The sequence below is a fragment of the Coloeus monedula genome (assembly GCF_965178545.1).
Source record: "Coloeus monedula genome assembly, chromosome: 3".
NCBI lineage: Eukaryota > Metazoa > Chordata > Aves > Passeriformes > Corvidae > Coloeus > Coloeus monedula.
Genome location: NC_138783.1, coordinates 84937780 through 85062297, shown reverse-complemented (window position 1 = coordinate 85062297; position 124518 = coordinate 84937780). Strand labels below are relative to the sequence as shown.

The window sequence follows — 124518 nt, the reverse complement described above, 5'->3', positions numbered from 1 at the left end:
TGTAAGAGTCCAGACACGCTTTCTTAAACCCCTAAATAAGGTGGACACATGCAAACTACCTTTAGAAATTAGCCCTGGCCTGAGCTAACCTCTGGACTATGTCCAGGAGTTGTTCAGCACATTGCTTGTAAATCCTGGCCAAACTAGTGCTGGGAACAGTTGTTCCTGGATGTGTTCCAGTGCTGGGGAGCCTTCCAGTGCTGTACTTTCTCCAGCTTATACTGTAGCTGAACACAAACAGCTCTTGGCACACTTCTGCCTTTGGCACAGCTAATGATTAGCTTTTGGTCAAAGACTCACCTAGGAAGCTTTCTGCAGCAGATCAGAACAACAAAGCAAATATCTTAAAGAGGCTGAATTCATGCTGGACACACTTGTAAACCATCTTTGTATTTTTCCCAGTATGCAGCAGTGGTCAGAGTGGAAATGCTCACAAAACTTGCTGAAAGAGTGATGGGGTTGTAACAGACTGCACTGGTTTATAACCTTGCACAGTAACTTTCTTCTTGGGCAAAATTGCCAGGGGGAGGCACAGTTTGGATCCAGTCCACCAAAACCTAGCCATGAGCCATGAACAACCATTCAGTGGCTTGCTATAAGGAGGGGAATAGTAAAGTATAATAAAGACAGTATCAAGACACTCAAGAGATGGCATTGGGGTCTTTTTAAATAGAACTTAAACGAGCTCCTAATTTGTTTCCAGCTTCCAGAGGTGGGTGGTGGCACCCAAGTAGAGCATATTTGATGACTAGACAATTTCAGGCCACACTGAACTGTGACTACAGGTGTACTAGATGTGTTTCTTTTAGGCTACATAGCATAAGTAAATTAAGTCCTTTAGTGAGTAGAAGATTTGAAACATGCATGTCCTGTTCCCGAGGTACTGAAAAGCTGACAAGGACTGAGCCTAAATTAGTATGTGGTTCTAGAGACAAAATTCTGCAGCTCATCCCTGCCCCACGTGTGCTCTGACTAAACTTAGTCATGTCACTTACCTAGTTTTTTTCACCCAAGGATTTTTAAAATGGAAAATAATATTAACGTGTCTTTCTAGTGGGAATCACTGGGTAAAGGCAAGCAAGACTGAGCAGTGCAGACTGAAAACAAAGACGTCTAAAATTTGAAAAGTCTGTGAAGTAGGTTGCTATTGGTGGATCTGAGCACATACACTAGCAAAAAAACCCCAAACCTACCCTACAATTTTGGTTCAATGATAGCAGGGTAAGAATAAGGGTAGGAATAAAGTTCTTCCTTTAACAGACTAACTACTAAGGATCCTCCCTCACTCCTAAGAAGCCTACGGAATTCTTCGCTTTCCTGCTATTGTGCCCATGTTGGGAGTGGAAGGTAGGGGCTAACAGAAATTCAGCTCGCTACAAGCATGCAAGAACAGCAGGAAACAACAAAAAAAAATCCATTACATGCAGATTATATAACTGCATGTCAGATATCATGTAAACAAATGGGGAAGTGGCTAACACTCAGCATAACCCAGAGGCACTTCTGAAGTTGCTAGAAGTTAAAGCAAACAATACGGATTACACTCTCATATTTATATAACTGCAAAGATTTTTGTGAATGTGACATTATCTTATTCAGTAAATGCTTGGGATATTTTCTTTTAATTTATGCAGTCAGATAGTTTTGCTCCTAATTTATGATGCTGCAGCCTAAGATGAACCAAACAAAAACAACCCACAGCTGGGCAGTGAGAAAGTTCAGAAATTTGGGTCTGGTATTTTCCTTGGCATTTCTTTGCCTGCAAATATGCAAGACAGAAATTTCTTGGCTGTTTGTATATACATGCTAAGGATTTATCTTCCTCAAAGGAGAACCTGGGCTTGTGCAGGGGCCATAACCAACATATACAGGCAGTCACTTTAAACATGGACTAGTCACACAACACTGCTTTTATTTCCAGTACATATTATTTATGAAAATCTGTTTATTTATAGAGGCGGTATTTCTATGAGCATATTCATACACTGTGATTCCACTGAGTATTCATGTATTTTTTGGGTAATGTGTTTGCATATTGTGACTAATAATGCTTAGTTCATCTGACATAACAGGAAGGAAGAGTCAGTTGCATGATCACTTCATGAGAAGTTGTTAACATCTGCCAATCAGGAAATTTAAGGAAGCTCAAAAGCAGTAAGGGAAATGATAAACTGAGCAGTTTTCTAACTTGCAGCATTTGTTACTTAATACTGTCATGCAGTAAAAAAAATAAAGCTAACTGGCAGAGCAAAACACTTACTGATTTCTGCATGTGACTACCAACTACACATTGCTGCTTGCAGACCGAAATCAAATAAGGTAAATGAGGAGAGTTTTTTTCAAGAGGAGGTATGTCTCTCTATGTTGTGTGTTGATTTTCTTGTGCCACAAAAGATTTTTTACAAGACGCAAATGTTTGCCAAGGATTAAGTTAGGTACAGTCATACTTGAACATGTACAAAATCTGGATCAGCTTCCTTCGTGTTTGAGGAATTCCAGAGAAAATTTTGAGGATTCTTTAGCCTAATTGATTAAAAGTAGAAATGTGTGTATACAAAATTTCTAAAGATTTCTGCAAGATCCAGGAAAGACTATGAAATGTCTATGATATCTGTTGCACTATTTGGTATTTTTTCTGGCGTCTATTTTTCAATAACTGAAAGAAATGCTATTCTCTTTACACTTTCTATAAATTACTTTAACCAGAAAAATGTGGATTTCTACTTATTGGGGGGGAAAAAAAAAGTGAATCACAAAATCATGGGATGGTTGAGGCTGGAAGGCAATTCTAGAAATTGTCCTATCCCAACCCTTGCTCAGAGCAGGGTCAGCTACAGCAGGTTGCTCAGGGCTTTGTCCAGTCTCTGCTGGTGCCAGGGATTGTTCCTCCCCACATGCAGGACTCAGCACCTTCCTTTGCTGAATTTAAAGAGATTCTTGTCACCCCATTTCTCCAAATTCTCCAAGTCCCTCTGAGCAAAACAGTTGTATATCACCCACTCCTCCCAGTTTTGTATCATCTACAGAAATCAGAATACTGAACTAAAAACTGAAATAGTTGTATTTAGGCAGTGATTTGATAGTAATATTTCATTGCTTGGTATGCATTGTAAGGTTTCTATTCCTATTTCAATGCTTCCAGGAAGGAAGTTTATGATATTCTCCTTAGCTCTGTAATGTATAATTATCAGTTTGTGCTCACATTACACTGCAAGTAAAATACAAAGTTTCGTTTCTGGAAGTGTGTCATGGGCAGGAGTAATTTTCCCAGAGACACTCAAGCAAATAAGTCAGTGGTCTCAGGGGACATTTTCTGGTACCAACCCACACTCACAGCCTAAGGGCAAAGGCAGTAGATTGAGAGGGTAAGAATTGATAGTGCTTAAGTCAGTATTTTGTACATGATTTCTGTAAAAACTACTATAGACTACCTGATTATTTTACTTCTGACACATTGATAAGGTGGATAGATTGGGTTTATAACAAACTGTCCTCAAGAGAGCTAGGGAGTGAACTAAGAGCTGAGGAGTGTGGAAACCAGGTGCTTGAGTTCCCCTCCTGGGGCCCTCCCCTATGTAGCAGGGTAGCCACACATCTGTGAGGCCGGCCAGGGGAGAAAGAAGAAAGAAGCAAAGCAGAAAAAATCATCCAGTTTGGTCATTTTCATCCTAATAGACTCCATTTTACCTCCTATTTTGATGAAATACGAGGAAATACTGCTTACAGTAGAATATGTACGGTTCTTCTGGTCTGATCCTCCAAATAACACTCACAATCATTTTGAAATAAGTGTTCCTTCTGGCACCTTCAACACTGAGGTGTCTTCAGACCAGAGAGAGCTTTACCACACCTGTCTGCAGAAGACCAGTCTGGGAGAGGGTGGAGGTCCTGGAGGCAGAAAATTCCTAAAAATACGGTGCTGGAGCCACTTGCTTGGCCACTGTGCAGAAGGTCTGGATTGCTCAGCTAAATGGCTTAGGGCTCACCACAGCTCCTACATCTCTTATCCTGCCTGCAGGCAGAGAAAAAACAGAGGACCTGGCGATGTATTGGGCCATGCAGCTGGAATGGTCATTTCTTATGAGGAAAGCAAATGCTTACAGCTCTTTCCAATGCAGGTCCAGTGAAATGTCCAGAGTGTGCCAGCAAACACTTCTCTAAGCAGACAGGGCTGCAGACGATTTTTACGGCTGTGTCCCAGATGGGTGTTTCCATGAGAAAGCGTGAAAAGTACTTGCAATATGGGGCTGCAGTCACATGTAGGAAACCTGAGGGAGATTTTGAAAGCACAGGAGTAATCAGAAAAGAGAGAGGGAGATGTCAAGAAGAATGAAACAAAGGAAATAAAGGAAAGGTGAGCAGACAGTTGCCAGAGAATGGGAAAACAAATGCCTAGAAAAGGAACATAAGATGAGGAAAGGGAGGGGAAAATGTTAAGTGACTGAACAGAAGGGCCAAAATGGAGAAAAATATGATTAAGAGGTTGACTAGAAGGACAACAGGTCTCGAGGTTCTCACGTGCATTACTGGGGAGGCTCTTGAGAGCATGGGAAAGTGGAAATAACTTTTTGAAACTAACTAATTGAGACCAGTATCTCACAGAGGATTTCATGGTCAGTCCTCCATACTGTTTGTACTTGAGATTCTTCAGTATCACTCCCCAGAAGCCCTGGCCACATCCTTACTGCAGTATGATGATATACAAATATGGATGCTGCAAGAGATAAGCAGGTTACCGTGAAGAGTCTGTTTCTATTGCAACCCCAGCATGGCATCCTGGCCCAGCTTGAATCCTGGTGACCGCGATCTATGTCATACCAAGCCAATTTCCAGGAAATGTGAAATGCCTTCTGGAAATATTCAAGACTACAGGATGACTTGCTTGGAACATCAGGATGGGTTTTTGCTTTCACCACAAGTGGAATCAGTTTGAAAACGGACCACAAAAATTAATATAGACAGGCACACTAGTAACAAAATATTACTATGTTTCTCTTTTTCCTGAATTTGTAAGAATTTAATTTGGTTTAGAATTATCCTTAGTACTACCTTTAATCAAGAAAATTGCTACTATGAAGTTGCAGTTCTAGGCAATGCTAAAACAAACAAAAATTTAACCAGAGTTGTTTCTTCATGTAGGAAAAAAAAAATGCTGGGAATAGGGAAATCTCTTCCCGGATTTTAACCTCCTCTGAGAAAAGGAGAACAGTACATAAGATGAGAAATGTTTGACAAGAGCTGATGCCAGTGTTTGACTAGCTTTCCTCAGGCCTCCATACCGCATGAATGAGTGTGGAGTTGCCCTTTGCAGGTACTCACACTTCCTTAGTAAATTAAATTGCCTACAGTGATCTGTAACATGTGACTCCTTGGTTTCTGACGCTGCAGCAAACATAAATTTGAAGTAGACTATTCTGGCTGGATGCAAACCTCAAAGAACAGTGGGAGTTACGTAGTTTGAAAAGTGGAGAACCACTTGTGATAACAAACGGGAAAAAATACTGCGGTGCCCTGACCTTGGCAGGCCACCCGCTGCTCTCTCACTCCACCTCTTCTTTATTCTCTACTTCCCATCAGCAGACAATATCCACCCACTCCCTGTGGGGGGCCTCAGTACACACAGCAGTTGCTTTGGAAGTCAAAAGCCTGGATGATGAATGCCTCATCCCGCCCCAATCCTTCGTTCTCCCAGGTTTTATTGCTGAGCATGATGCCATGTGATATGGAATATCCCTATCGGCTGGGGTCAGCTGTCCCGGCCATGCTCCCTCCCAGCCTTAGGCTCATCCCCATCCTACTGGCCTCTGCAGAGCTGGTGGGATGGGGTTGGAGAGACAACCCTGATGCTGTGCCAGCACTGCTCAGCAACAGCCAAAACACTGGTGTGTTACCAGCACCATTCTAGCTACTAATACAAAGCACAGCATTGAGATGTTCACAGGATCAGAAAGCAAGAAAACCTGACTTTCTGATGGTATAGTTAGGAAAGATATGTGGGAAAAGAGTAATCCTAAGTCATGGTGTCTGCCCTGGATATAGTGAGTGTATTTATCATCATGAAAGTCTGCGGCCTCTTTATCTCAAACTACTTTGTTACAGGCAGTATCATGGCTATTCAGCTCTTTCAAAGAAGAGGTGCCTGACAGACATCCTGAAGCACACCCTCTGCTTGGCTTTTCTAAGGAATATTTTTTAAAAATTAAGGTTCTCATAACCAAAATACACATTATCATGATTTTCCTTTCCTTTTTTTTTTTTTTTTTTAGTTTTCCCTTTTTCTTTTTCTTTCTGAAGGTTTCATTATCTCTTTCCAGATAAGGAAATATGTTTGTTACTCTTGGACTCATTTGCATGATTTGGTGGTATATGATGCTATTTCATCCCTTGCATGCTGACATCCAGTGTATGGAGTGTAAGTATGTTTTTGCAGATATAATCTGAGAAACAAAGTTTAACTCTTCGTTTATCAGAGATATTTGCAATGAAACTGGCTATTGCCATCTTAAGCCTAACAAATACTATCCTCTGCATTCAACAAAAGCAATATCATATCCTTATTGAACTTATGCTGCAACACTTTCAGCAGACACACGGGAATCACCTATTACAAATGTGAATGTGGACTGGAGAAGAATGGAACTGTCCTGGGAGAGCAGCAGGAATTTCTCTAAGTACAAATGTACCGTCATGAACACGAATATGGAAGATAGAGAGGAAGAGGTAAACTTGCTATTCACTGGGATAAATAATCATACCTTTTATCAATTTCACTTACTTTGAAAAAAATGAATGTTGCAGATAACATCTGACATGTGGCCATTTGCAGTCTACAGCTTGATCTCTCAGGGGCAGTGGAAAGCCATCAGCAATGCCAGGGTGCATTTACTGCTAAAGGAGCATCCTAGGCATACTAAAGAACTGAAATTCTGGCACCAAAGCAGAAAGGAAGAGATAGTCTCACAGCCCCTTTTTTCAGTAGCTACATCCCTACTCATGATTCACCACAGGTGCAGTTCAGGCTAAGTGAGACTTCTAGAGACTTTGAAGAGACAGAGCAAGAGACCCCTCGAAAAAAAAGAAATCCACAAACTGCCATAGATTTTTGTTATCTGAAGTTCTTCACTTGTTTCCCAGTAAACGGGATCATGCCTGTAGCACAGGTTATGTTATAAACCCACATTATCCAAAGAAAAAACCAGGAAGCTTGACAGAGATAGAGATGGCTTATTTAGCCTAGTAAAGCAGGTACCTTAGAAATAGATATTAAAAAATAAATCACATCTTTATTGAAGATTATAAATATAACACCATAGACACCTTTTTAACACCTGGGAAGGTCAGATGAGGACTTTTATTTTGCTTAATCCTTTGATTTAATTTCTTTATGGCTCCCCTATGTATTAGCCATCTTCTGTTATGCCACTGGGGTACTATTAGACTCCTGAAATTGTTGCACACTAGCGTAGCATCCAACTGCTGAGCTGCAATGCTTTTTGTGCAGTTATACTTTTGATCCCTCAGTTCCATTCTATATCAGCCTCGAGTGCTAAAGGAGAGAGCTAGCTCTTGAGCAAAAAACATACTTATACATGGAATTACATTCCTGAGTTGCACTTCCATGGCTAGCCTTATCTAACATCAGAAAGGAAAAGCAGAGAAATAAAATAACCACATGTTCTCTTTTCAGGTGAATAGTCCACTATGCAGCTTTCCAGTGGAATTGTACTTTCCTCTGCACAAAGGGTTATTCTTTACCATTGAAGTGCCAAACACAAACATCTCAAAACAATGCACCTTTCTCCCTGGAGGTAATGTATATGGTCTGTCTAAGGTTTTCTCCATTTGAAATCTTTTAAAATTAAATATTGCCTTTGAAAACAATTACTTACACAGTAGATAACTGCTATATTTTCTATTAAATTTTTTTTTTTCAGATCTGTTAGAATTATTTGCTCTGTAATAAATGTCTCCAACACTCTGCAAGAGATGTATTACTACAAATGTATCTATAATTGCATTATTATCTTTAATAATAAGGCTCCAAAATGCCAGTAAATTACAGTGGTTTAAGTGTGGATTCAAATAACTGTTCTAGCTTTTACAAATTAAGATATTAGTACTTATTTGTTTTTTTAAATGTTCTTCTGCTGGGCTGTTGGTGAGTTTATTGTGACCCATTTTTCCCTCCCTTGTCAGCGCAGAGTTCTCTACTAAAATTCCCCAGCCACCAGTGCTGCTGCAGCTGTGTGTAGCTGTGGTATTTCAGACAGGACAAAGGTGATTATCTGCTTGCTCATATGTGAGCAGAGAAAATGCTCACTGCTCATCTCTTCCTCTAGACTTGACAGAGGAAACACTCATGGTGACCCTCAAAATACAAGCCAGGACTTTGGTGTTCTTCCCCAGCTGGCCCTACATTCCAAGTGTGCAGGTGCCCCATAGGATTGCCCTGCTCTTCCATAAGGTTGCCCTCTTTACTGGGCACTGGAAGGGCTGGAGTCAGTAGCAGAGGAAGTCTCCACTCTTTCACTGAATTTAGGACATAACACAGAAAGGAGCAGAAAATTGGTTGAAGGAGAAGACAGGAGGCTGAGCATGCCTGCACAGCCTAACCATGAGGGACCTTCCAAAGAGATGAGGTTCCCATTTCAGTGTGCTCCAGAAAAGCAAAAGAACAAGTCACTGCCACCTACATGACGGTGGAAAGATCTAAGGAAGAGCCTGCTTGATTAGACAGCAGGAAAAAGTCCAATCTTACTTTTAAAAGTCTCAGCTTTTTTTTTCCTCTGTGTAAACACTTCTGGAGTGGATTCCTGGGCATGAATTGCAAAAGGAGAAATACTTCTCTCTGTAGCAGCATGGATGGTGTTAAAAGACAATGTGCCTTCCTTCACATGTGGAATGCTTCACTTATGACAGGTTTCACAGTTCAGAGGCAGTTAAAATGGAGTGAGAGTAGAGTTTTTTCTCAGTAGTCATTCTTAATCCAAGCAATAACTAGCTGAGCTTTCAGGTGTCTAACATACCTAAGTGTGTGCCATGATCCTCCAGCTTGAAGGAGTCACATGATTTTTCCTCATCATGGATATTCCTGTGTTTGCAGGCATGAATGGGTCGGCCATTGAAAACTTCTCCTGTGTGATTTATAACATTTTCCTCATGAACTGCACTTGGCAGGCAGGAAGGCATGCTCCAGCAGATACACAGTATTTTCTCTACTGGCAGAATTCAAGGTAAGTAAATCTGCTTGAGCCAGGGAATTCTGAATTCTCATTCACCACATCACAATGCCCATGTTTAACTAAAATACTTTGCTGTATGCAGAGATGAAGAGGAGATGGAATGTGAGCTTTACATTAAAGATGAAAATTGCAGAAATATGGGATGTATCTTCCAAAATGTGAGCATAGGGACTGAAAAAGCTTACTTCCTAGTGAATGGGTCTAGCAAAGACTCCCTGATCCAGTTCTATGATGAGTACATTGACCTGTATAAAATTGGTAAGTAACTGAACATTTTATTTTATTACTGTTTTATAAAATAAGGAAGTGGGGAATTTTTCACTGAAAAGAAGATTAAAACAAAGCCTGTAGCCATTGCAGGATCCTGCACTGCAGGGCAGACTTTGCTCCCAACAGCTGACAGAATATAGTTCTAAAACTTGACTAAAACAAGCAAAGGCAGAGGCAGCCTGAAAAAACTGCTCAGAGGAGTGGTGTGGACGTAGTCATGGATTCCAAGTAATGAAACACAACAGTTAGATTTTCAAGGCCACCTTTCTTAAGGGCTTACTTTACCATCCCTTAATCTCACCCCTGAGAGCCACAAGAGCTACATGTCCTAAAACCAGAGTGAGGATTCAGCTTGCAAATTAGGAATGTGTTAGTCAAATATGTGGGTACCTCTGTGAGCTTGGTGTTTAAGCTTCAAGAGAAATCAGGTCACACAGAGTCAACTATATTATAGGCACTCCAATTCACATGCCTTTAATGCATCATGAATAATACCACATATATAAAAACTTCCTTCCTTTTTCCTATGGAAACTTGCATTGCCAACATGAAGTTGGAAAACAGATATAGAAGAAAATGGCACTCTGCTGATTGCACTACTGAATTACACTAAATCTTTCATACCTTTTTTTCCATGAACTTCATTTACTTCAGATGTCCAAAAACTGTTTACCAGATAACTTTAGTTAGCATCAGCAGCACACAGTTGTACACCAGCTGCCTCACCTTCACATGCATTTTGCTGAGAAGGTATGAGTTGTAGCCAATTACTGACCATGTCTGTATTAATTATTCCATTTTTTTCCCCAGAAATACTCACTGCTCCATTAAATGTCACTGCCCATTGTACCAGAGATTCAGCAGGTTGCATAATTACATGGCATCCACCCCTTACAAGTCATGTGAAAAAAGCAAAGTGTTTTCAGTATGAAATTAGCATACAAAATAAGGTAAAAACAATTTCTTAGTTTGTCTTTGGTACTGTCCCTATGCTCATGTATATCTATAATGTGTAAATTTCTGATTCCTTCATTTATTAACTTGTCTCTCATAAGCTGTGGTGTCCTCCTGCTCCAGCTCTGCTGTCTCATATTCCACCTCTCATGAACTTCTGCAGCTCAGAAACTTACCATGGTAGCAGTTCCTCAGACACAAGATCAGGAAAGATCAGCTAAGGTTTAAACATAAATATACAACTGCAATAAAGCAACACATCATTAAGTCTCATTTGTTTATTAAAAACAAGACCAACGGCTTGCAGGCTGTTTGGACTATCTGGATTTTTCACCTTTCATGCATTAATAGTATCTACCTTGGTAGCTATTTCAAGGAGCAATTGCAATACATGCAGCTTTCCAGCTGGTTGGTATAATTTGACAGTAAGATCTTGGGTGAAATACTTAGAAAGTTTTACATAAAGATATAGATCACAACATAGCAATATTATCAAAACATTTATTTGAAAGAAATGCATGTTAATTCTTCTTTCGTGTGCCACAGTCAGAATGGGTGGGGTTCAGTGTAGATTTCTACATTTGGGTAAGAAATTAATCTCCTAGACTGAGACACCTTAATGGAGGTGTCTGCAAAGAAGCATGACTATCTCCTAAGAGTCAGTGCACGTTAGGGCTCCCTGCTGTGGAGCAGTAGGTGCCTCATGGCTCTTGAGGGGCTGAGGGTACCAGAGGTACCAACATGGAGATGGCAGATAGAACTCACACCTTTCAGGAGGGGCCAACAGAGGTAAGACAGCTAAAATAGCACTACACATCTAAAGTTTAAGCAACTCGTTTACACCCTGCTCATTCACAGCACAGGCTGCTGACTTCCACCAGGTCCTAAGCTGAAAGCACTCAGCTGACAATGAGTGATGGGGAAATACTAGTCTGGTTTATAGTGCAAGACACACTGTGGATGTGTTTTCCGTAATGAGAAATTCCTTCCAGTTATACCTTTCTGACTTTTCCATGATGCTGGCTATTCTCCTGATACTACTTGTGAAAGATCTTTCCAGGACCTCAGCTTTTCAGTGCTGAGATCATTGCTAAATTCACTGCTGCTGAATCTGTTCACTCATTTTTGAACCTATCCTTTTCTTCAAAATTTTCAGGTTCTTTAATCCAGGCCAATGTTTGATTCCAGTTAATTAAATTTTTATTGCATAGGATGTGTAAGTAGCTCTTCACAGAAAGCCCCTGAGCATGGAAAAGTCAGATGTCTAACAGAGACTGTGACTGGAAGGAGAGTAAATTTGCTACTCACATCAATTTTCTGCCCCAGGTTGTCAAACTACTGTGAAATCACAGCTTCCAGATCTGCCATGTTTGTAGAATGATGTGATTGCTTGCGTAATTTGGATATGGATGAGAATGCATAGTGTATATAAAAGTACCCTTAGTGACAAATACAGCTTCTCACACCTACTGATAAATAATTAATGTATTCTTCCTTTTCTAAAAGGAAATGTAGGAAGACAAAACTGCATACAAAGTGCTGTTATTCTGGGACATTACTGGAGAATAATATCCGATTGATTTTTCAGTTTAAAATAATTTATGATCTTCAAAAGCAAGAAAATGAGAACAAAAGAGAGAAAAATGTTTGATTATTTGATGAGAAAATAACAAAAATGAAGATTTGTCTTTGTTTTGCAGGATGAGCCTAAAGAAGAGAAAAAGCTTCCTCATGTAAGCATTCTTGTCACATACAAAATTGTGCTTTTGCCTACTTAAGCACATAAATAACATTACAGAAAATAACACTTACTTCTAGAACTACAGGTTTTGTATCAAGGTAGCAATGAGAATTCAGAAAAATATTTTCCTGTGATATCTTTAAGTGTAAACTTAATGCATCCTTTTTGGATTGGGTGGGCAGAATTTTCCACGCCTTTCACAAAGCTTCATGCATTCCATCTATTGCACAAATAGATTTCGCTCCCGACAGATGTGACATTTTGCTTACTAAGAACCTGAAGCACTCTTTCACATTGGTGGAATAATACCACTGCAGCTCAGGAGAGCTAGACAAAGGGAGTACAACAATCTTCAAAACCTGGGGAAGCTAATACATACTCTCAGTCTTCCCCCAAGGAATGAGCAGTCCTCTCAGCCTTGGAAGGACTTGACAGATTCCAGACTTTGTATAAAGCATCATGAGGCCAAATATTACATATCTGTTATTGTATTGTCTCAAGAACATGAAATCTTTTCAGCAAAGACAGGCACCATCCATGCCTGTTTAATCCCCATGAAGGTTGCAAGGGGGGTTTACAGGGTACTTCTCCAGTTCCTGCGTTGTGTCTCTCAGATTTCTTTAGGATCCACAAAAAAAGAAGTGTCCATAAAGCATAATAAAATAATTCAAAGACCAAATAAATATCAACATTTTTTAACCTTCAAAAACCATAAAGTTTCGATGGCAGGATAAACTTTTAACTAGTACATATGTAAAAAAATAATAATTTTTTTAAATAGAAATTGTATCAGGAAATTAACCCATAAATTTTGTTAGTATTTGCCTATGAGGTGAAATGCAGTCTGATAACTTTGCTTTTAGGTAAGGAACGACAGATATGAATTCCAAAATTACAATGAGAAAAAAAGATACATTCTGAAAATCAGAGCACGTGGAGCAAACTGCCCTGTAAGCTCAAATTGGGGAGAATGGAGTGAACCCATTGAGTTTGGTAAGACTATGAAATACTATTTTTTTTTCAGCATTACCATGTTAGCTTTCCTTTCTTCCTCAAATTCACAAAAATTAATAAAATCTTAATTTTTACCCAGTTACATGGAAGGAACTAGGTGGATTTTATCAACATGGAGGAGAAGCTCCAATTCTCTGGCAAGGGAGCCTTTGATTGTGAAGGCAGCAGTTACTCAGCTGCCAGGGCTACAGAAACAGACCAAGCCAGACCCACTCTTGTCTTTGGTCTGATGAGTCTGCCTCTCAGTTCTCTAAGTTCTTACCATGAATATCATCCCCTTCCTTCTGCATCTTTCTTTTCACCCTTTCCACTAATTTTGCTCTGTTAATTGTTCTGTGATTCTGTTTATTCTTCTCCTTTTCCAGAATTCTAAAAAACTTTTTTTAAATTTTGAAATATTTTCTTAAAATTCTCTAAATTTTAAACATTTGAAAAGGCTTAAAATATATCAAATCTATCTGCATTTTTTGTCAAAACTCTATAAGATAAAGTCAAGTTGAAGTCCTTTGGGACATTCAAAAAATTTAGTGAAATTTGCATTCATTACATCATACAGTCGCAAAGGCCGTTTTTTGCCATGCTAAGATATTTCTCGGATGTTTCAGGTCAAGGGAAAGATTACCTTATTTTCGTGATTTTATTTCTGATTGCACTTGGAACAATCTCAATTACACTTCTCCAGTATTGTCTTTTCAAAAGGTAAATCAACCTTTTTTTCTGTAGATACTACTGATAGAGTATTATCTATGAAACACATTCCTCCAGCCTCCTAGTTTCCTACCTGCAAATTGAAATAATCTGATTATCAACGTCATGAACTATTACCACCAGGATTGCTGGGGATGGCCCTTTGGCATGCAAAATCACTAAGGGAAAAAGGGGGAATGGATGCTGAAGTTATTAAGTGATGGATTCTACCAGAACCTAAAAAAGTTTTTCTGTTCTTACTTTTAAGCATTTAACATCCAGGTTGCTTTGAAGCCATTGGCTGTGTACAGTACCAGACAAGAGGGAATCCAAATTAACATATACTTATTTTGATAAAACTTCTCATTCAGTGGTGAAAGTTATGTCACGTGACTTATTCAAAGTCATTGACTAATAATGTATTTACTGTGATTCTAACCACAAAATAAATTTTAGTAACCCAAACAATAAGTGTAATAATAGTTACCCACCACTTACCCCCCTCAAAACATTTTCTCATTTAATTTGTAGAGCAATAGATGTTCAATCTTGAAAGTAAAAAATGTCCTTAAAAATGTTTGTGTAAGTTATATTAGCAGTATTTTCAATTTCTCCACAATCCCATTTTCTACCCATAGGTATTGCAGTTACAAGAGCCTATTTCCCCCCATACCACAACCAAGAGACAAATTTAATGTATTAACTGATGAAGATATCCAGGTATGCCTTCTTTTCAATTCAGTCAAATTTTTTAACTACAAACCGCAACAGGCCAAAGACTAGAATAACTGACTTATAAAAATGTTACATTTGGTCCAAAACTAATTTCTGTCATGGAAGCCATGCTGCTTTGAAACCTGAAATACTCTATGCCAATGTTAAAACAAATGGTTTTCCTGGAGGTATTTGCAGAGGTATTTTAAGACCAGAGTTTTCACTTCTACTGAGACCGTTAATTTCTGTTTGTACCAGATTTCCAAGATTGCTGTTCCTACTTTAAAAATAACCTAATTGAGCAAGCATTTTCCATTAGCATTTTCAAACATCAATGGTCATAATATAACGTGAATATATATTTTCATAAGCCTGACCTATACCCATGTAAAAATGCTGTCACACTGAATGCAAATCAACGCAGCTGGAAGGACTTGACAGTTAAACTAACCTTCCCCTTGCTTCAACACAGGATTAGCAATTTCAGTGTTTTGTGCAAATTGTATTTGATCAATATACTGTAGCATCTCTGTGCAGCCTATTCTGTGTGTTTAATTAGCCTTACTTTTAAAAAGCCTTTTTAATAGCCTGGTTTAATGCACTTAAAATCTGTTGCTTTTTACCCTTATTCCTTTCCTGTTTACAGTATCTTACACACCTGCACACTGTCAACAGCAAGTAACTCTTCCTGTCTTTCTGCACACATCATGACAACCAGGCTTCAAACCACTCATGCTTCTCAAATCTGTCCATTTGAGCAGTGACTGTATAGTGAGGGGATGCTTTCTCCCAGCTGGCTAAAGCAAAGACATACTTGAAGTCAGTAAATCAGGTCAGTCATTAATTGCCTACAATTCAGTGGGCAACACCACGCATTCCAATGAGGTGTCCAAAAGTGACACATAAATTTTCCTTTAATTGTTTACAAAGAATCCCGAAAGCTCTGACTACTAAAACTCTCTAGTTTTGGTAACTATATACCAGCTTGTTGTCCTGATTCATTTGTCTTTGGTCCTACCACCTTTGGCTTTCACGGAAAGCAGGGAGGAATGTAACTTGGATAGGTTTACTCACTTCCTACCAGGCTGCCAGAGCCAAGGCTACAGAGCAGCAGCAGTCCACAGTTCATCATATTAAATAATAATAGCTAGGAAAGTAACAAGCAGTTTTTGGAAAATTGCATACTGATTGCTTGCTTTTCCTAAAGTTGAGAGGCTTCCAAATTCCTGTGCATATACTACCAAACACATTCAAACCACTCCACTACAACCCAGAGGCCTTGGTGGATGTGGTCTGCAAACCGTGGCACAGCCACTTCCATGCAGGGAGCAATGTAGCAGCAGCAGTTGCCAGAGTTAAGTGAAGCCCTCGCATTGCCTCATACCTGCCAACAGGCACTGTGAAGGTAATTCATATGATTCTGACATGTTTAAACAGTTTGATCTACTCTTAAAATCTGATTTTATTTTACCTCTTCTCTCCAAAACCTTTAACACTGACTGAATGCTGTAATTCTTCAAAATAATAATGAAGTACAAAAAGTACATTTTCAAAAGCTCTCCACTGAACACCACTCTCCCTGACACTTAGTGCTAATGGATTTATGAGCTGTTTTGAAACTGGCAATATCATTTGCTAATCACACCCTTTTAAAGCTTGCATTTCCTCATTTTGCATCTATTTACTCAACCTTTCACATTTTCTCATTTTTTCTCCTGTTACACAATACTTTTCCCCAGACCACTGAAAAAGCTCAGGATTTAAAAACCCCTAACTTTCTGCACTGCATCCTTAAAACACTCATGTTAAAGAACTGCCCATTTTATTTGCTTTAAGATCCTACCAACCAAATCACTCAGTGCATCAGACAATTTGCACTCCTCGAATCCATTTTATTTTACTCATCTTACTACAGACCAATGACTTTCTAGTCATTCTCTCCCCATACGCTTTCCTCACCAAGTTTTATTGCCTCTTGCCTGGAGTTAAATATATTCCAAGAACTTGCAAGACACACTCTTCGTACATTTTCCTTGGAGAACAGTAAAGCAGCACAAAACACCATGACCACAAAGCCCTGCAGTGCTTTACCCATTCTTCAGATTTCCTAGAAAAGAAGTCCCCAAGACATCTTGGTTTGATGTCCTGCAACATAACCTCAGTATGACAGCAGGCTTGTTTTTTTAACCTTTCCTCCCTGCCCCCAGTACTATCCCTCCTTTTTTTTTTTTATTATCTTCCCTCAATACTTAAACTCCAAGGGCTCTGTGAGTACTTTGATCTCACCTAGAAGCATGCATTCTCCTAGTACTCCAGGTTAGCCAATGTAAAGATGTGTGATAGCAACCAAAATATTTTACCTACACGTCTAGCCAATCCTTACATATGGAAAATTCAGGCAATACTGACTGAATAAATTCCTTCTATTGTCTCAGCTAAGGTTGTCCAGCATCTAAACCAACTCCTGTTTTGCCTCCTGCTGACAGCTAGTACTGATCATGCATATTAAAACATTCCTTAACTTACCTTAAAACTGGTTTTTCCTGCTTTGTAATCATTTCTGAAGTACTAAAAGAGCAAGACAAGATGCCTTTAGTACTGCTGAAACTAATGCTCAGAATGATACCAACAGCAACTTGTAGCTTACCGCATGGTACAGAATTTTCTTTCTCTTTAGACAGGATATGTAAATCTACCAACAAAAAGTCATACTGAGGAAATAACTACAGTTGAAGAATGATCCAACTTTCCAAAAACACCTGATTCCCCACAATGAAACAAAATTACGGATCCTGCTGACAAGTACTTCAAACCAGCCTATAAAATAATTTAATCACCTATAAAACTTGTTTGTGTCCTTAAAATCCACTTAAAATGGAGCAGGTAAAAAAAGAACCACTGAAACTTGTTCTTTTCCCTTTGTTCAAACCCACAATGCCTGGCAGCTAAGCTTTTCTGCAAGCACCTACTTTGAAGATGTGCTTAAGCCTTGCTAGGAGGTTCTTCACAATGTGAAACAAGGCCTCTTATTCAGAATAAAGCTGTCATGATTGCTATAAAGTTTCTTTCCTCTCATTATAATGATTACCTGTAGGCTGACAGGCCTTCTGTACAATGCCACAGTAATATTACCATAATATTTGTATGTCCAGTTATTTTCTAAAGCAGAAACTAGCTATTTAGAATGTGTTTAAATTTGCTTTCATGTTACAACCAGCAACACCAAACTATCCAAATATGTGCAATTAACCTTATGCAAGACAAAAATGGAAAATAAAATTTTACTTGTCAATTATAACCATTAATACTGGTCTCTCAGTCAGCCATTTCACAAGCTCAGTACTGCCACTACAAACACAGCCACCTGTGATCCTGTGCAGTTTTAGTATGTACCTGATTCACACAGATAGCATCTAAAGCCTTTAAAAAAATCAAGTCTAACAGTTGTGAGAATTGAAATAAAATCTAATAGCTGATTTTACATGTAAAATTTCCCCACAAATGTATTTTAGTTATTCCCTTCAAAGGGTGCAAATGCTATTTCCAATGCCTTTTAAAAATAATATAGGCTTTAGATACCAGTATTTTCTTTTACAAATGCTGGATGTTTTCCTGTCCATATTTTTCAAAAATTTCAGAGTGTTTCAATAAGGCCAGAACAAATGGGTTTTTTTAAAAGTCTCATTTATTGTTTGCCTCTTACATCCCTAAACTGCATCACACACTGGAAATTGCTGCTGCATAATTAAGGGAAGCCATATATTAAAAAAAACCCCAAACCCGGACACCAGAAATTAGTTCATGTTGAACGTACAGCATAGGGAAAGTGCAGTTCCACTTAAACACCTACACTTGCCTTTATTTCTTTTCCTATTTCTTTTGGTTAAAACCTTGTTCTGGAGGGGAGATTGGGTGTAGAAGTCCTGTCACTGTTAGGATGCTGAAGTAACTGCCACGTTTGGTTCCTTTCACAAAGCTTGGGCCACCATACACCCAAAGGGAGGTATCCCATCATTATCTCTACCCTTGCAAGGCACTGATACAGAAAAAAAACCTCACCAATGCGTTTATATAGACAAACCATCTTCCCCTGCTCCGCAGCAAACTGATTGGCAGGGTGAACACCAAATGACCTGCCTGCACCACAGGGAGCTGCCACTGCCACACAGGCTGTAAGAACCACTTGCAGTAGGTACATGAAGTTTGCCATTAGCCTGTATACAAAGGAGCTGTGTAATGTCCTTACATTCACATACAGATGTTGAAAGCAGTGCTTGTGCAACAGTGAAAGGAAAAACACAAAGTATGCTCAAGAGGAAGGTAATAACCAGCCAAAGCCAAGCAGGTCATTTAAATACTTCATCTTGAATAGCAATCTCAGAAGGCACACAGAAGAACTCAAGACAGCTCAGTCAGCCTTCAATGAGTCATACAATAACACACTTTTCCTTTCTCAAGATATAGGGAGAGTTCATAAAACATGAAGATTAACACCTTGTTTTCCTTTACTGGTCCCTCTACCATGTCTTTGCAGATTACAAAGTACAAAAGATTATATACATATGAAGAACGGCACATAGGAATTACATTATCTCAAAGATCAGTTATGAGAAATTGCTCAATCTGGTCTTCTGACCATCTCTAAACATCAACCAGTTAATACTGAAGGCTGACCTACCTTGATCTATTATTTTACAGCTACATAGAAGCACACAGATTCCCTCCCCCACACCCCTTCAACTTCATTAGACTGCAACTCATTTCAGATTAAATTCAACCTTCCACAGATCTACTGACCACTGCCACAAATGAGGCCAAACAGTATCTTGAATGGCACAATCAACATTTCCAACCAGCAGCAACAATACAATACATAGGTCACTCAGAAGTTGAAGGCATTTACTGGGTTCCTGGGTTTTTGCATGAATGCCATTTTGCTTTCCATACTAACTTAACAAAAAAATTATTTATTTTAGGCTGTTTTACCAAGGGCAAGAGCATTACTTTTTGACAGTCCTTGGTACTTTGGGGTTTCTTAGCACTACAACTGAACCCCCCTCCCCCCCTGCCATTTTAAATCATAGAAGTTGTAAATGAATTTCTAAGAATCATGCAAAAAGCCACTTGCAGCAGCCCATCATACACTATCAGGCACAAAGAATGGGAGTGGTTTCTGTTAGTACAACCCATGCTTCCCCACCCCTCCCCTCTAAAGACCTCATATTCAATTATTTTTTTTAAAAGCTTATTTTGTTACAGAATGCAGTGTAAGGGTATCAGAGGACCCATGATCTGAAACAAGTTTTCAAATACAAGAGGCTTTCCCAAAGCTTTTATGTAATAATTTCAACGCAGACTGAGTAAGTATGTTTATTGTTTTACAGCAGAATGCCCCAATTTAAGAACAAAATTGCTAGATGTTCAGCTGTGCAAAATGGTACATAGTGCTTCAGTACAAGTGGAAAAAAACATGATTTGTTAGCAAATGCTTTCAAATACAATTTTATGGTCCTATAAGATAGGACTTGAAACTGGGGACTGATCCACAGGCAAATGAGTTTTTTCTTTTTAAACTGGACTTAGCTAATTTGGACCCAGAACCAATGCCACTCATTCCTCACTGCTGTAAAGAAAAATTGCCACACTGAATTGCCAGATTCAGTGTCTTCATGCACATTACAGAGAAATGGATCAGTCCTCTATGTCAGTTTCTAGCCCCATCTAGAGGTATCATCTGGCTCCGATAAATAAGACTCACAGGAATTTCTTGAAGGTCAATGGTCCATAATGGTAGTTACTCTACATGATCTGCTCAACTTGATTTCCAATTCTATTTAGGCTGTTTAAATTACTTTCTTGAATTCATCGTACAGCACAAGCACAAAAGCACCCCCCATGCCTCTGAGAACATTAGACCATGCACCCTTGAAGAAGGCCTTTCCTCCCTCATCTCTTGCAATCTTCCGCCAGCAGTCAATTGTTCCAGAGTACATGATATCAGCTGCAGGAAAAGAGCAAAGAGTTATTCTTAATTCCTATTTTATCTCAGATAATTTTTAACAACTGCCCTGCTTCACTTAACTGCTCTGTAATGTCCCAAACCACAATTTAAGACTGTAACACAATACGTATTGAAAATGTTAAGCCTTCTTTTTCATACCTTTGTTTAATCTAACAATACAAATGGGCGGTCTGTTTTTAAAATTTCATATTCCATAATGAAAAGTCATCAGCATAAATCCTGACAATCACAAGTTGAACCTTACTGCATTTCCTCATTTGAGTGTAATATAACAAAACAGACTAATGGAACAAGGAATGGTAACTGCTGAGGATGGCTATTAGTAAAAAAGAACTCCATCTTGTTAATGCTGTTAAAACAGCATTAACAGCTCCATGGATTTACAGCCTACCTCCTTTGCGTCCTGACTGCATCATCATTCTACGCCGCACTGTATCGAAAGGATAGGAGACCACGCCGGCCACGGCAGTCACTGTCTGGGCAATCATCCAACTGATAACAATGTGAGTATTTCTGGGATCTGGGAGCATGCCTGCAATAAAACAAAAAAGGCAATTACCTTTTATCTTCCACATCCTCCTCTGGTTCACTCACTACATGACAGCTATTTTACTAGATGAACTAGTATGAAACACTGGAGACCCATACTCTAAATAATATTGCAGCAAAACACTTCACAAACTTTAAACATACTGAAGCAACATTTAGAAGACTTTTTTCTCAGGAATCAAAACAGGTTACCATTTAAGCACAAGCATTCTTTTTAGACTGGCATGAGAAAACTTGACCATTCACTACTCTTTTAGTAAAAAAAAGCCACTGAATTAAGTCACTGCTCTGTGGATAACATTACACTACAAACTAGCATTAATGACCTATATGCCCAAATGTCAAGCTTAACAGTTGCTTTGCAAAAGCACTGCTCAATCCCATTTTGCTAAACACACTTGGACTGGTCCAAAGTAGCTACAGTAATCCACTGAACAAAAAAGAAATTATTCTAAATGTGTACGGTCACCGACACACTCTCCTGGCATTAGGAGCAACTGCCTTAAGTACAAAACCAGTACTTGAAAGTGGGCTGCTGCCATCAACACATCCCCAAGTTTTCCCTTGAATACAGCAGTGTCATGGATGTAGCACCAAAATCCCCCTTCATCTTCACATATCCAAAACCAGACAATACAAATCTAAAACCAGGTTTTTCAGATGCCTTCTGAAATATTACCTTTTGCCGTATCATAGATCCCAAAGTAGGCAGCTCTGTAGATGATGATGCCTTGGACAGAGACATTGAACCCTTGGTACAAGCCACGCACACCATCAGACTTGGTGATTTTAACTAGACAGTCCCCGAGACCAGAGAATTCTCTGTCTGCACCAGCTTTTCCAACATCAGCAGCCAAACGGGTTCTTGCAAAATCCAAGGGGTAGACAAAGCAGAGGGAAGTGGCTCCAGCTGCACCACCAGATGCCAGGTTACCAGCAAAATACCTCCAGAACTGAGTGTGCTTGTCTACACCACCCAGAAACACCTGCTTATACTTATCCTTGAAGGCAAAATTGAGAGCTTGAGTTGGGAAGTATCTGATGACGTTTGCCAAGTTTCCTCGCCAGAAAGACAGCACTCCTTGTTCCTTTGGAATACGCACTACACAATCGATGATACCCTTGTACTGCTTATCAGCAGCAATCTGTTTACTTGCATGTTGCACCTGCAAATAAAAATATGAATACTGACCACATGCCTCAACAGGTCTATGCTACAGCTGGGCTTAGACCTGCTTCAAATGAAGTCATTAATTCTGAATGGCCATGGTTGGTATTATTAACAAATAGGCTTAAAATTGCTTGCAAACTTTCTCAGAGGTCAAGACTTGCCAAAATAGGAATGGACAGCTGCGAGCAATTCCTCTAAAACTACCTGAAAGGAGAGTGTAGCAAGGTGGGGGCCAGCCTCTTCTTGCAGGCAACTAGTGACAGGACAAGACAACATAGCCTCAAGCTGTGCCCAGGAAGGCTGAGGTTGGACACTAGGGAAGGAATTACTTCAGATAAGAAGTGATTAGACATTGGAATAGACTGCCCAAGGAGGTGGTGAAGGCACCATCCCTGGAGGTGTTTAAGACTAGACATGGCACTAAGTGCCACAGTCTAGTTTAAATGGTGGTGTTAGGTTGGGCTTCATGATCTCTGAGGTCTTTACCAACCTAACTGATTTGGTAAGGAACAAGGGCCAGAATACATCACGACCGGGCCTACCTAGAGGCAAGAGCCTTTACTGACAGAGGCGGATCTGCGGGCGGGAGTCGCCTGAGGGAACCGCGTGAAGCCGAGACAGCTCCCAGCCAGAGGAACAGGGGCTGGGGACGAGGGAGGAGCCACCAGGTCCGGGGCCGGAGGCGCCACGAAGGTCACTCGAGTCACCTTGGGGCGCCACCGGGTCACGCCGGGCCCCGCGCGCCGGCCGCGGCCCGACCCCGCCCCGGCCGCGGCCCAATCGGGGCCCGGGTGCGCGTCACGTGAAGGTCGCCAAGATGGCGGCGGAGAGCAGCCGCCCTCCCCTCCCCGCCGTGCCCTCGGCGCCGGGAGCGGGGGCGGCAGGAAGTGACACCAGCGGCGGCCGCCCCCTCGGCTCGGCTCGGCCCGGCGCTCCCTCCCCTCCCCGCTCCGCACGGCGGAACCGGCTTCGGCTTCCCCGCCGCTGCCCATGTGACCTTCACGCCAGCCGCTGCCGCCTCGCTCGCGCCCTTTGTCCCACGCTGGCCGCGGCCCCCGCCCCCTCCGTCCCTCTGTCCTCGCCCGGCCCGGCTCCTGCAGGGGACGGTGAATGGTGCCGCCTGCGCTACCCGCTCTCGCCCGCGCCGCTGACCTGGAGCAAGAGCTTGACCCGCTCGATGGGCGCCACCGCGGTCTTGCTGATGGCGGCGGCGACGCCGCCCGCCAGAAAGTCCTTGAGGAAGGAGATGGCCTGGTCCGCCATGTTCGCGCCGCGCCGGAGCCGCCGGGAGAGAGACGCCGCTGCCGCTCAAGACGAAAGGGCGGGAGCGCCGCCGCGCATGGGCTTAATGCCGGGCCGCGCCGGCCGCGCCCCCGCCGCCCCATTGGCCAGTCCGCTCCGGGGGCGGGGCGGGTGCCGAAAGGGCCGCGCCCCGCGCGCCCTCCCCCCGCACTGCCCCCGCTGCGGCGCCACTGTCGCAGCGCCGCGTCAGCCGGGGCGCCTCCGCCCGCCGCCGCCCCGGCCCGGCCCGGCTCCGCCACCTCGCCGGCCCGGCCCCCGCGGGGCAGCCTGGCTGTCATCGCGCTGCTCACACAATTGTCCCCACTACAGTCGTCTTCCCAAGCGCTCTCCGCGATCGCTTTCTGTCGCTGTCGGTAGCGCCCGCACCAGCCCGCACAGCCCAGCGGGTCTCCGCACCGCCTGGCACGAAGGGTGCAGAGGGATCTCGACGGACTGGATCGATGGGCGGCCAACTGTATGAGGTTCAACAAGACCAAATGCAGAATGCACCTGGGTCACAACAACCCCATGCAGCGCTGGTGGCAGACTGGCTGGAAAACTGCCCAGCGTAAAAGGGCCAGGGGGTGCTGGTGATGGCGTCTGAACGTGAGCCAGCGCTGCCCAGGTGGCCAAGAAGGCCAATGCCATCCTGGCTAACAGGACCAGGGCAGTGGTCCTGCCTCTGTACTCAGCACTCGTGAGGCCACACCTTGAGTACTATGCCCAGTTCTGGGCCCTTTAATCCAGGAAGGACATTGAGGTGTTGGAGTGGATCCAGATAAGAGGAATGAAGCTGGTGAAGGGTCTGAAGCACAAGTCCTATGAGGAGTGGCTGAGGGAGCTGGGGGTGTTTAGCCTGGAGAAAAGGAAGCTCAGGGGTGACCTTATCGCTCTCTACAACCACCTGAAAGGAGGGTTTAACCAGGTGAGGGTTGGCCTTTTCTCTGAGGCAACCAGCAACAGGACAAGAGGACACAGTCTTAAGGTGTGCCAGGGGACAGTTAGGTTGAACATCAGGAGGAATTGCTTCACAGAAAGGGTGGTGAGACATTGGAATGGACTGCCCAGGGAAGTGGTGGAGTCACCGTCCCTTGGTGTGTCTAAGGAGACCTGATGTAGCACTTGGTGCCATGATCTGTTGACATGTGGTTTTGGGTCAGAGGTTGTACTTGATGATCTGAGAATTCTTTTCCTACATAACTGATTCTGTGATTCTATGATTCTGTGAAGCTGAACATGAGCTGGTGGAGCACTGGCTTTGGGGTGCAGGTCTGTGGGCCTGGGCAGTATTCAATGAGCAGCATTCAATGAGCAGCAGAAGCAAGCGAACTGGGAGGCTCCTTCTGTGGCAACTCCTGGAAGCCAGTCTAGGATGGAGACACAGCTTTCTGCAGAGGATCCTCGTGGGGCAGCAGCACCTGTCAGATGGAGAGGAGCAGATTTGGGGCACTGTCTGGGCACCAATGGGTTTTGCTCCATGCTCACCACCCTCTGGATAATGCTGATCCATGGCATATCCTTGTTCCCAAGTTCTGTTCCTGCCTCCTCCTTAGCACTGCCAGTGCCAAGGATCACATCATGGGGTTCTTCTGTATGTCACTGAACTGATCCAAGACAATGAAATGCCAAAGGACTTAGCTGCAGTTCCCTGTGGGCAATAGAGGGACAATAGGAAAGGGTGGTTCAAGTGTCTTTTATAGGCACTCAAAGTTAGATGCTGTGAAAACCTCCTCTGCATGCTGCCAGGGTAAGCACTCATGGCACAGCCTCAGGCCCTACCAAGACAGGCCTGGTTTCCATCAGTAACTTTGCTAATTTTACTGTATGCTGAAATTGGTATTTTTAACTTAATGGTCAAACTTCTGTCCGAAATTATACCTATTCTTTCTAAAAGTATTGAAATTATGCTAGCTGGAGGGCATTTGTTCACACTCACCTGCTTTCATTTTTAATGGATGTTTCCAACCAAAGTAAATAAGGCCAAACCTGTTTTTTAAACAGATGACTGGTAAACCACAAAGCTGCAGCAGCTGAGGTGCCAGAAACCACTGCTTACACATGTATGTACTTTGTTGGATTTCAAAATGAGAGCATCTCTCTCAGAGGGCATGTTGTGAGAAGATGTGCCAGGCATAGCCTTTGTCTCTGCTCTAGTACAATATACTGTGTTAGATATGTCACTATACTTTTTTTTTTTTTTTGCACATCAAAAGATCCAAAGTAAATTGTGTGCTCTTCTGTATTCTACATCACAATACAGATAGACTGAAGCGAATCCTGTGCTCACAGAGGGTTATGCACATACAGTGTTACAAGACCATTATTTTGGACATAATTTGTGAAAGGCTGTGGTACATACATTCAGGGAGGCACACACAGCCTAAGATGGTATTTTTTCCTTTTAAAAAAGCTCATAACTGAATGTTAATACTCTCTTAGCATAATACATTGTCTGCAAGACTGAGATTTTTTTCACCATGAAATTTTCTATTGATTTAAAAAGAACTTTATACTCTGAGACTCTTGAGTATCATCAGTGTGAAAAATGAAGGTAAAAGGCACAAGTAATGGGAAACTGTTCAGTCAGCAGTTGTCATGTTCTGTTCACCTGGGGAGCTCACCTGCATATGGCTGGGGGAAATCCTTTTTCCTCTATCACCACGCTTTTTCTTCTGTTTCTGCACCTTTTTTTTTCTCTTTATCTAATCCCATATTCTGCTATTCACTTTTATAGGAGCTCACAAATTAAGTAGGACTAAAAAGGTGTAGGATAATGTTCTTGAAACAAACTTAGTGCCCTCACATTTAATCTCGAATTACAGTCACAGAAGAAACTTGTGCTTTTATATAACTGCCTTTTTTCAGAAACCTCTCTCAAAGCAGAGCAGTCTGTCTTGACTCTCTCAGGAAGCTGCTGCTCCAGTTCTCATTTCCAATCTTGACTACACCATTGCAGTAGCAGTTTCCAGACTTGATTAGAGAGTGTTTATTTACAGTAGAAGGTGTAACATAAAATTATATTAAAATGGATGTTGATGGGGCCAAAGGACATTAACCTCCTGGAAGAGGGCAAAGCAATGTGTGCTGGTCTAAAAACTCTACTATTCTAATTGCACCAAGTATGAAGAAACAGTGATTTCTCAGCAGTGTGAATACTGCCGTCAGGCTGATGACACCATCTGTGTCCTTCATGTGTTGTGCAGCCACAGAATCCTCTGGCATCATTTTACTTAAGTCTAAAGTAAATGTAATCAATCTTTCTCCCTTCTTAAAAGTAACACCACAAAGCTGATATAACATTTCTTGTTACATTACTTGTATATGGTATTGATAGGAAGCTGAGAATGTATTTGCATGATTACAAAACATCAAACATAAAACATCCAGACTGCTACTTAATCCATTTTTTCTAGGTCTTAACACAGAGAATGACATCTAATAAATTTCCTGTTATTCTGATTTTAACATTTGTGAATCCATGTTGTTCCAGCAAGGCTTGATATTCAGAGCCACTTCTCTCCTTTCCCTCTGTCTGCACAAGCATGTTCAAAGACTGCAGCAGAGCTGTGCTTCTGTTCTTCTTCTCATCATCCAACACCATTTCAGCCAGCAAAACCGCACACCCTGATTTAAAAACAAATGCATGCAACAGTTCTAATCCATTGTCAGGCAAGAAAATTTCTGCTACCATATACAGGGGTACAAACTACAAGACCTGGGTGATTTCCTTTATCATTTATGGATTTGCTGTGCTATTAAAGGACTAATGCACTATTAAATGAATAATCCACTCCTCTTAACAAACCCCAGGAAATTCCCTTTCACAGTATGGAGTGATCGAACACAAGTCAAGGCATGTCTCTGTTTTCAGGGGAAAAGGGGATGACTTCTGCAGACTTGTCATGAGGACTATAGAAAACAGTAAGACAGGAATAGAGTTGCATGACTTTGGGATATACTGCTGCTTCACATTCATAATGAAATGATGCCAAGCAGAGGGAAGAATGGCAAGCATTACAGAAGCAGAGGCGAAGTCAGTGTTTCTGTTCAATACATTCTGTACATTATTCTGTATGACCCAAGTTCTTTGTGGTGGGACTAACCTAAGGATGAAAGCAGAACTTAAATGATCTGACTCACAGTCTTTTTCTCCATATTCACACCTGTGAGGGGAAAGGGAAGCCAAGAGAGGGCTACTGACAGAACAAGCATTGCTATACATACTTGCCTTTTGGCCTTGCAGCAACTTAGATCAAAGTAGCAGCAGTTCATGGTGATTTTATTATTAAGTGCTGCATAGCATTCATATCTTTCTGACCTTTAAGACAATCTCTTCAGAGCCATTCCAACTTGTAAACCTCAGACATTTAATAATCATCAAAAAGTTTTGAAGTTTAACCCCCCTCATTCTTCATGTCAGGACAATTTTCCTCAGTTATGCATATTGCTTATAAAATCTTTTTAGTGTTAGATGATTAAATCCACTCCTTCTACCAGTCAGCAAAAGATATTCAGAGCAACTGGAAAACTCATTTTGTATATTAATAAGATAAGCTTATAATTCCCCAGGTGACCAGGCTGCATCAAATGATTGTAGAACAGCTGAGACTGAAACAGACCACAGGAAATCTCTAGTCCAGCCTCCCACTCAGAGCAGGGCAGCTCTACAATCAGCTCAGCTTCTTCAGGGCTTCTCACATGGAAGCCTCCAAGGACAGAGATTCCACAACATCCCTGGACTACCTACTCCAATGCTTAATTATCCCAAGAGAGCGAACCTGTGGTGCAGGACAACAGACACCATGCCCAAGGGACTAATGCTTAGTGTTGTGCCTTAATGACAGAGTACATGAAGGCTGTGTGGTAGCCAGACACATTCTATTCAAGTTTTACAGTCAGAGACATAGTACTTAGGGGCACAGTTTTAAAGTCTGTGACAGTTACAGGTATGCCAACTTTAGGATTTCATTGTTTCTGACTCAAACAGCTTAGAGCAGCTTAAAGAACAGCATTATGAACTTTATGAATAACTGTGAGAGATCTGATTGCAAGAACAAGTCTCTCTCAACATAGAAACCTGTTAAGCTAATAGCAAGCTTCATGTCAATGTGGAAAAGAAACATTTCAAATTTATTCAATTGTTGAATATTCGGCCTTTTCTATTTTAAATGTCTGCACAGATGAGATCAGTCAAATTTCCATTCATAGAAAGCTTTTGCTAAGAATTAAAAACCCCACTATGGTAAAGTCTTACATTTCCCTGATTTTTACACCTAAAATGCTCTGTAGTAAGTGTGTTTCTCCTGATGAGTTGAATCTGTGGCATTTTTTCTTTACCCATTAGTCAAGGAGCAAAGTAACTCCTGATTAAGTAACATCCGGGCAGATGGAACTCTTAACCTTCCTCACTGACCCTCTCTAATTTGCTGAGGTTGGTGATTCAGTATTGGCACAGCCTCTTTCACATTGGTTTATTGGGACTATTGCTGTACAAGTGACAAGCAAGAAACTCACAACTGATAGAGAAGAAAGCTAGTTTGAAAGTGCAACCTTTATCTCCAAAGGGGCTTCCACTAAAAAGTACACTTTAAAAAGAAAAAAATAAATTTCAATGAAGTATCAGGAGAGAAATAAACATTAGGAGAGGTGACATTAGTGACAAATTACTTGAAGCTATAGATAGGTTCTCCAATTAAAGACTGAAGCATGAAGACATACTTATTTTTAAATTTTCATACAAGGGTTTATACATAAATCCTAAAACTCATCTCAGTTATTGAGACAGAAAGCATATATGGTCATTCAACCATATTCAGAAAACCCCAGAAGTGATAGTACACAATATGAACAGCTCTCAGCTGGAGCCTGTGCAGGTACATACTGTGGCTGGAGGTCAGAGGCTGCTGAAGTTCCTCTGTGATGTTATAGCTGTTGTAGGAAGATGTTTGAAGTTTGTTCTGTTTTCACTTTTGCTTGTAGAAAAAGTGTTTAAAAGAGACTGTCCTTGAGATATTTTTGAGTAAAGTCCCACACAGTAGTAAAAAACAGGACTAACATCCCCAAATCAGGCAGATGGTACAATATTTAATATTATCTAATTTTTCATTTCTGATATAAATGAGCAGTAACCACTGAATACACTGCAGAGCAAGAATTCTTTTTAATTTTAAGATCTGAGAAAAATAAGGTATTAATGTAGCTCAATACAAGCTGGCAGTTTTAACTTGACATGCTGTACACAGCTAGGTCAAGTCTAAGCTTAATGCAGTCTGCAGAAGAACTGGACATTAAGGTATTTCACATGCAGGAGTTTTGGCCTGTCCCAGACACTTTTTAAAATGCATAGAATTCACTCCTGCAGAAGCTGCACTCCAACTTGTATCCAAGGCCTGTAAAAATTATGCTTCAGATAAAGGGCCAAAATGCTCCTAAACTGCCCATACAAGCTGGTTGATGATGCACAAGGGGGTGAAAATTCAGCATCCCACATTGCTTCTGGGTACACTACAGTGACAGATTCTTCTTGAAGCACAGAACCACATCTAGTAAGTTTCCTGTAATCTTAATTTGTACATCTGTGAATCCGTATTTCTCCAGTAGCTGTTTATATTCTGAGCCGCTTCTCTGCTTGCCTTCAGTCATACTGAGGGATTGTAGCACAGCTACAGAAGGGTGTGTCTTCTGTTCATCAAGCACAGTTTCTGCCACTAGCAAGGCATTTCCTGCATTTCCAAAACAACCAAAAGTGGTGCTGTTTAAGTATTTTTAGCTTTAACTGAAGTGTTTTGCTCAGAGACAGTTACAGAGGTCACCACAGACTGATTTTTAAATGGTCTTCAGTGGAAATCAGTGAAAGAAGTTTACTTTCAGTCATCTGTTCCTGGAAGCAATCATTTAATTGTTAAAAAGAAGGGAGAGTTTAGAGCAGTGTCTCTAGAAGTTCAGATCACTTCCTGCCTATGCTCTTAAACTCAGCCTTGCTTTTATTTGAACCAAACAACTCCTGTAAGTATCTGTCATACCCCAGTCTTTGCAAAAGAAGATTAAGTCACCCACAATTTTTCTTTTCATAATTCATAATCAGGATTATAGTTTATGGGCTAGGTCTTATTTTGCATGCTCTCCGCTGAAACAAACTTCAGAGCTACAGTTGGATTGAGGAATCAGATGATCTTAGTGGTCAGGCTTTTCTGCTTTTTGTCTTCTTTGATCTTTAATAATGCCTGAATAAGAGTCAGCAGTGTGCCCTGGCAATCCAAAGGGACAACCGTGTTCTGGGGTGCATCAAGCACAGGACAGGAAATCACTACACTGGCGATTGTCTCACTCTGTGCTGGTATTGCCTTGCCTTGAGTACTGTGTGGGGTTTCAGGCACCACAGTGTAAAAAAGACATTAGGCTATTAGAGACCATCCAAAGGAGGGCCACAAGGATGGTGAAGGGCCTTGAGGGGAAGCCTTAAAAGGAGCAGCTGAGGTCACTTGGTTTGTTCAGCCTGGAGGAGACTGAGGAGAGACCTCACTGTGGTCTTCAGCATCCTCACGAGGGGTAATGGAGCATCAAGTACTGATCTCTTCACTCTTGTGACCAATGACAGGACTCAAGGAAACAACATGAAGCTGAGTCAGGGGAGCTTTAGGTTGGGTATCAGGAAAAAGCTTTTCACCCAGAGGATGGTTGGGCACTGGAACAGGCTTCCCTGGGAAGTGATCACAGCACCAAGGCTGTCTGAGTTCAAGGGGTGTTTGGACAATGTTCTCAGGCACATGGTGTGACCCTTGGGGTATTCTGCATAGGGCCAGCAGTTGAACTTGAGGATCCTGATGGGTCCCTTTCAACTCAGTGTATTATTTGATTCTGTGTGCAGTTTTGCATGCCTCACTGTATGCGACCAAGATGTTGAAGGGCCATGAGGACAACATTCATGAGGTGCAGCTGAGGTCCCCTGATCTGTTCAGACTGGAGAACAGAAGGCTGAGGTGTGACCTCATCACCATCTACGACTTCCTCAAAGGGAGCAGTAGCAGGGGAGGTGCTGTCTCTGGTGAACCAGTGATGGGACACAAAGAAATGGAATGAAGCTGCATTAGGGAAAGTTCAGACCGGTCATTTGAAAAAGGTTCGTCACCCAGAAGGTGGTAAGCACTGGAACAGGCTCCCCAGGGATGCAGTCACAGCACCAGCCTGACAGAGTTCAAGGAGCATCTGGATGACATTCTCAGTCACATGAACTAGTTCTGGTTAGTCCTTCAAGAAGCAAGGAGTTTGACCTGAGTATCCTTATGGGTCACTTCCAACTTGAGATACTCTGATGATTCTATGATTCAAATGTAGTACAAAGTCAAAGAGGCTACATATTTCTCCTGGTATGTGTGCATAAAGTGGTACAGAATTTCAGCCAGTTTACCATATTCTGGACACTACTGAGATAGCAAACCAACAGCACAACAAACTGCTGCTTCTTGATTAACCCAAAGGAGCTTTAGTTAGGCTAATTTTATCTACAGAAATAAGCACATGCTTAGTTAATTGATTATACAGGGCTTAGTAAGACTGGGCATGGCAGAGATTGGGGAGATGATATAGCTGTATGTGAAGCCTGCAATGATAGTAAAAGCTTAACATATATAGTTTTATTTGCAGCTTTGTTTCCTTTTTCTTAGTAGGTATTATCATAATGCAAACCTAGACATTCAAGCAAAGGCTACTACGATTGAACAGAAGAATATCGTACGTTCGTATTAAAAAAGCATTACTCAGTACTCATTAAAGGTACATTAACATGCACCTTTCATCACAAAAACAACATACCTGGTCTACAAACAGCTGATACCTTGCTTAATAGCACATGTATCTTTTCATCAGGCCAGTCATGAAGAACACGAGAAAGGATGTAAAGATCTGCTTCTGGAAGATTATCCTTGAAGAAGTCACCTGTTGGAAAACAGAGTACATTCCTACAGAAACCACGGAGCACATACTACAAAAACAAGGTGCTCAGCAGAGTACAAAAGTAACAAGAATGAACAGGTACAGGTATGCCCTGATTTGCAGGCAAGGAAAGCATAGTTAAAGAGCAGATCACAGGCAAGAATTCTGTTACAAAAACGGAGAGCAAGCCTAAAGCAGGGAAGGAGACAAAGTTCTTTGTAGTCACCATGTTAAACTTGTCTAGAAATGAAATGCCTCAGACAAGCACATGCAGCCTCTGCTCCCAGTGGTAGTCAAAAAGTTACTAATTCATACTTATTTAGCCACATTCTCCAACCATTTTTTATCCCCACCAACTAGAAAAATACAATGTCCCCATTTAGCATGGCTGAACCTACATTGCCTTGTACTAAGATTATTTGGGGTTGGAAGAGCAGCAAGAGAGCCTGTTCTATGCTCAAGGATAACAAATCAGACAAAAGATTGTGTGCTACATTTACCTGATACAAATGTCACTGGAGCAGTGTGTTGTCCTGAAGGCTGAAAGTAAGAGGTGTTTGCAATGACTTCTGGAAGGTCAAATACTGTGACCTTAAGATTTGGGTATACTTGTACTAATTCATGAGCCAGAGCTCCAGTGCAACCTGTTAAAAATTTAAAGAAGTCAAATCAAATATTTTCTCCCAGAATTTACAGACATTTTTGGGACAAGGCTGTATATAACATTAAAATAAAGACATCCAATCAGAACTAGAGGTAGACAGTCAGCTCCACAACTAACATGGGCAACAGGACTTCCTAATTGCTAGAGCAAGGTTTTAAAGCTTGTGGAATGCAGGTATGACTCCTTGCTGACACAGAACTGCTAATGTGACCTTTGATATTGGTACCTCAGCCTTTTTTGGGAGTATCAAAATGTAAATGAAAAGGCAAAGACTTCTACTTGTTGAAGAGCACCTCTAACTGTTTAGCATTTACAAAGCAGTGACACATGGAATTTGACAAACTCTCCAGCATAGTAAAGATTGTGAAGCTTTGGAGTCTCTGCCCAAGTGGCAATGCTTGTACTGGTATGGGCTTAATTCCTCTGACATGCTGTCCACCTCCCCAGGCACTAAATAAAGTGTGCTTCCTTCAGTGGATCTTTTCCTAGGTAATAACATTCCCTCTCGCCGCTCCAAGCAGAGGGCAAGAAAAGGAATGCTAAAAATAAGTTTCTTTAGGTATATCATTGGTCTTCAACATTTTGGTAGACATCTTAGATATTAATAACTGCAACAATACACAAAACAAACCCACTAGAAAATAATCCAAACTTTTGTTCTAGCAGTGCAGTGTTTCAAGTTTGACACCCCAGTAGTGACAGTTCACTACTTTCATTACTTTTGAAAATCCTGGATATGCTGTAGTGGAGAGCAACTCTCCTAAGGAGAGTTGTTGTTGCTTTCTAAGGAGAGCAACAAAACTGCTGAAAATGGCACTCTCAGCCCAGTGCTGTATCACCTGAGCCACAAACTCTCTTCTTTTCTGCCTTGAATTGTGTAACTGATTGAGACAAACATTCACTTATCTTAAACCATTCATATACCATTTAGATAACTCTACTTTCAATTAGGTGCACTGTTCTTTTTTTCTGACATTGCAATATCAGAAAAAAATAACAGTAGATAATATTACTGCAGTTCTAGTAAAAAATATACATATCTTTTAAATAATAAAATGTGGAACCGAAATCAAGCTTTTCCCTTTAATTTGCATAGAAGTTCAGTTACAAGCCATACCTCCTAAATCACAAGCAGATTTAAACTGTGAAAGATCAAATGCTGTAGCCACATCTCTTGCTGTCAGGTGAGCAATGCTGTGCATGGCACCCATAAAACGTTGCTTTACCTCCTGGCTGTGATAATAGTCCTAAAAAGGGGGGAAAGCAGAGTAATTGATGTTTATTTTAATTAATTAACTAAAACTATGTACAACCAAGGATGTAGGTGAATGTGGTGAACATAAGAATTCCCAAAATGAAAAGGTCTTTTAAAAGTGCCACTGACTATTTGCTCATCCAAATCCTTTGCTGTAGTGATAAGCAGATTTTTGCATCCCCTCAAGAATTCTGATCACACAGACATCTTGAAAGGATAGATTTAGGAGACAAAGAAAAACAAGAGTGTTCCTTCTTGATAACCTCGCAAATTGCTTTCATTTCATTCAAACATTTATTCTCCCATGATGGGAAAATAACTAGGTAATTGGACCATACCATAAATCAGAAACATTAAAGATCCTACTGTTTTTTCTGATTAGGGAAGAAGCAAGCATTCAGTACCAGAACCTCAGGCCTATACCTTTCCAAGGATACATACACACAAATCCCTTTACGTTTCACTTTTATACAGATTTCACCAGTTAGGGCTGGCTTTGACTCTATCATGAAATGGAAGTATCTCCAGGCTGTGATGCACACAGTACCACAGACAGGCCATATATTCTCAGACATACCATCCTGTACACATATGGAGCTCAGGTCCAAACTGGACACAAGCATCACCCAAGCAAAGTTGATAACCCAGATGTTTAACAAAGGATGAGATTCAGTTCATGTACATTAAACCACTTAATTTGTATATAGATTTAGGCATCTACTGCAACAGCTATCCTGAAGCAAAGTACCTTAACTCCCTTTAAAGACTGAATGATTTCCAAAGGAGTTTCTGTCCTCCAGTTATTTAAGTACCAACATGAGGCTAGCAGAACTTTTAAGTCTCCAGAAGTCCTTAACTCATTCCATTGACTATACATGACGGATGTAGACATCTCCTTCAGGAGAAAGCCTTCATTACCTTCTTGAAGTTAAATACAAATTAAGGACATCAGGATGTAGTCTGAAGTACAATTTAAGCCAGTAGTGCTGTCAGAGATGAAGTCCTGACATATTCTCCTGCTCACAGTACCAGCTCTCTGCTTACACAGGTACAAATATTTATGCCTCTCAACCTGCTTCACAAGATGGGTAATCGACAAGTTAGGCTAGTTATAACCCTAAGTGATTCTCCAGTCTGATCACATCCACCTGGGCTAGCACTGGGAAAGGAATGCCACAGATTGAAACAGATGGCAGAAGGATTACAATTTTATCAGCAATAGATATCAGCTTGAAGCTTATACAAAACTACAAAGCTTCATAAAGGAGGTTAGATCACTTCTCCACTGCATCAACACAAACCAGCTTTGACTGTACAGCACAGCCTAAACTGGATGCACATCAGTATCAACAGACTGGCATCCAATATGGAAGGAGTGCATGTGTGGTAAGGTACTAACTCGTATTAAACTAAACAGGCCCAGAGGTTGTTCTGAGAGTGTGTCAGTGGGATGGGAACACTTCATCTGGGGAACTTCTCTCAGCACTTGAATTTCCCAATATATTCTGTGGTTGTTCCACTACTTCTACTCCACTACATAGCCTAAAGTTGAAGGGAACAGAAGCCTGGGATTAGTGAGTTACATTGTAGTTCTACCATTTCTGAGATTGACAAACTTTGAGCTCTGTCCCATTTGCCTGTAGGTCAGTTCTGGGCTCCTCACAGCTGGTTCAGATACTAGTAAGAGTTTGTATTACCTTAAATAGATCATCTGCTTTCTTTCCAAAGGCTCGATGATTCTGCCTGCTCCCTTCTTTGACGGCAGATTCCAAGTTTGTGAAGAGAGGCCAAAGGTGATCATTAGAATGGATAATGTAGCCATGAAGTGAGTATTTACCATCTGAGGCCAGGTAGGTATTTGCTGAGTCTGTATTACTGTAACCTTATGGAAAGAAAACAATTGTAACCAGTTTTGTTTCAGTTCTTTACAACTGTTTAAAATCTGAAGGCATATTTTCCTGCATACCTAGCTAGTAAATCCTGATCTTATGATCTAGTAGTACAAATTTTGCAGAAAAAGTAATTAATTCTAAAAGTCTTGTCATTCTTAAAAGAGTAAGTACTTAGTTTATAAAAAGAATTTAGATGCTGGAAAATATAGATACACACTGATTTATTATTTTTATTTTAAACCAGAGTATCTCAGATACCTAATATTCAAGGGACAGTATTAGAAGTTCCTCATTCTTGACTGTATTTTTGTTTAGATTATGGCTTCTTCCCTGAATTCAAGCTTTCTCCACTATATTTTGCCTTTAGGGCTTTTTCATTTGTCTTGTCCTCTAACAGAGTTAAAGAGACTCCTTTACTTCCTTTTCTTGGCACTTCACCATTTCAAGTCTTACTATGTAAAACATGCACTTGGAAACTTAGAAATACACAGTGTGGACTGAAAAACTTCTAGCTACTAATAACAAAAGCAAAGGAGTAACAATCCATTGCCCTCTTCCCCAAATCCAAGTTACCCACAATATCAAGTCAGAACCTGTGACCTTAAAAGCATCTCTTCCAGTCCTGCCTGTCTTTCAGTACCACATGCAGTTGCAGGGAGGATACATTAATCACCTTGTGGTGTTTTCTCCAGTAATCCAAGAGAAGCACATGCATCAAGGAGTCTTTCAGTTCCACATACAGAGGTTCCAACATCATTTGCAATATCCACAGCCTTCATTGGACCTTTATCTTTCAGATGATCAAATATCTTCAGCTTAGAGGCTACAAACAGAGCCTATGTGTAGGTAAGAAATTGTTATCATGATGCATTTAAAAGACTGCAATCAAAAAAACAGAACTATACTGTTTGCCTAGAATTATTCTACACAACTACTGTTAAACTACTGCAACGCAGTTTAATGAACCTCCTAAAAATTGCTCCCTTCCTTCTCAGAGGGTTTCAGTATCTTGGCCAAGTAACAGAACTTTTAGTAACAGTGTTTGGGAGAGAAGGGAACTCACAGTATTTTGGAATGCAGCCTACAAATTTCGTATGAAGACCCATTTCTTTATGAAGACCCATTTCTTAATTCAGCTATTTAGCACTTCCCCATCTATATGGCTGTTTGAACTTATGGAACATTCTTAAGCATATGAACCAAGACCAAAAGATCAAATTAAATTTTATATACCCAACACATAAGGAACTCAAAGCTCTCCACTAAGCGTAACAGCTTCAGTTGCTAAAATACAGGTCTTTATTATATTAAAATTAAGAAAAAACCCAAAAAATATTAAGAACAAAAAGAGTAACACTTCCCAGGACAACTTTACTCCTGGCACACCTTAACAGGATGTGTACACATGGAATGGGAATGAGAGAACAGCTAGTGCCTCATGGTAAAGAAATGCTCATGGGCAATGGCAGTCTTAAGTTGAAAACCTTAGCCGAACCTTTTTTAAAAGATATGCTAACTAAACCAGAGAGTAAAGTTAATGAGATGTGGTAATATATATCTCTCCATGCAAAATTAATTTGCAATTTCTGTATTCTGAAGTAGGTAAAACACCTAAACCCGAAGAATTTATGGAGAGCACAACAATGGAGGCAAATGCAGCAATCACAGAATCCACTTCTTTACAACTGCAAGCAACTAATGAAATTTAAAACTAAAGGTAATCAAGGGAAGAAGGGCCTTGACATTCTGCTTAATAAAATCAAAGGGAAATAACTTTGAGAGGTAGGTCTGCTACTGGGTGTCTATATATTCTATCATCTTCACCTCTTTTTACAGTTTCCTTTGTTACTCTAATAAGAACATACAGCTGGGATTTATTATAATTCAGGCTTTCACAATACTGAGCCAATTACATCTAGTTTGCAACCAGATGGCTTCTGAGACCTGTCCAGGCTTTAGACTGATACCAACTGTAAACTATTAGAACAAGAAAAAGAAGGTGAGAAGATAAGGCAGAAAGCTTGGCTGACCTACCATTCAGTAATTCTCAGGTGTAAAAAAAAAAAAAAAGAAAAAAAAAAAAGAAGAAAAAAAAAAAAGAAGAAAAAAAAAAAAGAAATGTGAAAGATCCGAGTACAGATCAGATTATGTAAATTTGGAACATAGACCATTGGAACATAGTAAACTTCAACGTTTTTTAACTTTGAAGGATTTAATCCTGATCCCCTCCTGTTCTGCAACAGAGCTGTTCAGAGTAAAATAGGCAGCAACATCTTCACCTGCAGGAGATTCTAGTCTGCCTTATAAAGTTCTTGAAGTAATATTCTAGAATCAAAATGAAAAAAACTTGAGAGTTTTTGTGGAAATAAATGCTTTTGTTTGCTCAAACCTATTCCACAAATGGAAAGATGAGTTTTGTCACATCACAATACATTGCTACTGGTAATTTTACCAAGACCCATGATGAAGACCAAAAAAAAAATCCGACTAGTTCAACACACCATTCAGTACTTTATACTATGACTTTACACTGGAGTAGTGGGAAAGCAAAGCTCCTCCTTTTATTTCCTGCCTCCACTGTCTTTCACTGCACAAAATGGAATTCAGCATCACATCACTGTAAACAGTATAAGTAATGTACAACCACATGCTGATGATTTTCCATATTTATTTTTATTTGAATTGAAGAAATGCTAAGCATCATCTCACCCATTCAAATACACTGCTCCCTATGGATACACAAGCAGTTCACAAATGCAGCAACCTCAAAGCCACTTTATTCCAAACCTCTCAGGATAGCTTTGCATGCCTGCAAGCAGCACATGCCTGCAAGCAGCACGCCCACAGATCTACACCACATGATCACACTACAGTCTTCCTTCAGAGCTGAGCACAACTCTCCACTGTTTCAGCAAAACTATTGTTCACTGTCTGGTGTGCCTCCCTTCATTCACCTTAAAGCTGTCATATCTTTATTTCCAAGTTTGCATTTCACTGCCACTTTAGCACTTTTTTTCACTTCTTCCTAAAACATAAATAACTTGATGGAGACCAGTGATCTATTAGAATGATCACTGTTCATTTCTTCTTCACTATTGTCCTTGCTGCACTGGAACTATGAGTAGAAAATCTGGGAGTACTTAAAATGTCCAGCTATGCATTTCTCATCATGCTTGGCTGATACACAGAGTATGTGACCTTGTTTGTGAGCTGTTCTGAGTATGCCTCCATCAGATACAGCATGGATATTCAGTTAAACACACATGGAACATGAAACAGGTTATTAAAAAAATATTATTCTTAAGAGGCAATAAAAAATTAGTATCTTCCACAGAATTCTAATGCAAAGCATTAGAAGTTAGAAAGGAAATATAATATATACAATTTTTGTCACAGTTTTAAGTCAGGTGAGTAAACCACATTAAATGCTTTCTCTGCAGAGTAAATTCCAGCTTGGTTGTACCCTTCTGATCAGCAAAAAAAAATCTCCAACTTCTTTTCCCTCTCAACTCAAGAGAAAAAATTATCAAATAGGTAACTGACATTTCATAGAACACATAAAAACAAATACAGAAAACCAAACCCAACAATGTTTGCACTGCACCAGAAGCTTCAGCTATCTTAGATTCTCCAGAACTTCAGTGGTCCTTTTTTACTAATTATTAATACATTCTTTCCCCAGCTCAAGTATTTCACATAACTGGTACATACTGGAGTACAGTGAAACAAATGTATCAGGCTACAATGTAACAAGTAGTTTTATATTTTCTTCCCTTACCTTTGAAGCTCTAAAACCGTCCATCAGCTCTAGAATTTTGGATGGAAGTTTTGCTGCATTCTGTGACACTCCATTCTGATTTTCCAAAGGCACTGTAAAACCAGTTCTGACATCAGAACTGTTTTCAGAAGTGTAAACAGCTTCTGAGGAATGCATCCCACTGCTGTCCAACTTACTAGCACCTTTCTGTTTTGTGAAATTTGAAGATTCACTTTCTCCATCACTTTGGTTCTCAAAAGTGTCCACAGAAGGGATAGAGTCGTACTTTTTATGTTGTACATTATGTTTAGAGGGCGGATAGTACAATTCTGCTAGCTTTTTACAGAAGTGATTCAGAGGAAATCCCACCACATTCAAGAAGTCTCCATGGACATACTCAACTAACATTCCACCAAGGGCTTGGATACCATATCCACCAGCCTTGTCCCTGGGGAAGAGAAAACAAAAACAACATCGATCTAATTAAGGTTAAGGGTGGAGGTATCACAGAACACTAATAATCCACCAGTACTGCAGAGGCTGGAATAAAAACTAGTGTACCTGAGTTAGAAGCAGATTAAATCTACTAGCTAGGCTCAACACTTCAATTTGTAAATCCCAAGATAAATATAAGGATCAGTATTTCCACTAAGGGTGACTAGCCAAAGGTCTTGATGCTTCAGTCAGCGCAAGTGCCGCAGTCACCTAAGCAGCAGGTGACTGCAGTCAGAGTGTGTTGTCACAGGGTACCCAGCATTTGCCAAGTCGTGACTACCAAAAAGGTAACAGTAAGTGTCACCAAGACCAACACTGCCACTGGGTCACCAGATGCATACTGACCCTCACTCAATTCCACAAGAGGCTGAAAAGCCTTTAGGAATATTAGGTCCCAAAAGAGCTCAACAAAGATGACCCCTTAGAATTCAAATGATTGTAGAATGTGTCTTGCAGATCTCAGTCACAGGAATACCTGAAATGAGGATTGGGAAGACAGCATTTTCTTGGGAAAGAGCAACCTGTTCAAACAAGATCCACTACTCCATTTAGCCCTATCCATCTCTTGTGCAACCACCGAGATAGAAGCAGAGTTGTGGTTCACAACACTGTGCTCTTAGATGTCATGGTAATATTGGTAATTTGGCACAATGGGTGTAATTATGCAAATTCCGCAGAGCGGAATGGAAATACATACAAGTCCGATAAGCTGCTGTAGACCCAACAATTTTACTGTTCTCGTACAAGGAACAAGGCAGTTAAAAGTATGTTTCCTCATAACAACAGAAGCTGAAAGCTACGTCAGCAAGCTTAGAAACCAAAGGTCAGTCAGCCTCAGATCCATTAACTTAAGGTAGCACGGAATTATGCAATCTTATGCATGAGAAAGAAGGCTACTACACAAAAAAATATTGCTAATTTTTTAACCTTAGATTTGATCAGGAACAGCTCTTTATTTTTAGTACTTATCTCTGGATTCCATTTCTAATAGCATCCTAAAACAAACAGAGGAATTGGTGTCCCAACAAGTAGGATTTTCTGAATTGCTATAAATTGGGGAATAGAGATTTTCCTTTAATCTTGCATTGTATGCACTACCTTATAACTTTGTCATTGTTTAAATTATTACTTCTTTTTTAACATTCTTATGACTTACATCAACTAAATTAGGATTATTTTAATGACTAAAATATCTTCTCATTTTTAAATGAAGTTGCAGTCATTTTGGTATACGCTTACAGGGAGGCAAAAAACATTAGGACTATCAAAAGCAGCAGTATCATACTCCCAGCAAGAACATTAACACAACTGGCCACACGTTTATTTTTCTACAACACTTTATGTTCTGGGATTGGATCTTGAAGAAAATATTTACATTCTACATTTTATTACTTCCCAGGGAAGTCAAACTGTAGAGCTCTAGGCTCTGTCATCACCTTCTTCCCAGACTGCAGTAGGGTCTTCTGGTTTCACTGCCATCAGATGAGAGCTATTAAACCACATAGGATTTTCAGGCTAGAAGTTGTAAGCAGAGAGAGAAAGTTGTTCATAAGGGAAAGACTACAAAATAAAAAGCTGGGTCAAAGAGGCTGGCAGAAACTAAGTCTACTCATTATACAAGCCCAAAACAGTTAGGATTACTGTGGTACAGCCTTCTTTCTACAGATAGACAGAAAAGAAGAAAGAGACACTGCCTGCAAGCAGAAAATCCTTGGTTAGAAAGAGGAACAAGAATAAAACAAGAAGCAAAACATCTTTCTGCAGCCAAAATTTAAGGGTTTTTATAGCCTCACCAAAGACTACCTTGAGACAGCAATTTCCCCGCCTTTTTTTACCCATACTTTAGGTCAGCTATGTATTTCTAGTATTAGTCTCTGTCACCAGTGATTGACTTAAATACTATATGCCAATTTTCTTCTTGCTAGAAGAAGAACTCAATCTAATCCTCAGTAGCACTAGTAATTTTTCTTTTATTTTTTCATGTGATCATTAAGTCTTATATTATTTCAGAAAATTACTTCGCCATTTAGTTGGTTTTTTTTGAAGTAAGAAATGGTCACTTGACAGCAATACAGTGTTCAGAAAAACCTGTATGCATATAGGTGTGTAACCTGTATGAGTGGCCATGGAGGAGGGAACAATAACAGCCAACCAAAAAAAACTGCTGTGAAATACTTCTTAGTGCTTTGCAAAATTTATAGGACACTGTGTTTAGTAGCTCCTTTGCAAAGTCAGAACAAATTCCTATCCTCAGGATTATATAAACAAAGATCAATTGGCTTCTGCCTAAGAGAGTAATGAAATACATTCTCTGAACCTTTGGTCCCTGAGAAACCCTTGATGTCACACAGCCTGTTTAGCAGAATGAACAGAATGACCCAGCACTGCTCATGAGCCGTTTTGCTGCAGCAAAGCACTGCTAAAGCATATTTGCTCCCAGAGGAAGTACTCAGAATATTCCAAAATTATTTTCAATCTGACATTCTTCCTAAAAATCCACGGTAATTTCTCCTTCAAACTGAAACTTTATGACCCACTAAATCTAAGCATCATACTAATTAGCATAGTAAACATCACCTTCCAAAAACCTACTTAGGAATTTGTTTCAAGCTGTAGTCTTGCCAAAACATTCTCTCCATATAATCCAATTTAATATCAGTCTATTCAATAAACTGTGAACCTTACATGTTCACAAAGTATGCCTCATTTACAGATAAGCATTGAAGTATGTCCAAAGTCTACACTGGTTTCTCTTTCCCTAGTAAAACATGACTTTATTGTTTTATAGCACAAATGAGTTTAAAAACCACCATGATTTATATTCTTACATGGCCAGGATTGAGGCTACAGAGACAAAAGTTCATATCAGATCACTTGATATGCAGTCCACAGTCCTAACTATGCCTTCACAAGGCTTCAGCTAACGCAAAAGAAAGACAAAGTCCTTTTTTCCCTTGTTGTCTCCAAATAAGTACTTTTTCTTTTATATATATATGTATATATATATTTTTTTTTTTTTAGCAATCTAGTGAACTTCATCAACTTCATCTTAGGAGTAGTAATAAGGCATTCTGTTCTCATCCTATTTCTTCCATGGAATCACTGTTGTCTGGTATATTGTCTTTGTAAATGCTGCCTATATAGGTCAGTAATCTTATTACCAGTGTAGCAGGTACACATAAGCTAAAGGACAATTTTGGCATAGGAACACACAAACTGTGTTTTCACTTATCACAAGGATAAGTGAAAATTAAGCTGGTGTTCCTTGCATCAGAGCAGTGATTTTGATAGACTAAATACACTGAGTTCTAGCTTCTTCCAATACAGTTCCACAATGCCCTGATCATCCCACACTCACTCTTTTCACCTGTTTATAATGAAAACTATACCTTGTCTCAGGCATCAAAGATCCCTGAATGCCTCTGCTAACAGAGAAATAATTGTATACTGCACAAGCACTTGCTCTAATCCAGAATATTTCAAGACTTCACTTTACAGATTCATTAGGGTTCTAAAAAGGTAGCTCACTTTCACTGAAGAAATGACAGCTTCACAAAAGAACAAAAGAATAGTGACCTTGCATCACCCATGCTATCATTTATCATAAACACAGAGCAAAATGTCACAGAACACAGGACAGTGTTTTACACTGGTGGCTTAATGTACCCTAAGGCCTATTCTCAAGTGTTGTTTGGTGGCATCAGGGTCTTACTTACATTGGCTCCCCGCTATGAATGTACTCCCATAAGAGCTCTTCAGACAGCTCAGAAAATTTTACTTTAGTCTCTTCATAGAAATCAGTGATGTCCACCTCTAGCTGATTGTCTACAGAAAGGAAGAGGCCTTATTAGAAACAGGAATTATGGCTTAGAGAGCATAACATCTAAGTTTTATTTCTTAATCACTTAATTTTGCTTGAGAAAAATTAAATATATTACACAGATGTATGAAATGACTAATAATGTTCTTTAGGTACAGTGGACTCAACTTTCCCAAGACAGTAAAAGTTTGCATTTTCAACCCCTGCCATCCTGGCTCAGGGCTAACACACTGCTCTTCCTGTGTGGAAGATAATCTTAAATTAACAATGCTTACACAAAGCTATTTATGGGTGCTGGCACACACATCCAGCAGTGAGTACAAAGAAGGCTATAATCACCCTTCCAACTTTATGACTGTTGTCGAAGAACTCTTAACAACACATCAGAGTTCAACATGTAGCTGCAATAAAAGTGGGAACGTGCAGCTGCCCCTGCACTTCAGACTTGGGTATCCAGCAGTCCCATCAGGAACCATCACTCATCTTCATATCTCTCAAGAGATGACAAGATTATTTCAGACTTCTGTAGCTGGAAGTGGCTGAGGGAAGGTGCAGCAAAGTACTGCACACCTGGGTATGGCCCTGCTGCACGTGGTACACTGTGACCCTGCTGTCACTGCAGACAGAGGCTTTCCCAAAACATGTTCAAAAGGTAACAGCCTTGCACAAATGAGTGTGCACATTACAGATTAGCAGCTCTCTCTACTCTTTTCTATAAACACCAAGGTCAGCATCTCCTGTTACCACAGTTCTGGTAGCAGTGGAAATGCTTGAGGAGGAGTAAGAAATATCTACAGTACAGACCAAGGGAAGAATGCTAACCAACTTCTAATGGTGGTAGTGTGAAAAAAAACCAGCCAAACATTTAATGACCCAGATGAAATAAGAAAATCAGTGCATATGGAGACAGATTACCATGTCTTTCAGTATTGATAAAAAGTTCTAATCAGCTCAAAATGGAAATTTCATCTTTAACAAGTTAAGAAACACATTGTAACAATAAACTGCAACTAAAAATGTATTCTACAAAACTACTTCAATCGATTGCATGTCTTGGGGAATATGCAGACTAAAGGTATTTTTATTCATCTGACTCTGATGCAGTTCAAATTTGTAAACTTCAAATGAGATGTGCTGTTATAGCATCACTGCTACAGTTCAGTGCACTTAACTTTCTTCCTAGAGTAAACAGTTGAAGGCATTATTTACATTGCTGGCTTGCTCACAGGACTCCCTTGGTAACGTTTTATTTCTTTTGCAGCAGCTCTCCCTCTACTGTACTAGCAGTACCACATCACTAACTTTAATTCTCTTTTACAAGAGTTAAGAGAAATCATTCCAGAAAAGAGTAAAAACTGTTAATTCGTCTACAGAAAGACTTTGTCCAGTGAAATGTCACAGAAACGATGCCTGCAAAAGCTCTACTATAAAGACTATTGACACAATTATCAGATGATGCCCCTCAAACACTCCTCAACTTAGTTTATTGAGAAAGTGAGTGGTTTTTATGTAAACGGTACCATTAACATATCTGATAAAGAACATTGGTGTATTGCTCCCTACAGCCTCTTAACAGTCTGAGACATTAAGCCTCACCTGGTGTAAACACAACACAGAATAAAGTTGATATGGATCACATTCAGCTCAGTCTCACAGTCTGTAGTACCCTACTTGAACTTAATTTAGAATATTCCACAACTTACACTGGCCTTTGGATTAGTCTCGTAGCTTTCAGAGACAGTATTTCTAAACTCCATTGTATTTTGTCACTTTCCTTCCTGTGTGAAAACTGAATAGAGGAAGAAGTTTTGCTTTAGTGGGGAGTCTTTAAGTTATATTTTGATAAGGTAATTCCTGAGGAGAAAACCAATTCAGACTGTATATGAAACATCTTCATCCTGTTTCTTTACCTGTACAAGCTATCATGGGAGAAATTTTTAATACAAATACTGAGTTGTAATAAAATTATGTGTACCTTTACTGTGGCAGTGTATAATAGCCACTCCTGTGAAAACACTGTGCTCTTTCCCATTCAACCTGTCAGGGAAAAATATATCCATGAAGCAACAGTCTTATTAAATGTTCTACATGATTATAATGCTACAGCCTGAGAAGCAGATCACTACATTAATATATCATTCAATGAATCTGAAATGTGCCCCAAACAAATACATTTTTTTTCAGTATCAGTGAAAAGACATTGTCAAACAAAAAAATAACCACATAAAAAAACCACTATCAAAAGCTGCAGTCATTTCAAGTCTCCAAAATACCATTTGTATAAAAGTAGTCCATGGTATCAGCTCAATCACTGTACATCAGGAAAGTGACTATTCCAAAAGCATTAGAAAAGGCCAATTGGCATAAACACTACTGTTACGACCATCTTCACTGAAAGCTGGTAATAAATCCTAGGTGATGCAACTCGGACTAAACACGTAATAGAGAACTAGAGCATATGTTCTCCTTTCATTCAGACTGGCCCCCAGAGATCCCATGGCAAGCTAGAGTGTAGAGGAAGAGCCCAAATTTCCTTGTCCCTGGCTCTCTCCTGTAGTGGCTCTGGAGTGCCACACTGTGGCCAATTAGTTCTGAGGACTTTATTATCTGCTGTGTAAGCAGTAGATGTATGATAGCAAGGCAACGTGAATCTTTGAAGAGACTGTTTAAAGAATAGCCTCATAAAGATTAGCCAAGATATGTTTGGATGTGATCAGAAGCATCTCACATGCTCTGCTCCCCACAAGATTCCACACTGAATTGTAAGATGAAACACTGAAAATTTTCATTTGACACTTTGGATAGATGCAAAGATGCATCATTTTGTCTGCATTTTTTCCGGGAGTTCTAAAAAGCTAAATATTAAGTGTATTTCATATCCCTAATTAAGAGATTGACCTACTAAACCTACAACAAACAAAACAAAACCCAAGAAAATTTGCATGTATCCCTTCTGTGGAACCCTTTTGAGAATCTAGGTGATGGAGAAATTGAATCTTCAGATTTCATCTCTTACTTAAAACTACAGACCTTGACAGCATCCTGTAGGCATCTTGCTTATCAACTGGTTTCTCCAGGATCTGCTCATCCACAGACTAAAACAGAACAACAGAGTGAGTGTGCTGCTTTTTCTTACTTTTGAGTCAGAGTATTACAGGATTGAGGTCATAAATTATGTTTAAACCATGATTTCAGCCAGGGCTTCAAACTTGAGTTTATTGAGTAGAGCAAGAACCACAGACACTTTGGTAGAACAGGTAATTTAGTGTCAAGTACAGGAGTACCACACTCTACTCTCCAGTGACTGCAGCTCTCAAACAAAAGAATAATTGAACTTTTTCTGTCCTTAACAGGTCACTGTCTCTGTGAAGATGTCAGGTGTAGTGACCTCCTATAAGGCACAACACTGAACAGTTCCCATGATCTGGACTTCTTGACAGGCAAATCACCTGAGAATTTCCATGACATATAAGATGATCCAAGGCAATACTTACAGCAGTGTTAGTATCCCCAAAACCAGTAGCAAGGCTTCTAGCTCTCAAGATTCAAAAATTATCTTGTTGGGGAAAAAAAAACCCTAAAAGCCACAGCCACAAACCCCAAAAATGTAATATAATGCAGATATAACTTCAATGAAGGCAGCTTTCAAACTTTAAACCCAAAGATACAAGTATTTCCTAAGCTCATCATAAATTAAAGTAGTGCTAAATAACTGAAGACTTCTTACCACTATAGTGTCTGCTCCTATGACAACATCAGGTGTTCTCAGGTGTTTCTGCAAAGGCATAAAGAAAAAGGCATTTGTGAGAAGATGCAAAGAGAAGAAAACCTTTTAAGGTAAGAAAACAGCAGTTTACTAGTTTAGAAGTAGGGCTCTACACTGACCTGAAAACAAGACACTGTTTCTCCTTTTGCACTGTTTCCAAAATAGTAATCATTTACATTACCATAAAAGTGAGGCTTGAGCAGACCATTCTCAAAACACAAATTTGCCCAAATATATTACTGATGAATAAATGCATCCAGGAAATAAAGTGCATTCTCAAAACTCCATCTGGTCTTCAAGGTGGCAAACAATTCTTTTAAAGGAAGTACCTAATGTTTGGAAGCCAGAGAATACAGCCCTCTAGGATCATTCTTCCAAGCAAAATTTTACTGAAAAATAAACCCCATTTTTTTAGCTACACTTTTTTTCTCTTGAAAGGGAACATACACAGTATGTTTTCTGAATATGAGAGGTAGTGACATGTAAAATTCCTTGTAGACTTCTCTTGACTTTAAACTGTACCTGTCCTTATAGCTAAGTTTTTATTTACTTTCATATTATAAAGTACATAACTCTTAACACAGCATGACATGAAATCTGTCTGCCAAGTGTGACTACCATAATACAACATTTATAGGGAGGCTACTCTTCTAGAGAAAGACTGTTGACGTGCTTTAAATTGTTTAATGATGCCTGGAGTTAATTCTTGTAATTCCTGTATGAAGAAGCATTTTGAAATCCACTGAACTAGCATTATCACCAGCACAGTGTTTTGCAATGAAAGCCCAAAGTAAGTCATTTAGTGAGGGTGGGTTTAAAATCCACTCTCCGATGTTGTGCCATTGTCCAGAAAGTAGTTGACAGAATCCTGGGTAACGATTTACATTGGAGATCATGCAATATTTGCTTTGAAGAATGGTGACATCTGGCAACACTGCTCATTTAAAGTGTTCAACATTCTTTTTCTGCCACTAGTACAGGATCAACAAACATACCCCTCTCTTTCAGAGCTTTGTTACTAAGAAATTATTACAGTCCATTTTGTGAGATTTAATCAGCTAGACTTTTAAATAGGTTCTGGTAGCAAAGAGCCTTATGTGCTCAAACAGTGATCACAGCCAAGGGCGTAAGTCAAATACCACTGATAGTGTAAGTTGCATCACTGGTTTGGATAAAATCACATCAAGTTTTCCCTTCTTGAAATTAAAAAGACCAATTCTGGTTTAAAACATTCTGGCAAAGCAACAGTAATTCTTCTTCTGCTTTCCTCCAGTACCCCTATACTCAGAGTTTCTGAGTTACTCTTGTCACTCGTTCAGTGAAAGATACAGCAAAGCACTGCAATCACATCAGTGTTTTTCCATGGAGTCTGTCTCTACAATCAACAAATACCTAGAATGAGGTCAGCCATATACCTGACTGTTCAAAGGAACTATGGAATATATATCCCACACAAGACTAGGTGTGATGCTGACAAAAGATGCAGGCCACTTCAGTTTGTGGAAAGCCTGAACTGCAGGCATGAGACTTGATTAGGCAATTTCAAGACACTGTCTTTCACAAATGACAGCAAAGCATTCATTAGCCTTCAGTGGAGAGAAAGGACTCAGGGATCACTTAAACAGTGCAAGCAAATTAAGTCACAGTAAAATGCATCACCTAAAGCCAAAAACCTCATTGCTATAATCGTAACTTACTACATGCATTCTGTTTGCTACTTCAAGAGCTTTCTGTTTTGCTGTTTCCACAGCATACTCATAAGGGGCTGTAAAAGATGACTTTTCAAGTGTCTCCTTAAACCAGGATGGAACCACCTCAAAACGCAGGCCCTGTAACACAGGAAAGTGATGCAGTCAATCTGACCTCGTTATTAAACATTGCTCCCAAGGCATATTAAACAAGTAGAAAGTTTGACATCTGCTTTTTCCACTTTAACACACCTCCCCCCAAACACACACAGAAAAAACCCCCCAGTGCTCCTATCAGTGTTTAGTGCATACGTACACTTTGCAAGCAATCTAAAACAAAATCAGATAGAACATCAAAACAGGTGTGTGTATTTGATTCTACCCTTATTTATTAGAACCTAATCATCACATCATTATTCTCATCATACAAAAACTAACACTATAAACTTACACACTTCAGAAACAGAAGATTATACTACTGGATTTTTTTTTTTTATTGAATCCATCCATAACACTTTACTGCAACAGTGCAAATTCTTACAGGAGCTTTACTGCACTTTACGTGCCTTTATACACACGATAAACAGAAAAGAAAACCGGACAGTTTCTGATTGGTTTTGTCAAAAGAAACCCCAACTATTCTTCCAGCTTTTTGCCTCTAGGTTACACTTATACGTTTACTACACCCAGCAGGCAGGCTATGTTTCTAATAACTCAGTGCATGACTGAACCTCTGTGCTTCTCCACACATCTGTATTTTTAAGTTATTCCTTCCACTTAAGCTCAATTTATCAGTTGAATTATTAAGAATGGTAATACTAAGCAACCTAAGCTGGGCAGGTAATACCCAAGTACTAATCAAAAGCCTCCCGCAGCCCGCCCGGTGAGGCCGACACGCTCCTCCGCAGGAGCTGAACGGCCTGACTGACAGGTTACGGCCTCCTTTGCTCTCCACTAGTGCATTTCAGAAAGGAGGCATCTCCTTCATGCCGCCCGCTCCCCTCCCGCTGGTCTCATGGGGCGGGCGGGCCGGGAGGCGCCGGGCCCCGCGAGCCCGGGCCGGCACTGGCGGCCGCCGCTGCCCACAGTCCCCGGCCGTGCGAGGCGAGCGGCTGCCGGCTGCACTCACCACGTTGGTGAGGATCTCCTGCCGGCGCGGCGAAGCGCTGGCCAACACCACCCGCTTGCTGACCAGCTTCCCCAGCACCGGGTTCAACACCATGGCGGCGACCGCCGCTCCTCAACCTCTGCTCCGCGCTGCTCGGAGGCGGGGAGGAGGCGGCGGCCTTATTGGCGGCGGGGCCGCGGGGCGGAGCCGGGCCGGGAGGGAATGGAGACCTTCGGGGCCGTAGTCCTGGAGGCACGGGGCGTAAGCCTGTGGGGAAAGCGGTTCGGTAGTCGCTGCGCCGTGGTAAGAAGGGCTGCAGCTGTGCCGGGCATGAGGTGCGCACCAGCTGACGGCAGGCTTGAAACACAGAATCCATCAGACTGGAAAAGGCTTCTGAGATCGAGTCCAAGTTATGACTGAGCACCACCATGTCAATAGACCATGGCACTGAGTGCCACGTCCAGCCTTTCCTTAACTACGTCAAGGGATGGTGACTCCACCACCTCCCTGGGTATTCCATTCCAGTGTCCAGTCACCCTGCCTGTGAAGAAATTTTTCCCGATGTCCAACTTAAACCTCTGGCACAGCGTGAGGCCATTTCCTCTTGTCCTGTCGCTGGTTGCCTGGGAGAAGAGGCCGACCCCCATCTGGCTACAGCCTCCGTTCAGGTGGTTGTAGAGAGTGATAATGTCCCCCCTGGGCTTCCTTTTCTCCAGGCTTAACAACCCCAGCTCCCTCAGCTGCTCCTCTTAGGATTTGTGTTCCAGACCCTTCACCAGCTTCATTGCCTTTACCTGGATCTGCTTCTGCACCTCAGTGTCCTTCTTGAATGGAGGGGCACGGAACTGGACACGGTACTCGAGGTGTGGCCTCAGCAGTGCTGAGTACAGGACACGCCTTGTTTAGCTTCCCATCCCTTCTGCTCCACTAATGCTGGCATGAAGTATTTGGAAAAGAGGTGTTATAATGCATTTCTTAGTCAGAAGGAACCCCAACATAAGAAGGACATGAAAGTGTTGGAGCAAGTCCAGAGGAGGCCATGAGGGCCGGAGCACCTCTGCTGTTAAGACAGGCTGAGACATTTGGGGCTGTTCTGCCTGGGGAAGAGAAGGTTTCATGGAGACCTCATAAAAACCTTCCAGTACCTGAAGGGGAAAAATGGGGAAGTCAGAGAGGGACTTATCAAAAGGGCATGTAGTGATAGGACAAGAAGTAAGGGATACAAACTAAAAGAGGGGAAATTTAGGTTTGATATGAGGAAGAAATCTTTTACTGAGAGGGTGGTGAGATATTGGAACAGGTTGTCCAGGGAGGTTGTGGATGCCCGATTGCTGGCAGGGCCAGATTGGATAAGGCCTTGAACTACCTTGTCTCATGGGAAGTGTCCCTGCCTATGTCAGGGGGAGTTGTGACTAAATGATCTTTGAGGTCCCTTCCAACCCTTAACATTCTATGATTCTGTGACTCTGTTGTCATCATCCCCTGTTGCATTATCATCGTGCTTTAAATATCCCCTATTTGGCCTTTTAAGTGAAAAAGTAGAAAAAAAGTAGTAGAAAAAGAACATAAAAACTCAGATTACTGTCAAATAGTGTGATGCTGCATGCTTTCTCAGTTGGCTTGGAAGAAAGTGAAATGTATCCTCCAGCATTAAAAATATATCCAGTCATCAAAACAGCAGTTGGCATTGAATAATCGGATCTTTTGACACCTATCTCATGGACCACATGTCTCATTGGTGGAACCAGGCTCTTCTCAGTGGTGCCACACTATAGACAAGAGGCAACAGGCAGAAACTGATGCTCAGGAATTTTCACCTGAATATGAGAAAGAAGTTTAATGTGCGGTTGACCATGCACTGGGACAGGCTGCCCAGACAGGTTGTGGTGTCTCCCACATTGGAGATATTCAAGAGCCATCTGGACACAATCCAGTGCAATGTGCTCTAGCATGGCCCTGCTTGAGCAAGGAAGTTGGACCAGGTGATTGCTTCCAACCTTTCCCATTTTGTGATTCCATGGTTTCTTTTAGGGGTTGCCAAATCTGACAGCCCAGTGGAGGTGAGGCTGCCACAGCCGCCTGCCCCAGGTGGTCCCAGCAGCAGGGCTGAGCGTGTATTGCACTGTCAGCAGGAGACATGCACACCCTGTATGGCGTGTGTACACGGAGGCATGGAAAACCCCACAGAGCAACACGGGCAGGAACACTTAGCACTCACACAGGCACAAACAGCACCAGAGGTCTCTTTGTTCCCCTGTGGCTGATCAGGATGAAAAACTGTTTTGTTGTATGCACACACATCCCCCTACCTACCTATCCTATATGCGGACCCTCCCAGTAGCACAACTTAGGGCTCCTGTGGCACCTGCAGGGGCTGGAACAGGGGGCTCTGTTGGCCTTGTGAGGCTGCTGGGGCTCCTCTCAGGCCTGGGTCTCCTGCTTCTGTCATGGTGCATGAGGATCAGCCATTTGTCACCATAATTTGACAGGTTGTACATCATCCTAGGTACCAGAATTTAAGGTTTGAACTTACTTTTTTTTTTTTTAGTGGTTATGGTAACTTGAGAGCAGAATTGAAAATTTAAAGATTTTTTTTCTCAAATAATTACACCTAGGGAAATCTTGCTGAATTGAAAACAGAAATAAAAACCTTAGATTAAATACAACTGTGAATGTGGACAGTCCTCTGAAAATCCGTAATACTGAATATAGTTCTGGGCTATCTGAAGAGCCAGATTGGAAGATAGGGCCTGTGTGAAAAAGGAATAGTCCATGCTTGTCCTAGAGCTTGTCAGAACAAATCCACTGTTCCTTTTTTGGGGCTGTGAAGTGTGACATTGCTCCAAGCAAATGACAGGTCTGAAAGATATTGCAGAAATTAAAACCATAGTATCTTTCATATGATACCAATATAATTTTTGATGTAATAAAAGGACGTGGATCTCATCAAGTAACAGAAGCTTATGTTTCCTGGCACACATAAGAAACGATGTGGAGTTATTCCTCTTAGAAAAAATATTGCAACTTTGCAAGTTTAATATAAATGGAAATCCTAATATATGTACATCTTCAATGTGACTGCATTACTAACCAAGGAAAGGGAAATTGCAATGTATGGATGTTCCTAGAATCTGGGACACATTTCTTATCCAGAGGTATCTTTCTATACTATGCCTTGCTTTCTGTTGAATATAAGCAAGCATGATAAACTGAATTCAGACACTCCAGAGGACTAAAATGATAATGCAAAGGTTTACATAGCAAACCAACAGGCCAAATTTTCTTATTTTCCTCATTTTATTCAGTCTTCCAATATAGTTTGGCTAGCATAGCAACAGAGCGATGAAGCTGTGACTCCATCCCAATCTCTGTGTATGTATAGAGGAAGGACTTGACATAAAAGAACACCTGTTCCTGGCAGCTTGTTTTGAGAGAGAGAAACAAAGACCTAGGTCTCTAGACACCTGTAGAGCCTTTAGAGATGCATCCAACATAACTCCTCTTTCTTAGGTGTGGCCTCCCATTAACTGAAGAGTGAAACAAGCCTGATTTGTTTCCCTTAACTGAATTCTGCTTTGCATGACAGAGTTTTTGAAACTTAGATACATAAATGGGAAATATGTGTAATTTCTATAGATTTTCCATGAAAGTTCAGACAATGCCCAAAACCAGAGACCACTAAAAGAGTTTTTTATTTGAAGAAAATGAGATGTGGCTCTTGGATTACTATTTTTAAGGAGTGGTAATTACTACATTTGTTATTCTGTTAAACTTACATGGCAAATGGGGATTTTGTTTATTTAAAAGACAAAACCACAAACCTGTTGAAACACATATTTTCATTTACCATCTTTATATGTTATTTCTGCTGGTCTAAATGTCAAACTAAAGAACCCTGTGAGAAAAGCTGAACCACATCACATAAGCTGCCACAGCTGGGAGAGGTTTGACGAGAGCCGTTAACTGCTCCATGGCAGCCTCGCAAGCCAGACGCAGCAAGTGTGAGGCTGCAGCGAGCTGACCGAGGGGAAGATCAATGACACCAGCAGTTATCAGAAAAGTTTGTGTCGTGGTTGACTGTGCTAGTCAAAGATTAGCTTGTCCAAGGTTGGTTATGAAACTGTTGACTTTTTCAAATATCCGAGGTATTTTGAACAGAAGCAAAACAGCAGTAAGTGTTCTGAACTGCAGAGACCTCGATATTTTTGTTCTGGACTTCTTTGCTTTTTTGTCCATGCATTTACTCTGTGGCCATCACAGTAACACCTTCAAGCATGTAAAGAACACTACGATCATCAAGTTCTTGTGCCTACTTTTATGTGTATTGTGATGAGTGTATGTATTTCAACCCAGATGTATTATTTGCCTGAGCCACCTGTGCAAGCACAGGATCATCTTTTTTGGGGAACAATGCATTTCCAGTGTGAGGAAAGTAGTGAATCCTAGGAGCTTAGCTATAAAGTTGCTATGAAGGGAATATTTCACCTTTCACAGGGCAGCTTGACTTTTCTAGGATAACCTCATCAACTCAAAGAGCTCAGACTTAGGTTTTTCAAGGAACCTTTTTCTGCCACTGAAATCCTTGCCATAGTCTAATTTGTCTGCCCAATTCATGATGTAATTAATACCTCTTGTTTCTATTATGGGAAAAGATCTTTAGTTGTTTGCAGATGGATTCTCTTTCACCAGCTAATCATCAGTAACTGTTTAAAAGCATCATGATGTCATTTAACATTTCCTGTCCTATATTTTACTTTTGTCTTTTTATATACAGCTTGTATTTAGCTAGCAGCCTTCTGAAGAGTTACCTGCTTCATATAACATTCCATCTCCTTGATATTTTAAGATTGTTTTACATGTTCAACTAGATTCGTGGTTTATGAAAGGGTATTCTAGATTTTTTCAGACTCAGAGAGTGCTTCCAGAGCAGATACCCTAGATTTCTTTCACCAGTCTCATTGTTTAGCTCTGTCTTCTCATAGGCCATTTTTAAGAATCCCTATCAATTCGTCAGCTCAGGTCCGAATGCTCCTTCCTCCTCTTCTGTCCAGCTTGTAATATCTCGATGTCTCTATGTAACCACTTCCCAGAATTTCCTTTCTCTTTGAAGTAGAGTAGTACTACAATCATATGGAGACATTTTATGGAGACCACAGGAAGTCAGATGAAATAAGATTTAAATATACAGGTTGTAGGATACATAATGTCCCTGTAAATGTTTTTACATACATACTTTGAAGATCTTTATCTTCATAGCAGAGTTATCAAATTACATCATATCTTGGGTAGAAACTTCACAATTGCTGAGGGAGTGCAGTATAACTAGTATCAGAAGAATACCAGCCTGTTTGTCAGGCAGCTCCATGTCCATCTCCTGGGACAAGGAGAAACAGCTACATCAAACATGGATGTAGCAATGCCCAGGAGGAGAACATGGCCATTCACAAAGCATCTTTTGACAATACAGAAATCATTATCCAAGCCCCAAAGAATCATCCTTGGCCAGCACATTTAGATAGTGTACAGAGAGTCCTGACAAGAATAATTGAAGAAAGGATGTCAGGAATTCAAACCAACTACTTTGCTTTTGGCCTCTGCCACAGAAAAGATATTGCAAACTGGAGAAGCCTAGAGCCTTGAAAAAGATCTCAGTGTGAAGACAACTAAATCCTTGTAAGAGGAGCACAGAATGACAGATTTTGTGCCTGTGCTGGCTGAAAGGATGAGCTGCTACATCCACAGCAGCAACATAGGATAGCAGAAAGGAAAGAATGCTTCCTTCCTTCTAGTTTCTACCTGATATCAAACATGTTCTATAGCCTCTTCCAGGATAAAGTGGGGTGCTGCAAGTGCATCCTGATTTACATGACACAGAAGCAGCATTACAGTTACACACGCTGCCAGTGCTGTCTTTCCCAGCCGTTGCCAAAGCCAATGTCTGCTGCTGAGAGCAACTTCTGGTCTGCAGCTTCCTTTCGCTGTGCTATGGGCTTGAGGCCAACAAGCAGCCTCAGAAGGGGAGACTGGGCAGAGCCTAATAACCCTGTAGACTCTGGGACAGGAGATATCTAAGATGCTGACAGCATCCCTAGATATCTGTGTGTTTGTGTGTTTGACAGCCAGTGGATTATATTGAATCCATGAGCCCCTTGAAGTCATATGGCTGGTTTGTGCTGCTTGTGCAGGTTCCACCTCTAATCCCAGTTTTCCCCAGTCTCACTTCAATTAACACTTACATAATCTCTAGACAAAAAGAAACAGTGTATCAACTATAAAAAACAGTGGTTCTGTATTATTTAAATTTGAAAAATGCATAAACAAGTACATAAAATATTTTGGGGAAAATGTGTGTATACATTATATATATATATTATATATGCAGCATGCACATGTTATCTTTATGTGTGTGTGTTTATAAAAAAATACATGTACACATATGTGATGTAAGATACAAATACATAGTTGCCTAAGTATGGAAAATAAGTCTTCCTGCTTCTTGTACGGTATAATGATAACTGCAAAGACAACAGTGTAAAGTTAGGGAAAATGAAAAGAAGATGCAGAGAAGAGAATATTGATTGGCTCAGCTGTAATCCCACCTCTTCCAGAAAGTAACTTCCGAGGCTCCACGGTCAAGAACATCTGTGGAGCTCTTACATTTATTATCTGTATCTCCACTAGAGGGCAGTGCGTCCCGTCATTTTCCTACGTATTTGATCACGCACTTTAACTATAGAGTACTTCTAAAATGCTGCAACTTTTAAGAGCTAAAGAGCGCACACCCCAAACGCTCAAACCCCTGGTTTTAAGGATTACATAACAGAACAGCTTCAGGCCATTCCCTCAAGGTCCTGTCACTGTTGACCACAGAGAAGGGGTCATTGCCTGCCCCTCCGCTTGCCCTCGAGAGGAAGCTGTGAACTGCCATGAGGTCTCCCCTCAGCGTCCTCTTCTCCAGGCTGAGCAATGGACACAGATGTGTGCGTGCAGGTGTGTACTTTTAGGGACAGTCAGAGCCGATGTGAATGGCAATAGGTCTAGCAGTATCTTGAAAGAGATGCATTGAGATTGGAGAGGTAAAGAGACACCCTAACTGCGCTAATAAGTGCTAAGATACGATTGCCACAGAGCTTAAGGCTCCTCCAGCAAATTTTCTTGGTTATAAGAACAGGAATAATTCTAGGCTATGAACCAAATACCTTTATTGAATATGGAAATAAATACTGTCAGATTTCTGTCTTCTATTATCCCAGTTTTATCAGAAAAATTGAAGAAAAATTATATGTTGTATTTTAACTTGTTTTTGTACTCGTTTAAAGATTTTAAAAGTTCAAACATATGGACACCTTGTGTGAAAGTGTACAGAGAATTTTGCATTACTCATCAAAATGGGGTGGGATACCAATGCATTCTGCATATACTATGGAATGGAAGATGAAATAGGAAAAGGAAAAATGTCAGCATGTTGACAATAATGAGGAACTGGGGAAACCAAGCCAGAGGTGTTGTGGTGCTGAAACATTTTTAGAGAGAAAGAGCCATTGCACTCCATAGAGAGTTTCTAATTGAGAAGGTAGACAGACACTTTGTAGAGGTAAATGATGGGAAGAGGCTCTAACTTATACATTAACTTATTAACTTTTATATTTTCCTTTTTTTTCTGAAGCCATGTGAGTTTGGGGAGGTAACAAGACCTAAAGCCTATTTAGGTGCTTGCTGGGATCCCCAGGAATATTATTGTAACCTGGTGTTACAAGCATGAAGATGGCAAAATCCAAAGACAGCTGTAAAGATGAAGATGGTAACATTTGTGGCATACCAACATTGCTTTTGTAGTGTGTGTCTATGATAACACAAAGTTCTATCGACATCTGGATGTCTGAATGCAACCAAAAACCAAAGCAGGTATCATGTATGTTCAGGAAACGAAGGAGACAGTCATCATGAATGCTGCCAAGCAATAAGATGCTTAGGGTAACACTTGATCAGGTAAGTTATGCCTTTTGTGCATGGCAAGCCCACATTTCCAGAGGTTTGAGTCACTCTGTGAGATGTTTGTTCTGTATCTCGATAGTGTTTATTTGTCTGTTAATCACATTCCTTTCCTTAGAGCAGAGATCTGGAGTTTTACTGCTGCTTCCAGCTTTTCTGCTGAAAAGGCACCATGTTTCTAAAATGAAAGTGGCTGTTTATGAAGAAAACTATTTACAGACATTCTCTAACTGTAGATAGCCTGTTGCAAAAACCAATTTCCTGTGTCCCTCTGCAGTTACTTAAAGTATTTCTCTGCCCAGCTGCCACAGAAGTTATTTCTCTAACTCCTCTCCAGCTTGAATCTGTTTATACTTCATGTAAGTCTGTTGTCCTTTCTCCTTTGATAAAGCTGCTCAGGTACACAGCAGAGGAGAGAAAAACCTTTACATTTCCTCAGATTTAAGGCACTCAAAAAAACACTTCGCCATTTTTCTGTTACTTCACCATACCCAACAACAACAGTTAAGATTGTGGAACATACTTGGAAAAGCTCCAAAGGACAATTAGCCTGGGTAGCTCTCAGTAGGACAACATGCACTTTTCTTGCTGCAAATTGAGGCATGCCAGAGCCAGGTCATGTGGGCAGTGGTGCAGAAACTGGGGAAAGAGAACCATCAGTGTCCCTGTGCTGAAAATTTCTGCAGAAGAAAAAGACTGACTGCAAGACATCATCATGAGCTGAGACAGTCAAGAAGGGAGTTGAGGTATTTATGCTAAAAGCTAGAAAGGTATTCTGTCTGGTAGCTCTGAACATCTTGTTTTATAATTAAAGAGGCTTGAGAGTCTCCTCATTTGATAACATATTCCAGCTGTTTAACTTTAAGGAAAAATACTAGAAGACTTGCAACTGAGTCATGAAAGACCAGGAGTTCAGTAGCAGTCCAGACTTCAGTTATGCAGGGTTGGGGTTTTTTTGTCAAATAAAAAATAAAGCTTTAAAAAAGGTATTTCAACTGAGCATTATGCTCTGTTATGCACTCCATAATTCCACTTTGCAGATTCAAGAAGAAAACACTTGCAAAAACTTAATCCAGAATGAAAGTAATCCAGATATATCAAAATTAATAGTATTACTTATATTTTGCTCTCAATAACTCCTTCTGAGACTATGACCTGCAGCATAAATGAGGAAAGTACATTTATTCCAATAAAAGTTTCCTGGTTTTTTTCAGGATGGATTTAATTACTAAGTACAATAACCAAGGCTTATATCCTACTCATTCTGTGAGAATCATTTTCCATTAGAATTTTCATTTGGGGCTGTTAAAAGAATTGTGGCTTTAGATACATCTAAAAATTTTACCAATAAAACTGATTATTTTAATGGACTTTGTCAGGTCATAGCATCTTAAATTAGCTTTTCTAGAGGAATTTGTCAGGTCACTGAAAAAGATTTTGTTACCTTTTTTTTCCAGAAAAAGTACTCTAGAGTGTGTTTGCCAATGTATTTGTGACAATTCATGCCAGAGAATTGCACTCCTCACTAATACAGCTGTGAGCTTTAAAGAGTAGACTAGGCTGCTGCCTGAGGAGTTAAAAAAAACCAGCAACAGTGAATTGCCCTGTCCCAAGTGGACAAAGAGGTCTGCTGCTAGTCAGCTCTGACAGCAGCTGCCTTTGAGAGAGATAGGTGATGGAAAAAATGAGACCAGAGGTGAGAAAATATGTCAGAAATTAAATTAATAATTATGTGTTCTGAAGCAAAATTTATTAATTGTTACAAGCACCTGCAGAGATTTTTTGAAGGGCAAAACACAAGTTCATCTTTACCTGAATGTGAGAGATCGCTTGGTTAGGGGGGTTGGACATGGTGACCTCCAGAGGTCTCTTCCAGCCTCAGCCATCCTGTGGTTCTGTCTAAAGGGCTAAGTGACAGACGATCAAGCTTGTGCCCCAGGCTCCCCTGACTGTGGAATAGCCTCTTCCAAGGTGGTAGCAGGCTGAATTCCCACTGGCAGTACTCCAGCAGGCAGGGTGGAAGAGGCCAGGCTCCAAGGTGGTTCTGGCAGGCCTTAACTGGGGGTGTGAGATGGAGCAGAGTGGAGCCAAGAGGCTGTCTTGCTTATGGTGTCCTGCCTCAAACACTGGCATTCCAAGAGAAGGGAGAGCAGGGCAGTCACATAATATGACTTCTTCTTAGTACCCCTCCAGCCTTTGACGATTTTAATCCTCGGGGTTTTCCTGGGCCTGTGGTGGTTTGCCTGTTTAGTAACCTGCAGTGGATTTCTTTTTCATGTTCTTTTCCAGTGTCTCTGGGCTGGTGTACTATGTGCATCCACAACATTCTTGGCAAAGTGTTTTTTAATTATACTATGTGTTGTAAGAAGAGATACTAACTTTTTCTGGTTTTAAGCCGAGATCTCATTAGCTTAATATGTTGTTCACCAAGTGTTGCTTGGGCAAAGGCAGTGTAACTCATCCAAGTCAGCTGTTTTACTTCACTGAGGATTTTGTAGGTCTCTTTCCTACCTACCTTATACCATCTCTTTTCTGAGATGAAGAGTCTTAAACTATTTTACTTCTAAGATTTTAAATTAGTGTCTCAGATCATACCATATGCTCTTGCCTCGATCTTTTCCAGTCCTTGTTGGTCCTATCTGTGACAGAGGCCAGAAGTGCACAGAGTAAACCAGGTGTGGGTGAGCCATGGATTTCTATGATGCTGATCTGATGAATCGAATTATGGATTATGATTCATAGTGGTCTCTGACAAGCAACATCATTTTATACACAAAGCTCTGACTGGATTTCCCTGTGTGCGTTATTTCACACTCACCAAAACTGAATTTCACACACAAATGTTCGTGCTATCCTTCCCACCTTTGGGTATGCAGCATATACCCTAACTGTCACCTTAGAGAAACAACACCCTTGTGGGTATCAATGTAGACCTCATGTTATTTTAAACACTTTGAACTGCAAAAAATGATGAGTTAACTTCAGGATAATCTCTGTCCCTCTCGTGTATCAGCATATATCTAGCCAAACAGACACGGAACCAAAATGGAATATAGTTGGTCTAGGGAACATTTATGACAGCACAGCGTCGCCAGTTGGTTGAGGGAGGTGATTGTCCTGCTTTTCTCTGTGCTGGTGTGGCCTTACCTTGTGTCCTGGGTGCCACAATATAAGAGAGACATAAAGTTCTTAGAGAACATCCAGAGGAGGGCTACAAAGATGTTGAAGGGTGTAGAGGGGAAGCTGTATGAGGAGTAGCTGAGATCACTTGGTCTCGTCAGCCTGGAGGAGACTGAGGGGAGACCTCATTGCAGTTCCAACTTCCTTGTGAGGGGAAGAGGAGGAGCAGGCACTGATCTCTCTGATGACCAAGAATAGGACCCAAGGGATTGCCCTGAAGTTGTGTCAGGGGAGGTTTAGGTTGGGTATTAGGAAAATATGCTTCACCCGGAGGGCGGTTGGGCACTAGAACAGCTCCCCAGGGAAGTGATCACAGCACCAGCCTGACAGAGTTCAGGGAGTGTTTGGACAATGCTCTCAGGCACATGGTGTGACTGTTAGAGATGGTGCTGTGCAGGGCTGGGAGTTGGACTCAATGATCCTTGTGGGTCCCTTCCAACTTGAGATATTCTATGATTCTTTGATTCCATGACTACTGATTCTGACTGTCCCTTCCCAGTTTCCTCCAATGCCCTGCTCCAGGCTGGGGGTGGGACAGGCTCTGAGGGCTAGGCTACTTCAGAAATGCATAGAAATTAAAAAATATTTGTATTGGTGCACCTATTGGGCAAGGAGAAGGATTCAAGTTAGCCAACATCTCATTAAAGTATTGATACTTTTAAAATTTGTGTGAAGAGGCTATATGTGAACTTCTAATATATATATAAATAAACATGAAAAAACCTAAAAAAACCCCCACAATAACAATGAAAAACAGACTGATTTTATTTCGTAACTTGATTTCCCTGCCCTCTTCTATGTTTGGAAGTTTTTCACATGTGGCAGGTAAAAACAAGGGAATGAATCTTAAATCATGTTCTTTTTTCTGTTTTTTTAATTATTATCATTATATGTACAAAAAAGTTCAAGCGCATTCATAGATTAAATTTCTATACGTTAATTAAAAAAACAAAACAAAACACAAACTCCCCTCCCAACCCCAAAAATAAACAGAAGCCTTTATATCTTGTCTTTTCAATAAAATTACATTAACTACACAGTAATGCTTACAAGTAAGCAAGCTGCCCAGGGCTCATATTCCCCAAACTGAGGGTAGTTTGGACATGAACTTCTCAATAACCTCACAAATTGCAATGTACATATATGTGTATATATTTATATGTTTATATATATAGATGTCAACTCACACCCACTGATCAGGGAGGGTAGAAGTCATTATTCTTATGATGTCCCAGAAGAGTATATTTCCAGGATCAAAGAACAGTATGATGGGCCACTTTTAATAATAATTTATTCTCGTCTCTCTAATAAAAATTCTCCAAGGCTTCACAGTATACACCATCAGACTCGAAGGATTGCTGTTGCTGGGTTCATTTTTATATTCCTTTCTCAAGGAACAATGCCACTGACCCAAAGAGGAATCTGAGCTAACTAGAGGCTAGTTAGTGAAATGGCATGAAGTGTACTTGAATGAGGCATCCTTCCTGTTCCTTTCTAAACATTGTCAGAAGAGAGATGAACAGTTATGAAGAGCTGCATGAGGCTGGAGGGAATATTTTCAGTCAGCTGTGAGCATCTTTTTTCTCCTGAAAAAGGAACAATTAACTATTTTTTAAAATATAGCAGTTGATGTCCAAAGTGCAAGGTTTCTGCCCTTTTGGCTCTATTTTGTGTCAGTTACAGTTCAGGCACTTTGCAGCATATTTTAGGAGGGACTATGCACTTGAGGACCATGTTCAAGATAAAACAAAGTCTGCATTAGATGTAGGAGAAATAAAGGCTTTCAATGTAAAAATATTTTCATGTTAAAAAAAGAAAAATGAGAGAGATTTCAGTATAAACTTCAAAAAAAGTTTCTGCCACAACAAAATGCAGAAAACAACCAAACAATTGTGATAGTGAGAAAGCTGGAATCATGTGAAAGTTAATAGTGAAAGGTAGCTTCCAGGCAAATTGATGGGAGAGTTTAGGTGGGTTACATATCACTAAGGTTGGCCTTGTACACAGAAAATGTGCAGATCAATTAAAACTAACACTGTGAAATGCCACGAAGCATTGAATGTTCACATTGCCTTGTAAACGGTAGTCCTAGGTCCACTCACATTTATTCTGCTCCAAAAAACTGACAATATTTTAGCAGACGATAGGACATTCAAATATCTCACTGTGCATGTTGTGGTTTTCCACAACATTGTGAAGAAAGTCATGGTAATTAGTGGTGGAAAATTATATTTTAATCATGAGATACCCAAAGAAAAATGGCAGATTTTAAGGGCCTTGGCTGTTGCCTATTACTTAGGCACAGGAGCTCAGGAATCAGTGCAGCATGTGATGTCTGAACCAACTATCCACAACGCTGCAGACAGCTTCCTCCTCAGTGTTGGATGGAGTTGCAGCACAGCAAAATACGGAATAGCTTTGCCTTGCTTGTGAGGGGAACTTGCCCGGTGTTCTCAGGCGGTTTGTGGCTCTCCTCTGTCCATGAAGGTCAAATGTAGGTGAAGAGCTGTAAGTACTACAAGAAAAGCTTTTCTTTTGTCTATTCCCAGTGCAACTTCTGTAGCACTTCTCTTTCCAAGCACACAGGCATTTGTTGAGAGGTGAAAAGAATTACACATGGCGTGGAATATGCAAACAAGCTGTAGAAAGATAATTCAGAGAAGGGTTCCAAATACGCGACTGCTCGATCTACCTGCCATAGCTTTTTTTCAGGATGTTTGGTACAGCTCCCATTCTCATTTTCTTCTTTCTTTTCTTCTTTCTTTTTGCCTGCCTGAAAGAAGTCAGTTTCTGATATCTGGCCATCTTGAAAAGTTTTCAGCTGGTTTCTGCTGGCACAGAATCACTCTCCAGTCTGTGGTTGAATTTTCATTTATCCGGCTGAAAATCTGGTTTATAATCCACACCATCTCTGTAAGGAAGGAAAGCTCACTCCCCAGGCACTGTGTAAAGCTAAAGTCTGCTGAGGGGATGGTTCTTCTATGCATAGCCAACAGTGAACTGGTGAAAATGTCCAGTTGATACTAACCACATACAAGCAGCACTGGTACTGTAACAGGTTAATGTGGGAAAGTCTGTTTCCTTAAAAAAAATGCTCACCACAGTCCTGAGAAATTAATAACTTCAAGAAATGCAGAAGTATTTGCAAACGTTGTTAGTTGTAGCTTTCCTTTCATTGTATGAGATGTTTTGCTGTATAGAATTGAAATAAATAATATGAGTCAACCTAACCTTTTCAAGTGTCAGTGTGGTTTGACTCTGATAAGCAGTTGGGTGAGTATTGTGGTGAATTCACAGTGGCTGTGCATTATGCATTAATGGTAAAATGCCATGCTACTTTTATTCTTTCTTTTATAGAAATATAAGAGAGAAAAAAATATAGTAAAAACCAAAGATTAGCACATTTCTTAGAAAAACAACTCCCAAACCAGCTTTGGTGTATGCTCTAATTCATGTACAGTAGTATTTCACATTCACTGAGAATCATAAGTCTTTGGTTAACTATCATACAACCTGAGAGTGACTTTTGTTCTAAACCTATCCCTTGGTCTTATGCAGCAAGGCTATTTCCAGGCTAACCCTGCTGGATTTGCTTCAGTGCCTTCTTGAATAAACTCCGTTCCTTTAGGACTTCCATTTCTAATCAGAAAATGCTGAAGTGCAGTTTAAGTATAGCTTGAGTTCTGTCACTGGAGCAAGGTATTTTGAGCATGGCCATTCAAAAGGAAATGTCTTCTGTGTCTACTCATGAGTTTCACAGGTGTCTTTCTTCTGGGAATATCTAAAGCTAAAAAACGCTTTCCTGCCTTTGCAAATTGACCTTTACTCCCTCTAACCCATCCATAGGTCCACTTGACATTGATCTGACTGACATGGTCCTGCCAGAGAATAAACTTTCCCTTCTGTTTTCCAAGCTGTCGCTGAGCAGCACCGTAGGGCAAAACAATTGCATGAATTTCTGGTAAAATTCTTTTGATGCAAAATAATAAATGAAGGGGTCTATGCAGTTGTTGAGGCAACTGAGGCACAAGGTGAGCTTGTAGGCAGGGTACAAACTGCTGTTGTAAAATAGGCGGCTGATCATATGTGCAAGTAGGATGAAGTTATTGGGGGCAAAGCAAGTGATGAACACCAGAAGGACAATTGTTGCCAGGTATATAGATCTAGTCTTCTGCTTATTACCATATCTGCTCGATGTCTGAATTAGCTTCCTAATGATACCAATGTAGCATCCAACTGTTACAATAAAAGGGATCAGGAAGAGCAAAATGAATAAAGTGAGGAGAAAGGCTACCCAAGCTGCAAAGGTGGGCAGCATATCCCATTTTAGGACATCAAAACAGGTTATAATCCCTAATTCTTTCACTTCATAGGTCAGATCTGTAGTTTCTAGTGGGTAGAAGGCTAGTAGCAAGAAAATCCACATAGCTAGGCAGGCAGCCAAGGCATACCTTTTTCTTCTCCACTTGATCAGCTTCAAGGGGTGTACCACACCCATGTACCGCTCCATGCTGATAAAGGTCATGGTCAGTATGGAAGAATACATGTTGGAGTAGAACATCACTGTCACAAGGCTGCAAAGAGTCTTGCCAAATGTCCAGTCATTGTTTTGGATGTGATAAATAATCTGGAAGGGAAAACAGCAGGCCAGCATAAGGTCTGTGATGCTTAAGTTGATCATGAAGATAACAGAAGGTGTTTTCGGTTTGATGTGACTGCAGAGCACCCAAAGGGAGAACAAGTTGCCAGGGATGCTGATTAGAGCCACCACTGTATACACAACTGGGAGGGTGATGGAGACAGTTTTATTCTGGAGCATTGCCAGCGTCAAAACGTCCAGGTGGGATTCGTTTTTAACCATTATTCACAAGTGGGTTGTTGATCCCTGTAAGCCAGCTGGATCGTATCATGAAAACTTGGCTTGAAAACCTAGAGGAGAAATGTCAAGTGAGAAAAGCAAAATGTCAAAACAGAAATTAAGAACAAAATTCCTCTATTAATCAACTAACAAAAATTCTTTAGTTTTACAGATTGTCTCTGAATGCACTGAATCCATTAAAATTACTTTCTGAAAATTCTTGCCTCCCTCCAAATCATCATAATATTTTACCAGTCTCACTTCTTCCTATCTTGGAACAGCTACCTTTCCCCTGCTGAATGGTTTTCTGATACTTAGAATCATAGAATTATTAAGGTTGGAAAAGACCTCCAAGATCATAGAGTCCAGCCTTTGAGCAAACACCACATGTCAATTAAATCATAGCAATGATTGCTGTTAACCAGCACCCCCAGGTTCTTTTTCACTGGGCAGCTTCCCAGCCACTCTGCCCCAAACCTGTAGTGCTGCTTGGGGTTCTTGTGACCCAAGTGCAGGACTTGGAATTTTGCCTTATTGAACCTCACACCATTGACCTTGGCCCATCAATCCCTCCTATCCAGACTGCTCTGCAGTCTATTCATTATAACCTCCTATGTTACTGTAATATAAAGAAAATCACATATCACAAGTTGAAATTCAATTGATGTCTGCATGTGATCACTAGTCCATAGATTCTTCATGAGCTAAATCCATCATATCTACTCTAGATGTCATGACCTTGATTTCTGTAGTGCACAGTATCTTCTGACCTTCCCCCCCCCCCGCAACTAAAGAGTGATCCATTTCAAGTAAGGGCTGGATTTAAAATTTTTTTCATTTGTTTTCAGCTTAGGGAAAGGAGAACATGCATTCAGTGACTCTTGCTATATTTATAATATAAACAGAATATAAGGAAAAAAACCATGAGAACCAGGGACAGATTGCAGTTGCCGGACTGGTTTAAAGGCTGGAGAAGCTTCCTTCTACCAAGAAGAAAAACTATTGAGCTTCAGTTTCTGCAAAATGTAAGTTATTTAAAAACGTTCTGTTTGCAGCTGTCTTATTTGCATCATCTGTAATTCTGCAAAATTAGTTTCAGTTTTGCAGTCTGCAAAGCAAACCTATGCTTTCACTGTCTGGTTTACACAGATCTTTCTTGGCAGATGCAATAGCTCATGGTTTAGCCTATTTATTTCAAGCAGCGTAGTAGCATTCAGCAGCTGCAGGAAAGAACCCACGCCTCAACGTGCTACTTGTGTGCTTGCTTTCATTAAGCTGCAAGTACAGAGAGGCAGTTTCACAAAAGTAGTGTTGAAAAAGTGAAGAAATGGCAACGAATGCCCAGAAAGGCAAAGGAGAGATCTGTGGTAGGTTCTGTGAAGAGTTACAGTAAGGGCTGAAGAGGTGCCAGGCCAAGTCAGACAATAACTGTGGGCACATCTCTGCTGTTTAATAACAGGCAGAGAGTGGGTTCAGGCACACTCCCTTGTGGACTCTCATCACCTGCACCATTCATTCCAAGCGTCTTGTTGCAAGACAGCCCTGCTGTAGGAGGTTAGATAAAAAAACAGAGGTGCCAGTTGGTGTCACTTAACATCATATCTTGTTAAAAAAGACCTTTAATTTGTGTGGTCATAGACCATGAGCAGTGTAGCTGGTCAGTCCCTCAAAGAGCCCAGCCCATGGTGCTGGGAAACTCTATAGCTGGAATTAACTATTCTGCCAAAAACTGTGCTTTCTGAGAGAGGCTTTTACTGAAAAGCTTTATGAACCATTGGTGGTTCCTGAGACCTGGCAAATGTGAAGTCTCTACTGGAGGCTGCAGTGCAGTAAAGAGATAATTAACTCAGAAAAACCCAAGTGCAAATCCAGAAAAAGGTACAGCTACAGCAGCAAGCTGCTCAGTGGGGGCTTAGTGAGGTTCTTTCTTGATCTGATCTATGTGACATAGTGCTTCAAATGTCAGCTAAAAATATTCAGAAGTGGTGAGAGTCAGTATCAAGAGAGTGATATTGACTAATGTTGCTTCCAGCTGAGTTGTTGGAAGCCTAGAAAAAGGAAAAAGAAAATAGGAATTGCAAAGATGTCAGAAATGTACATATATCATGCACATGACACAGAGCGAAGTAGTGAAGTGATCATAAAATGGGCACAATTGCAAAAAGCCCTTTGAGCCAAATCTGTTGCAAATGAAATTCAGTTCTTGTCAGGGGAGCTATATCAAGAATTAAACTAATTCTTCATTTTTCAGGCTAACTTGAAAAAGCTCTCACTGTTACATAACTCTTGGGGAAAAAGCCTTAATGCTTTCTATTTCAACTCATCTGTCTGTGTCTTACCATAGCAAATACTTATTCATTAAGTCTGTTGCCTCAAAAATCCTTCTCAAGTAGCACCCCTTTGTGCCTAACAACTTAGTACTTCTCAAAACAAACAGAAAATTGTTGTCTATATCAGAGTATTCACAGAGCTCTAATAATATACCCTTGCAAGTGAAAGGTATTTGCTGTCACAGGCCCCTAGATACTACTCCTATAGAAATTACAGGTACTTGGGGAGGTAGGAGTATAGGTGAAAATTTCCATTAAATCTGTCACACTGGTCATAAAGCTATCTAATATGTCTTACATTTTAGTTTGTGTTAATCTCAAATGTATTTTCTTCTGTACTTGCTTTTTCTGAGAGTACATCTTGATAAGAAGGAGATAAAAAAATGCACTCATAGGTGCTGCTGAATGCAAAGCAGTGTCAGCATTCATGGCCTGGCTAAAGGCAAATTTTATGCACTCGTAGAATGCTACTGTCAGTAAAACATAAGTACCTCCAGATGTAGGCACCTCTTGAAGTTGAAGGACACCAGACTTTGTGGTTATGTGCCTAGAAGAGTTCTCCAAAAAGACCTACCCAGGTCTCCTCGACATGGTTTTCAGTAATAAAGATGTCCATCACAATGAGCAAAAGAAGAATGCTGTGGTGGTTCCTTTAGAGTCTTCTGCAGGGGAGAAGGGGGCATGCAAAGCTCACAAGACTGATGTCACATGTCATTCTTGAGGGTAGTTAGTCTCTTGGGGAAATGTGGAGTACAGAAAATCCTCCTCCCAATTTTGTCTTTCCTTTTGTCAGGTTCTCTCAGGATCTAAACCCGAATTTCTTGTCAGGAAAGCCTGGACTAGATGAAATTTCTGCTCTGATTCACCCTTACTTGTAATAATTTGCTTTTTAAATGCCCAGCATTGTGGGGTTTGGCTGGGATAATTTTCTTCACAGTGGCTGATATGAGACTATGTTTTGGATTTTTGCTGAACACAGAGTTGACAATAGAGACATATTTTTGTTATTGCTGAGCAGGGCTTACACAGAGCCACCACACTGCTTTTTGTAGTGCCACGCTGGCAAGAAATTTGGGGGTACATGAGAGAGTGAGAGGAGACACAGACAGACCAAAGGTGACCCAAACTGACCAAAGGGACATTCCATACTATACAAGATCATTACCAGTATATAAAGTAGAGGGAAGAAGGAGGAAGGGGGGACCATTTGGAGTGATGGTGTTTGTCTTCCCAAGTAACCCTTTCATGTGATGGGGCTCTGCTTTCCTGGAGATGGCTGAACACCTGTCAACCCATGGGAAACAGCAAATTCATTCCTTGTTCTGCTTTGCTTGTGTGCACGGCTTTTACTTTCCCTATTAAAATGTCTTTGTCTCGACCTACAAGTTTTCTTCCTTTTACCCTTTCAATCTCTCCCCAGTCCTGCCTAGTGGGGGCTGAGCAAGCGACTGTGTGGGGCTTGGCTGCTGGCTGGGGTGAAACCATGACACCAGGTTAAGCTGCTGGAACCACAATGTACCATTTCAATGTACTTTACCGCTCCCATTGCTGCATCTATTGGGGTTCAGTCAATGCTGTGTTTACGTTTTCATCTTGTTCAGGTTAATTTTGTGTCCTTCCCTCACTGCACCCACAATCTCTGTCTATCTCTTGTGGTTTAATTTGAAAATGTAATACATCAAGAGAGAAAAGAAGCTCTCTTTAGAGGTTTAGCGTTAGAGTTCTCTTACTTTTTATGAGTTATTTCCTTTCAATTTCAGGTTTCAAACACAATTTGAATCAGTGAAGCTTGCATGGATTTTAAAACATCCACCCTAAGATATGGTTTCATATGCATAATCTGTAAAAATATAGTTCTGTTACATAAATTTCCCTGTTGGAAATACATGGTTTTGCTTTGTTTTTGGGAGAGCTATATTTAAAATATGACAGACCAATGGACATAAAGATAGACTGAAACAAAAACTCAGTAAGGATTCTTCAAGTGACATGATCCAGTGTTACTGACATTTACATCAGTCCTCAAGCTTCTGACATAGAAGGAGAAATGTTAACCTATTCTGCTTGCCTTGTTTCTGAAATATTTAGTGGATGGATGTATATTAGTCTCATATTAAGTACTAAGCAACCTCTGGAGTAATACTCACTAAATCCATGTAGGATTTTTTCACTACTCTTTGTACTCACTGGCTCATGGCACTCGGCACAGAAAACTCAGTTGGAAATTCAGTGGCATCAGGTTTTCATCCAAGCTGTAACCATAAGCTAAGGTGATAGTTGCTTAACACTTTTCTGACAGGAATAGTGATTTCTTTCCCTTCAATTGACAAAAGATGATAAATAAAGCATTAAAGGGTATACTAAAAATCAAACAGTAAAAAATCACAAGATATCTATGTTATTTCTTTGCGATGGAAGGGTAACCGTAGAGATGTCTCTATTTTTAGAGAACTGCTAAATTAAACTGATGTGTTTTCTCTCTTACATCTATTATCTTCCTGTTGTCAATGTCAAGTGCACCTGTGAAAAATACTGAAAAGCCCATGAGCAAAGTCAAAATGGGAATTGCCAATTTATAAAAACTTTTGAGATCTGTTTTGTAATTTGAGATGGAAAAATAAATCTCAATATATATCATGCAGCAGAAAGCCTTTCAAAATCTATTGTGTTTCATAATTTTTGGTTCACTACCTGTCAAAGCAGTATTGCATAGGGAAAAAAGTTCTTATGGAATAAACTCTTTGATATTGTTACACTTTTAGAAAGACACCCTTCTAGCTGAAGAGCGTAGGATGGCATGCTTCAGATTACAGGAAAAATAAGCTGAAATGCTATTTCAACTCAATTGCAAATAGATTCAGAATGAAGCAAAGTGAAAGCACCGATTTTATTGTAAGCACTTAGAAAAATCCTCTTAATAGTTTTTCTTCAATCCAAGTGTAGCTGAAGAATGTATTTTGTTTTTTCTTAGAAGACTGCTTTTTAGAATATGTTTATGGGGTTTTTTTACTTACTCAGTTTAATACTATTACAAAGCAGTAACAAGAGCTAAAGGATTAAGATAGTTTATGTCTACCTAACTGTAGATAAAACTGGAGAAAACTTATGGATTCTCAGTACAGAGCTCCTGCTGGGTTTTCAACCCCTCCTGGACTGTCTGAATTACTACTGAGATGAGTGAAGTGAGTAAAAGCACATAAAACAAATGCTTAATTTCTATTGTAGACTGAGTATGAGGAGAAGAAGGAGTCAGGAAGGCAAGGAGCCAAGAGTCAGTAATCTTGAGCTGTGGGAAAAGTGACAAACACTTTGATACTTAGATAGAGTAAGGGGTTTTAATATGAGGAACAAGAAGAAAAAGTGCACTTTTGTAACACTTCTCAAGTACAGTTCCTAAAGCATCATTCATGCGATTCAGAGAAACACTTCTGCAAATGTTCAAGTTCACCAAACTGAGGAATGTAAATGAGTTCATCCCCGATTGAATGTTTCCTAAACAGAACGTGGGCCTTACCGAAAGAGGCTGCAGGTTTTGTCTTGATGGTTCTTTCTCACACTTGCAATAAACTTTCATGCAAATTTTAGCTTGCAGGGTTACATATCTACACCTCTAAAAGCCAAGATCTTGGTTCACTTCGTGAAGATGTGAACCTAAGTCTTTTAAGAAATTTCTTTGTATTTGGGCTTTCTTGTTCGTCTAGCCAATTGTTTTCCTATGGTTTTGTTCTGAGTATCATTATTACAAAGGTCAGAAACTGTTGCCAAGCCTGTAGTTATGTTATCACACGGGCATTATTAGGTGTTGTAGCTTACCTTCTTTTAAGAAGAAATACATTTGGGAAATGACAGTTCTAACCTCTGTGAGCTTGTGTGTGCAAGTATTACCGAGCAAAAAAACCAAAACAAAACAAAACTGAGAGCATCCAACTAGCTCTGGTATTCCTGGCCTTCCATGCCATAGATAACTCAGATAAAGTACATAAGTAAACCATACGTATTCCTTCACTGCAAAAGTTGGCATATTTTTTACAATGAAAAAGTTACAGTATAATCATTATATTAATCAAAAACTCTTTCAGAGACAAATGTCAGTCTTTATCTCAGTACACCCAGACAAAGCAAACCCTATGGTGGTTATAGCTCTGACCTCAAACAGTCAGGGCAAGGTAAGACAAGAGTGTCTTCTCTCCACAAGGGTTTCACATTGAAAGGCAAAAACGCCTCTATTTTTTCAGCAGGAAAATATAGGATCATTACCAGCTTTCATGTAGTGGAGGGGTGCATACCTCCACCTGTTAGAGCATGTTAGCTGTATCACTGCAAAGAAAAATCACTTTATTCAAAAGTGAAGAAAAATAATGCTGTCATTTCTGCCTACTGGGAGTGCTTCTGTTCTCTAGCCTGACAGAGTGCAAGCAAGCAGTTTCCAAGATTGAACCAGAAAATTCTTACTGTGAATTTTAAATATACAGATGAAAGACAAAGAAACTCCACATGCAAATACTGCACTGAATCTTCAGAACTAGCTAAGTAGTAAAATTAACTGTACAAGTCTACTTTCAGATTTCCTGTGTCTGTCGTGGACTATGCAGTTTTGCTGATAGTTGAATTTTAGTTCACTTGAATCTTCACCTTTTCTAACTATAAATCAGCAAAGTCAGGATTCTGTGCTGGTGTTAGCAACATTCACCCTAATTTAGGTATGATTTGCATAAACACAGCCACTGTCATCTGTGTCAATAAGGCAGTTCAGAGCGAAACTCATCAATGTGGTCTTTAAAAGTTTATTTCTGCAGTAGTCAGGTTCTTGGAAATAGTAAGTCTCTGGGCCAGTATTGATAACTCTCAGCATCTAAAGTATGATTTTACAGTTCAAGTGCTAGTTAGATTACAAAATAAAGCAGTTTACAATTTTCTTTATCAGTGTGCAAGTCAGCTTATAAAAATGCTATGAGCAAAACCTTAGGTCAGTTGAAACCCAAGCTGTGTAACTCTACTGATAGATTTTTTAGGCTGGTTTAAATTTCAGCCAGAGTAAGCATCCTAAATGGGATTTAAAGAGGTTCCAATGTAGGGGCTAATTGCTAGAATATTACATGTATGTTGGTCTTTCCTACATAAGCAGACTTTTTAAGCTCAGTTTTTTGAAGACTGATATTTTAAACAAGATTAGCAAAGCTAAGGCAACAGAAGAGTTCAACATAACAGCTCAGGAATTCGTTCTGTAGGACACAGAGTTCTCTGTGATCACTGCCCATATGCATACTCGTATTTCCCAACAGCACAAGGTAACTTGCCTCTGGGTGAAACAATGCTGTCTTGCACAGGGAGGAAGAGCCACGCAAGCAGTTCCTGAAACTGCTGATTCCTGGCAGGGAACCTTCACTTAAACGGACTGCAGTGTTTGTCAGATGGTGCATGGCCATGAACAGCCAGCTTGTAAACCTCCTTTTAACTACTCTGGCAGACATCCTGCATAGTGTGGAGTTATCCTGTGCCAGAGGGCCCTCCTGCAGGTACCTTGGCCTTGACTTGTGGCAAGATGGTGAAGAGACATGCTTTTATAGAACTTTGACCACAGAAATACCTGATCTAATTGAAATTTAAATAACACATGAACTGATTTCCTTTATAACTTAAAATTTTTAAATACTATCTGTATCCGGGATTGACAGAGAATGACTTCTGGTCAGTAACTACTTCCCTCTACAAGTAATTGCCTCACATAGCTGTTGTGAGAGTCAGAGGAAAAGTGTAGTTGATCATTTCCCTTCTGACCTCAAATTCCAGGAAAAGAATTTAATAGTTTATTGGCACAAGGCATTTGTGGTAGGCAATATGACAGATTCCTAAGAGAGAATTCCTCAATCTTGAGAAACTTGGTGGTCTTACACTGAATCTGTATGGTCCAACTGGCATTTTACAGCAAGCAAATATATATAAATATACACATGTATAAGCATATGTGTATATATATATTCTATTTGAAATCTGTACTTTCTATCTTTTCATCTCTCTTTTCTGTGAAGCTCTCTGCATTTCCTCTCCTGTTCAGTCCACAAAGGAATTGAGGTAGAGTTGCCTGAGTGCTCTTGAAGATTATCTTTAGAGATTAAAAAAAAAAAAATAAAAGGAAGAAGAAAAAAAAAGGAAAGAACCTCAGATGTTGTTTTTTCTCATACTTGCACTAAGGATATGAAGGTCTATGAAGGTCTGTAACTGTTAATCAATTCAGCTTATGATGGAGCTCATACACAGGACAGGCCACCAAGTTTTGCAGGTGTACTTGGAAGGATAATTTGGTGTGGTATTTGGGAAATGTTTTGAGCAAAACATGTAGAGTAATTCTAACATCCATATAATGTACTGGGGCCAGAAATTGGAAGCAATATTTTTAGGGATGTATCAAATAGCTTGGTTGATCATGTAAGCTGTCTTCAGATGGGCCTTCTTCCACTGCTTCCACTAGTTGGTCTCAGTACATTCAAAACATCTTTCTACCTCCTAGATAAATAAATGTGTCTCAAAAAGCCTGTGCTGGATCCGTAACAACTGATGACTTGTAAAAATACAGGATGAATTATTGTTCCTCCTATTAAGTAGGAGGAACATGAAAATGCAAAACTCTTTCCACAGCAGTAGTACTAAGTGGCTGATTCCAGCCTGTTTTAAATATCCTGTTGATTCAGATCCCAATTTCCTGGAGACCCATAATTGCCTAGATTCTGTCAAAATCTGGACTAGTTCACTAAAACATAATTGACCCCTTTCACACTTGAATCACTCAGCTGGTACTTTTAAATGACCAGGTCAGCTTCTTTGTGAAAATGAATTGGAACAGAATAGGATCAAATGAATTGTTTTACCTGTATCCATCTTCTTCCACCTGTGTGTTGAAACCCACAGTCAGTTTTACATGATCATAAGGACTCAGAATAAAAATTATTTTGTCTTCTTCTGGTCCTGCTGTAGTCCTTGCTCAGCACATACCATTTAGCCCTTACTGGCAGGCCACATACTAGACTGACCACTCTGCTCTCTCCCCAGGTGCCTTCTGCAATGTTCTGGCAGTGAACTCCTGCAGACTGGGCATTCTCCTGACTCTCATGTCAGTTTGGAGTAATTCTCACATCAGCACTAGTGAAAACAGTCTTGGCTGAAAAATACGAGACCAGGGGCTCTGTAGGAGCTAAACTGATGTGCACTGTGCAGCTTTCTTGCATATCTTATTCTGTGCTCCCGAAAGGGCAAGAGGAGTTAGATATACAGAAAGAATGAGCCTCGCTTCCTGTCAAACTGTACCTCTTACTGGAAGGCTTTGACCCAAAAATGGGCTGCTGGAGGCACTTTGGTATGACTGAACTGATATTGCGTTCAGCCATTTGCCTGTACCTCTTGTCAATTCCCACTGAAAATAGGTGACTGCTTATATTTCAGGAGGAGAGGTGGGCCTGGGCTGTCAAAGGGCTAGGAGGCAGCAATGTATGTGATCCAAGGCAGTGGGAAATGTGAGCTCATTTCCCAGCACTTTAGACTATGCTTCCTTTCCAGCTTGGCCGGAAGGGACTGGTGGTTAGGGCTCACCTCAGGTCATCTCCATGAGAAATCTTGCACTGTCATAGGTCTTTCTTTTGCCCAGTTTCTTTTACTGCTTATTGTCACAGCTCAGAATGTGAACCCTGAATTGTACTACTGAGCTATGTATGAGCTGTATTTTTCCGGAGTGATGTTCAGTTGCTCACGTATATGGTCACGTATAAGTGGTTGTGGTTCTCTGCTAGAAAAAGTTTCTTCGTTTTTTCAACATTGCCATCAACATTCAATAGTATTCAAGCTACATCATGGGGTACCATGGCTGATTCTGCCTTTTAATTATGATCATATAATCAATGGAGGCCCAGTGGCTTGACCAGGATACTTTTATCTTAGGAGCAGACCTGTAAGTCTGGTGTTCATGCAGCTCGCAGTGAAGTCTGAGGCAGCTCTGTGTGTTGTATGCACAGCACCTCGGAGCTCTATGTTCCATAGGTAGGAGCAAGATCATTTTTCCAAGCTTGTGCAAAATCACTTTGTTCACCTGCTGAAAGAACTGAAAATTGGCTTCTCTTCTCACAGCTTAAGCTGAGCATCAATAACTGCAGCTGTGCTGGTTGTGGCTGGCACAGGACACAGTATGGATTCACAAGTGCCTGAACAGTGCAGAGCTCATCTACCCAAAGGCACAGTGCACAGGTATCAGGAACCTCAGAAACAGCAGCCTACAGGAGCAGATATGACCTAGTTTTAAAAGCAGTGTTGTGTATGCACAGAAAGGAGGAGCAAGGAGCCAACAGTACTATTACTTTCTCCCTGACCAACCCTTAACATGTTTTTCTTGACTTCTCCTCAGCTTGGCAAGGTGATACCAGTTAGAGCTATGACTGGTAACATACAAGAAGTAGAGATTATAAAAAGGGAAAAAAAGGAAAAATATTTCTAAGAAAAGCTTCACCTTTAATCCAGTTTCTTTGTGACTACTTGAGCTGTCACACTAATACAAAGAGATACAACAGGAATAGCATCCTGAAACCACATCTGCTTCATTCCTCTCAATATCCTTGAGTGCAGGTGAGACAGCAAGTCAAAGTTCAGCTTTTCAGCTGAACCTGACTGCAAGTGCCATGGTATTCAGGGTTTGGTCTTCCTCTCTAGTCCTCTCTGCACTTAAATAACTTAAATGTGAAAATATGAAAGAAATTGGATTCTATCCTTGTCTAAGATACTCTTTCTGCTTGGAGAAGTATGTAAGTGCCCTCACTATAGTCAGATATATGCCAATACATTATTATAATGAATGCTACCTATGAAATAATGTCAGAAGTCTGAATGTTCTGCAGCTAGTTTTTGTGGGAGAGTGAGTCTCCAAAATCCATTAGAACAGCTTCTTATTGGCATTACTTGAGTTCCTCTTTATTGCTAGCAAAATGTCTTGAGATGTCTTTATTTTCGCTGTTATGCAAATCATTACTGGAATCTTGCTGTCTTGAGAAGTGCTGCTGAATACACTGGGCTTTACAGGGTGTTATTTATTAACTGTGCACTAAAAATTAGTGTCTTAATTATAATTTTTATGACCTTGGCATTTAGCCCCAACTTAATAGAGCTAGTTTTGTGTATTCCATTTGCCAACACTCTGTATCTCATAATCACTTCTATTACATATATCTTGTGATCTGCTATCTTTAAGCATATGGGCAAACAAACACGTTCTTGCAATGAAAGCAGAGGTGTGGATCCATATCTCATCAGTCACTCTGTGTATTTGATTGCACTCATACAAGCAAAGGAGGTTGCATACCCCTCTTGGATGAAGTTTTGCAAACCAGCTCCCGGTTACCATGTGAGAAAGTGTATCTTCATTACTATACCATGGGATGTACTATACTGCAATCAATATATTATCTCCTTACGCCCTTCTTTGTCTCTGCCATGAGTTGTCTGCACATCAACACAGCACTCCAGTTGCACCTCACCAGGGCAGATTAGAGGGGCAGGATCACCTCCCTCGACTTGCTGGCAATGCTTTTCCTAAGGCACCCCAGGGTACCATCAGCCTTCTTGGCCTCAAGGACACACTGATGGCTCATGGACAATTTGTTGTCCATCAGGGCATCCAGGTCCTTCTCCACAGAGCTGCTCCCCAGCAGATCAGCCCCCAGCCTGTGCTTGTGCATGTGGTGATTCCTCTCCAGGTGCAGAACCCTGCATCTGTCTTTGTTAAACTTCATTAGGTTCCTCTCTGTCCATCAGTCCAGGCTGTCCAGGTCTTGCAGACTGACAGTACAGCACCCTGGTATATCAGCCACTCCTCCCAGTTCTGTATCACCATCAAACTTGCTGAGGCTGCACAGTCTGTCCCTTCATCCAGCTCATGGATGAATAAATTGAACAAGACTGTATGCAGTACTGACCCCTGGGGAATACCCCTAGAAACAGGTTGTGAGCTAGGCTGCTCTAAGGCAATTTTGATGACTGGTACAGTTATGCTCCAATAAGATATGTATAACAGTAGAGCAGTGGGAGACAGTTCTTTGGAGACAAAATGTGAGCTGCTAGGAGCCCTAGAGATCTCTAAGTGGTGTGGTCTGAAATATTACCACATTCCTGTAGTTTCAGTGTGTAACTTGACAACAGATGCATAGAAAAATGGTATAGGTGCACTTAAGAACAAAAGAAATGTTTAGTGCAGATGGTGCCATCAGAAAAATATGGTTTGACCTAAACTAAAATAGGGCAAGGTTTCTGTTACTAAAAATTAAGGTTATGGTTTTTAAACTAAAAATTAGAGAGAGCCAACTGTCACAGAAAAGCGTATAGTTCAGGATGACACGTATTTAGTGGTGGGAATATTATTAAATTCCCTGCAGTCTTAGTAAAAAGGACAGGAGAAGGTGTTAATAAAGCCCAAGAAGGAACCAGACAAACAGTTTCTACATGTGACGTATGTGAAGCACATCACATAAAACAGTGAGCCACAAAAAAAACCCAGACACATAAAAAAACCAGTTAAATCAAAAGTGTAAAAATGCTGAGGCTGATTGCCCTGGTTTTCAGCCGGGAATCTGACCTAATTTAGGCATCTGAGGAGTCTGATGAAAGAAAGTGATTGTTAGGAATGGTATGGCCAAGGCACACACTGCTACAGCCCTGCCAAAATGGGCCATGCGACTGGAGGATTGGTACTGTTGTATTACTGGGAGCTTTGTGTCACATCCAGTAAACAATTCAGCTGCATCAACACACAACAGAATATTCGTGGGCTGAAGGCTGTGACTGGAGGACTGCATCATCAATCACATAACGAGGATGGTAAATGTGGCAGCAGTGTTCTTGGGATAGAAAAATCAGCACCAAACAATATGGAAATAAAGCCTTTCAAGTACCCCTAATCAAACTAGGAAAATGCACGGTGGTGTGATGTGTGTCTTCAGGCACATCAAGTGTGATTCCTTGTGGAAACCAGCTGTTCAAGGTCCAGTGGGGAGCTCCTCACAAGATGAGAATTAGCAGCTCTTGGCTCAGGCCTCTGTCACCCTGAGTCGCCACAGCAGCAGGAGCACTGACCTAGGGTCTCCTTCCTGATTGAGACAACAAAGAGCTTTGACCTATTGACTATTGCAAATAAATTTCTACAGCTTCAACTGCTTAATTGAAACTTGTTAGCAAAAGGCAAGCTTGAAACTTGGGCTCTCATGAGGAGTTCCCTATCAAAAGGTTTTGGTTCTCTTTTTCAGTATCTTGTAGTGCCATAGATCATGAAGTAGAATTGCCTCTGGAAGCTCCTTTGCTGGCAGACACCTGGTGCTTTGGCAGTGGATGAGATGTGATCCCAGCCACCACAGCAGCCCCCTTCTCTTCTGAAACCCCAAGGATGCCCTCAGCTACCTGGGAGTAGAGACAGGATGGTGCTTTGGAAAGTGCAGCCTGCTCCCCAGCTCACAGTGAAGGAAGATCAGCACCAACTACTTTCTCACTTCTCTTTCTGAGAATAGTGGAGGTTATCTATTTTTCACTATTATTTAGTTCCCAGCTCTGTTTCGGGACTCACTGGTTGTGCTTGCTCATGAGAAGATCAGGTGCTTGGAGCCATCTCAGGGTTTTCCCACCAAGAGCTGCCGAGACTATGCCCTCCCCAGCCCTGCTGAAATGCCCTGGAACCTGGGCACACTTTCTGCACCTGCACATGGTGTCCAGCCAGCATCTGCGTGTGGCATCAGCTTGGCAGTGGAGAGGCCTGGTGGGGCATGTGAGATGAAGTCACCCGTGCTTGTGACAGTCACTGAGCACTACAGCCTGCGGTGAGGTTTAATGTGGTTTGGCAAGCAAATGATGGAAAATGCCAGTGTTTTGAAGCTCTTTCAGGGAACTGAAGGAAACAGGCCTGAGTCCTTTTAATTTTAACATCTCAGAAAGACTTTTATAAAAACCTAAAGGCAATGTACATTTCAGGAGAGCAAATTTAGTTTCCTTTCTTCTTCTCTGTGTATTTCTCTGTCTTATATTGTCTTATCATCATACAAATATACAGAGAGAGAGAAAGAAAGAAAAGGAAAGGAGAGTTTTAAGATTTAAAATAAATCAATTTTCTTGAGGATTGTGGTTTAATAAAGGTTGTACATTACATTTTCATAAAAGTCTGGAAAGGCAAAATAAATTCTCACAATCCCTTCTAGCCCCATCCATCTATCCATGCAGGTGAACAAACCATAGTGCCAACATACTAAAGATAAGAGTGCAGTGATAAAAGATGTTTCACCACATGATGTGGGGAAAGTTTTTTACAAGTTAGGCCTAGCTGCTCAGTGTAGGTTCCTCTTTCAATTCTCTGAAACTCTTTAAAAAAAATTGCACACACAAAAAAACAACTTTCAAAAGCAGTTTCCTCAGCTCAGCCCTCCCTCCACTCCCACACCATCTCTTTAGATGCTTCTAAGATGTACTACAAATTACATGTAAAAGTTACTTGTGTTTGTACTGCGTGGGCTCATAGTTTTTAGAGCATTCTGTTACAGCATGATGTAAACTAACCTACACAAAACCCTCAAGGCTTTTCATTTAGTTTTGTTTACCTGTTTCTTTAATGCAAAATAAATCTATCCCTTTTTTTTCACCAAGACCAGTAGAAAGAGAAGACACCTAGCAATTCACCAGCTCAAACCTATCCTTTCTTTTTAAAGGTTATACAATCACAACAGGAAATATTTTGAAATGGTCATACTAATCACAAGACAGTGCATTTTAGTCTGAACATGTGCTTATACTAGTCTCCTTTTTTTAGGCTGCATCACATGCCAACTCCTTGCCATTGCCATTTGTATTAATAGTAGGTTTTGCTGGTTTTTTTCTCGTTTCTTTACACACCTGATGCAAAACAATATTTGGAAAATATGCTAATTTTGGCTTAAGCCCTCAAAAGGAATTAGACATCCAAATATTTTAGGAGTCAGTCTGTAGTAGTGACATTCCTGACTAGTTTCCCTGCACCCTTCTGCAAAAGCAAAAGCAAATGCAAACTTGTCTCCTGCTGCAAAAACTGTCAATGAGAACGTAGCAACAATACTTTGACCAGTATGTCAGTGGCCTCCCCACAATGGCACTGCATCCAAAGCAATATGACTTTCTAGATCAGAGTAAGGAGCCACCTTATTGAACATGCCTGTGTAAAAGGATCTGGCACTCCAAGGGCACTTCTAAACTGCTGGGATGAAGTGGACTGAAGACAACAGTCACAAAGAGATTCCTCATTATCACTCCTGCAGAGAGCCATGTCAATAAGGAGATGAAAATGTTAATGACTTCTTTGTATCTCTTTGTGAAAAAGCCACCTTGCAATTACAAGAGGTAGATCATTAAGAATCAGGTCGCTTCTGTGGGTTGACTGGATTGACAAGAGTTGACAAGACTGTAGGTGTGTTCTTGAGGATGATAAGCAGAACATCTTCAATTGCAGTGCTCTCTCTTTCACTTGCTCAATGCCTTCTGAAAAGTCACTTTCCAACTCTGATATAATTTTTTCTTTAAATAATACTAATATTTTTGCACAACTCAGTTACCTTGCTGCTGATGGTTCAAGGAATATTAGTGTCTTTGGAAATACTACAAGAGTTATAAGGAGAACATTTTAAGTGGCTTTTGAAATTGAGCACTTCCTTGTACTTTAACTGATGTTATCCAAATAATGAGACTTCCTGAATCTATTATCAAAATTTTAAAAAGTCTTTCTTTAGAGGTAGTGGATTTCTTTTTCTGATGAATTATAATAATGTAATAATATCCCAAGAGTAAAAATACCCACAAACTGCAAGGTACAATAAGGTTTTCTGGTTCTCAAATGATTGAATACCTCATATTTCAGAATCACTGTATTATTTTGTATACTGGATTTCTGATATCTTGTTCTTGTCACTAGTGAAGACACAGTTCAGCTGAAAACCAGGTAAAAGACTTTCTTTAGAAACTGGGTGTAAAAAGAGATTGTGGTTAGATTTGCTCAATCACCAAAAAAAAAAAAAAAAAAAGGAGAGCAGCAAGTACCTAGAGGAGTTAATACAGAATGTAAATCCACAGAGAGAGCCCAGTGCACCGCCATCTACACCTCCTCTGCCTCAGGTTGTAGAAACATAAGTTTCTACCTGCCCAGGAGTCTCCATGGCCCCATCTGAGATGTCCCCACCTCATCAGCTCACAATTAGGCCTTTTACCATGAGATACAGAAAACCAGGACACTGAGCAACAAGAAAACTAGACAGAAACACCTCAGTCTCTGAGAAAGCTTCAGCTTTTGACACTTTGTGGAGGGTTTCAAGGAGACCTCTAGATACAATCATGTATTACCACTGAAATTTCTGCTGCAGTGAGATGTTTGCATCCATCTTATCTCATAAAACCCAGAAGTATCCAAACCAGCAACAAGAATACTATTCCCACTTCCTTAATATCACACAGTGAGGATGTGGGAGATTAGAATTTATTTCTCTCTTCAGAGTGATGAGATTTAAATCTACACATCTCACCAAGCAATAAGACTTTCTATTTGTTACTTCCTCTAAAATATATAAATTACATTTAAGTAGGAACTGCATTTTGGATGTCTTCTCCTCTCAAGTGTTAAACAAACACTACAGTTTGTTTTTCTCACCCATGGAATTTATATCACAGTGGTACCAGGCAAACTGAAACAAATTCAGCGGCAGGAGTAAAGACAAGTTGTAGATAAATAACATTATGGTCAATGCATTTCTGCAAGAATGCTTGGTTCCAATCAGTCCAGCTAAACATCCATAGTCTGAAGGGAGTGCCCTAAGTATCCACAGGATTAAAGGGCACATGGCATTGACGCCTTGCTTCTGGCTGTATCCCACGCAGGATGTACTCCAGTAAGTCTCCAATAAGTGTTTTGGCTGTTTATGGTGTACTGAGTCCTCCAGCTGATGCAGCTCAAGGAACAGAATTCCCCCCACTCCACAACTGTGGTTTATTTCAGGCCTTTAGCCTGAGCTGGGTATTAGTATATATGGGCTTCTGAGGATTTAGTGACTGGGGTTCATACTTTTGATAATGGCACCTTTAGCAAAAGCTGAGCAACTGAAGACCTCAGTCTTGAATTTCAGCACTTAATGACAACAAAAGAGTATTTAGGCTCCTAAAGCCTTTTTCAGTGGTAGCGTAAAGGTCAGAAATTGGAAATTCCACCTGTGATGAAGATTTTCTCCTTCAGTGTAGGGTTGGAGTGGATCCCAGCAGGTAGGTCAGGCATACGAACATGCAGAGGCCTGATGCTAGGCATATAATGTGAGTCACAAATGCACAATTGCTTTGCTCTGCCTTCTAGGTTTATGCCCCTTTTGCAGAAGAATCTCCTGTGCTCCTAGCTAAATCATTCATTGGTGAGCACAGTCCCACCCTGGATGGATGGTCTTCATCCTCTGTTGTAAGAACCAGTGGCGGTCAAATAAAAATACTTGCCTTTACTGCTTTTATAGCAGTCCCAATTGCTTTTCTCTAGGTCAAGAACCCTGGTAGGTCTCTGTAATGTATTGTCACTCAGTCAGTCTTTGAGATCATGGAGAAAAAATGTCTTGCTAAACTCCTTGAGAACAGATATCCTGTCCCAGCAGACTAGGAAAGACATTCAGCATAGAAGAGCTACCTGGCCCAACTCCACATTTTTTGCACCATTCTCCCAGGCAGATATAAGGTACTTGTGGAAGTGTGTGAGGGTGAGTTTGGCAGGTGGGCGTGATGCCTTCACTGCAAATCACCTGGCTGAGAGTTCATGTATCTTTCCCCCCACCCCAACAATCAGGGGTGAAGTAGGGCTCTTTCTTGTTGAATAAACATTCCTGATTTCCTGGATTGTTTAGGCAGATGGTGTCTTGATGACGAGCTTCAGCCTACAGGGATATAGGTATCTACTTGCTCTATGTCTTGCTAAGACCCTTTACATATTCCCCTTCCTGGCTGGAATGGGAGAAGAACAGTATAAAGATCCTGTACTTACACTGACTACTTTTTCCTGCCAAGGGGGGCAATTACACAGGGAAATACCTAGGAAGCCAGACCAGAGAAAAGGACTCCAGTGAGAATGAAAGCTGTGCTCATGGAGCTACAACATGCCTCAGGTTGGCCTCAGAGTAGCACCAATCCAATGTTTTTTTAACAGAACAAGGCTCACAGGTCGTACATGGAGGAGCTTACACACACTTCACACACTTTCTTGTCCCAGCATGAGACCTCAGCTCTCTCTTGTGACATCCTGTCATTGCTGGCATGATTAACTCCTATCCGTGGGTATGTGGGTGCATCACTGAAGGACAGGGTTTGAGGAAAGCAACAGATGATCGGATCATTTTCAGTTTTGTGTGGTGACAATACGATGCTTTCTGTGATGCAGGCTGTCAAAAGAAAACTCGTTAGAAGGATGAATGAGAAGACTATAAGATTCTCAGTGGTAAGAGCCTGACACCACCTCTCCCCCCACTCCTTGCAAACTGTTGTCAACTCTTCAACTCTATCTTGCTGTTCTGATGAAAATCTACCCTAAAGTTTGCTTGGTTTTCATACTCCCAGTTGGTTGGGAAGATGCACAGATCTGCTTATTCACAGACTGTACACGAAAAAGAAAAGCACAAGTAGAGATTCTCTATTAAAGAGTTAAGAGGAAGGGAGGAGAAATAAGGAAGTAGTGGTTGAAACAATCTGCTTTTAAGCAAAGAGTTAAGAAAGACTTGATAACATTTTAAATGGTGTATAAACAACAAGAAGAGCCCCAAACTAGGCGTGTTTTTTTGTTTTTCCTGGGGTTGTGGGTGTTCATAACTAGTAGAAAATGCAACAAGAACTTCAGAAGTTGGAACACTGCACTTTTTAGCCAAAAAAACAAGCACAGTTTTCTCACCCACACAGACTAAAACATGAAGTTGAAGGGATTATTTCTAATAAGGAGAAGAGAGGTTTGTGTTATCTCTGCTTACGGGGCAGTGTCACCGTCTCATCCTAACTGTTGAAAATGCCAGTGTAGGGTAGAGCCATTTTCCCTATCTAGTTATTTAACTTAAGATCAAGTGGGTCAAAAGTATATAAAACAGAACAGGCACATTAAAACCCTTTGTGGGGTTTGCCACAAAGGACAGCTGGACTGTCAGTGTAAAAAATATAAACACGAACTGATTTGCAAAGAACGTTTACATACTCTGTAATTCTGATCTGAGAATGCTCTGCTGGCTTTTAAAAGTTGTATCATATTTGGCTGTTTCTCCACTGGGGCAATAATCTTTTCATTTTTCATGATTGACAGTAGTGATTCAGCAGCAATACAATCTTTGTAGCCCTAACATATATATAAAAAAATTAATGCTTAAGTCAATGCCTTGCAGCTATATTCAAAAAAGTGTTGTAATTTGCAACTGTCTGTATGTAGGGCCTTGCCAAAATTTATGGCATAATTTCTCACCAATGTGAGTGGTTGTGGAAAGGATTTAGATTAGGGATGGTTTAGGACTAGTTAATTTAGTAAGTGAAATAAATGTGAATGAAATAAATACAAAATAAATATATAAAATTGAAAACATTTAATCTCAATGTTCAGAGCTATTTAGAAGTTTAATTGCTGCAAACTTAACTTTCTGCTTCTATATAATCCCACTTAACACTGTGCATGAAACAATAAGGCAGTGAGCAACAGTCTGCAAGATGTTTATTTACCAGCACTACTGTGAGTTATTTATTATCTTCAATGCCTTTGATGGCTACACATCAAGAGACTTAAGCTTTGGCTCAGATCTCAAAAAAGGAAATAAACCCCCACAAGTCTCTACAGCACATTTCTCTGGAGGAGGAGATGAGCATTGAGACATTAATGTCCACTCAGAAAGCTCAACCTGAATCTGTTGTCTTTCTCCCAGAAGAAAGTAAAAGGGCACAATGACATTGGGCTGCAGAAATGAAAGGTGAGGGCTGGGACTCTGTGGAGCACAGTGGGGAAAATGGAGATATCCATCTGCACTGAGATGCTGGACTAGGCAATTCTTTCTATGAGTCAGTCAATGAATGCTATTCACAGAAACAGGAGTGGGCTGCTTGGACTTAGAAGTGAAAGACTCTGGTACTTCAATACACTTTCTTATCAGACAAATGAAGTCTGTGGGTGAGCATCCAGCCTCATCTCTAGGGGAAGGATGTGATATGGGAGAATCCAGAAGGGAATGTGGCAGTCCTGGGTAGCTGTCAGCCAGAACAGGTATCAAACACTTTCACTTGTTCACTTTATCATTAACATGGAAGCAAGAATTTAAATGCAACCCAAAGAACTACTGAGCCCAGCTGTTGTCCAGCTTTGTTTGAAAAGGATCTTTGGTCTATATACATGAGTCTGTACTTCTCCTCTCTCCCTCAATAAATGTGAATTGGCTGATAAAGGGTGAAAGTCCCGAGATTAACTAAGTTTCTGAGCATTGCATAAATTATTTGGACAACTGGATAAAAGCCTGGAATTCAGACATTTGTAATTCCACCTAATGTTTTTCTGTTTCTTTCCCTGATAAGTGCAACTGCCTATGGTTTTATGTGTGTAATGGCCATAATAACTCAGAAGAAGTTTGCAGACATGTGCAATAGCAATAAGGACAATATTCATTATCTATTAATCCATTGTAAGTCACAGTAAAAAAATAAACTAGTGTTTTCTACTGTCCCCAGAGCCACTGGATCCACACATGTTGGTGTTATCTCTGCTGATGGGGCAGTGTCACCATCTCATCCTAACTGTTGAAAATGCCTTTCACCCATCCCTTTTTTCAGTCTGGGGTCAAAGCAAGGAAAGTGCAGCTCAGCATAGAAGACAAAGTATTTTATGTGGATACAAATATCAGTCTGAAAATCCTACACCAAATCTGCTTGACCCCCAACATGTGACAGACCCATTTTATGAATGGACCATACATTTATCTTCCATTGAAGGAAGTGAAAGCATTTAGCGTTCAGTTCTCTTGGGCCCACAGGTGGACACCAAAACATCTTTAATAGATAAGCATGGTTTTATTTCTAACACCTGGCATGCTTTGAATTTCTGGCCTGTTCTTTGTGAAGAAGCCCCTACTTATTTTCTTCAGATTTACTAGAAAAGTTTAGGCTGATCATATATAGAAGGTGTAAAATTTTTTACTTTGCTGTGGCAGGTGGGGGCAGGGGAGTGTTTACAGCTCCTGTAGCATGGTAGTGTGAACAACAAAATGGTTGGCAATGGCAAGCTGCAACACTGAGGTTTTTACTCCAAACTTGAGGAAGTCAAATCTCCAGGTGACCACATGCCCTTTTGAAAATGGCAAAGATTTTCAGTTTTGGGCCCCTTACTGCAAGAAAGACATTGAGGTGCTGGAGAGTGTACAGAGAAGGAACCAATGGAGCTGGTGAGGGGTCTGGAGCACAAGTCTTACTAAGAACAGCTGAGGGTGCTGAGGCTGTTGAGTCTGAAGAAAAGGGGGGACTTTATCATTCTCTACAACCACCTGAAAGGAGGTAGGACCCAGATGGGGCTCCATCTCTTCTCCCAAGTAACAACTGAAAACAGGAAATGGTCTCAAGTTGCACCAGGGGAGGTTTAGATTGAATAATAGAAAAATTCCTTTACTGAAAGGGTTGTCAGGCATTGGAACAGGCTGCCCAGGGGAATGGTGGAGTCACCATTCCTGGAGGTATTTAAAAGATGTATAGGTGGGGCACTTGGGGACATGGGTTAGTGGCAGACTTGGCAGTGCTGAGTTAAGGGCTGGACTCGATGACCTTGAGGGTCTTTTCCAGCCTAAATAGTTCTGTTTCTGACCACCTATTTTTCCTTCTACACTCATGACTACAGTAGTCCCAAAGACAAGTTAGGGCAGTCAGAAGAATTGGCACAACCGAAGGAACTGATTTTTCTGTAATACAATTTCTCCCTCTGCTCTCCTGCTGCTAACTGGCATAGCAATAGTCTTTCCACATGCTGGTGTTCACCACATGTATAACAAATCACTTTTGTATAACAAAGTGATTCCCAGGCACTGCTGTGAGAGTTTGCAGTTGGTTTTTGCATTACTGCAGCAGCAAAAACTGGGAGGTGCTGGGAGAATCAGGGTAACCATTTCCAAGCCCAGGACAGATCAACCATTTATGTTATTGATATCCATATTGGCTATGATTTATGCCCCTCTCGTGGGGGGTAATTCTGTACTCAACCCACAAACTTTAGCAGAAATAGACATGTGAGTTGCACAAACCTATCAGCCTACTATAACATGTAAAACTGTGCCATGTCCTGTTAGTTTCTCAGAGAAGAGCTGTTGGTGGAAAACATTTCATTTCATTTTCAAAAATAACTTTCCCAAGTATATATGGTTTTAAATGTCAAACATTTAACATGCATTTAACCATAAAAGAACTCAGTAATGATTTTGTGAGGCCATTTTATCCACCAAGACCAGGTTTTAAGATTATGTATCTGCACTGCTGAGAATTGTTGAGGTTGCAAAAGCCAGACATGTAACAGGAAACTTCATTCTTCATCCTCTTAGAGACATTAAAGATATGTTTATCCCCCATGGGAGAAATCTGTGACCAAGAAGACACATCTTCACATGAAAGAGTGGGTTCCAGTGATTTTCTTTGACAGGGATATACAGATTTAGGTCACAAATTGGACTGATAAGAAGATGTTGTATGCAATGTGCAAGGCAGAGTTTAGTCCAGCTTAAGGGCTTGATCTTGCTTCTGTTTAACTCAGTCTCACGTTCACATGCTAGCAGCCAACTTCTGTTAGCTGCAATCATGGATAGGTTGCAAACTTTTTGAGTAACTATGCATTTCTAAAGACCCCAGCAGCCACTGAGGATCAGTGCACTGAGGATTTAAACACTGTGTAACTGAGATCACCAGCCTTGCAGAGACATGTGATTGAGGGGAATGGAAGGTGTCCCTTATGAAAATGTTTTGTCTTTTCCTTCCCTGTTGAAATGCTCACAATGCCCATTTATCTCAGGAAGGTTACTGTTCTAGAAGCCTAAACAAATAAACAGCTGAAGAGCTTGGGAGCCAGAATTTCATCAGCAGGTTCCCCTGGCTGCTTTTCAGCTGAACGATCCTACTAGTGAAATGGTGGAAGTCAGCAAGCTGAAGACAGGAAATCAGCCCACCTGCCAAGAAACTCTACAAGACACAGGCTGGAAAATTGACATGTTTAAGTCTGCCCTTTTCCAATTGATCTCTGTTGAAACCAATGCCTTCCCAGCAATTTTCCAAAGGCAAAATACCCTATCAGAAAAATTTAGGCTTTTTTCTCATGATTGTTCAATGAATGACACTATTCCCTATGTACAATGCACTGTTCAAACTCTTGTCCTAAATACTAAAAAAACAACTGATTTTGTGGCATTTTTATGGCATCCAGTTTTGTAGCATCAAAGTGCTTCAGGAAGACCTGTAAATTTCTTATTTGCAGCCATCTTCTAATATGAAGATTATTTAACCCCATATTATGGAGAGGAAAGTGAGGAATGGAGGCCTTGAGTTGCCCAGGATGTGATTTTTAAGAGCATTTGGCATTAAATAAAATGTTAGTGTTTCAAAGCCACATTTCTATTGACCATACCTGGATTTGTGAGTAATCGATACTCTGCAAGTCAGATCCAGATATCTTTTCATAAGCATTTGAAAATTAGGAGTTCAGAGTTGGTGCCTGTTTCTGAAAGCTTAATTCCTTGAAGCTAGATCTGAAACAGAATTTCAAGTGCTGTAAGATAAGCATCACATGGGTGGAAGGATGAAGACACAAGTGAAGGCTTAGGTGTCTCAGAACGGGATCTGAACTAGTCAGCAAAATGATATGGAACAGTGTGAAGTCAGCACTCTTCGCATGCCACGCACATAGATCATCCAGTGCAGACAAAGGATGAGCCCTTAAAAACATGAAAAAATGAGGAAAAAATAGTCTCACAGAACCTATTCGCTCTCACAGGGAAACTACAACGAGACCTGAGCCTTGAACCTCTTTGCCAGAGCTCCTTTTGTTAAAATTCCCGGTTGCCTTTTTTTTCTGGGGACTAAATTTAATTTGCTACAATCTTTTAAGGTGGTTGATAGAAGAAAAACACTTTCCTGCCCTGTCTGAATGATAAAGTAGTGGTTAATCTCAGGAAATAGATGCCTTAAGATGTCTCCATGGGACTTCTTATCTGAGCTGGAGATTGCTTTAGCCACAAAGCTTCTGGGTACTGCCCATCTTTCACATCAGAGATGCACACTAAAAAATTATCAGTACAACAACTCAGGGAAAGACAAAAACACCATGAAGGAGGGTAAGAGATTCTCTAGCCTAGTGACAGAAGCAGCCATCAAGTAAGTGGACATGGCCTGGAATCTATTCTTTAGTTTGGCCTTTGGAGCTACCCAGTGATTAGTGTGAAACAGTGTCTCTGAAGACGAGACTAGAGACAAGATCTTTAGCCTTCTACCTGAATGGTATTTCAGGCTTCTGACTTTTTTTGTCCTCTTTTGCTTGCTCTTCCAGCTTCTACTGGCTGGGTGCAATTCAGCCCAGACCATAGTTCTAGCATACTACCTAGCAAGGAAGGAGGTGAATAAGCCTTTAAATACTTTCCAAAGACAGAGCTGAGTGTGCATGCTCTTTCTCCTACACTCTATAGAAGGAGTTACACTATTTCCTACTCTTTGACCTTTTGAAAAACAAGCACTTGTATTTGTGAAGAAGAAACATAGTTTCACTGATGTGCTTTAAGCATTCTCCTCAGTGGCACCAGACCAGCTCTTTCAGTCCTGTAAAAATCCTTTTGTTCTATAATTGCTAATGGATATCTTCTCTGTATTTGTCTCTAAGTATGTTTAAGTACTGCTATCTTGTGTTATAAGACGCAACTACTATCGTATAACTCGCCAGCAGTCAGAGGCTGCAACAGAATTTTCCCTGTTTGGAGCTGAAGACCTGAAGTTCCATCCTAGCTCCATTTCAGGCAGTTCACGTGTATCCTTTTCTTAAGAAGGTGACCTTTTCTCAGCATCACAAAAGCTTTTCTCAGCATCTACTTTCAGGTAGAATCAGTGGCAAAATCATATTTCCCAGAACATCGCTCAGTCACTAAAATCACAAGGCTGCTTTGCTTTTTCCTGCAGTTCTGCGTCTCAGTCAGCATGTGTCCTCCAGCAGCAAGCAGATGAGAGCTGAACAATGAGACAGGAAATGGTCTCCCACTAAACAGGTTGTTCATTGATTTTTTTGTGCTGAAATATTATTCTGTGATATTTACACTTAGGACTCTGAGGAATATACCACCTGCACAAGGGGGACTTTACTACAGGTAAAGTATGTCAATATTAGTAAATTTAACACTGTCAGAACAATGCTCAGACCATGAAATTCAATTGCTTGGGCTGTTACAGTTCTGGCACAGTTTTATCTCTCACCAATTAATGCTCCCTCAAACAACTCTGAGCCACAATGAACTTCTTGTATAGTTCGGGAGTTTTGACAGAGAAAAGACCATTCCAAAAAAGAAGTTTGGATACAGCCATCATGTTACAGAGGCTGAGAACAGTTATTACAGGTGTGTCAAATACGCTAAAGATCAGGATATGACTGGTCCCAGCGAATGAAGTGGAAAGTTACTGCTGGGTAAAAACATTTTCTGTGTAGCCCACTAGAGGGTGCCGACACGCCCGTGCTGCCTCCAAGATTTATGTTTCTGAGATCTGGATATTTCAGGGGTTTCTCCAGAGTATTTGAGGGAAAGAGCTGAAAGAATCACACCTTGCTGTCCTCTACAAATCCACTTTAATCATCAGCAGCATGTAACCCAAAGTCTGTCTTCCTCCTGTCAACTGCCGTCCCAATACCAACCACCTTCTGTCCTCATCTACTTCGAGACTGTGTATCTAGGATTCTGGGAGAACAGGACTTCAATCGGGCATCATTTAGCAAGTTTCAAAGACCAATGATGTTTTTTAGAAGAGGGGGGGAGGAGGGGGAGCGGGCGAGGGGAGAAAGAAAAAGTCTTAACAAGATCATTTCTGCCTTTGTGCTTATTCACCTACTCAAAGCAGAGGCTTGTGTTCCTGAATGTTCCCTTATTGCCTCAGCAATTGCCTCATACAGCTAAACTCTGCATGCAACATCCTGCCAAAGAAAATGCAAAACTTTTCATCTTAAATGTTGACCAGACTTACAGGCAGTTCCCTAAGGAATTTGTCTCGCCATCTCACCGCTGATGTTTCCGTGCTGCAGCAGATCAGATTTCCTCTATGAGTAAGAGCTGCAGAAAGGAACAAAAAAGAAATATTTTAAGAATCAAAAGAAAACAAAAAAAGGGAACATATCTAAAGATAATTCAGTGACAAGCACTGATAACATTTTCTTTCATAGCCTTAAATATATGGTTCACTAGCTGTAAAACATACCTGTGCAGGACTACTAAAGTTTCAGAATACAGGTATCTGAAGATGAAGAGAAGAGAAAAGAGCACATACTTCTTGTTGATTTGCTATTTTCCCTTCTCATTTTTGCAGCTGTGAATCAGGTACAGTGTATCTCACAGTAACTAGCCCTAGCTTCTTCTTCACAACCATACCAAGGTGTAATTTCTGTTCTTATTTCAAGTCTTAGTCAGCAGTTGGGAGAGCAAGGATTTTCAATTCACCAGCTGCTGAGCTTGAATTTCTCATGCAGTAGTGTGAAAATGTGACAAAAATGTGCAGCTCTTGATGACCAAGCTTACAAATCCCTGGCCCCAGCCTGTACAACTCTTGGACCCTCATCACTCTGTGCACAAAAAGGCAGAATCTCTGTGTTAGGATATCAATGAGAGGTAAAACCCAGTATTGAAATACTGAGCTGTTGCACGAAGCATACACAGATTTCTCTCCCTCTTTCTCTGAGTATTTAACTTCAGTTAAATATTCATCAGCCCTGAAAAATAAGATTGCCAATGGAAAATTTCCATAAGGACAGAAGGCTTCCAATCAGAAATATATGAAAAGTGACTGGATCAAACTGACACTACCAGATTCAAAGATGTAGAAAATTAATCCTGTGGGATATTTCTTATTGATTAGCATCTAAATTTAGGCAAAAAATTGGATTATATTACCCACTTTAAACCTATTTTAAATAACAACCTTAGCTCTCAGGCTGAGTCCCTCTCAGGTTTCCTGTGTATAAATAGTAAGCCCAAGAGGAACACCAGTTTGACTTTCCCATTTGAGAGCTGGCAGTAAGAATAATTAAGCCAAAACAACAATCCCACAGACATTTAATTATAAATAGAGCTCATTTCATCCAGGAATTCTGGAAGCAGTAGTCAAGATCCAGACCGTAATGTCATTTCTGTAATGTCATTTTTCAGAGGAGAGCTACATTTTCAAGCCCCTTCTGCACTCTGTGAAGAGCATGGGAACAGTGTCAATAAATATGCCTGATAAGAAAACCTCCCTTCTGTCCAGCTGAAAGCTTTGCAAACATTAGTTGTCAGCAGTGAAGCCCCCTGAACTTCTGTTTCAAAACAACTTTTTACCTGGAAACTATGCAAATGTGAAGTAAAGTTTTTAAGTGGCAATACATGTGCAAAACACCAGCACACAGTCGTGGTGTGCCTTTATTTTTGAGCAGGAAAGAGGAGTCTACCACAAGATAACTTGTTTGTGGCTGAGTTGTGTCTGGGTTTCCCCCTATGGCCACTTGTCCAGAACGCAGCAGTTACTGTGGCAGACCAAACCTACCATACAAGGAAAGACCTTTCTAGTATTTGTTTGTTTTCAGTGCTCTTACACATAACCGCTGCACATAACGCCTGCTGCCCTCCGACAGAGAGACAAGGAGTGCACCCTTTCCCACATCAAACAAAGATACTGATGCTGAAAGAGAGCACCGAGAGCAAACATTTTAAATTACCTAAGCTGGCCTTTTCTGCACTTACAGTCATCAGTGAAAGCAGAATTATCTGCACAGGCAGATGCATCTGAGTTGAACCCAAACCCACGCTGCAAGAGAGAAGGTGAATACACATTTTCAATAAATGTGCCTGAAGGGATGCTAAAAACTGGAGGCAGAAGCAGTGGGTAAGATGCTGGTTGGTGACAGGGGATGCCTGGGTTCACCTTGCTCTTCCCACACAAAGCTGCTGAGCACTTTCCCTTGAGCTGTGCCTATGAAGTAACTGAGAAATGTGACTGGAGGATGGTAGGCACACTTTGGCCAGCTTTCCTCCAGCAAACCATGGCATAGGCTGCAAGTATTTACCAACTGAGGCCACACAGACCTGTAAGGAACAGCAAATTGCTTGGCATTGATGTTGAAACTGAGAAGACATAAGGCTGATGCAAATGCTTCTACCCATGCTACAGCCTCTGCCCTAGCAGAATGGTGACATGCTCTCTGGTTGTGTATAAACTGACACAGCTGTTTGCAGGGGAAGACTAGGATTCTTGATCAGATTGCCTGTGCTGGGGAGCTGCAAAAACCAGGGCACAAGTCTGGCACCAGCTGGGATTCATCTGAATTCCTTCTCCATCTGTAGGTGCAGTGACAAAACTTCAAGTGGCTCATTGAGTCTGTTGAAGGTGAAATTCATTGGTGATTTAGGTATGAAGCCCCAGTGTGGATGGAAATTTTGTGTCTGAATCAAACCCATGCTGTTAAAAGTCCTACCTAGATTCTTCCGACAACTATGTTTAAAATCCAGAAAGTGTTTACACCAACATTCAAGGAGTCAATGTCCAAATATTAAAACTGATTACAAGCAAAGACTTAAAAAGTCACAAATGCCAAAAAACCCGAGTCTTAAAAAACCCACAAATGCCATATTAGTGTATGATTTCACTCAGCGATCAGCATACCACATACAATTTCCCTTTCTCTATGTGGCCCAATGACAGCACATTATTACAATAACTGCCCCACTGATGGCTATTTTATTCTTGTTTCTGAACTATTAAACAAAAGTTTTCACACAAATAGTCTCTCTCCCTGTCTATTAAGAGGCAACAAATGCCGTATGCAAAAGTGCACTGTGTTACAGGACTTCCTTCTGGTGCCTGTCTGTCTGAGTTCAGTTTTTATGCATCGAAAGACCCTGATGAAATTATATCATTTTATGATATGGTTCCACAGTCACTTCTGTGTGTGCTGGACTGCTGCAAACCTCTGGAGCAGTCTCAGGATGAGTATAGTACATGACTGCAATAGCTAAAGATAGATATCACGTCCAGATTTACAACCAAAACTGGTCAGAAATTATCTGGGTTTGATTTTTTTTCTGTCCCCCAATACATAGAAGCTCATTCTTCCTCTTTTTAAAAACGGAGTTGAAGAAACACTACGATTTTTACTACTCTCCTCACTAAAGCAAACTGTGCACCTGAGAACTCCTTTCTTTGATAGTGGTTTTTGCAGAGTGAACTCCTTAAAACTAGCGATGAGTTTTCTTTCTCTTTTACTGCAGTACTTGCTGTAATAATTCTGACTTCTAAATATATGCAAAGTAATTTCTTTATTATCTTTGCTCTATTATTAAGCCATACAGTTCTTCCTTTATTTCTACAGCTCACAGTCATCTGGCACAAAGAAACACATGTACTTCTTGGACTGCAATGAACTCTGTTCTCCCTTCAGATGTAAATAATAGGAGGGAGAAAAAATCAGTCTTGTACTGACTCTGGCTCCTCTGAAAAACTATTACGAATAAACAATGAAGAAGAGAAAAGCTGTACTCCTTACCTGGTCTGAGAGGTACAGTGCACCTTGAAAGCCTCTTAAATGACACAGAAGAAATAGAAATAGTTGAAAGTTTTTACTCATCCAACCAGAGGGCTCAGGAAATGACTATTTTGCAATGATTAACTCCTTCCTCACTTCGAAGTCTTTCAAGTACAGTTCCACTGCAGTTTGGTAACTCTGCCCTAGACATGATTTCTGTTTCACACTGAGAATATGCAGGTGGCCAGAGAAGCCTCTGATAACCTCAGTGGAAGAGAAAAACTGCAGTGTCTTCTGTGTAACTGTGACCAAGTACATTTTACTGTTGAGTGATGCTTATGTAATGAAGTTTAGAAATGACTGAGTAATGGCTTGACCTCCCAACTCTCATTTATAGAAGAGGTTTAGAGCAACGGAGCAATATTCTCAACATGATTTCAGTGTTGTGGTGCCCAAGAGAGCAAGGTAAAAAACCTAGGTTATTTGAAGGAGTGGCATCCATTGCAGCCTGGACAAGCATTTGATGTATGTATAGTGTATGATACTTTTATACACAGAGGGTCTCCAGCTGAAAGTCAGGCATCCTGGAGCATCAGGAGTTAGTCCTCTGCACATAAAACCCCCCTGTGCCTGAAAACCTGTTTTCCCTTGCCTAAATGTATCTGTTTGACTAAAAGGCATTTCTGAGACTGAGCTTATAAACATCCACTAGCCTGAAAGCTGTTAAAGGCCTGCTCCCCACAGGAGCACAGGCTACTTTTGGGGAGTGGACACCTCCACACAGAACCCAAACTGGAACCTGGGCTTCTGAGCCCGTGGAGAGACTTCGTGTTGGGGTTTCCTAACACAGGGATGGAGCTGTCTTACCTAGCCCTTGGCATTTGCACTGCAGGTATCTACACCAGAGCCCATCATTCAAGGCACTCTTGCATATAGGCAGTGGAAAGAAACAGACCTTTGCAAGATTGTTTATCTGGGAGTTTTACCATCCAAATAAGAGTTCCTTCTGCTATATATAGATACATAGGCTTGCATGATTTTTTAATGCAATCAAGATTTTATAAAAACTACAAATAAAATCCTTATTCTCTGCAAGTTAAGTTTTACCTTTGACTTCCCAGTGATTATTTCCAGTAACAACACCTCAAGAGGCATGCTCCCACACGACACTGATAAGGCTGGTCTGCACTTGAAGTTTATCCTTTTACAGTCTACCACAAAAACAATAAAGATACTCAAGATCCTTGGTCAGAGCAGGTGCTTAGTTGCTTTCTTGGAATGGAGGCCAAAACATCTGTGTGGCTCCTCAAGCTACGGCTATTGATGATACAGCTTCATATGCAGAAACACCAGGGCATTTTACTTTGAACATGGTTGCAGGACAGAGACTCAAGTTCTTGCTTTAAACTCCTCTCACTTCCACATATAAAAAATTGAAACCCAACTGTCAGTCTTCTCACCATGAGCCCACAGGTAAACAGGAAGAAGTTTCAGTCTCATAGCCTCAAAAACTGCAAAATATATTGAATCAGATCCCCCAAAATCTCCTCGTAAAAATGAGATTTGCTTTGCTTCTTTGGTTGTTTTTTTTTAACAAAAATATTTTTAGTTCAAATATAGCAGGCTAGAAATAGAGCTCTTTATTTTCCACTTTTTGATCCTAAAGGCTACAAATATTTAAAATTTTGCAACTTTTAATTCACTCCCGTTTTTAAAGAAGCTTTCCCCTCTAAAACTGGGGAAAGAAACTTTCAGAATGAAAAGACCCAGCATGCACTTTTGGTAAAAAACCATGAAATTCTACAGTCTTGGAATATTATAATGAGTACATGCAATAATTAATGCTGCAGCACAATATACTGTGGCATATCATAACATATTATTATAAAAGAAGATTATTTAATAATTAAATTATAATAATAACTACTGCATCTACAAGGTAATCAATTTGATGACATTCATTTGGCCATGCTAAAATTTCCTCAGAAAGCAATTAGGTGGTAAGAAAGCATCACTCTGAAGACTGGTCGTGTCTTTCAGAATGATTATGAGCAGTGGTGTGCATTTTTATAGATGTGTTTCCTTTGGGTGGTGTCTATATGTAGCTTCTCACTCAGCTCAGCAGCTCCGGAGTTCACTTTGAGAGTCTTCCCTGGGGCTGTCTCAAGCAGTCTATGAGCATTTGGGTTCCTGGCTTTGTTGGTAAAGAATCTGCAGTTCAACTGTGCTCTCCTGGGAGACAGGGACATGACTTTGTGTAACATATTTTAGACTAGCCTGGTGATGTTTCAGACTTTTTTTTTTTTTTAAGTGATGTTAGAAAGCTCCTCAGTATCTCTCCAGTGCAGAGGTCTTCCTGTAGGGTCAATCTGCAACAGCCTTGAGGTTGACCTGAATGTGGCTCTGGTTCCTGGAGCCCAGAGGAAGCAGATGCAGATGGGGATCTGATTCGCACGAGGCCCTGAGGGCTACCCAGCCTCAGGCCATACCAACCCTTTGCATAAAAAATGGTGAAAAAATAAACGGTTTTGGGCAGCTGCACTAAGGCTGAATGTGATTATTCATTAACAGCAGTGTTATTCCCAGAGACGCAAACACTAGATTCTCTTCTGCAGCTGAGGAGGGTCTGGAGGAATGCAGAATTGCAGGCTACATACAGGACCTGCTTTGGGGTCTCTCTGATGGACCTAGCCGGTCATTCCATGAGCAGAGGAAGGTCTAACCACAGGAGGACATGGCACAAAGTTGGCTGTGACATGAAAACAAGAGAGATGCAAGCTGTCATTTCACCTTCCCAAAGGGTTCTTCATCTCAGCTTGAGCTGAGCTGTGCAGCTCTGGTTGGAGCTCAGCTTTAGATTGCACTGGGAGACAAAGAGATCAGCAACTTGCACAGGTGGTGGTCGGAGGTCTGTAAGTACAGTGATATGGGAGTGTGACAGTGGGCAACCTCAAAAAAGAAGTCCTGTGATTTGGGAGTGAGAAGGTGGAAGGGTAAATCTGTATGGAAGTGAGAGAAGGTGGCAGGAGCAAAGGAGGCCTCAGCTGTGGAAGGAGGACAAGCAGAACAGAGAGGGAGGAAAGAGAGTCTGCTGACATCGATCCTGTATCATAGCAAAGGTGAAGGAAAGGAGAAGAGTTTTCTGAGAATTTCTGCTTCTCTGTCACCCAGCACCAGGAAGTCTTGAGCAGATCTCCAGGGCTCAGGTGCTTGGTCCGTTCTAGGCAGGTGAGATAACCATGGCATGAATTGTCCCATAGCAAGGTGAGCTTTTTTGAGGGATGAATGGCAGGCAGGCAAGCAGTGAAAAGAATGAGACCCCTGACTCACAACCAATCTGATTATCTCGAATCTGTGTAACACCCACCCGCCCTCAGAACTGAGTTGTGATGCCAACAATGTTAGGAAAGACAGAATACATGGCAGACAGAATACATGACTTTGGTGCTCATCGTCCAGGTGGCAAAACTCATTTTTGCCCAGTGCTGTTGACCTGTGTGCTATGATGCCATTACACATCTGAAGAAACTCCAGTTCTCAGTTATCACTGATCATTTTAACGCTAACGTGAAATCAGCAGTGGAGCTCTCCAGAAAAGAGACATTCCTATCAGCTCTTAGAGAATAAGCAGATGATCTTGACCAACTACTTCTAGCTAGATTCATTACAGATATTCTAGGCCCATGGAGGGGTGGTATGGTGAGAAAGAAAACGTACCTAACAGTTTTTCCTTGCACATGAGATGTTACCTGGTTCCTTGCCCAATGTCACAGCCTTCAAGGGTCAAACATTTTGTCTGTCAGTTATTCAACCCCCAAATTGCAGGTTCATGTAATATTGCCCAAGAGCAAATGAATGGGAAAAAAATTCAAAGCAAAAAAATTCATGTCAGTGTTTTCAAACTGACAGATTTTCATTTCAGTATAGGAAATTTCTACCACAGGAAATGAGTGCTGCTGCATAATTCAGTGGCAATGGTAGTAGTACATGATATGGGTTTTTGCTTTGTCTGAGATGGGCCTTCCATCCTCTGGGGGACCATTTCATTCACTGGACTGCAGAGTCTTTTGGGGCCACGATCTCTCCAACTAGATCTGTCCTACCACAGCCAGGGAAACTTCTTACTTTTTACACTGAGGTGAGTGTCCTAGTCACACCCCTGAACCAAACTGTCTCAAGACTTTCAGAGTCTCAACATCTCCTTCCCCTCCAAACACACTCACACTTGCACCTTGGTTTCTACGCAAAACTGGAGGGATTCTCCAAAACAGACTCCTGGCATATGTGTTTCTTGCAACAAAGGTTCAGGTGAGTGAGACCTTATTGCAAGCAAGGGGTGAGAAAAAGTCTGGGAAGGAATAGAGGGAGAGTGATGACAGATGGCAGAGCAGAATTAATACTCTCTGATGTACAAGGGGGATGGAGAAGAAAGGGAGCAGAGAGAAGGGGGGAATGCCCTTAGGTAGGATGAAGCAGGGGGCACAGACTGCAAATCAGGAATAACCAGGGTCATCAGTGCATTGTGGCATGAATCAGAGTGTAAGTTCAGATGCACCATTTGTCTTTCCTCATCAATGTTGTACAAAATATTGAGCTACTCTCAGTGCAGAATAAATCTGTGGTCTGGTGACTGTTCCTATGAGGGAGGTGATGCTTAGATCGAGAACCAAGAGGTGTATAGTTTCCTGCAGCTGAAACGAAACCCCACCTTGTGAAACACCAGAGCTCTGCTTTCAGGTCTGTAGCTGCCACCTCACAGCACTCCTGTGAATCTAGCTGTCCCTAAATTCCCTAAAAACATTTTTAGAAAAAAAACCCAAATGAAAAACCGCATCTGGACTGAAATTAAAAATTTAATCAGCACAAAATAAAGTACACATTTCTTGATCTACTAGAAATTAATGAAATTTTTATCCCTGATCCTCACCATGTTGGGGTTTTTAAGGTTCTAATCACTCTGTCATTGCTGTTTTGATCACTGCCTCCATTGTGGTGGTTCAAAAGCTGAGTCTGAATAAATCTACCTGCACAGCACGAAGCAGCTAAAGCTTGAGCTTGAATTGACTCAGCTTTGAGAAAACCTTTAACTGCTTTTGAAATAGTTCAGAAAATTGCATGTTTGCTGACAGACTGCTGGTCTGACTAACCCTTACAAGGCAGATTTCAGTTTGATAATCCTGATACTCAGTCAGCCTTTAAAACTGACTTCCCCTCGCTCTTATTTTTATTTCATTTGTGTAGGATGTTATCCCTACATAAATCAGTCTCTCTTAATTTTCCAGTCATTGTAAAGGAGGAGGAAAAAAAAAGTGCAGGGATCAGAATTTCTTACCTAGTGTGTAGTTATTGGAGGTATTTTTCCACCAGTCATGTAAAGTTCAATTCTGTTTGTCATTTGTCATTTAAAAAAAAAATGCATCTAAATTTCAGCCTAAGGCCCAGAGTCAGGACTGAAAACCTCAGGTGTTAATTCTGTGGGAGAAGTGTTGGAAGGAGGCAGGATCCAAGACCTTGGTCTATCAGGTTACTGCATTTCACAGAGGGAACTTTCTCTCAGACAGACAAGCAGAGTGATCATAAATTTACCCAATGTAACTTGGGTTGGGAGAAAATGTAGTCAGTTGTTGCCATTTTCCAGGCACCTGTTTGAGCTGAGCCCCTAAGAACAGGCAGACATGGCCACACCCCCACTGCTCTAAAGCCCTCCCAAGGTGTGGGTCAGCTCAAGAGACAAATCTCTGTGGACCTGCAGAAAGCAGTGGCCCCTCTACTCTCTATGGTAGAAGGAATTGAGTGTTACCCCAGAACTGAACTCTGTCTTGGCTCTCTGCCCCATAGTTCTTAGGTGATGCTGGTAAAAACACGTCAACCAAAGTAGACGTATTCTTGGGTCTCAGTTTCTGGGATCATGCCTTGAAACACCTAGGGACTGACCAACTGAAACCAGTATGGGCAAGGCTTTGGTCCAAAGCTGTGTTACGAGGGACACGACGTGTTCCTCCAGCCAATTCCTACTCCACTGAACTATCCACCCTTTGAGTCCATCTCTCTCCAGCTTAGAGAGAAACGATGTCGGGAGGGACCATGTCAAAGGCCTTACAGAAGTCCAGACAGACAATATCTCTTCCCTTGTCCACTGCTGTAGTCACTCTACTGTCAAAGGCCACTTGGTTATTCAGGCAGAACTTGCCTCTGGTGAAGCTGTGCAGACTGTCTTGAGTCACTTCCCCATCCTCCATGTGTCTTAGCATAGCTTCTGGGAGGATCTGTTCCATGATCTTCCCAGGCACAGGAATGAGGCTCACAGGTCTGTAGTTCCCACAGTCCTTTCTAACTTTTCTAAAGATGGGTATAATGTTTTCCCTTTTCCAGTTACCAGGAAATTCACCTGATTGTCATGACTTTTGGAATATCATAGAGTGGCTTGGCAACTACATTGGCCAATTCCCTCAGGACTCTGGGATGCATCTCATCAGGTCCCATAGTCTTATGCACAACCAGGTTCCTCAAGTGGTCACAAACCTGATCTCTTACAATGGGAAGCACTTTGTTCCCCTATTCTCCAGTTTTAGTCCCCAGTACCAAGGCTGTTTGGTCCCTTACCCACAAGACTTGTTTCCTTCCAGACCTCAGTAGCCAGCCCAGACACTTGAGTGGCTGACAGGAAACCATTTCTTCCTGTCTGCCTGTTCCCTGATTAACCAAGGTCATCGATATAATACAAGGTTTGGGTTGGAAGGGACCTTTAAAAATCACCTAGTCCAACACCAAAAGAAGGACATGCAAGTGGGAAAGCCTTTCTTCAGGCTGACCAGCTTCCTAGATCCTTGTAACCACTCTGTCTAACTCTCGGACAAAGCTGTCAGATAAATGGTCAGCTCCTGGAAAATTCAGTACCTAGGGAAGCAAAGTATCTTCTCTGGCTAAAAAAATGCTTTTAAAATGCTCTGGGTTTGTTTTTGCTTTTTGTTTTATCAAGTAAAGTGTTTCAATGGTTTTTTTGAAGCTATTTGAAAAGTGGGTGTTTTGTGTTTTGTTGCCCAGATGTAGATGTGACAAACTGAAATATGGCCATCTGCTCTCAAGCAGAGGGTGTTGAAAAAGGAGGCTGTGGCTGTTGCATACAGGATGATGAGATCCCTGCAGGTTTCGGTTGCGCTTTTTTCCCCTTTGTCCCCATCTTGCATCACACAGCTGCTGGGAAAATGTATTCACCCATGTTTAGGCAAGCAGATGCTGTCAGGTCTTGACTGCAACCAAAAATCTCTTGAAGACACATCTACTTCTACCCTCAAAACAAAGTGTGCAAGAAGCAAGCCTGCCTACTGAACAAGAAGAGAAAACTACAGGTGGAAGAGTTACCAGCTGGCCAGCACCAGCAATTCCACCTACCAAGACAGGGGGTTGTTATCTGCGTCTTTAAGAGGAGTCAGAATTAGGCCCACCAAGGATGTGGGAAAACCTTTCTTTCTTTTTTTAACTGTTAAAATGTTCTTTTTCAGACGTTGCATAAGACATCCTATTTGGCTCTAACTTTGCACCGATTACAAACAGATTACAGGAAGGAAGCACTCCACCCAATTTCTTAAATTATCATGCACCATTGCTTAAAGGTGTCACCTGTGTCTCAAAAAAATTCTGGTTTTCCCCTTCTTTTTAAGAAAAAGAAGAGAGGAAAATAAAAAACCCCAGATGATCTTACTGCTCGTTAATCATTTATTGTGTGGCCGTTACACCCAGAAAAGCTCTTGATTTTTCCAGACACACATTTGCTAAGAAATCTTTTCAGCAAGATACAAGAAAATTTTGTGGTATTTCTTGCAGAAAGGGAATGGGATGTGTGAGACAGGGAGGTTAGGTCGTGCATATTTCCAATGGGCTCTGTGTTGCAGTTTAAATCAGGAACCTGGATTCTGTTCTAATGACAAATGCCTCAGTCTTGTACTTTTAGTCTTGTAATTACTCTGGAGGAACATCACATAAAAAAAGTGAGAATCAAATTACGTTCCCGGCTCTGCTAAGGTGCAAATAAAACCATGGCAGCTCCTTGAATGATTCCAGTCTTCCTGACATCCTCATGGGGCTACAGACTCGCTCCTGACATCCTCATTGCCTTTGCTTGCAAAGCTGTGCATTCAAAATGGTCCCACGCAAGGGCACATACTTCGAGGTGACTCAGGCAAAAGCCTCCTTGCTTATGGCTCTTGTGATGGAAGGGCAGTGGGGATGGGAAAGAAGTGAGGAAGTAAGCAGCATGGCTTGGGAAGGTTTTGCAGGAGTGCCCAGGCAGCTGGGGAGGAGCCGTCTGGGGCACTTGGTGTGACAGGTGTCCTTTCAGCTGCAGGTTTCCAGAGGAGTGGCAGCCTCATATGTAAACCTGCTGGCTTGGATGCCCACAGTGCTACAGCTGCAGCTCAACTCGGGCTCCCATAGGGCACAGCTGCAGCCCTATGGAGCTGCTTTTGTGGCTGAAGCTCCCTGGCAGCAGTCGTGGACCTGGGACCAAACCTTGGGCAGCAGGTGAGGCTGTAAGGCCAGTGCCTGGAGGGAGGAGAGATGCAGAGCAGCAGTTTGATTTTCTGCTGTGCCATGCTTTGCCCTACAGTTCAGATACTTGGGGGTACATGACATGATGGGCCGTGGCCAGAAATGGCTGATAAAGCACAAACACCATTAGGAAATGTACACACAATGTGTTAACACTCAATGCATCAACAGCACAAATACTGATTGCAAAGAGGAAACTAAATGTACGTAGACAGATTAAAGATAATCTGTGGATCTTTCTGCCATTCAGTTTTTAACTGCAGGCTCTGTCAACTCATCTGCACTTACCCTTGACTCAGGCAACAATGTATTTTGCTCTCAGTCCAGATATTTCTTTGCTGCATGACTGAATGTTTATTGTATTGTCTTGAGTCATTTCCTTTAGCAATGCAAAAGGGAAAGAAGCTTTGGAAGAATTTTTTAAGCTCAAGAAATGTAGTCCAGCAGGGTGCAGGGCTCCTGCACTAATGTACACCTTGCATTTTTAATTCAGAGACATTCATATGCTGGAGTATGCTGATGCCAAGGAAGATCAGTTCTTTCCTTACTATTCATAGTGAGCTATTTTGTGATGATAATTTTCTTCAAAAGAAGTTGCAATTGTTCTGGCAGAGAGCAGTTTGCTGTCTTTTTTGCAAGCTGAGCTCTAAAGTAGCAGTCTTTTCAGGTCCCCAAAAAACCATGAAATGTGCATCTATTCCAGATTAAATGTATTTTCAGTTTTGTAATTCTTTTCTTGGGAAGTTCTCAGCATATCTTCATTTCCAATGCATGTCTCAGGAAGGTATCTGCAGATCTTCGTTTGTGCCTTTCATTGAAACTCTTTGCAGCACAGCAACAACAGCAGGATCAAAGCGGAGACTGTTAAATGCCAACAACAGCTTATACAACCCCAAACAAACTCTTCAGTTTGGCAATATAGGCTAACTGGATTATTATTATCACTGTTTCAGGCATATAGCACATCATAAAAATCCCACACAAAACAAAGTCGAAAGCACCAGTGTGCTTTTTGGTTTCCCTGAACTGTGTACAAGGGGAAGTAAGAAGTTTTTGAATAATTGTGATGCCATTGCTAGTGAGCAGGGAGAGAGCACAGAGACCTGTGAAAAAGCAGCATCTTTAATGTAAGCAGTGTTTCTTAAGGAAATGTAGGTCAGGGCAACAAACACATCAAAGTGAGCTGCTGTCTGTCATTCCTGCACTGAAAAGTGTGATGTGTCTTACTAAATTAAAGAGTTGAAGAATGTGCACACCAGAGGAGCAGATTTGAACACCTGAAATGGTTGTAATCAAACATTTCAATTGGTCAAGTGACCAGTTCTTGGGCAGTGCCTGAGGCTTCTGTGTGCAGCCTGAGCTGGAGCATCACCTCCTTCTGCAGAAGGCAAGACCTGCAGGGTGACAGAGAGCGGGGCTGAGGAGCTGGCTCTTTCCTGGGGACAGCAGGAAATGCAGGCACTTGTGCTGTAAAATGAAGGACTGCCGGTCAGTTTACGGGGGAATTTCACAAAGGGAGCCCAAGGCATCAGGCAGCTACAGGATCCTGCCAGAAGTCTGGGCTGGCAGGAGAATGAGCAAGCAAAGGGCTGGAAGGGCAGTGTGCAGCTTTTGGTCTTGGGCATCTCCTCTGTTTTGGTACCTAATGCTACAGTCGCAGGATGGATTTGGTGACCTCTACTCAAATTGCTTTACAAGGTAAAAAAAGAAAGCCCTTCTTTCCCCCCCCCCTTTTTTTTTTTAATGGAAGAAAGCCAAATGAGTAAAGAATAAACCCACTATTTTATTTCTTTTTAAAATTTATATATTACATGTTTTTAAGGAACAAGCACCCTTACAGAGCAGAAACCTTCTCACTTCTTCATTTTCATCTCAGAAAGAATATACATTTTCACCCATAAATTTTTTTAACAGTTATTTTCTGCAGTATTTCATATGTCTCCTAGTTGTAATAGCAATTTAGGTATTGGTACATAATGCATCACAAGACTGTGTTCTCTTAGGCACCCAGAATATCTGTTCCACCAAATAAATGTTTGCTTTAATGTACGTTTTTACCCCCAGTCAAGTTATTCTTTCTTTCTCTGGTGGGGAAGCACATGCTAGCACTGTACTGGGAATAGCTTTGTGGCACCTGCCTTGCTCTGTGCTGGAGGTGTCGTTCTCAAGAGCAGAGATGGGCAATCAGCCTAAAGGCAGCCTCTGCTTTTACACCACCCAACTGCTCATTTTCCTGTGATTGCCATCACCCCTGTGAAGGCGTGCAGGGTCACTGCTTGCTGCTCCTCACCCCACAGTTCACCACAACACAAACTGGAGGAGAGAGATGAGAAGGATTTGGAGATTGAAAAGCACCATCCCCATGTGAATGCAGTGAAATTCCCTCCATCCCTCCCTGGGTTTCCTCCCTGTGCATTATGTGGGTTTTCATTTTTTTCATCCATCCTCCAAAGAGGACCCACTTGCCACCTCAGAAATTCTCATTTTCACCTACCACAGCTCCTGCTGCTGCAAGGTTAGTGAGGTGTAGAGGGAGTCTTGGACCAGCATGAAAGAAGACAGGTAATGGTGTATCCTGGTGACTTCTGCCATGATGTTGAGTTCCTGAAGCCACAAACACAGGTGTCCTCAACTAACTACTGGGCACCACAATAGAAGAAAGATATAAAGCTATTATAAATTGTCCAAAGGAGGGCAATGAGATGGTGAAGGGCCTTGAGGATAGGCTGTGTGAGGAGTGGCTGAGGTCACTTGGCTTGTTCAACATATTTTTGTAGCTCCAACGTAGACACAGAAAGCAGCAATAGCTACACCAGTTAAGGTGGGCAACCTGCTGGCCCACTATAAGTTGCTTCTTCTCCTACATGACCTGGACACTTTTGGGGATGTAGGACCCAGTGGCAGAAAAACAAGCCTGTTTGGCTGACTGGGAGCAAAAATTCAGTCCAAAAGCATCTGCAGCAGCATTTTCTTTGGTTCTCATTGACCAATTCAGCACTGAACAAACTCCTAAGAAGTTGGCTAGAAGCCAAATGAGAAAAGTGAAAAAGAAAATATTTAAGAAGTTCTTTGTTTCCTATGTAGTCAGGCACTATGGCTTTGTGAAAAGGCTAAGATCTGAAACAAACTTTTCTCAGGTTTGATTTCTTTTTCCACATAGAATCTTGATGTATCTTCAACCTTAATTTAAGGCCTTGATGGGAAATGTAAGGATTTTGATTTTTGAACTTACAGTGGCAGCTAGACAGCAGGTAGATTTTCAACTCTCTGAGCACATGTAAGCTTCCACAAGACCAAAACATTTTGTTTCCCCAGTTCCCAATGCATGAACTAGTTTGTCCTGGATTTTCTGTCCTGCAGATTTCTCCTGCTTCCCCTCATATGTGCGGACATTATTGACCTTCTTTCTCAACTTCCATACACAGAGATGAGAGGCTGCCTCAGCTTTCATAAACGTATGTAGTGATCTGTTTGTAATCTCTGTTCTTAGAAATGTACCTGGAAATGTGAGAGGCTGTCTTTAACGAGCCCATGGCCATGGATGATAAGGGATACTTCCTGCATGTTTCAGCTCCATCTATTGTGTTTTGTTACAATGGAGAAAAATGAAATGTGTTTTTGAAATCAGCAATTTTATGACACATTTAGTTTGCATGTCCTAATGAGGAAGCATTAGGGAATACCAACATTTAGAAAGGAGAAATGTGAGCAAACACGATTAAAAATAAGGCTAGTGCATCACTAATTGCAACTCATTGAGCTACACTGAATACAATTAAATTTAATTATTCGGTAGGCTAATCACACATGTAGAAGCCTTGACTGACACCCTGTACAAAAGCATGGACCTTCATGAGCATCAAACCCTGAAACTTTGCTCCCACCTGCAGCAAGATCCTCCTTCTGTGCAGAACTTCCTAGCCCCCCACTTTTGAGATGAGCTATGCTGTCCTTCCCTACAGCAACAGCTGGCACCACAAACATCCTCCTGTTCCTGCCACAACAAGGCAGGAGCAAACAGATGCTGTCCCGAGGAAGGGAAGAGACATAGCAGGAGGGAAAGCCAAGCCAGATGCTGTTCCAGGTGTCTGCAGTGTTCCTCTGTTGTTGTCCAGCTCCAGGAAAATCAAATTAGCTGACTTCCAAGTTTTTTCTTTTTATCCACACGCTCCCCAGCTTTTATCCCTTCAACAGGCTCTGACTGGATGGAATGCGGGGCTCTGTCCCACAGAATATATTTTCAAACTGCTGCCCCATGAGCCCAGTGCCAAACTGAAGCGTGCCTCTCTCAGGGCAGCTGAGACTGTGACTTGGAGAGCCTGGACGTCTTCAAGGACCTGTCTGGGCCCTGCTTTGACTGTCAGATGCAACAGAATCTAGAAAACTTTGATCACCAGCAGGGACCTGCCTCCCTCCTCTCCCCCTCTCCTCCACTTCCTCCTTGGCAAGAAATTAAATCTGTTTTCTAGAAACAAGTGTCTAGATAGAAGTGGCTCTCGCTCCCCAGTTGTCAAGATTAATCCAGACTCTTCCATTTTAGACTGTTTAATTCACATGAGCTGAATCCCATCCTCTGTGACTTACTCCACAGAGGCAAGTCTTAACTTACAGGTTTTTTAATGAGTTAAACTCATTACAGCCATTGCTGAGCTTATATTCAGGATGTAGGTTCCCAAAACAAGCCTTGGTATACTCAGTCTATTAAACTAAACTATTTTAGACTGAAGCTTAGATGAAATATGATAACAGATGAGTAAACAAGTGATTTTCTTTCTCCCACCCCCATTCCTCATAAAGTTATATGACATTTTTGTGGGTGTACACATTAGAACAATGGAAACAAGAGTCTGAGTTATTACCATCTGCAACTGATGCTCTAGCAGATTAAATCTATAATATTGTTAGCTATGTGTAGAGATCTTTCAAATTAAGTGGCAGAATTAGAGAATGGGACCAGAAAGTAATGCTTTTTTATTCCTTCACACTTTTACCTGGAAGTCCTACAGCCAGTCTCATGCATCTAGAAATCCTAGATGTGATAAATACTAAGAGATGGTTTTAAATAATTAATTTATTTATTATTTATTTCTTAAATAATTACTTTATGGGTTGTCATCCACTGAGATGCATATTTTGAAACCTTTTCCTGCAACTATGGGGATGGAAAACTTTCTCTTAAGAGCAAAAAAAGGTGAAGAAGAAAGTTCAAGCTATAATTAAAAAGAACCAATTAATGCAATTTTAAAAAGGATTTAAGGTGATATGGAGTTGAACCTAAACCACTTTCATTTGTCCACAAAAGATTTCCCTCCAGTGAAATGAAAAAATCCAGCATCATCAACAGTTTGGAATATGCCCTGGTGGAAGAAGCCCATGACATGTCATGCTGCTGTTGCAAGATGTAGGAGAATCCTTCTCTGGAGGATATTGTGGCAGCTGCAGCACGGAGATATAGACTACAAGCTAAAGGTTTCCAGAACAACAGGAAAAGCCAAAAGGAAAGTGAGCACCCATTATATGTAAAATTACACTTGTGAAAGTAGCTTGGAATGTCAAATTGTGGAAACTAGGAGATAAGAGCATGAAAACCCCTCTCCCCCTGCACAAACACTGTGAGAAAGTTTGCTCTTTAAGTACATAACCATATTTCTCTTCTTCCCTTGACCTCAGTCAGAGGATGGCTATTTCTAGCCTACCTCGGCTCCACTTGCCGGTATGGATGCAAAGGACTACTAATGTCAACCATACATGCTATAAAAGCAGGTTTTCTTGATACTGCTCATTGAAGCAGGAGCTTCATTAATGCACTCCCAGCCTCACAATTCCATTTCTTTTGTGTCTGCACACAAGACTAGGCACAGTTTTGGCCCAGTATCTATAGATATTCGGACTCAATTTGCAAGGGCACGAGCCTGGAGTTCACTTGACCTCACCTGTGCCCTGTCCTTCTGATACCTGGAGAAGAGATGGTCACTGGGACAAAGTTTAGAAGACTTGGCTGTGCCCGATCATGGATTGGGGTGCGGGTGTACCTGGGCTCCGCTGAAAAACCAAGTGCAGGCAAAATGCAAAAAACTCGCTGGGGAACTACCATCACACGGGAGGGATTTGGAAGCTGCAGGGACAAAGAGCTCCCACCAGGTGGTGCCATGGAAGCACAGGAGTTGCCATCCCTGCTTTACCGTGGTACCTCCAGCAGGACTTCGGCTCCTCCACGCTCTACAAATGTGAGGGTTTTTTTTGTTTTGGCTTGGTTTTGTTGTTGTTTTTTATTGGGTCTGGTTTGCCTTTTTGTTTTGTTTGGGTTTTTTTTTTTGTTTGTTTGTGGGGGTTTTTTTTTGTTTTGTTTTTGGTTTTTTTGTTTGTTTGATTTTTTTAATGCAGAAATCAACCCTAAGAAATAATTCTTGCAAATCTGTTTCTGCCCTGCTCTTTGGAGCTGTATTCTATTTTTCAAGAAACAATGTAAAGTAATCATGAAGGAAAGAACAAGAAAGAAATTATTGATATAATTAATAACCTTTTGACACTATCTCCATGTACTTTTCCTTCCCTCAGCATTGATGAACATGTATTCAGTCCTGAAATAAAAGTTTCAGTTGATGATTTAGAGTTGAAAAGCTTGTGCTTATCAGCCATGAGCAGGAACACAGGTGTTACAATAATGGAAAAGTTTTGGGTTTTGGTCAGCAGATATCAAGACTGATAGAACACAGCTTGGGATAGAAATATGTATATCTGCAGTCCCAGAGGAGGAGGAGAGCTCTGACATCCAGTAATACACTCTCTTTCTTCCACTTGAACTCACAATTACTTTTACTAGCATGCCCTTCCCCTCTTCCTCTCCTTCCCCTCTTCCTCTCCTTCCCCCTCCCCCCACCTTAACAACCTTTTTTTTGAAACCAAAAAGGTTATCTTCAATCCTTGGCCTTCCATCTCCTTCCTGAACTCCCCAATAGGACTGTTTACTCATCTATACCAAGCATTTGACTTCCTTTTCCATTTGACTCATTCCTCCCAAGTGTCTGACATCCCTTTCTGGATACAGCTGATCCTCAGGGCTGAGAACCCACAAGCAGCAGGAAAATCTGGTAATTTTGAAGGCAGGAGATAAATAGTGAAGTATAGGCAGAAGGGGAGAAAGTATTCTCAATGCATCTCACTTTGGGGGAGTTCTTGGGTTGTTTGGAGATTTGATGCAAACGAGAGGAAGTGAGGAAAAAAACTGACAAGTCCAGATAGTTTCACCCAGATAGCCCTGAAGTATAATTCAAAAATCTTTAAAAAAATTATATGAAAAATCTTAAAGTCCAAGAAGCAATGGCCCACAGTACAGTTCTCAGTACTGCCCAAAGAACAACTTCAAAGGGAGTCAGTCCAATTCAGAAATGCTGCAAGGCATCCCCTGTTGCAGTGGGAATACTGCAACATGCATATATCAAACCAGGAGTCCCGTGGAAAGGAAATATATATGGACAGACAGATTCTTGGTAGATGTTTCAGAGATGTTTATTTCTCCAGCCGCATGGCCGGGGCTCTGCCCAGGAACTGTTACAGTCCTGACCAAGGGTCCTTCTGCCCGCGCAGGGAACACAAACCAACCCATGGGAACGAGGCTGAGCAGGGGCAGGGAAACCCCGTGCCTGTGCCCTCAGGGCCCCTCTGCCAGGGCCACATGGCAGGGGAGGGACCCCAACAATCCCCAGTCACGCAAAATACTGGAATAACATGCACATAGCCATTTTGAAGGAGGACCCTAAATCCCCAGCTGAGGAGTGACGGAGTTTCCAGATGCTGAAAGCAAAACACTGCACCTACCTCAGAGCTCCTGGGATACTACAGGGCCCAGGGTACACTGCAGCTGGCTTGGCTTCACATCAGAGGAGATCCTTGGAGGAAGGTGCCTGAGATTCAGGGACAGAGAGGCAACACCCTCATCTCAGCTGGTTCAAGGGCTGCCTCAGGTTGAGTGGAGTCATAGCAAGGGGTGCTGCTGACTCAGTTTTAGATTCCTGAGGCTGGGGCAGTGGCACCTGCTGAAAACCCCTGTTGTTCACTTCCAGGGAATTACTGCCAAGGCAGGGAAGGAAGAATATGTTTAGTGCCATGGCTTTTTTGTATGACTGAATTGTCTGGTTTCTGAGCCCCAAGTGGAGGGTTGTAACTGAAAGCTCATTCCCATACTACTGTTCTAGTGACAGTAATAAAACACCCAAAACACCTCTGAAAAAAGGGACTTTTTTACTCTGACTGAGACCAGGTGCCTCAAGACTTTTCATCTCAATGCCATGGTTTCATGCTGATTTTATGCTGAACTTTAAACTCATACATACAACACAAGGCAAAAAATAGCATTTGTACTTCCTTTTGCACTTCCTTTTGCTAGGTGTTCTACATTGGTAAGGACCAAGAGCATTTTTTCAGATGCTTCACAAACAGAATTTGAAAAATGGACTTTGCATCACCTGTACAAGAAGGCAGGAAAAACAGAAGTCCTGGATTGTGAATTATTCAGTGCTTCCCTTTTCCCATCCTTGTGCCTTAGCAATGGGGTCTTTGACCTCTACAGCTAGCTCATGACTTGTCTCTAAATTGCAGCCAGGGCTTTGATTTACTACCAAGACAGTTAAACACCCAACAGTTAAAAACATCAAGACATCTTTATCTCTGAGCAGCTTCACTGGCACAGAACCAGTTTCAAGCTGTTTAAAGCAAGGACACATCACAATTTAACAAGCTCAACGTTCAACCAACATATTTAAGGCAGGATTTATTTCCTATCAGGTACAGTGGAAAAGAGAGTTTCCACTGTACATATGAACATGAGGGTATAGAAAGTCAAATCTATTGGCTTTCATGTTATGGCATGGCTACAATCTCAATCCATAAGTGAAACTGCACTTACACTGTCAACAAAGCTCTGTTTCCTCCCTGTAGGATATCACCAGGAACAAGATGATGTTAATTTTTACTTTGTTGTATCCAACTGAGGCTAGAACCCCATCCCTGTGGCAAACTGCCTGAAGTCAAAGCTATTTAGGAGGGGTCAGACAGACTATAGAGACCAGTTCCTGGAATCCATTAAGACTTTTATATTGATGTGGTTTTGGCAATGCAGCTGCTACTCCACAAGATTTCATCCAAATAATATCCCTACGCTTGCCTGTGCATGGTGAGGTAGGGATAAATATACAAAGCATCAAAAAGCTTCTCTGATGAGAAACTGAAAAGCCTTGCACTGTTTATATTAGATCTTTTTACCTGATTGTAACTTGAGCTCCATCACTGCCTGGAAAGAGACTTTAACATCTAAAACAAGTGATATGAGGCCCATTCACATGCTCATGACTGTTATATCCATAGCAATATTTTTTCACACTGAAATATCAGGTAGCACATTGAAACTTTGTACTGAAATATAAATAAGCCACACTGTTATCTACTAACATTTCTGTTATGGTCTAACCACTGTCTGGAGAGAGAGATTTTAAAACTGGCTGCCTTTATCCCCACCTGATACCAGTACCAGTAAGTCCATACCACAATAAAAAATGGGTTATCTTTGTGGCTGTATGAAGTAAATGTAAATAAGAGTGATCTCAGCATTCAAGGCTTTTACCTTGCTCCAATGTTCCCTGCCTCATTACAGCTTTAGAGTCCTCTCTTTTCTCTACTGTGAAAGTCTTTTTAATATATATTCGGTGCTGTAAAGTTCAGCTACAACCACAAGAGAACAACATGTTTCCTGAAAAGAACTTGTGCAGAAATCAACTTTTTTTTGTTCTAGAGAAAAAAATGGTGAGTGGCAGAGCAAGCCTTCCTTCTGAGATGATCAGAAAGGGTTCTGAGGTTTCTGGGAAGTTCAAGTGCTCTTAAAATTTGGGTTTGGTCTGAGTCAGAACAAAACTATATACACAATGATATCCTTTTTCCCCTTTATTTCTCACAAACCAAAGATTTCAAGAAATTATGGTGTTTCCTCTGAGGAAACACACCTTGGGTGGTGCCCTTCTTCCAGGAGGTTGATGTTTCTGAAAGTTTCAAACCCCCAAGGATTTTATTGAGCTACTGAGTATGCCCCTTGCCTGCTGCACAAACACCTTGAAGCCTCTGCCCCCAGCACAGGCTCCTCAGGCCATGGCCACGCTGGCCACAGCTGGACCCTAAAGCTTTTTTATGCTGCTGGACCCATGCTCCGGGACCCAGAGAGCTCTGTTTGGAACCCAGAGACTTTGCTGATAATGCAATATGCTTCCAAGAAAACTCTTCATGTAATACAACAGCATTTCTCAGTGATCCAAGAAAAATTCAGTCCAGCTCTGCTGCTGAGCCCCCAATCTCCCAGGCCCTGAGTGCTGCCCTGGCTCTGCGGCCTGGCTGGGTTCACTGCTGCGAAAGGCTTAGGGCAGAAAGAGCCAAGAGTACCACTGGGGTAGCTTTACAGCTCCCATTTTCTTGGGAACTGCATCCATGACCAGATCCTCAGCCATGGCCCTTTCCTGAGCTACACCACAGTCTGTGCCCAGCCTGTACCTGCTGGCCATCACCTACTGCCCCCACTGGCCCTTGCACCTGCCCCATCACTGGAGCCTTCCAGATGCTTGCAGGGCTCTGGGCTGGCCATGATCGCCATCCCTGTCTTATCTCTGCTCCCTTGCTGGGTACTGATGCATTGACCTGGCACAGGAGGGCATGGCCCTGCCAGCCTCATGGCCACTCTTGGCTCCTGGCTTGCTCCTGTGGGGCAGCCCACCCTCACAGCCGCTTATGGAACAGTGGAAGCACAAAGGATGCTCTTTTGCTCACGTCACAGCTACTGTCATTTGTGAACATACCTGGTTTTACAGGTTCCAGTAATTTCCTAAATAAAAGTCAGGGCACTAAACTGAGGGAAAACCCCCAGAATACAGCTACTCTGTGTGTGCATGAAGATGCAAGCACATGGTCAAAAGAGCACAGCTGAACAGAAGAGGAAGTATTTTGGACATTTCTCATTAGAACTTACCCTTTCAGCAGAGAGGTACAGGTATAGGATATGATGTGAACTCACAGGCTCTGGCATCATATCAAACAGAAGTGGAGAGCAGAATCTATAAGACTTCAAGCTCTGCTTTAGTCCTCTAATGGGAGTTTTTACAGAAGGTATCAATTTCCTTACATAACATGTTATCCTTCTAAAAAAAGTCACATAAAAACCAGTGAAAACCATTGGACTTTTTCACTGGCTCCCTGGGGTTTCTCCTAAGTTATCAAATAACTGTCCTGTGAGGAAAACAGTGGAGGGAAGACAGCAACCAGAGTTTTTCACATTAACTCTTTCACAAGAAAAACAGCTACCAAAAAAACACTTCTGTATTAGCCTTTCTCTGTGGAAAGAACCTTTTGCCAAGGTATAGTTGATTTCTTTATCTGAAATCCTTGAAAAGCTCTGTATATTGTCAACCTGAGTATTCATAAGCTCTGCATGCAGTGAGTATTAATTCAATAACGTCTTCACAATGTTCAGTCACAGATGTCTGTCCAGGACAGTGAAAACTTTCCACAGAAAAGTCAATTTTCTCCTCACATTAACCAGTTGACCATGGTGTGTTAACACCAATACAGGTCATCTCCCTGTACTTCACCGTCCCTCCAGCATCCACATCTCATCCACCTTCCCTTGTTCTCATCACCCCAATTTGACTTTCCCTCTTAGCAGCTTGTTGAATTCATGTGCCTGCAGGTGGACAAGAACAGCCCCTCCCCCAGCAGCAAACCCATGAAGAACAAGCAAAATAAAATGAGCAGCTCTCTGAGGTTTGGGTTTTGTTGTCACACAGTCCTCATCCTACTCACTTCTGGTGTTGTAGGCACCCCACCCACGTTTCACACTAGCAGGTATTTGGAAAGAGACGCTGAGGAAAATGTTTCATTATGAAGCCTAAGTGACTTCAGAAGGCAAAATCTGTCTTGGGCTCTTAAATTAAGAAAGCAGTTCTGAAAACTTCAGCCTTTTCCTGAGATGGATTTATGTATGCACAGTACCTGGCATCATAAAACACAAGTGGAATTACACAATTGAGTAAGGGCAAAATACATAGTTAGCTAAATGAATTAACTAGATCTGTAGTTCTAACAATGAAACTGTTTTCAGAGAAGAACTGTTGCCTTAAACAGGCATTCTTTCACAACTTTATTTCACCGTGGTCAAGCCTGAATTCCATACAGACACTTTCAAGAAAATGTGGCTTGTTACAGTAGAGCTTTACATAATTACACAATCAATATAGCAAAATAAAACCACATCACTTACAATCCATGGGACTTTGGGTAATTTATAGATCAAATATTTGTTGGGGGGGCAGGGGTATCTGGAATTTGTTTCACTGACAGATGGAGCAAAGGTAGACCAAAACCCAGATTTACCCTTGTATAACTCAAAACAATATAAGAAATAGCAGCCACAGTTTCACAAAACAAATAGGGCTGGATGGGGTCTTATTTCTTCATATCCTTTCCCTATGGCAGAATTAGCTCAATTTCTAATATTAAATGTTTATCCAACATTTTCTTAGACAGAATGATGGAAAGTATAAGTTTTTCAGGCAATTTGTTCAAATGCCACCTATAAATGAGAAAAAAAGAAAAAAATCTTCCATATGTGATTCTTTACTCAGTCTGGAGCCTGGAGCTCCTGTTCAGCTCACCCTGAACACAGATAATGAGCTCCTTCCTGCATAAGCCCTCCAAATATTCCTCTTCTCCAGTCTAGCCAAACTCAATCTTTTCAACTACAGATACTGAACAAATACTACCACAATTCATTTAGTCCTGTCTGTCAAGCAAACTGTGGAAGGGGTTACTTCTGCTCCTAACGACTTTATCAATTCTAAATAAATAAATAAATTATTGTCTTACCTGATTTTTTAACATACATTGAACTTCTTCAGTCTTTTCTTACTGAATACATTTCTGCTGTAGGATGCCAATACAAACATTTGTTATACTAGTACACCTATTTCCTCTTTTCATTTCTTTTAGTCACTGACAAAGCTATTTTAGAGTATTTGCTAAAATATTCCAGTTCAAAAACCTGCATTTGGATGATGAACCCGTGACTCAGGGAGCACTGTACGGCTGTTTCACTCACCTTGCATCACAAATGCTGGAGTCATCACCAAAGGTATTTTTCCAGAACTGACATATGGTTTGCAGCACTGCAATTCCAATGTATACGTACCTTCCTTTTAAAGAAAGGAGAACTGCAAAGAATTTCTTAAAATATTAAGTAATATCCAAGAAGAAGATGGAGATGAGTAGCAGGGAAGCAATATGTTGTCTCTGTATTAGCAGCCTGATCTGTCCCTGTCACTCAACCATAAGATTAATTTTCCATAGTGGAAAAAACAGGTAATCTGTTTCAATAGTGCTACTTAATGTTCTAATCTGTACTGAGGCTCATGCTCTGCAGCTGATCAGACAAATGACCAGGGCAGGATGGTTCCAATATGACACAGATCTCCAAACTTCTTTGATCATGTATCCCAAGTAAAAAAATTTCAAGCACAACCCTTCAATATATGTATGTTTATTTATAAATAAGTTATATAGATGCACTATTGTATTAATGTATTATGTACATTATAAAACCTACAAGAAATAGAAACTAAAATGGATGAGGTAAAAATGAAAGAAACACTACTTTAAAACCTCATATTTTTATTTTATTGGTTAATGGTACAAAAATATATTCCTCCTGCACTCTGCTGAATTGTCTTTCACACTCCTTGGGGTACAGACACCCCGTTTTGGAGACAACTAGCAAAGACATCACATTAGGTAATGCCAACAATGCCGACAGGGTCCATAGCAAACCTCTGTCACCCCTGTAAAATCCATTTCTATGCTAAAGCTTTTTCCTAATGATAGCTTTTGCATTTGTTTTCCTTATTTATTAAACCAGAGAACCTGTCTGCACTGGTAGTAGTCCCCGTGCTGAACAGGTCAGGTAAGAATCCTTCCTAACTGGTGCAAATGTCTCAGATTGGGAACAGGCTGTCTTCTTCAAGGTCTAGCTGGGATGCTGAAAGAAATTATTACCTCAGCTATTCATTTGTTCCTTAGCAGATTGATCATTTGCCAAGAGCTCCTGTAAGGAAATGTCATATATTAAGCAGTAGAAGATAGAAGCAAAATGGATTGGAGTAGTAATATACATGCAGCTTTCATAAAATTAGTAAAATGAAAAAAAAATTTCCACATCCAGGATGGCCTTGTTCACACAAATAAGAAATACAAGAACCTGAAAGCATCAGAGGTGAAAAGAATCAGAAGTGAGAAGTAAGCTGGGGCTTTCCAAAAAGCAGAAGTCAGAAAGCCTGATGATTAAAACCAGTACATATTCAGAGTTCTTAATATAGAGTCAAAACCTCAATGTTAGTTTTAGGTGTATTATTCTTGATAAAAATTAGAAATACCTGGTAAAAATAGTGGTGCTAATAATAATTTCCCATAATCAATGCAGTTCTGAATTAGTAATAGAAGTGTTTTACTTGTAGGTATTTCATTGGGCTATAGTCTATGCTACAGCACCCAAGTCTAGCACTCCTCACCCCTCCTGAGGTTTAGTCACTCAATTTAAGTTACATTCCATTTTTCCTGTATTAGGCTGTTCTCCTGTTAGTGACCTTCAAGGTGAAACTTCAGTTCTGAATATTAATATTTGTCTTCTTTCTTGGCCATTATCTATATAAGCTAAATTTTATACTATAGCTATCTACGCATCCTTTGTGTTTTGCCTGTATTTCATCACTCTTCAGTGGAGCGCTGGCACAGGCTCCCCAGGGAAGCAGTCTCAGCACCAAGCCTGCCAGAGTTCAGGAAGCCTTTGGAAAATGCTCCCAGGCACAAGGTGTGACTCTTGAGGCTTGTGGAGGAGTTGGACTTTGATGATCCTTGTGGGTCCCTTCCAACTCAGGATATTCTATGATTCTCGTTTTATCATAACTCAGATACACCTCTTTTCACCTGTTGCTGTGAGAGCCTAGTTACTCTGGAACACACTGCTTGAACCCTTGTGGTTTTTAGATTATAGATGAAGGTCAACAAAGAGAGAAACATGTTCTGTGTACAGAAGCCTTTCTAAAGACTGCTGCTCTATACAAGAAATTTTATTTGCTTTGGTGAAACACCAAAATTTGCAGCCAACTTCCTGCATAGAGAAGTTGTGAGAGGGAGATTGAGAAAGAACAATACAAGATTTGTCTTTCTGCTGTTTCTCAGATCTACTTCAGTGCTCAACTTAATTAATGTGATTTTGAATCTGGCAGCAGTGCAGAACCCAAAGTCACATGCAGAAGCATTGACCTCAATTGCTCAGTGTACACTGTGGTGCACTTACAAGTATTGGCTGCAGCAGACTAAAGTGCAGCATGCGCCCCAGCTCCCACAGTTAAACAAGTTGGGCTGTGCATGAGGGCAGCAGAGGTGTAAACAAATACTCATTTTTCCTTCTTCTACTTGTGGTATTTAATCTCCAGCAGAGAGGCCAAACAAATCCGTGCAGCTGATAACATTTAACCTGAGGTAGTGGCTTCTGCCTGACACTGGCTGGGGAGGAGAAGGCATGGAGCTAGGCTCCCCATGACCACAGACAAAATCAATTAGGTCAGCCAGGCTGGAGCTGGCTGACTGGCATTGGTCTTCTGTGTGGGAAAGGGCTCATAGGAAGTGCTTCACTGACAGATCAGCAGATGTGGTTGTCTTTGACATCACTGAGCTCAGCAGGACCACCCAGACTTTTATCTGAAACAAAATACATTAAAGAGTTTATGACAATGTGAAAATAATTGAAAAACACTGTATATACAAATAAAAATCTCCCCAAGTGCTTCTTACAAGTAACATCACATGGACTTAGACCTCATCTTCACACAGGTTGTAGAATATGCCTCACTAGATTCATGCCCCAAGATCAGTAACTGCTGGCTGAACAACAGACATCACAACAAATTTTGCATACTGGGCAATTTAGGTGCTAACCCAAATTTCCTTTATCTTTTAAACTCATCAGTTAACAAACACTACCACCTTTCTGGTGCCCAGAGCCTGGACTGAAAAGTAAAGCTTGCTAGAAATCAAACACCTCAGGCTCATAACAGTGAACAGTGGCTTCTGTGTTAAGAACATCCTGTTTTGACTATGTCGGAAAAATGTGCCCTGACAATTTTGGTTGTGGGCTTGTTCCCCTCTGGGCTGAAATGGAAAATGAGGTTAGGCTTCCTACCTCACCTGAAGAAGCTGATGAATCATGAAGGTTCTGTGAACCTCTCACTGAAAGGATCTTAACAAAAAAATCAACTGTTTGATCCTCAGGAGAGAGAGAGATTCAGCACTCATCTCCTGCAGAGAGCTGAAATGAAGACCTCAAATCTGTACTTGACTTCAGCCTTGAGTAATTTAAGCTTATCCCAACTGACTTTTTAAAACCTTACCTGAGGTGTTTGAATTCCTCCATGCAGGTGTGCCTATAGGAAGCAATAGCTTCACACTTAAAATTTAACCACCACCATGCTTAATTCTTTTAGCTAGAAAGTCTTTATAAAGAAGTTTTGACAGGGAGAGAAATTCAGTTTCAGTCTGTTGGACAAACAGTTCAACTATCAAATTGCTTTTTCTGTGCACTGTATAGTCACTATCAGCTGTCATGAACTTGGACTTGGCAGGCCTTGAGAGTTTATCTTACCAGGATGCTGCTTTATTCTCAAACTGATGTGCTGCCATATCCCTAAACTCACTATTTTAGTAAGAACATGCCAGAATGCCAGTGAAAGAAAGCTGAGTGCAAAAAAGGAGATGAGCCGACAGTCAGGGCAACTGCAATTGTTTGCCTAAAACTATAGTTCCCTGCAATCTTCTGATGAGAAGAGCTTGCTTAAAAAGAGCCATGGGCCCTGAAATACTGATCGAGATCACAGGAGCGATATCCATATTTGTAAAGAAAATTGGGGTAGTCCAGCTCTGTAGGGAAGGGTGATAAAGTTGAAGATAATCACTGTCATAGAATTTAAGTCCTCTTATAATACCATAATCCACAATATACAATGTTTTGGCCATTGTGCCATATATACGTAAAATATTTAAACACATCATAGGATCACAGAATGGTTTGGGTAGGAAGGGACCTTAAAGACCACCTAGTTCCAACCTGCTGCCGTAGGCAGGGACACCTTCCACTGGGCCAGGGTGTTCAAAGCCCCATCCCACCTGGCCTTGAACATTCCAAGGGATGGGGCATCCACAGCTTCTCTGGACAACCTATTTCAGTGCCTCATTCCCCTTACAGTGAAGAATTCCTTCCTTACACCTAATTTAAACCTATGCTCTTTCAGTTTAAAGCCATTCCCCCTTGAACTATCACTACATGCCCCTGTACAAAGTCCCTCTCCACCTCTCATGTTGGCCCCCTTTAGATGGTGCTATAAGGTCTCCCCAGAGCCTTTTCTTCTTCAGGCTGAACATCTCCAACTCTTTCAGCCTGCTCTCACGGGAGAGGTGCTGCAGCATTCTGATCATCTTCATGGCCCACCTTTGGATCTTTCCTGTGCTGAGGGCTCCAGAGCTGGATGCAATATTCTGTGTGGGATCTCATGGGAGTGGAGCAGAGGGGCAGAATCCCCTCCCTTGCCCTGCTGGCCATGCTGCTTTGGATGCAGCCCAGGACATGTTTGGCTTTCTGGGCTGCAAACTCACATTGCCAGGCCATGTCCAGCCTCTCATCCACCAGCACCCCCAAGTCCTCCTCAAGAGTGCTCTCAGTCAATTCTCTGCACAGCATATATTTGTGCTTGGAGTTGCCCTGACCCTGGTGCAAGGATAGAAGGAAAGAAACATTAAAAAATGCCATCCCTCAGCTCATTAAGCAAAAGCTTTCTAAAAGAGGTAAAAAGTTCTCTGGAATACTAGCAAGCTTGTGAAGACAGAGAAATATCACTGAAATCCAGTGGACATACCCATGTGTGCTTACCAGTAAAGGGTAAAGCAGGAAATTGAAGCTAAAGACAAAAAGTTTTTAGGCTTTGCAGTTTTGCCCACAAAGTCTTTCAGATAAAACCACCTGGCTGTCATGATGCCTTTCCCTTTTTATAGGTCAAAGGATCTTGCAGTCATGACATTTTCCCTTTCTAAATCATACCTTTTGACTCATAGTTAGGTCCCCTTGCACCAACCTAAATAACTTTTCCTTTGGTGCAAAGCTTGCAGCATGTGGTTATTTCATACCAAATTAGAAGTAAGACAACAATTAAACTGTAGTGTAAGTAGCTGAAAATACACTGTTAAGTTAGAATTAATTACTTCTTTTATACTTAAAATTACTTGATAAAGTCTTTTTATTCTCTGCCCGCTTGCGGAAAACTGTCACTTTATCCTTGAAACAGGACTGTCATTATATCAGAGATAACTACTGCCCAAAGAAATGAAATATATGGCAACCTCCCTTCTCCCTCTGTCTTCTCTTCCCATCATGCCTATAATATTACTGCCAACAGAATAGAGAAGTGCAGGTTAAATAGAAATAATGAAAAAAATGCTTATTCCATCCAGTCATTGCGCTGTTAGGAAAAATAGCTCACTTACAGTGATGTTGTGGGTGTTGCAGCCATAATACTGGAAACTCTCAGGATTTATGTGAGTGTCTAGATGTGGACAGAATAAGTAAATTCTACACAGATATGGGTCAGACTTTCCTGTGGTGCAGGTCAAAACAAACTACACCTAAAGCTGATGTCACTAAACCAGCCTTATGCCTCCTTACTTTTATATTTTCTCCTGCTTCCAGGTGA

The 124518-nt window shown here is 41.0% G+C and overlaps 4 protein-coding genes across 5 annotated transcripts; 1 reads left to right on the top strand and 3 right to left on the bottom strand.

Moving 5' to 3' along the window:
• Positions 1–6324: 6324 nt before the first annotated feature.
• LOC309571250 (granulocyte-macrophage colony-stimulating factor receptor subunit alpha-like) lies at positions 6325–19828 on the top strand (the record flags this gene model as incomplete). The annotated part of the gene is made up of 11 exons (XM_082278581.1): positions 6325–6412; positions 6584–6720; positions 7688–7808; positions 9104–9233; positions 9325–9500; positions 10323–10462; positions 12167–12199; positions 13071–13200; positions 13827–13920; positions 14547–14628; positions 17300–19828. The coding sequence occupies 11 exons, from the start codon at positions 6325–6327 to the stop codon at positions 17360–17362; spliced, it is 1194 nt and encodes a 397-aa protein (XP_082134707.1). The 3' UTR covers positions 17363–19828.
• Positions 19829–19976: 148 nt separating this feature from the next.
• SLC25A6 (solute carrier family 25 member 6) lies at positions 19977–23672 on the bottom strand. The gene is made up of 4 exons (XM_082278582.1): positions 23517–23672; positions 21873–22359; positions 21036–21176; positions 19977–20623 (listed from the first exon to the last, which is right to left on the bottom strand). The coding sequence occupies exons 1-4, from the start codon at positions 23625–23627 to the stop codon at positions 20466–20468; spliced, it is 897 nt and encodes a 298-aa protein (XP_082134708.1). The 5' UTR covers positions 23628–23672; the 3' UTR covers positions 19977–20465.
• Positions 23673–27034: 3362 nt separating this feature from the next.
• Positions 27035–51171, bottom strand: ASMTL (acetylserotonin O-methyltransferase like). Of its 2 annotated transcripts, none has more exons than XM_082277592.1 (13): positions 51043–51171; positions 49923–50054; positions 48187–48234; positions 47490–47554; positions 46435–46496; positions 44356–44464; positions 40166–40592; positions 37061–37223; positions 36193–36377; positions 34358–34487; positions 33077–33220; positions 32457–32579; positions 27035–27269 (listed from the first exon to the last, which is right to left on the bottom strand). In XM_082277592.1, exons 1-13 carry the CDS (start codon positions 51133–51135, stop codon positions 27055–27057), a joined length of 1896 nt encoding a protein of 631 aa, XP_082133718.1. In that variant the 5' UTR covers positions 51136–51171; the 3' UTR covers positions 27035–27054. The 2 variants fall into 2 exon arrangements, with proteins under 2 accessions (XP_082133718.1, XP_082133717.1); XM_082277591.1 differs by lacking the exon at positions 27035–27269 and adding an exon at positions 29058–30367.
• Positions 51172–65863: 14692 nt separating this feature from the next.
• Positions 65864–97210, bottom strand: P2RY8 (P2Y receptor family member 8). The gene is made up of 3 exons (XM_082278781.1): positions 97172–97210; positions 93628–93713; positions 65864–67122 (listed from the first exon to the last, which is right to left on the bottom strand). Exon 3 carries the CDS (start codon positions 67052–67054, stop codon positions 65981–65983), a length of 1074 nt encoding a protein of 357 aa, XP_082134907.1. The 5' UTR covers positions 67055–67122; positions 93628–93713; positions 97172–97210; the 3' UTR covers positions 65864–65980.
• Between the last annotated feature and the right edge of the window lie 27308 nt (positions 97211–124518).

What these genes read in the sequence shown, in the direction of transcription:
- ASMTL (XM_082277591.1), bottom strand. Translation starts at nt 51,135, where the DNA reads ATGGTGTTGAACCCGGTGCTGGGGAAGCTGGTCAGCAAGCGGGTGGTG. An exon ending in ACTGGAGAAAACACCACAAG is followed by an intron (nt 36,378 to 37,060) that starts GTGATTAATGTA and finishes TCTTTCCATAAG; the next exon opens with GTTACAGTAATACAGACTCA. An exon ending in AAGCAGATGATCTATTTAAG is followed by an intron (nt 34,488 to 36,192) that starts GTAATACAAACT and finishes CCCCCTTTTTAG; the next exon opens with GACTATTATCACAGCCAGGA.
- SLC25A6 (XM_082278582.1), bottom strand. Translation starts at nt 23,627, where the DNA reads ATGGCGGACCAGGCCATCTCCTTCCTCAAGGACTTTCTGGCGGGCGGC. An exon ending in GGGTCAAGCTCTTGCTCCAG is followed by an intron (nt 22,360 to 23,516) that starts GTCAGCGGCGCG and finishes TTTTATTTGCAG; the next exon opens with GTGCAACATGCAAGTAAACA. An exon ending in GATCTATGATACGGCAAAAG is followed by an intron (nt 21,177 to 21,872) that starts GTAATATTTCAG and finishes GTTTTATTGCAG; the next exon opens with GCATGCTCCCAGATCCCAGA.
- P2RY8 (XM_082278781.1), bottom strand. Translation starts at nt 67,054, where the DNA reads ATGGTTAAAAACGAATCCCACCTGGACGTTTTGACGCTGGCAATGCTC.